This window comes from Pinus tabuliformis, chromosome 5_2 (genome assembly GCF_031772625.1).
Source record: "Pinus tabuliformis cultivar Carrire ecotype Pingquan chromosome 5_2, CPIR1, whole genome shotgun sequence".
NCBI lineage: Eukaryota > Viridiplantae > Streptophyta > Pinopsida > Pinales > Pinaceae > Pinus > Pinus tabuliformis.
Window position 1 is genome coordinate 615295446 of NC_142306.1, and position 144179 is coordinate 615439624.

Here is a 144179-nt window from a genome sequence, read left to right on the forward strand (position 1 = left end):
TGTGAGTCTTGCATGTCAAAATAAATAGCAATCAAGTCATACCCAGGTTTTCTTAAGATTAGTTTGTTGGAACTGCAGAGGTTACCCATGAAGACGAGGACCTGGGTTAGGGCCTATTGCGTAAAATAGAGACATAATTTGCCTCATAGAAACACATGAGCATGAAGGGTTCAAAACACTTTTTTTTGAAGGATACTGGAAGATGACAGTGTGGAACAAGGCAACAGGGAATGGCAAAGGGCACGGGGGTATCATGGTTTTAGTAAGGGAGAAAGAAGGTCATCTCATTCAGTTAGAAAAAGAAGACTCAAATAAGCAATTCATTTGGTTTAAAATATCAGAAAATGGAAACCACATCAGAATTGCAGCCTGCTATTTTGCACCACGGGTTTCAAAAATCTACAAAGGTAGAGGGCTTGACCACAAAGATCCATTTGCAACTTTAAAAGCGGATATTACAACATATTCGCAGCTAGGTAAAGCCCTTATAGTGTGTGATTTCAATGCTAGGACTGCAAGTGAGCAAGCTAGCATTCTTTGTTGTAAAGATGATTGTGACCCTATTTGGCTTACAGAAGAAAGTAATCATTAGTGGGTAAGAATTTCAGAGGACAAGGGCTTGAATCTCTTTGGTGAACAATTTCTTACTCTATGTGGGGCCTTTGATTTAGTCATTTGTAATGGCTTGATTAGATGGGCAAAATCCGGTAATTTCACTTGCAATACTTACAATGGAGAAAGTGTGGTAGATTATGTAATTTGCTCGCATGGTTTGAGTGAGAAAATGGAAGAAGTTTTGGTTGGAGATTAGCTGTGGGATTTGAAATCAGATCACAAGCCAATTTATTTATGTTTCTCTTGGATTGGAAAGAAATAATTAGAGTAAAAAATTCAGCATGCCCAATAAAATCTCCCACAGGGCAAAATTCTTTTGACCCCAGAAAATTGTAATACCTTCAAAATGACGCTAGAGAGACTCTTTGAGAAAGAGAAAATTACAATTCACAACCTTCATAGTCATGAATTAACACATTTAATTCAATGTGCACTTGCAAAGTGCAAAAGAACAAAAATTAAGAAGTCTGAAACAAATTGCTTTCCAGTTAATGCTTGGTTTGACGAGGAATGCAAAAAGGGAAGGAGAATGTGGAAAGAGTTAAACAAGGATAACATAAAGCTCAAATCTTATAAGTAGTTATTAAGCAAGAAAAAGGCTGATTTCATGGTTTCAAGGAGGGAAGAACTAATCTTCCTTGGGAAAAATAATCCCAAATTATTTTGGAAGGAGCTCCAATTGAAAAAGATACAAATTGGAAATAATATTACAACTTCTAAATGGTTTAACTATGCAAGACAACTCTATGAGCAGGTTCCCAAGGTTGACCCTACCCCCTTGGTCAACACTGACACTGAACTCTTCATGGTACAAGAGGTAGAAATGGGTATCAATAAGTTGGGTGTTGGAAAAGCAAAAGACATAGCTAAACTCCAAGCAAAATATTTAAAGTGGGGCTCAAAAATTCTTGCACCTCACATTACAAAAATCTTCAACAACATCATACAACAAGGGCTCCCCATAGATTGGACAACTAGTCTGGCAATACATCTTTTCAAGAGCAGTGATGTCAATAATCCCTCCAATTATAGGACCATCATGATAAACCCTTTGTTTGCAAAGCTATTTGGAAGCATGCTAGAAAACAAAATTAGCAAGTGGGCAGAAGAAAGAGATAAGCGTGCTAAAGGGCAAGAAGGTTTTAGACCTAAACATTCCACAATTGATCATTGCATAACCTTAAGGCACATCATTGAAAAAGTTTGGGAGAAAAAGGAAGAAGTCTTTTGTTGCTTTGTTGATTTCAGAAAAGCGTTTGACTCGATTCCTAGGGATAAACTTTGGCAGAGAATGGAGGAACTTGGGGTTCCTAAACATTTGAGAGCAACTGTGCATAGGCTGTATGAAGAGGTGAAAGTCAAAATTAGAACTTCAGTAGACATTTCTGAAAGTTTTAGAAGCGATATCGGGGTTAAGCAAGGTTGTCCACTGTCTCCTACTCTTTTTGGTTTATACATCGACAAGCTTGAGGAGTGGTTAAATTCGCAAGGGGGTGATGGTATTATTTGTGCAAGTTTGTTTTAAGGCTTCTTTTGTATGCAGATGACCTTATTCTGATTGCTAAATCGGCTCTTGGTTTGCAAGAACACTTACTATCCTTTGAGCATTTTTGTAGAAGTGTGGGGATGCAAGTCAATATCAACAAAACGAAAGCAGTGGTCTTCTCTAAGAAAAGAAAACATAACCAGCAAAGGTTCTACTTTGAAGGCAACATTCTGGAAGAAGTTGCAGATTACAAATACCTTGGAATTGACTTCAACAAAAATCTAAGCTGGAATGGTTGTAGAAAGAAAAGAACTTTGGGGGGTTGGAAAGCATTTTATGCTTTTCAAAATAGGTGTAGAGAGGCAGAGTTATGGGACTGGAAGACCACTCAAACTCTTTTTGGGCTTCTAGTGATTCTGGTGATTCTCTATGATTGTGAACTGTGGGCTAGTAATACCTTCGACATGCAGTGGAGACAAATTGAGAAAATTCAGAAGCATTTGATTACAAACAAATTTAAGATTAAAAGTGCAGTTCCTTATGATATTTTGTTAAGCAAAACAGGGAATGCTCCTATTGAAGCAATTGCTATGGTGCGAGTCATAAGGTCTTTAAAAAAAATTGAGCAAATGGAAGAGGGTAGATGGCCTAAGGTTGTCTTTAATGATAGATTGTGCAAGAGCAAAAAAACTTGGATGCAACAAACTAACAAATGGTTTAGTAAATAGGGTATTTGCTTGAACGCGTGTCCCATAAACAACAAAGAGATAAACGCTGTTGTTATGAAAAAGTTCCACAAACGTACTTGGGATAAGAAGCTAGGAAGAAAGAAAAATCACTATATTGAAGTGTTTAATCCCACTCATAATCATCAACCAAAAGCAGACATAGAGGCCAATATCTCTTGGAGAGCCAAAATTCTTATTGCTCAGTTAAGAACTAATTCTCATCAACTCCGTTGTGAAACAAGACACTGGAAGAGGCCAAAGGAAGTGTGGGAGGAAAGGGTATGCATTTTTTGTTCTTCCGGAAGAGTGGAAACAGAAAAACATTTCATTTTAGAATGTGAAGCCTTCAAAGACAACATGGAAAGTTACACAGATACGCTGGCAGCTAGCTCTTGGGATAATCTATTTAGCGAGGGGTTTATCGAGAAGCTGGGAGCATTTATTATGACGCTTCATAGAGAAAGGACCGAATACATCAAGCAGATGAAGAAGCAATATGTCCTATAAACTATCTTTAGCCTCACGCATGTTAAAATGATTTTTTTTTTTTTCTTCCTTCCTTTCATTTTCCACCCTAAAAAATCTATTCAAAATAATCATGTGGTCAAACGGTTTGAAATAAAAAAAACCAGATTATGATTAAAAATGACTTCCCAGTGAAATTGTCACTTCGCTGAAGAATGCGAAAAAAATCAGTGCTTTGCCAGAATCTCCGCAAGACGAAGACAACTACGCCCTGTTACTATTTTAACTTCGTATAAATTCCACCCAAGCAAGGTGTCGAGCAAAAAGGAGGCTTCCCACTGTTGGGCGCATATATGTGACTCCGCGGCCACTGAAAGTCTCAGTTCTTTGCTTGGTTTTGGCCTTTAAATGAATATTACCGTGCTTATGCGATGTGGGTATTCAGTTTTTTGTTAAAGAGTACCTCCATAGTCTTAAATCGAGCACCCCGTCTCGGAACCGTTAGGTAATGTATTAACCTCTAGGCAATGTATTAAATCTATGGGATTTTTGCCTTTGTTCTGTAATAACAAACGCTGACCATGGAGTTTACAGGTGGGTTTCATCCCTGCAGCAACAATATCAATACCATCGATTCCTTTTAGGTTCAACTTCGAGGCCGCAATTACCGCTGTGGTCATCAAGTTCTGTTAAATTCTTCAGCAGCGACACTGCCAATGGGCTGTTACAATGGGAAGGCGCTCCCAAATTTGAGGTAGACAAATCCAGTGAGGACAAGAATAAGAGGAGAAATAAACCAAGAGCGAAATTGTTGATCGGAAAGATTAAGAAGAAGAACAACAAGAAGAAGATAAAGTTTCCAAATGCAGAAGCTAGAATCAAATTCAAGATTGAAAAGGTTGGTGCATTTATATTATTGTTTTTGTTTCTCCAATTCTTCAATATATTGAAATCTCGTTTTGATCATAACTGGTAGCCTGAAACTCCCCACTGTGTGCTTCATAAAATAAAAATAAAAATTGCAACAGCCCTTTTTAATATCAATTTATGAAAAAATGCTTGTTTACTGGAAAAATTTGCTTGTTTCTTGTATTGTATTTGAGTGACAGTGACACTGGGTTCATTTCAACCATTACCATTACATCCCTCTGTTTCACTCCGAACTAGGCTGAGCCTAGGCCAGCCGGCCCCAAATGGAACCGTATAAGTACCTCATGAACTTACATAACACTTCAATTGATCGCTAATTGAGCTTGCCTGGCCTGTTCGTATATCCTTCTTAAAGCCGTATCTATGATTTATTTGTACATATAAATGTTCGATACCAGTTTCTTTTCGGAAAAGAAATGTCCCATCATTCACACATATCATATTACATTGAAGGCTGTAAAGAGTTTCCAAAAGGATTTTTTTTTGGTTTCCAATAATCCTAAGTTGTCCTGGTGGCATTTCTTAAAGGATCTAACGAAGTAACCCAAAAGTTGGGGGATGGCGAATTGGTCCACCCTTGCAATTCATACCCCGCTCGGTGCCTAAATTGAGACGAGTTGACACAGCTTGGCAAAAACTTGCCTTTGGCCAGTGAAACTCCCATATCGTGAGTTTGTTTTACTGAGATTTGTATTATACTCAAATATTGGTACATATACCATCAGAATCGATGCATATTGCATCCACCAGATATGTAATAGTCCAATTAGTAACCACATACAGTCCCAAATTAAAAAACCAGAAACAACACCAGGGATATGAAGTAAAACTAAAATATAAAAACCATCCATCATGTGCACATCCTGAACAAAAAGAAACTGTCCTCAGAATGTGCAAAAAGAGATAACAGACAGTAAAAACAGGGGATTAATACTGAAGATTCAGCATCCTATAAAATCTATCCTGGAAGGAGAAAACCAGTGTCAAGGGTGGTGCTGCCCACCAATATCTCAATATGCATCCCATCCTGCTGAGCCTGTATGCCCTTCTTGGACATCTTGTCAGCGTTTTAATTGAATTCTCTGCCAATACGCTGAATAGATATGTGCCTGAAAGACCTCCAGAGAATCATGATTTGTTTGAGCCAGCCTTGGAGATGCGGTTTCGTGATACTCGTGATGCCCCGAACATGGTTGATAATAGACTGTGAATCCCCATAAATATGGATGGAGGGAATGCACAAGAAAGATACAAACCAAAGGAGTCCCCACAAAGCCATGGCCTCTGCTTTCATGTTAGCACCACTGCCAGCCCCCCAGTGTACCCAGCATTCCTGTTCCAATGAGATGACGATCCAGAAACCACATCCACATCTGCCCCCTTGAGCGGCACCATCAAAAAAACCGGCCGGACATAGAATCCCGGGGCCAGCCTTCGGGATAGAAGGCCGATTAGGTCTAATAGGAGTGGACAAGATAGGAGTAGACCACCCCAGAATGCGATTAACCACCAGTGTTATGTCCCCCATCAATCCTTCAAAAATAATAAGATTCCGCCATCTCTAGATTTCCCAAAAGTATGAGAGAGGAATGAGATGCCACTGGGGAGATTTTTGACTCCACCAAGACAGGTAGTCCGAGATAGTGTCAAATGGAGTCAATGGGAAATTAAATCGGCCAGATAACTCTGTCCAGATCTGCTTTGAGATAGGGCATCTTAGAAACAAATGAACATTATCTTCCGCCTCCTCCTTGCATAAAACGCATATACTAGGCCCCTGCCAATTCCTCTTCTGTAGATTATCCCATGTTAAATTTTAGTTTTTCCAGACTAGCTAGACAAATAAATTGATTTTGATAGGCAACTTAGTTTTCCAGAACTTAAAAACCCAGCATACCTCATTTATATTATGATTGTAATGGTATATGGTTTTGTAGCAGTCCTCCACACATATATCCCCGTGCTTCATCTCCCCTTGCCATCCTATCTGGTCGCTCTCCTTCCCCCTACAACTGCTAGTCAAGCGCATATCTCTTCTGATAAGTTCCCATTCTAATGCTTCCGGACCCCTAAGGCCCATCTCCCCCGCCTCCTTCCAGATTAGGATATTCCCATCCCAGCTTCTGATGGCCTGGTTCCAGAAAAATATCCCGAGCCATTAATGCAGTGAATGAGCCTCTCTGAAATGTGAATTTCCGGTCTCACTCCCAATATGCGATCTGGGCCAATGAGTATCTTATTCCCAAGGCCAAAAGACCAACAAATCCTCTGCAGGAACCAGTGCTGGATTTTGTTCAGGCTGAGCCATATGGCCGATCCCATATGTACACCAATAAGCTCTCGACGCATCCAGTATGTAATTTTTTTACCTTTGAGGTATTTAATTCTGATGATGTCCGCCCAGATGCCATTCTCGAAAATGCCATGCCACAAGGTTTTGATTAGCAAGGCCCATCCGAAACGCCTCAGGTCCATAATACCCCATCCCCCCATGACTTTGGGTAGCAATGGAGGCCAGTGTAGTCAAATGGTATTTATTCCTGGTACCCGAACCAGACCAAATGAACTTAGCCATGATTCTGTTGAGTTTCGAGATGATAGTACTTGGAAGACAGTAGAGATGCGCCCAGTAAACCGCCAACTGGGTAATGATAGACTGAGTAAGAGTGAGCTGACCACCCAGAGAAAGACATCTATGCTCCCACCTCGAGATCTTGCTGAAGAAACGATCCACCAACCACATCCAATCATTAATCCTGTCGTTATTGGGTTTGATATGAAAACCCAGATATTTCATACCCCCCTCTATACTTTTAGCTTCCACGCCAAATAACGATTTGATATAGGTGATGTCCTCCTCGTGACCCCAACCATATATAATTAAGGATTTCTGTTGATTCATAAAAAGGCTCGTGGCATTTCCAAACTTGAAGAAAATGTGGTAAAGCGCCAGCCATGCAAATCTAGTAATCATGCCCATAATAAGAACATCATCCACAAAAAAATTGTGCGAGATCTTAATGTTCTGTCCCAAACTGAGAGCCTGAAATTCTCCCTTATCAACAGTCTGTTTAATATGCAAACTAAGTCCCTCCATGGCCAAGATAAATAATAAAGGAGATAGAGAACATCCTTGTGTCAATCCTCGGCCCACACCAAAATACCTTGTGGGATAGCCATTGATGATCACAACATATCTAACATTTGAAACACATGCCATGATCCATTCAATGTTCTTGGGGTGTAGTCCAATTTTATGCAAGACCAACCGTAGATAGCCCCAGTCAAGGCAGTCGTATGATTTCTGCAAGTCAACCTTCATGACTGCGGCATTCATCTTTTTTGTATGTATGGAATGTAGGCACTCCTGTGCGGTAGCCACTGCATCATGTATCTGTCTATCATGCAGAGAGCCAAATTGCTCGGGTGATATATATTTTGACAAAATATGCTTGATCCTGGGAGCAATAATCTTGGAAATTAATTTATATATGAGATTGCACAGAGAAATGGGTCAATAGTCCAGGAAAGACCAAGTGAGCTGCCTCTTGGGGATGAGCGAGATATATGTAGAATTGATGTGCGGGTGTATAAATCCCTGTAGTTGAGATTCCTCGACCATCGCCAGTAAATCAACATACATAATATCGAACAAATGAATAAATAGCTCGATGGTCCACCCGTTCGGTCCTGGGTATTTGTCCCTTTTAAAAGATCTAAGTACCTCCTGTACTTCTTCCTTTGTGACACACTTGTATAGTGCATCGTTTGAGTCACCGTCAAACAAAGTGGGGTATAAACCCACACCCCAGATCTGGTCCTCAATGCAATCAACCTCCTTGCTCTTGTATGCCCTTTCGAAAAAGTTAACTACCTCCCTTTGAATGTCCTGTAGAGTCTGAATCAGGTTCCCATCAGAGTCCTTCATATCCCAGATGGTGTTAATCTTCCTTCTGTGGCTCGCATATCTATGGAAGAATTTTGCATTCCTATCCCCCTTTTGTATCCATAGTGCCCTACTTTTTAAGTGCCACGTGACCTCCTGGATGTGCAACAGTGACAATCTTTTTTCTTCTAGCAACCTGATGGATGTCAACAGATCCCGGGAAGGGTGCCCCCTTTGCAGTTGCAGGCCTAGTCTATCCAATTCGTTCGAGATGTCCTTGAGGTCTTTGTTCATTTGATTTTTCTTTTTCTGCTCCCATCTTTTTCCACCACCTTAAGGGCATGTAATTTCTCCATAATCACCTCCATAGGAGATGCCTCCTTTGCCCGATATTGTGACCAAAATTCCCTTACAAGTATGTCAAAATCCGGGTCCTCTAGTCGCACCCGGTTAAATTTAAATGGCACTCCCATTCTAAGGTCATCCCTATTGCACTTCAAGATAATGGGCTTGTGGTCAGATATAAAAGAGTTGATGATCCCTGAGTGGATCAAACCCAATCTATCAATCAGATGCTCATGTAATAGAAATCTATCCAGCCTCTTAGCAACATGCATGTCACCCGTCCTGCCATTATCCCATGTAGGAGCCAGTTGAGGAGGGCGAATGTCCACCAGATTGTAGTCTCCGATGATATCTTTGAGTCGGTTCGCAATAAGATCTAATCTGCATGTCCTCCCCCATATCTCATCTAGTCCAATTGTGAGATTAAGATCCCTCGCCAATAAGAGAGAGTCCAGTTTGAAAGTTTGACTCCCAATTACTTGCGAACCAAATTCTTACTTTCGAGTAACTTGCAAGCTTTTAACTCTTGACAAGTTTGACGTGGTGAGCCAAAGTCAAAGACTTGCATTGCCACAAAAATATAGGAAAATACATAAGAGGGTCACTCAAGTTGGCTGAATTTTTTGCTGCGTAGGAGTTGTACTCATTCTCCAGGGCTTGCCAAGTTGTTCTTGAGCCAAGTTTGGCTACTATGGCCTTTGCGTGCCCTGAAGAGAGGGCAAGCGCTACCCAGGTTCATTGACCTAGCTAAGATCTAGCTATTTAAGGCATGTAGAGGTTAGACTGATGCTTTTTACCCTTCACTTTGCAGTACTCAGATTTTAACGCCTAGCAAATCTTGAGCCATGTGGGTTGAGTTTGAAACACATCACAATGTAAATGATCTAAATAGCTTGTGCATAGTCCTAGTGTAGAGCCAAAGACCAATGCCTACCTAGAGAATGATTAGGTCTAGACTTATTAGCATTTTTTTAAAGATGTTTACCTAGTTTGACATGTCAAGTCTTGTTACCACTTTTATGACAGAGTGGAAAATATGGTAAAATGTAAATTGCAAATGTTGAAGACATGCTAGGAGCACAAGATGGCAATGATCTAGCAAGAGGAGAAAATAATGGGACAAATGAAACATCGATACATGGATGACCTTCTGTGCAAATGATTGTCTTAATTAGTGGAGCTTTTATGCCATCATCCACTTGTGTGTGGTAGTGGGCAAATGAGACAAAGGTACATGAATGATTATTGCACCCATGATTACTTTAGTTACTGGAGCTTTCAACATGTGTGTGGTATAGTGGGCGAGCGAGACAAAATTATGAACAACTTTTGTGTACATAATTGCTTAATCAGGTGGATCTCTCATGTCATCACTCTTCACTCACACAACACCCATATTTATCATAGGCTTTGATTGAGGGAAGTGGGTGAATCTCTCATGTTATTATTTACAATGGATTCTTTTCCTTCTTTTCCTTTAAGTAGGGGATCTCTCCCATCGCTCTTCACTCATGCTACACCCATATTTATCATATGCTTTGGCCAAGGTAAGTCATGGGGATATGCTATGTTGATTCATTGCTCTGTAGAGAGAAGATAAGTTAAGATAATTTTATTAATGTCCAATACTTGACTAGAAAGTAACCCATGTTGTTAATGATTTGTAAGAGAGCCAAGCATTGGCAAAATTTGCTAATGGTTACCTTGACTGAGAAAATTAGGATGGTTGTGGCACTATCGTAGGTGTCACAAAGAGATATCTATTGTTAGTTTTTGGTAGCAGCAAACATGTGCTCTAGTCTCTATGGTGTCTATGAGGCTAAGGAACATATTTTCTCCAATACCTAGAAAAGGTTTCGCGAGAAACACCTCAATTAGATTAATTAGGTAATTATTAAATATTTTCCTAAGTCAAACTTAGGAATACTGGTAAATTAAATCAGATTAATTGAGAAAAATTGATTTTGCTCTAGAGACTTCCAGAAAAGTCACTTGATGGGATCAAGATGATCTTAGCCATTGCTTGTGATTAGATTGTGGTCGTTGGTTGCTCAATGAGAGATTATAGAGCAATTCGACGAGGTTTGGAGAGACAACAATTCAAGTAGTTTGACTTACCTAGTCGCAGTGATTAGCAAGGCCAAAGTTGAAGTAGAGGGAGATACTAACAGCGGGGTTTCGGTAGAGAGATTGGGGAGAGAATTTTCAGAGGAATTCTCCATAGTGATTCCAACATTCCACTGACAAGAAGGGAGGCCAAATTTATCTATAGAGATGCCGTACTAGGCAGTGTGAATTAGCCGGTGTGCCGATCCGGGTAGCAGATCGATTTCCAGTTACTGGAGACAGGTGCCGGGAAAGTGCAAGTTGTTTAGTCGAGTTGCAGGCAGACGAAGGGGTTGCAGGAATGATTTCCTTGTAGTTGTACGAGGTCCATTTAAGCTGTACGCATTTCCAGTTGCCAGTGCAAGTTGTAGGCAGGAATGCAAATTGCACTCAGTAGGCTTTATTTTGCAGAGGAAACGTTGGGTTTCTAGATTGATTTGCCAGTGGAGAAAATTGTATGTTGGAGTTTTGCCAGTGAAAGGCAAGCAATTGTTACATTTCTCAATTTCGCTGAAGATTTAATAATAATGTAAGCCCTCATTTGCTGAATTGGTTTTCCCCACATTGGGGTTTTTCTAGGGACTATTGTCCAAAAATACCAGTTTCGAATTTTATGTGTGTGCATTATTTTCTCAATTTCTGTATTTTATTTGTGAAGATTGCAGTGGTGAATTGATCATTATTTTCCATAATAAGTTCTGAAGACAAATAAAATGCTTAAGTTAGAAGATTAATTTCCGGTTGTTGCAATTAAGGAAACTTCACATCTATGTCTTGGAACTGTTACTCCTCTTTCAATAGGGGTACTTATATATTCATTGCAACATTCTTAAACACCATTCTAAGCCCAAGGTCACAAGTCAAATCCATGTAACAACAATGTGAGGCTCTATAGGCATCTTAGACCTTGTGTCATGTTGAGTCAGTTTGTTTTTTGTCGGGCCATGGGCAGTCCCTTTGAGTTCATCTCGGGTTCCTTTCATTGTGGATATGATTGGAGGTCATTGGGTGTGCTTATATGTGGACTCATGGTTTTAGAGGAGCCTTCCTTTTGTAGGGGTGATCACTAATGTAGGGGCCAGTCCAAACCATGTCAGGTGCACCTATGTCTTTCCACATGGTTATGAGTCTACTGAGTCTGTAAGTGTCTTTGGCTTTGACGTCGTATCCCTTAGATGTTCCTTAGATATGGTAGTTTTATAGTTAGTGATGTTTTAAGTTTTAACACTTCCCAAGGTAGTTCACGCTTTCCAATGCAAAGTGGTGAAAAAGTCAACAAGGTCCTAGATTGCACAACACAGTGAGAGGATAACATGCCACATGGATTTGTTCCATTTGGATGAGAAATTTTCGTGTTATGGTTGGTCAAAGGCAATCAATATGGATGCACAACTTTCCAAGGGCATAACAGGTGGAATGTTGCATCATTTTCGACATGCATTATGTCCAAAGTTATCTATTCGTTGAGAGGAACAAAACCCATGTCTCAGAGAATTTTTTTCCTTAAGGGCATTGGAGATCCAAGGTTTAACAAGTTTTCAAAGGGTTTGGCCAAGCTTATGTGGCAACACTTTGGATTTTTTCAGGTGATAGAGCATATGATGTGACACTAGGTGGCAAGGAGAGAAAAATAACATGGAAAGCTTGGCCAAGTAGACTAGGGCATTGGAGATATGGATGAGGTGGCCAAATTGACTCATTAATGCATGAAAAGTCAAGTAAAATAAGAAAACAGATATTAAAAGGGTCAACCTAGTTGTTGAAGGTTTATTATTTCCTAAAAGATGCCTTTGTGGACAAAATGTAGCCATTGAAGGTCAAATTAATAGTCATATCTTATGGAGCAAATTACCAAGGATGATGACCTTCATTCCCAAGACAAGTCGAGTTGTTCAAATGGAACATTAGAGGCTTTGAGGTGGACATTAGAAGAGAGATAAGCACTATTCTTCACGGTTTTGACCTCTGACATTTTCCTTATGGAACATTAGAACCTTTGGAAGTGTTGAAGACAATTCGACCCACTTAGTGGGAGAACTCAATGTATACAGTGTAATACAATATTTCTTTTGATGAGTTGACTTAGTCTTCAAACTCATTGTGGATGACATGTTGAAGGTTGGTCCCTGGGAGGAAATCCTCTTTGAGGAATTCGTCTTCAAGAGTGTTGACATGCTTCTTCTCGGCTTTGAGCTCTTTGATAACCCCGATCACTTCATTTTGAAATTCAACCTCAGTAATTTCTTCTTCTTCGTCTCCTTCTTCGTCAGGTGCCTCTTGCTTATTGTGCTTGGCCATAAACAATACTCTTCCATTGAATTCTTCTTTGTTATCACTGTCTTCTTTGGATGAGGAACTATCTTCTTTGGAGAAGAAACTTTTCTTAAACCATTTCTTCTTGCCTTGCTTGTTGAACTTCTTAGGACTTTTCTTCCCTTTCGTAACACCCTCATTTTTGTGAGGACATTTGGCTGCAAAATGCCCAACCTCACCACAATCAAAACATATTAATGGAAGTTTACCTTTGAATTTTCCCGTACCTATTCTCATTTTCCGCGTGAAGTAGGCAAATTCTTTATCTGAGAATTCTTCTTCATCTTCTTCCTTTTCCTCATCCTTACAATTGCAAGTTTTTGCTTTCGGAGTCTGCTTGTCCTTACTAAGTGAGATGTGCCATCCTCTTCTTCAATCCTCATTTCATATGCCGTAAGAATTCCATGCAATTCATCTATGTTGAGATTGGTCAGATTCGATCTATCTTCCAAGACAGATACCTTAGGGTTAAATCTTGCTGGCAAGGTTCTGAGGATCTTTCGGACAACAATTTTCGTTTCAACAGGTTCTCCCAAACCTTCCAATGTATTTGTTGTTTCATCAACATGTTGAAAGTATGCAACAATATCTTCATCTTCCCTCATTTTGAGTTGCTCAAATTTTGCCCTGAAAATTTGAAGCTTTGCTTCTTTCACCTTTGAGTCACCTGCATATATATTTTCAAGCTTGCCCCATACCTCTTTAGCAGTTTTGCAACTCAATACCTTAAGATAAACAGATTTGATAAGCCCACTGATAATAAGATCTTTAGCCTTTGCATCATATACCATATTTTTCTTACCTTGTTCATCCTAGGTCGGTGTGAAGCCTTTGTCAACGATTTCCCATACTTCGTATCCTTGCGCCAACAAATGAACCTGCATTTTTCCACTCCAAAGTGCATAGTTATTTTCATTGAATAAAGGAACTCTATTCTTAGTATACTCCATGATCTCCTTCCACTTGTTAGACTGCTATTGAAGGAACCAAGCTCTGATACCAGTTGTTGAAAATATTGAGAGGAGGGGGTGAATCAACATTCCTTAGCAATTGGCACTTTTAAATCTTTTCAGAGCATTAGTTAACCTTCAATTATTATTAATGTTTATGCAGTGATAACAGTAAATAAACGAACACATTAGGCACAAGAATTTTAGGTGGAAAACCCCCTCCGGGTGAAAAACCACCGAACATTTTTCTAATAAATTCTTTAATCTTCAACCCCAACTAAAATGAAAACAACAACTTCCTAGAATTCTAGAAAAGCATTCTTCTCTAGCTCCCACTGTAAGGACACCCGAACGCCCTGGTTTCTTCAGTAATCAACTTAATGGATGCCTCAACACCCCAGCGAGCCACAACTCGCCCTAGCACCACCCTACCACCCTGAAGTTTTCACAGGCCCCAATCTGTAGGTGACTTCATGCACCTGCCTAGCACCTCCCTACCACCCTATAATAACTGAAATAAGACACAATTGTGGATTCCCAAACCAGGGACAACGATCCACGATATAATAAGGTGTACAATGATTTTCGTGTACTTGGCCAAATACCCAATCACTCAATGACCTGCAACCCAACCATGACATCATCCCAACAGTGACTCCTATACCTACCAACACTGCATCTTCGACTCTAGGCAGAACGACTCTTTTACAATCTTTACAATGATGACTCTTTTACAACTTTACAATGACGACTCTTTTACAATGATGACTCTTTTATAAATGACTCTTTTACAACTTTACAATGATGAATCTTGGCCTTAACAATACTTCACGATATCTGGATGGTTATCATGTCTTCAAGGATGTCCCGCTGCAATCCTTCCTTTGATTTGATACGTCTGCTCTTGAATTCTTGCTTGATGGTGTACTTGAATCTTATTCTACCTGCATGCAAAATTTTCCCGGTGAAACCAATCCCAAAACAAAACAAAATACCCTTCAACTTACCTCTGCCTGCAAAATACATGTAAGTGCATAATAATGAATAAATACAAATTAAAATTACAATGCGTACCTGAAGTGTGCTTGTCACTTTTGTTGTTGACTTGTTGCAGCAGTAGACAAAGACTCCCACTCTTGATATAGGCATGGACTCTATGCAAGACTATATCCAAAACTGACCTAAAGATATATACAATAAAAATTGATGACATACCCTAGACTTGTGATGGACCAAGTTCTAAGTACAACAACAGAGACCATTCTATCAACTATGACAAGACAAGTAACATGAAATTACAACATCATATAGATTTAGCAGACTTGGTGTAGCATCAAGAATATGTAGCATCAAATGTGTAGTATCAAGAATAGGACATCTGAAATGTGGTATCAAAACTAATTGTGACATATAGAGACATAGAGATATAACTGAGACCTTGTATATACTTATGTTGTCCTGCAAAAACATATGTTAGAGATGATACTCAAAATTCAAATGTAAACACTAATCATACATACCTTGCTATAGGAGACTTACCCTTGACTGTTGATGTGTGGTCCTTACTATAGTGATCCTTGAATGCATGCTTTTTCTTGCCTTCTAGGAGCTCAATATTGAATTTGTTGTATCTATGTAATTTCGGATCTTCGGGGTTTGAAATTTCGTCCTGTGGTAACCCTCTGAGTCCTCTTTCCAACCCCACAGGTCTGGTCAAGATTGGATTCTTCAAGAAAGAGTTGTGCCCAATCTCCCACAATGACCTTATTATAGACTGGTTCAGTAGAGCGAACTTGTACGAAGTTCCATGTTTCACTGTTGCGACCTTCGACCCTGAAAGCGATACTGAACAAACTATAGTCCACCCTTTTCTGTCACTATTTACGAAATTTGAATCCAATGCTCAGAGAGAAAGTTATGACGATTTTCCCAACGTCACCTGTTTGACATGGAATTCGGGAGCCTGCAAAAACCCTAACTTCCTCAGATCATATCTATGAAAATATAGCGAACCAAGATCTGAAATTCGGTCACGAGGTTCATCAAGATTTCAGCTCAAATGGGTTTTAATTTAAGCTTCTGAAGCTTCACAGAAAAAAGTTATAGCGAAAATGCCACGATGACCTGTTTGAAGCCACAAAATCCCTACTAGAGGAGGATATGAGGGTCACTATTTATATGAATGTCTTGAGTTGAGAGGGTCCTCAATAAGTGAACGTTGGAGGGATTTTAGGAGCAAATTTTTTATTATTATTAATTATTGACTATTTAATGACCACAACCAATTGTGGGGTTTAGGTGTAAATCCATCGATAAGCAAAAGATCAACGGCGTAGGGAGGAAGGAACGAGGACCGTCCGATGGGATAGATCGACAGCCATCGATTGGTGGAAGAGCGCGCAAGTTAATTCGCGAGGAAATGGTTTCTCGAACCACAAGTGGTATTTCGGGTGGGGTCTAAGTGGTAACAAATATTTCGAGGAAGACCTCCGATTCCACTCTTCAAGCGACATGTAGCAGTAAGGAGGAGAGAGGAAACCGCTTTTCGGGCGGTTAATCCTCGTGCTACTTGTCCACCCAAAATTAGCATGGACCGTTGGATCCACGAAGGGTAGATCAACGGTGGAGGTTCAGTCGTGCAAGTGGTGTTGGCATTATGATTCAGGTGTTGTCCTTGATGGCAAACTCTTTCAGGTGGTAAATCAAGAAGGACGCAGGCAATTTGTTCAGCAAATGCGTCCCCGCAGGTATACCATACAGAACCCGCGTCCAGGGACGCTGGCCAGCCGTTCAGAAGGTGCGTCCGCCCAGTGCACACATTTCAAGGTAGAGAAAAGCTCGTGGGGGTTTCTTGTGTGGTATCTAGCCGACGGTTGTGTGTTTCTATGGTGTCGGCTCGTGGTATTGTTCCACGCTTTGGGGAGAAGCTTGCCTATATAAAGCAAAGGAGTTCATTTGGATTATGAATAATCTTGGTTGATCATCTCTTGGTGAGATCTAGTCCATATCTTTAAGGGTAAATCTTCTAATGGACTACGATCTATATGGCGCATGATCAGATCTGTGGATCTGAGTGTTTGGGTTGGTTCTGAAGTCCTCTTATCTTCTATATCTAAAGGGACGCAGATTCAGTGAAGGGAAAGTGCGCCGGGACGCAGTACAGTAAAGGATCAGGTGCGTCTCTGAAGCGAAAGACGCGGCGCGACTGTGGTATTGGGTGCGTCTCTGAAGCGAAAGACGCGGCGCGATAGTGTTGATGTGTGCGTCGGTCGCAGACAAGCAAAAAGGAACAGTGCGTCTGCACGCAGAACAGCATAAGGTATACTGCGTCCAGTCGCAGGCCACAGCAAGAAAATATGCGTCCCTGTCTTAAGATGATCTGTTAACTGTATATTTCTGTTCATAAGGTGTTCTGGGTTGTTTCTGTAATAACTGATCTGATATCTATAGTAGACTGTATCTGTTGTATACTTGTTGATCATTTGCTTCTTCATGAAAAGAAGTAGGGGATTGTAGCTCCCTTCCAGGAGAAGTCTGGAAAACGAGAAAGAGTTGTAGCTCTTTGCAGGTTGCAGCCTGCGTGCTGGTAAAGGACTGCACCAGTACAAAATCATTGTAAAAAGAATTTCTTGAAAGAAGATAGAGACATTATTGCAGCAGGTGGTTTTTCTCCCGCATTGGGTTTCCACCTTACATCTTGTGTTCTTCGGTGTGACTGTCTATTTTCTTTATTCATGCTCATTGTTTTATGGTACTGATATGCAAGAATATTTCAAAAGATCAAATAAGGAAGATTTGGTAAATTGCTAGATAATACTGATTCACCCCCCCTCTCAGTATTATTTCCAACAATTGGTATCAGAGCAGGTCCTTCAGAACAGCTTGATCGCTTGAAGGTAGATCGATCATCATGAGCAACTACGAGAGAGAAGCATCAATCAGGCCACCCGTCTTCGATGGAACAAACTTCAATTATTGGAAGGTAAGAGTTACTGCATATCTTCAATCTCTTGGTACAGAAGTTTGGAACATTGTAGAATCAGGCTATGCCTTTCCTTCAGTTACTCCTACAGATCCAGCTGAGAAAAAGCAATATGAAACAAATGCAAAAGCAGTCAGTACTCTATTAGGAAGTATATCTCAAACAGAGTTCATGAAGGTCATGCACTTCAAATCAGCAAAAGAGATATGGGACAAAATGATCACCAGCTATGAAGGAGATGAACAGGTAAAAGAAGCTAAACTTCAAACTCTCAGGATTCAATATGAGACTCTCAAGATGTATAATGATGAAAGTGTGGCTAATTATTTTCTTCGGGTAGATGAGATTGTTAATTGTATGAAAAATTTGGGTGAAGAAATAAAAGAGACTATAGTAGTTCAAAAGATTCTAAGATCTTTATCTCCCAAGTTTGAATCTAAAGTATCTGCAGTAGAAGAAAAGGAAAATCTCCGTGTTCTCACTATGTCTCAGCTGCATGGAATTCTAACTGCTTATGAAATGAGAAAGGGAGGGCCATCAGACAGAAGGGAAGCTGCTTTTAAAGCATCAGGCAAAGAAGATCACTATGAAGCAAGTCATGTTCCAGAAGAAGAAGAAGAAGAATCAAACTTTGTCAGAAATCTTCAAAGGGGTTCTGGAAGGTTCAGAGGTAAGCTACCTTTCAAATGTTTTGCTTGTGGAAGAGTAGGTCATTATGCTGCAAAATGCTCTTATAAGGATAAAGGAAAGGAACCAGTTAGATGGAACAAGAAACAGGGTACAAATAAGAAAAGCTACTACACCCATGAAGATAGCGATGGCTTATCAAACAGTGATGAAGATGAACAAGGTAACAAATATAGATTGTTAATGGCATTTGAAGATGATAATTATGAGGATGCTATAGATGTGGATAACCTTTATGATGAAATTACTAGACTCAAGAGATGTATAGAAGAAAAGAACATGATTATTGATACTCTACAATTTCAGATTGATGAAAAGGAAAAACATCTTGAAAAATTAGAAGGTGAAATTGTTGGTCTTAGAAAAGAAATTGAGAAAACAAAAACTATTAATCTCAAGTTTGTCAAAGGATCTGAAACGTTGAATGAGATTATCAGTGTGCAGCGGTCTCCACTAAATAAGACAGGTCTGGGCTACAATGGAGAAACTTCTCAAGCTTCCACTTCAAAAAGTTATCTTGATGCTGCAAGAAGAAATGAGCAAGAACACAAGGAAGATCATCAGGTAAAGCAGGGACAAACTTCAAACTATCAGGGGCAATCCAGCTTAAGGGTGAACAAAAGCCAGCCACAGGTAAAATCTTCTCAATTTGGTTCAAGAATAGATGAAAATAGAAATTACAATCAGTCGGCTGGTAGATTCAATAATCGCAGAAACTTCTTCAATGGACAATGCTTTTCTTGCCATAACTTTGGTCACAAAGCAGCCCAATGTGTTGCGTATAAAACAATCATGACTAGGGAAGCTCAAAAACAAAGAAGCATGACAGGGATTACAAAAAGGACCTATAACAATTTTTCAGCTCTTGAAAATGAAGTTGAATGCTCTATTTGCAATAATTTTGGACATGAAGATGTTGAATGCAGAAGCAGGTTTCCGAAAAAAAGGGTACAAGAACAAAAAAGGGAACAAACCTCAGGCACCAAAACATGGAAAATAAAGGAACCTCAAACAGAAAGATGTGGGATAGCATTCTATGCAGAAGGACAAGAAAATCTATGGTACATTGACAGTGGATGTTCAAAGCACATGACAGGTGATAAAGAAAAACTTGAATCTTATTCTAATTTAGAAAAGGGAAAGAAAGTCTCTTTTGGAAATGATACTCCTGCAACTATAAAAGGAAAAGGTATTGCTCCTTTAAAAGAAGATGTTAAGGCTGGAAATGTTTTGTTTGTTGATGGACTAAAGCATAATCTTCTAAGTGTAAGCCAGATGTGTGATCAAAGAACCGAGGTTATATTCAGATCAAATGGATGTCTTGTTCGTGATCTTGATACAGGTAAAACAGTTCTCAAAGGAAAAAGAACTTCAAATAATCTATACATTTTTGATGAAGAACAACAACAATGCTATCTAAGCAAGGATGAAGAGCACTGGTTATGGCATCGAAGGTTGGGACATCTAAGCTTCTCACAAATAAGGAAAGCTTGCAAATATCAGGCAGTTCGCGATCTTCCAGATATCAAAATTCCTGACAACACCATGTGCAGATCATGTCAGTTTGGAAAACAGACTAGAACTAACTTTCCAGAAAAAGAAGGATCAGCCAGCATGCCTCTTGAGCTAGTTCATACAGATGTATGTGGACCATTCAAAAAAAGAACACCTAGAGGAGAGGAATACTTGATATTATTTATTGACGATTTCTCCAGGTTTGTTTGGTTAGGACTTATGAAGCACAAAGATGAAGCTTTCGAAAAATTCAAATCCTTCAAAGCCTTGGCTGAAAATGAATCAGGTCACAAGATTAAGTGCCTCAGATCCGACAGAGGTGGAGAATTTACTTCAAATGAATTTTTCGATTTCTGTGATGAACATGGAATAAGAAGAGAATTTTCTACAGCTAGAACTCCTCAGCAAAATGGAGTAGTGGAAAGAATGAACAGAACAATCCAGCAAATGGCTCGTGCTATGCTTGATGAATCAGGAACTCCTGCAACCTTCTGGGGTGAAGCTGCACATGCGGCAGTTATTATTCTCAACAAGACAAATGTCCGAGTGAACAGCACTCAAACTCCTCATGAGCTCTGGAGTGGTAAAACTCCTTCGGTAAAGCACTTCAAAATCTTTGGGAGCAAATGCTATATCAAAAATACTGAGGAGCAGCTTGGCAAACTTGATCCTAGAGCAGATGAAGGAATTCTTCTTGGCTACTCTCCACATAGCAAAGCATACAAATGCTACAATAAAAGACTTGGCAGAATTGTTGAAAGCATTGATGTAGTGGTTGATGAGAAAGGATACATTCCTAGGCAAATACATCGTGAAGACATTGAAGAAGATGAAAGCTACCCTCAAAGACAGAATGATGAAGAAGAAGAACCGCAAGAACAATTTCAAGACGGACCTCACGAAGAAGCAGAAGAAAGAACAAGAATAGAAGAAAAGACTCCATCCAGATATGTTCAAAAGAACCATCCAGAATCTCAGATCATGGGACAAAAAGAAGCAGGTATACAAACTAGAAGAACAGTTGCAGAAGCTTCAAGTTATTTGGCATTACTCTCCTCTACTGAACCACAAAATGTGAAAGAAGCATGCAAAGATGAATGTTGGGTGAAAGCAATGGATGAAGAACTTGAGCAAATCGAAAAGAACAACACTTGGGAGCTGGTTCCTAGACCAAAGGATAAGAATGTTATCGGAACAAAATGGGTTTTCAAAAATAAATTGAATGAAAATGGAGAAGTAATTAGAAACAAAGCCAGACTTGTTTGTAAAGGGTATGCACAGCAAGAAGGAATAGACTTTGAAGAAACTTTTGCTCCTGTTGCAAGACTTGAGGCCATCCGAATGTTTCTTGCTCTCTCAAGTTGTCAGAACTTCAAAGTATTTCAAATGGATGTGAAATCAGCTTTTCTGAATGGAGATTTGGATGAAGAAGTGTACATTGAACAGCCAGATGGTTTCATTCTTGGAAACGATCCAAATCTTGTATGCCGATTAAAAAAGGCTCTCTATGGTCTCAAACAAGCTCCAAGGGCTTGGTACTACCGGTTGGACAAATATCTTCATCAACAAGGTTTTTCAAAAGGTTCAGCAGATAGCAATCTTTATATAAAAGTTGAAAATGACAAATTACTAATACTTGTTGTGTATGTAGATGACATTATTTTTGGCAGTAATGAAGAAGCTATGAGTCAAAGCTTTGCCTCAGTCATGCAGAAAGAATTTGAGATGTCCTTGCTAGGAGAACTGACATACTTCCTTGGTTTGCAAATCCAACAAAAGAAAGGAGGAATCCTTTTATCTCAAACCAAGTATCTCAAGCAGATTTTGAAGAAATATGGCATGGAAAATGCAAAACCAGTATGTACACCCATGGTTACAGGATGTAGACTCAGTGCAAATGACGAATCCGCAGCAGTTCATCAACCAACCTACAGATCTATGATTGGAAGTCTTCTATATTTGACAGGTACCCGACCAGACATCATGCATGCAGTTGGAATAGTTGGAAGGTTTCAGGCAAATCCAAAGGAGACTCATCTTCAAGCAGTAAAGAGAATCTTCAAATATCTTCAAGGGACTCAAAATTATGGCCTATGGTATCCTAGAGATACAGATCTCACTCTTCATGCTTATACAGATGCAGATTGGGCCGGAAGCGTGGATGACAGGAAAAGCACAAGTGGTGGTGCATTCTTTATGGGTCCCAGACTGGTATCTTGGTTCAGCAAGAAACAGAGTTCAATTGCCTTGTCTACAGCTGAAGCGGAATATGTTGCGGCTGCATCTTGTTGCACCCAACTTCTTTGGATGATGCAGACTTTGCAGGATTATCAAATCACTTGTACACCTCCTATTCCTATCTTATGTGACAACACAAGTGCAATCAGCATCTCAAAGAATCCGGTTATGCATTCAAAAACCAAGCACATACCAATCAAGTACCATTTTCTCCGGGAACAAGTACTTGAACAGAAGGTCAAGTTGGAGTATGTTCCTTCTAAGGAACAAGTTGCTGATATTTTCACCAAACCATTGCCCAGGGACACTTTTGAATACCTCAGGCAAAAGCTGGGGGTTGTTGATGCATCATCTCACTATTGATCATCTTCCTATTGATGGTATTGGCTCAGGGGGAGCACATAATGCATTGTTGGCATTATGGAGTAGGAGATCTTTGAAATAAGCTGCAATATGTCTCTGTCTCCTTCATGATGGATTTCTGGTTACAGATCTGGAGAAGCATGAGCATAGGGGGAGCATACCCTTTGCCCTTGATGTCAAAGGGGGAGAATGATGAAGCTGAATATTATGTGGAATGATGAAGCTGAAGATTATGTGGTTGCCATCAAGTCCAAAGGGGGAGTTTGTTGGCATTATGATTCAGGTGTTGTCCTTGATGGCAAACTCTTTCAGGTGGTAAATCAAGAAGGACGCAGGCAATTTGTTCAGCAAATGCGTCCCCGCAGGTATACCATACAGAACCCGCGTCCAGGGACGCTGGCCAGCCGTTCAGAAGGTGCGTCCGCCCAGTGCACACATTTCAAGGTAGAGAAAAGCTCGTGGGGGTTTCTTGTGTGGTATCTAGCCGACGGTTGTGTGTTTCTATGGTGTCGGCTCGTGGTATTGTTCCACGCTTTGGGGAGAAGCTTGCCTATATAAAGCAAAGGAGTTCATTTGGATTATGAATAATCTTGGTTGATCATCTCTTGGTGAGATCTAGTCCATATCTTTAAGGGTAAATCTTCTAATGGACTACGATCTATATGGCGCATGATCAGATCTGTGGATCTGAGTGTTTGGGTTGGTTCTGAAGTCCTCTTATCTTCTATATCTAAAGGGACGCAGATTCAGTGAAGGGAAAGTGCGCCGGGACGCAGTACAGTAAAGGATCAGGTGCGTCTCTGAAGCGAAAGACGCGGCGCGACTGTGGTATTGGGTGCGTCTCTGAAGCGAAAGACGCGGCGCGATAGTGTTGATGTGTGCGTCGGTCGCAGACAAGCAAAAAGGAACAGTGCGTCTGCACGCAGAACAGCATAAGGTATACTGCGTCCAGTCGCAGGCCACAGCAAGAAAATATGCGTCCCTGTCTTAAGATGATCTGTTAACTGTATATTTCTGTTCATAAGGTGTTCTGGGTTGTTTCTGTAATAACTGATCTGATATCTATAGTAGACTGTATCTGTTGTATACTTGTTGATCATTTGCTTCTTCATGAAAAGAAGTAGGGGGTTGTAGCTCCCTTCCAGGAGAAGTCTGGAAAACGAGAAAGAGTTGTAGCTCTTTGCAGGTTGCAGCCTGCGTGCTGGTAAAGGACTGCACCAGTACAAAATCATTGTAAAAAGAATTTCTTGAAAGAAGATAGAGACATTATTGCAGCAGGTGGTTTTTCTCCCGCATTGGGTTTCCACCTTACATCTTGTGTTCTTCGGTGTGACTGTCTATTTTCTTTATTCATGCTCATTGTTTTATGGTACTGATATGCAAGAATATTTCAAAAGATCAAATAAGGAAGATTTGGTAAATTGCTAGATAATACTGATTCACCCCCCCTCTCAGTATTATTTCCAACAAGTGGTTGATCGGCGATCGAAGGAAGGAGGAGGAGTTGGAATTGCGATTCGCCGATATGCCATTAAGCGATTCGACGATAGCCGTTCGATCGTTGAAAGAGGTGGATGGCAGATTTCAGGCTGATCGGAGATCGATGTTCGGTGAGCGCAGTGGGAGGGCGTTGAACCGGAAATGTGGACCTGCTGTTTTTTATGGTTGCGGATGTAATATATTTGAAGTCCGACCTTATGGTTTGTGGGTCGGGTTTTGTGGATTTCCTGTGCAATCCATATTTTTCGATAGAGTGAATGGTTCCAAGTTTTAAAGGTTTAAAGCCAATAACGCTTCCGATAGGTTATGTGGACCATTTTTTGGTAAACGAAAGGAATTTTGGTTTACCCTGTAACATATGTAATGTACTTGTTCTGTTAATAGAAGGCTCCATATTTACTTGACCAAAAAAAAAATGACCACAACCAATTGTGAGTGCCATGCCACAACCCCATAGGGTTTTAGCCCACTAATTGGGGTTATTAACTTCAAACACGAATATCTCTCAAACCGTGAAGAATTATGTGGCGTGCCATATATCAACGGAAACACCTTGACAAGTAGAATCTATCTAGAAGATCCTTGACTCAGAATAGAGTAAGTTGTCAAGTTAAAATGCCCATGCAAGATCGGGGTAGCCACTGGTGTTTCTTTGGTTGACATCAATGATAACCACTGATCAACACCGGCAACTGCTGATGCTTCTCTAGGATATTTCGATCTCCCTCTAATAGCCTTCCTCTTGACTTCGCTTGCCTTATCTTGAGTCTTAGGGCTACTAGGATGCCCTAAGAGACCTTTGCTTGCCTTCCCTTCTCTTATGCTTCCAAAATCGAACCACAAGAGATCCCAACGCAGAAACCCTAACTTCGATCTTCCCAAGAGAGATAGATAAGGCCTAGAAACACTTCGACTTCTTTGACTTCTTCTTCTTCTGCTTCTTCGCATAAGAGATGAGTGAGTGATTGAGTGATCTAAGTGGAGGACGAATTCCTTTATATATAGGCTTCTTCAAGGGTGGATGTGGCTCTTCATGTAGGCTGACTTGACAACTCATTAGTCCGACTTGATCTTGGAGGTATTTTGACACTTTAAAGACAAAATAATTTTTTCTTTACAATTTACAATGTGCCCATAAGGTCTTCAATATATGACAATGCCTCTTATACCTAGGACAAACCCTAGAAGTTCTCAATGGGTGCTTGACCTATAAAATAAAAGAACTTGAGCATGAAACCCATGCTCCAATAATAATAATAACTTCTTTTAATTTTATATTTACAAGAATACATTTCACACTTATGAAGACCGAACCTAGTTACACATTTTTCAACAGAGTATGGACAACATGCGAAATGAATTGTGACAGGGTCACCATTTAGGGGAGGATCCACCCCCAACGAACCATATCTAGAGGTTTATAGTTGCATCTATTGCACATATTTCACTAATGATGCAACAAATGAAAGAAACAACTTAAATCATCTGGCAAAGGAAGAGAGTTACAATAGATGAAGAAGTGTTTCTGAAAGGACAAAGCTTGGTGCAACCAGATCTGTCATTGCTTGGGGACAAGCAATGATGGGAAGGGGGGACTGTGTGAAAATTCCTAAACGGAATTCCTACTGCAGCAACTGATGATATTTCTCCTACTTGTTAGATTTACATGAACAAGTTATTTGTTAGAAACTGAACAAGAGAAAGATACAACACAAATGACACAATTGTTTTTGGACAAATGTCCTTGGAAAAATCCAATGCGGGAAAACCGGTGCAACAGATCTGAGGGTTTTTATTATTAAGCAGAAGTTATTTCTGAATACAACCTTTGGATGCCTTGCTGGCAATCTAGTACAGAGAATATCACTCGACAGAAGAAATTAGTGAGATTACCTCACTCTACACTGCAAGTCCCGGCTGATCCGACAACTGAGCCAACGAGTCCTCGATTACTTCTGCGCTACCCCTGTGTGGACCTTTGTCAGCCTCTAAGGCACTACGTCACCTCTGTTGGGAATCGATTTTCTCTCTGGAGCTGATTCCAACCCTCCCGGCTCAGAACGTCCAACTCTCCAGCAAATTCGGACCTCTACGTGGAAGGCTTTTGCGCTGTTCTACGTGGGCCCTTCCTGGCTCTGCGTCACCCTCTCTGCCTACCGCTGCCTCCTTTGTGTGTCTCTCTCCCTCTCTGCTGAGTATTCTTGGCTTTGGAGAAGACCCTCCAGCCAAAACTCTCTCTACCCCTCTCTGCGTGATCACCACGAAATCACTGCGCTGCCTCTAGCTTCAGCGATTCGATCTGACTGATCAACTCTTTGTCTGTTTTCCAAATGACCCTCAAGCCTCCTGAAATAATCTCCTCATTGACATTCAATGGCCCAGATTAGAAGCTAATCAATGGCTAAGATCATTTTTGCTTGATCCTCGTCTTCTTCTAGAAGTTACACCCATAGTTAGATTAATACTCATTAATTATTTTAATTTCCTAAGTTTAGACTTAGCATCCCATTAAAAATAATTAATTATTTTAGTAAAACTGTTTCCGAGTGGAATTTCCCAAAACACTTTTTGGGTTCTCTAGAATACATGTGCCCAAGCCTCCCTGCAAAATTTGAGACTTAGAGCAGATCTGATGCTACCAGAAATCAACACTCACTCTTAGCGAGGAATGTGGTCTAGCAATGCCTCCCACTGAAGCTAACCTTGACTTCATAACATCGTCCTCTGTGTTGTTGATGTCTGACATACTGTCCACCAACTACTGCGCTGCTGCTGCAACTGTACTACTGCTGACACTACCACTATCAACACTGCATCCGTACTACAACTCCCTCTGGATTTCTGCATCCGTGCTGCTCTTGGCACTGGCACTGCCAATTGCCCCTGCACTGCAAGCTGTTGCTGCTACTGCGTCGGCAACAGAAAAAACATCCCAAATTACTAAACAAGTTTTCAACATAGATGCATCTCGATGCTGAAGATCTGACTGCTGCTAGTCCCTCGTTGTCACTCTGAAGCCACTACGCTGCTGTTGCTACTGCACTGTGCCTCCCTACACTGTTGCAACTCTGCACTACGTTGCTCATACTTGGCATTCTAGCCACTACATTTGTTGCTCCAACACTCCTCTGCACCATCTGACACTTAGTCCATCCTGCTACTACTGATCTGGGCTCCTATAGCAAGGTATTAATCAGAGAGGTTGGCTCCTCAAGGATCCTGCCCATCTGTAGCTCTTTCGAACTACAACTACAAATCAGCTCACCTCCCTCCTGGACGTATCTTGGGTGTGATGGTTAACTACTCCTCGATCATCATGGGTGCAGTCTTCGGATAATGCTTCTCATCTTTTTCCTTCTGCCTGAGAGGACACTGTGTTGCGTAGTGACCCATTTCACCACACCTGAAGCATTTGATCTTCGAGACGTCCTTCTTCTGCCTCCGCTGCTCCTGCTGCCCCTTGGATGCAAGGGATGCATTCTCTTCCTCCTCCTTGGGCTTCGACCCACTGCTGCTGCTTTCGTCAAGTTTACACTTGACCAAGTCTCTCCTCAACTCCTCTTGCTTAAGAGCTGCCCACATCTCATCCCAATTTGGCAAAGTCGCCCTGCCCAGGATACTCTGGACAAAGACTTGCCAATCTTCAGAAACATAATTTAGGGCCAGTCTTACCAACTCGGACCCTTGAGGTGTAGACCCCACAGTTCCCAACTCGTCCCGGGTCTCCTGAAGCTTCGTGAGGAACAAATCTATGCATTCCCCCTTCTGCATCTGTGCAAATCTCAGTTTCTGCTCTAAGTACATCTTCCGCTACTCGGAAGATCCTTGATACAACGTTGCCAAGGCATCCCACATCTCCTTAGCAGTCCCTCTGCTAGCGACATGACAAACCATGTGATCCTTTACTCCATCAAGGATCATCCTCTTGGCCTTCACCATTTCTGCTCGGTACTTCTTCAGCGGATCTGGATCTGCAGGCACAACCACCACGCTGTCGACATAGGTCTTGAGAGAATGCTCATCTAGAAGGAATGACATCCTTGCCTTCCAGATGACGTAGTTGGATGCCCCATCCAACCTGTCCTGATCTCTCAGCCCATTGGTTGCCATCTCTGCCACGAAAATGTCGAACTGCTCCTCTCTGCTTCTTACTGCTGCTGCTCAGCCAATAAGAAAACGAACTTCTTGGCGAGAAGTCTACTGAGGAAAAATTCCCTCACTGTGCTTCTCCTCTCTCTTCTGACGTCTTTCAGCCCAACAATCTGCCTGCTGAAAAACTGCATCCCACTAGCTCTTCCTCACGTTGAGGATCAGCGTTGCTCCCTCTGCCACGACAAGATTTCAATCTGGAAGCCCTTCCTCTCTATCGACTCACTCAGAGAGAGACTTTCCTCGAAACTTCAACCCTCTTGGCTTGGCAGCGCAATCCCTCTAGGGATTCGCACTACGGCCTCCTGCAACTATTTCGATCTCCTTTTTTGCTAAGCACTGGGTTCTCTGGCACTGTTCTTCTTGTCTCACCTGCACTGCTCTGATACTATGTGAAAATTCCTCAACGAAATAACTACTGCAACAATTGATGATATTTCTCTTACTTGTTAGATTTACATGAACAAGTTCTTTGTAGTTTCCTACGGCAAACATTGAAATACATACACTGTAGCCTACACGATTTAAAATACTCTGTTGAAACAAGAAATTGAACAAGAGAAAGATACAACACAAATGACATAGTTGTTTTCGGACAAATGTTCCCGAAAAAACCCAATGCGGGAAAACCGGTCAACAGATCTGGGGTTTTTTATTATTGAGCAGAAGTTATTTTTGAATACAACCTCAGGATGCCTTGTTGGCAATCCAGTACAGAGAATATCACTTGGCAGAAGAAATTAGTGAGATTACCTCACTCTACACTGCAAGTCCCAGCTGATCCGGTCGCTGAACCAATGAGTCCCCGACTACTTCTACGTTGCCCCTGCATGGGCCTGCGTCACCTCTGTTGGGAATCGATTTGTTCTCTGGAGCTAATTCCAGCCCTCTCGGCTCAGAACGTCCAACTCTCCAGCAAATTCAGACCTCTGCTTGGAAGGCTTCTGCGCTGCTTTGCGTGGGCCTTGCGTGAGCCCTTCTTGGGTCTGCGTCACCCTATCTGCCTACAACGCTGCCTCCTCTGTGTCTCTCTGCCTCTCTGCTAAGTATTCTTGGCTCTGGAGAAGATCCTGCCAAAACTCTCTCTGCCCCTCTCTGCGTGATCACTACGACATCACTGCGCTGCCTCTAGCTTCAACAATTTGATCTGATTGATCAACTATCCGTCTGTCTTCCAAATGACCCTGAAACCTCCTTAAATAATCTCCTCGTTGACATTCAACGACCCAGATTAGAAGCTAATCAATGGCTAAGATCATTTTTGCTTGATCCTCGTCTTCTTTTAGAACTTACACCCACAGTTAGATCAATACCTGTTAATTACTTTAATTTCCTAAGTTTAGATTTAGGGTCCCATTAAAAATAATTAATTATTTTAATAAAATTGTCTCCAAGTGGAGTTTCCTAAAATGCTTTCTGGGTTCTTTGGAATACATGAGCCCAAGCCTCCTTGCAAAATTTGAGACTTAGAGCACATCTGATGCTACCAGAAATCAACAAACTGTAATGTCCCCGAGGGATTAATTAATTTGAGGGACAAAATAACTTATCGATCCCCGTAGGCTATGGTCCTCGATAAAGTGGAAAAAACCCCCAAAATACCAAATGTTGGGCAAGTTTTGGGGCAGTTGGGGCAAAAAGCCCAAACGTTGGGGCTTGGGGGCGAACATCACTCAATTAATTTAAGAGAAAATCCCTCGTGGAAATCTATAAATTGATGAGGCTTATAAGCGCTTGAGGTATATCTTGGATTGGATTATTTCATTTCTGTTTTGGTTGAGCCTGAGGCTCCGAGGTTTTAAGACCTCATTCTTTCTTTGCACTAGTTTCGGTGGAGGTGATCCCACCCTACCTAGTCATTTCTCTTCTTCTACTTTGTTCTGGCACAGGGTTTTTTTTCTTCATATATGGGGCAGCGAATTATTTTTGTGATCAAGTCTGTGTCAAGGAACTAAACACCCTAAGGCTGGACGAACTCTTCTCTGAAACTAAAGTCTGGACAGTTCGTGGTATTGGCAACCAGTTCTTTGTGAAGCAAGCCGGAAATCCCTAAGGCTGTTTTTTATTAGATTGACGAGTTACTGAGGGCGGACTATAACCCTAGGCAGTGAAATATCTTGCTCTGTCTGAAGTCCGAGTTTTTGCCACTCTATGTTAGACCGAAGTCTATCCTGAAGCAGCCAAGAGCATCAGAATTTCATCTCAGGCAGGAACAGAGACCACCAGGGTTGGAATCTGTATTTTCTGAAGCTGAGTGAGGCCCATCTGATAGCGAACTCGTGGTCCCTGTGGCAGATCGATCTTCATTGGACACCTTTGTAGTTTTTCTGAAGCCAAAAGTCCACGATCCAGAACCCTAAATGAAGGTGCGGACCTGTAACAGAACAATAGAGATTCTGTGGAAGTACGAAGGATGGATATGAGAATATTGGAGCTATATCTGAGGTGTCTTGGGATTTCTGAAGTAAAAATCCATTGATCTAGATGTCCCAAGGAAGGTGCGGATCTGTAACAGTGCAATAGGGAATTTGTGGAGGCACGAAGGGTGTTCTTGCAACAGACCCAAGCGTATTGAAGTGCAGACCTGAGTCCTTTGGAAGTTGTGTAGTGTCGTGCCAGTAAATCGACTTTCGGTTGTTTGTTTGGAACGATATCTGGATTCTGGTTAATGGTATTGTTGGCATGGGCCTATTCTAGGTAGTAGTAGTAGAATAATTTCAAAGTGTGGATCATTATAGTTGGATTTTATTTGCACAGTGTTGTACTGAAATTGTGAACATGGGTGGTATTTGCATTTTTGGATTGTTGCAACATTGTTGAATGTTTATGTGGAACAGTGGCATTGTGTTTGGATGCTAGTACATTGTGCCACTGAATGGATTATTTGTTTAAAAGAAATTTTGAAATCCTAGTTAACTGAAAATCCTAATAGAAAATTGCCCTAGTTACAGTCATTTCCATCTAGTATGATAATTTTATTAATGTCCAGCAAATTACGACAAAAGTAGGTCCACGGCACTAACAGGTACATTCAGTGTGAATACAAGAACCCTACATTGGCTTCTTGGCTTCTTGGAAGAATTCTATGAAGGTAAAATTTGGGGGGATGGTATTTCAGGGATCAAAAATTGAAGCAAAAGCTCCTTGAGCCTGTAACATCTTTGGAGTTTTCACAAAGCCTAGTTAAAATGACATTACTTTCTGCGTTGTGCTAATTACACTTGTAATCTTTAGTTAGTTATATGGGTAAATATTTCAACTCTGTATTTAGCAGCTTTAGTCTTCCTCTTTTTTAGTAGACTAGCTTATCTTTTCTCCAAGGAGAACTTTGCAGGGAAATCCAAGGGATGTTTCATCACATTCGTGTATGGCATCCCTAATAAGATTGTAGTGTAGACTAATACACCTAACCCAAGGGGACCTGAACTGGGCACCTACTGGCATGTAACTAGCCAAATGCTCATTTACATTGGCAACAGCCAGTTGAGCTAATCTCTTGGGCTCTAGTACTTTAACTTATTGCTTATTCATGATGTAAATTTGTATGGACAACCATGGATTCCTTCAATATCAAAAGTTTTCTTTATTTCATGACCTTTGCAAAATATCAGATGGAACTTCATGAAGATGTTGCCCAAATGATTTAATGATTATGTCTTTTGGCATCTTTTCATGTAGGTGTGAAGTCTTTCATAGGATGCTTGTTTCCTTTTCAACTTGATTTGACCTACTTTTACCTTCTGGGGAGCATTATCATTTAGTGATCTATATTCTGTCACCATAATCTGTAAAATTGTATTTCAAACTTTGTCGACTTGTCTTTCTATCACATAATTCAATATGTAGTCCCTAGTGTAAATGCAGCTGATAAAGAACCTCATCAGATCATCATTCAGTGATCAAATAAGCATTGCTGCTTGCACTCGTGCATTGCACTATAGTTGTATGAAAACTTTACCCTAGATATTTTTGCAATTGGATTTTCTGATTTTTCCTTAATCTTTTGATTTCTTGCAAATCAATGTACGTTGCATGGTTGTATCACTGTTATTTCGTCTGAACAGAGTCATATTGAGCTACCAAATTAAGTTTGAATTTCAGTGAAGAAGGTGGGTTGGGAAATCTCCGAGTGTGTCAAATTTCGAAATGGAGAAAAGCATATATTGAATTATAGTTCTTTTTAAAACTGTTTGGTTATATTTCTCGCAGCTAGTTCTACACGTTCAGAAAGTTCTGTGAAGGCATGGAATCTTAGCTGAACAGTTCATGTCTATCTATGCAATTGTTTTATAGATGTAAGTGATGTTACATAGCTATGCATTATGTCAAAGTGGTAAATTCGTAATTCAGATAATTTATGATTTACTTATTTGAACTTTGAAGTGCTTGGTACTTAAAATATTAACATCTGTAATTTTACCTGGCTAATGTTTTTGCTTACCTGTAACTGTTTTTCAGGCGAAAAGGAAAGAGGCCTTATTGATTGAGGCAATCAAAAGATACGAAATTCCAAAGGCTCCTGGTCCTGAACCTGAACGTTTAACTGCCGGTGAGCGCTTTTACCTGAAAAGAATGGGTCAAAAGCACAAAAACTATGTTCCTGTTGGAAGGCGTGGAATCTTTGGGGGTGTAATTCTGAACATGCATCTGCACTGGAAAAAACATGAAACTGTACAAGTCATCTGCAAACATTGTAAGCCTGGCCAAATACATGAATATGCAGAGGAGATAGCCAGATTAAGTGGGGGCATAGCAATTCATATTCAACATGACACAATCCTTTTTTACCGAGGCAAAAATTATACTCAACCAAAGGTTATGCAACCTAAGGACACACTATCCAAGAGGAAGGTAATTAAGATGTTTTGAAATCCAATTTCTTTTCTTGACTTTTTTATGGCATTTGTATACGCTTGTGTTCTGTGAACGTGCATGCCCTGTGAAGACATGGAACTTGATAAACATCGGAATTTATTTTATTATCTACTGGACAAAAATCAACACATTGGATGTACAGAACGGATATTTGTAACTTATATTCTTGTACAATAAGATGTCAAAGCTAATGCTTACAAATGATAAAAGGCTTATGCTATGCATTTAAGTTATAGGAAGAGGAGTGGTTTGAAAATTTGTTAAATATGGGATTCTTTTGGAGTGAAGATTATCTTGTTATGTGAGAATTCTATCCTCTCCTTGTCCTGGTTGAATTTCTTTTTGTATGACCTTCATATGCTTCAATATTTACCTGGCATATTTTTTTGCATCAGTGGTGTCCTTTCTCAAAGCAGTTCTCTGCCATTATCTTTAAAAAATCATATTCTATTCTTTTTGTTGTGTGGTCACATCCTTACATGCTCTCTCATACTTTCTTTCTTTGTCGCTTCCGCCAACACATGATTAGAACAGACCCGAGATTAAATGATTACAACATGTGGTGTTCCTTTGCATCTCCGTTGAAAGAATATTATAGTTTAGTTTATTTTTCTACTATTTATGAGCAGCCCTGATATTAGACGCATTTCCAGTCTTATTGAAAGAAAGAATGAAATAAAGAGATTATGTTAATGTCCGCAGATGACCAATGTAGGTCAGTTGGACTTGAAATTACATCCTGCAGATTAAAAGAGAATTGGGTTAGGAAGAACCTAGGGCCTGAAAAATATAGCTAAACACTAAAACAACATGTACAATGTGAACATCGTAAAGAGCAAGACATGGAGTAACCTGAAGGATGGGCAAACTTACACTATAGGACCAAGTGCATGTACAAATTGTCTTGAAGGGAAGATGAAGAACAAAAGGAGGTCGTTTTTTCTTTGTATTATTTATCTCTAGGCCATCACTTGTATGGAATATTTCTACACCTTTTCCGACCAAGTATAAGTTATGTAGCAGTATCAGGACTTGAAACTGTTAGATTTTTGTGTACATTCAATTGATGCAATGATGCTTCAGCCATATTGGCTGGTTCCAAAAAGAGTTAAGTATGCACTTATGATTGAGATTGTTGTGCTCAAAGATACTTGGTTTCAGTGAAACGATATCTAACAATCATATTCCAATTGATTTACAATTGTACAATCTCAGATGCATGTTTTGTAAATTTGTACAACTATTGCCTACCAAGCAATATTGGAGAAGTTTTCCTGTCTGATTGCATTTGATATTACTGTAAAGTATTTAATATGGCAACATAGCAATTGTATTTATGTCGTACAAACTAGTCTGGCATTTCTTTTGATGAATTTGATTGTGGATTTCTTTTTCAATGAATGAATTATATGCTTTTGTCTGCCAGTCTGTGATCTAGTGGCTAAGATGGAGCGTCAATGTGTTGATGACCCAGGTTCAAACCCTGGTGGGCATTGTGCCCTGGAAATTAAGTTGTCGTATGAGTTTGACAGCATTCTATATGCAGCATTCATTCAAAAAAAATTATGTGCTTTCTTTTGCTATGCAAACTTTTGATTGTAATTTCAAGATCCTTTTGATATATGCGCCAATCTCAAGCCATTACATGCGACTAATATACAATTCTTCTTAATTTTTTTTTATAATTGTTGAATGATCAACATGATTTCAAGTTTCTATAGGTAATTAGTTGTGCAGTTCTCATAAATAGGTTTAATTATTGCATCATTGCCTATCCTAGCTCTGGCCCCGTTACAACAAAATCTGGCACACAAAAAAGTGTAAAGTCCCAAGCACAAGATGTTACTTCTCTGCAACTTAGTAAGGCTATCCATTGCCAGCTTAGTAGCTCTTCCTTTGTCTTTTGGTTGGCTCTTCTCCAACACAAGGGGGCTATCCATAAGTAGGATTGCTGAGGCTAGGAGTGGAGGCCATTGGTGATGTTTGAAGAGTAAGCCTTAACAAAACAAGTGGTTGTAGTATAGGTGGAAAAATGAACAGTTTGAGAACAAAAAGGTGAGGGAAACACCAAGACTAGTTCCTACCAAATCTTGGACAAAACATTGTCAAAGAGGGCATGCATCTAAGAGGGTGAATGCATATATGTATGCCAAACAAGGGCTGCTATACATGCCATAAATCAGCCTTAGATTTCTGAAAACTATTGCAGAAAATTATCCTTGGAAAGCTAGGGGTGCCATTCTTAAGCATTGTTATGAAGGTGATGCCATATTACTCTAGCAAAAACTAGGTTTATTATGTGAGATTAACAGATTAACAATAAAAATAATAGGGAGTATATCCTCACATTACACCATCCAAATGAATGATATTTCATTACAAGGCCTTCATAACATACTACAAGGGTTTTCTACAACAATAAACAACATGTGAAAGAATTGCAAACATAAAGCCTTACATAACGTACTATCAATACCTCCATTCTTCTATTGAGCTTGCCTATATGACGGACAATGTAGTTTGTTACCCATCAAAAGTGGGTGACCCCATAGGAGAAAATTTTTCTCCCACACTTCATATCTAGCTGGCTAGCCAACAACCCTTGACAGTTGCCACTAGCTGATGATGATGTAATATCCCCATTTTTTGTTTCCCTTACGATGTAGTTAGGGTGGACTTCCAAGGTTGGCGACATCCAAGTCACAGGAGCAAGATTACATCATCAATGGGCCCAGAGGGTTTTTGGAGAAGTTTTATGGGGTTCGACGGGGTTCGCTTGCCATATTCATCAGCAGGGTCAATTTTGCACAATTTGTTCTTGGTTCCATTACATTTCGACGATTCTTGTAAAATGGGGTTATTATTAGGCACATTTTAATTAAATATGCCAAAGGTGCTATTTGGGACGGATTATTTGGAGAAACACCTTAGTGCAATAACTCGTTGGTGTGAAAATTTCGAACACGAAATTTTACTGCAATAACTGGTTTATTTCTCCTACTTATTATCCACAATAAGTTATTTACAAAACCCTTAAGTAAACATTAAAATAAATTCTACTGCAGTTATCACATAATAGCATAGAGAAAAATAACAGTGATATACAAGCACAAGAATCAATCACATCAACACAGTTATTTTTGGACAATTGTCCCCGGAAAACCCCAATGCGGGAAAGCCGGTGCAACAGATGAAGGTTTATTTATTAATCTTCAACAAAAGTCTCTTTACACAGAAGGATTCTACAAAATACTGAGACACTTCTGAGAGAAAACACCTGAGACAAATTTTCTCCTCTTGGAGAAGTTCTGGCACCCTAGAGACCCTCTACCCTCCTCTGCGTCAGCCTGAGTGAGGACTGCGTCTCCAGCTGCACTGCCCCTCACTGATCTTCCCTCTCTGCTGTCTCTCAGACCCTCTGCATCACCTCTTCCTCAATCTTTGACTGATGCTGATACCCTCCTCTTCCTTCACCCTACTACTCTCCCTCTGAAATCGAACTTCTTCTCCTTGAGAATCGATTTCCCTCGATTTTCTGAGTATTTGCCCGATGTGTCTTCAAGTGACTCTCAAGTCTTCTCTTCTACTTTTCCTGTTGATGAATCAACGATCGAGATTAAGTCTTTAATCAACGGCTAAGAGTAAAACAGACTTGATCCTCGTCTCCCAGAAGCTTCTCACCCATATCTTATTAATACCCATTAATATTTTTATTTTCCAAAGTTTAGACTTAGGAACCCATTAAAAATATTAGTTATGTTAATAACTCATCATCCGGGTGGAATTTCTCCAAACAATTTCTGGGTCTTGGAGATCTCATGAATGTTAGCCCCTCCACAAAATTTCGGAGCTAGATCACATCCGATGCTACCCAAAAGCAACACTCCCTCTTAGCGAGGAATGTGTTCTAGACTTCTAGTAATGCCTCCCAATATAAGCATCACACTGATCCATGTCGTCGGTCCTCTGCGCTGCTGATGCTCGGCCTGCTGCCCCTCATCTACTGCGCGGTTGCACCCTATACTGCTGCCCATGACACTGCAACTGTCACTGCTACATTTGTACTGCAACTCCCTTTGAATATGTTGCATCATGCTGCCCATAGCACTGCCATTGCTAATTGCTGCACTGCAACTCCCTATACTATCTGCTTCTGCTGCTGAAACAGATTCTTAACCATCCCCATCTTCTCCTTGAAATAAATAAACTTTGTTCTTCCTAGAGCCTTGGTGAGAATGTCTGCCACCTGTTCTCCTGTCGGAGTGTACCTCAACTATACGGCCCCCCGTTGGACACAGTCTCTGATAAAGTGACACCTGATGTCAATGTGCTTCGACCGATCATGAAAAACTGGATTCTCAAAGAGCTTGATGCAACTCTGCTTATCACACAAGATATTGGTCGCTTCCATCCTTCTCTTGAATAGTTTCACAAGAAAATTCCTAAGCCATATGGCTTCACACGAAGCTGTGCTAGCTGCCATATTTTCAGCTTCAACTGAGCTCAGAGCTATGGATTTCTGTTTCCTACTACAACAGGAGGTCATTCCTGATCCAATGTTGAAACAGTACCCAGTGGTACTTTTCAGATCTACTGAACTTCCAACCCAATCTGTGTCAATGAACCCACTTAGCCTGATGTCATTGCCTTGGGTGTATATTAGTCATGCTCGACTGTTCCTCATATATATCTGAGAACATGCTTGGCTGCTGCCCAATGCACCCTCTTTGGTTCCACCATGAACTGACTGAGGGTGTTGACAGCGTAACAAATGTCCGGCCTGGTATTGACCAGATACATCAGGGACCCTATGAGCTGCCTGTACAAGGTGGGATCGACTTCTTTATCTTCGGATGCATCAATCTTCTTCCAGTTGGTAATCATTGGAGTAGCCATAGGTCTACAGTCCTGCATTTTGAACCTTTTCAAAATCTCTGTAGCGTATCTCCCTTGTCCAAGGAAAATCCCACCCTTTTGCTGCCAAACTTCCAACCCTAGGAAATAATGCATTTGTCCCAAATCCTTCATGTTGAATTCTGTAGCTAGGTTTTCCTTGCAATCTTTGATGAGCTTGGATGAGCCTGTCAAAAATAGATCATCCACATATAACATCAGGATAAGAGGCTCATTCTCTACAACCAGATAATAGAGATTAGGATCTGCGTCACTCTTGACGAATCCCATCTTCTGCAAGTAACCATCAATTCGACCGTACCATGCTCTAGGTGCCTGTTTAAGCCCATACAAGGCTTTCTTCAACCTGCATACATGAGATTTCTTCTCATGTGTCTCAAAACCCTCTGGTTGTTCAATGTATACTTCTTCTTCTATCACCCCGTTCAAGAACGTCGTCTTGACATCCATCTGGTGAATCTCCCACCCCATTCGTGTTGCAAGGCATATCACGGATCTAATAGAAGTATACTTGGCTACGAGGGCGAAGGTTTCTTCGTAGTCTATCCCTTCCTTCTAAGCATACCCCTTAGCCACAAACCTGGCTTTGTATCTTTCCACACTGCCGTCTGCAACGTATTTGACTTTGTAGAGCCATCTTGAACCTACAACTGACCTGTCCTGAGGCCTAGGTACTACTTCCCAAACATCATTGACCATCATGGAACTGTATTCTTCCACCATATCATCTACCCATACTTGATGCTGAACAACCTCCTGAAAACTAGAGGGTTCTCCAACTTGAGCCACCAAGGCTTGGTATCTGTCTGGCTGTCTACACTCCCTTTTCTCATTCCTGGGCGCATCGACGGAATCCTCTGCATCTTGTAGTATTTGTCGAAGTTCCCAACTCATTCTTCCACTGGTAGTGGGTATGTCTATCTGCTCCTCTTCCTAAGACTCCACCTGTTGTGATACCTCTGGAGTTTTTCCCTTAGGAGAAATACTGGTGCTAGTTTCTGCTGGTCGAAGCGGCTGGACCAATGGATCATCCTTTGACTTCTCTTCGGAAGGCATTTCTCAGGATTTCCTGAAAGCTCTGTCCTCCATGAGCTTTACATCCCATCGAATTACGATCTTTCTATTCCTCGGAAGATAGACTCTATATGCCTTAGCATTCTTGCTATATCCCACAAGATATCCTCTCTCTGCAGTCTGATCCAATTTCTTTCTCTTTTCTTTGGGTATATGACAGTATGCCAAACTCCCAAATATCCTGAAATGACTTACTTCAGGCTTCTTACCGGTGAAGACACTCTTTGGAGTAATCTTACCTAATGCCTTATGAGGAGTCCTGTTTTGGACATAAACAACCGTGTTGCATGCTTCTGCCCATAGAAACTTGGGCATATCTTGATCATACAACATTGCCTTGGTTGCTTCAACAATAATCCCGTTCTTCCTTTCTGCTACTCCATTCTGCTCCGAATTATAGGGAGTTGTCCACTCCCTTCTGATGCCTTCCCTTGAGCAAAAATTAGTGAAGTCCTTGTCGATCTATTCTTCACCATTGTCTGAGCGCAATATCTTTATCTTCTTTTCTGTCAGATTCTCAACTAGAGCCTTGAACTCTTTGAATCGACCAAAAACCTCATCTTTGGTTTTTAGAAAGTAGATCCAAGTCTTTCTGGAATGGTCATCAATGAAGGTGACGAAGTATTCGACACCACTAAGAGCTTTTGTGGACATGGGTCCGCAGATCTCGAAGTGTATAAAGCCTAGAACACTCTTAGCCCTATTGTTACTTCTGGAAAATGCCGCTTTGGCGTACTTGCCTAGTGCGCACCCTTTGCACACATCATCTTGTTTGGTACTCAACTCTAGAACTCCTATTACTGTTCTTCCAAGAATTCTTAGAGCCCCATGGTGTAAGTGTCCCATCCTCATGTGCCACAGTTCATTCAAATCTTTTTCCCCACTGCTGCCTATCAGTGCCATTGGAGATTCTCGTTGTAGTCTATACAACCTATTACTTCTGACTCCAATTTGGGCCTTCTTTTTCCAACTTGGGTGTTTGACATATACTTTCTTCTTAATGAAAAAAACATCACAGCTCTTGTTTTGAAGTTGAGATATAGAGAGTATGTTCATCCCCAATCCTGGCACATGCAGCACATTGGTCGCTCGAAACCGATCCCTTGCTTCTGTTTGAAAGACTACAATACCTCTTCCTACGGGGTTACATTTTGACTTGTTTCCCATGTTGAACTGGAAGTTCATCCTTTCTTCCTGATAATTCGAAAAACATTCTCGTATTCCTGTCATATGCCAGGAAGCTCCACTATTTATATACCAAACCTCAGAGGAGGCAGAACTCGCTAGGCAAGTGACTTCTTCTTCCAGTCTGGAAGCTAACATAGAATAATCATGATCCATGTTCTTCGTGCTCTCTTCTTTCTCTGGAGATCTGCGTGAGTCCCTCTAAGTTGATGCCCCGACATCATGCTCCTGACTCATAGCAGATTCTTTAATCCTGTTGCCTGATCTCTGCTCTGATACCATGTGAAAATTTCGAACACGAAATTCTACTGCAGTAACTGATTTATTTCTCCTACTTATTTTCCACAATAAGTTATTTACAAAACCCTTCAGTAAACATTAAAATAAATTCTACTGCAGTTATCACATAATAGCATAGAGAAAAATAACAGTGATATACAAGCACAAGAATCAATCACATCAACATAGTTATTTTTGGACAATCCTCGGAAAATCCAATGCGGGAAAACCGGTGCAGCACATGAGGTTTCATTTATTAATCTTCAACGACAATCTCTTTACACAAAAGGATTCTACAAAACACTGAGACACTTCTGAGAGAAAACACCTGAGACAATTTTCCTCCTCCTCCTGGAGAAGTTCTGACACCCTGGAGACCCTCTACCTTCCTTTGTGTCACTTCTGCACCACTTCTGCGTCAGCCTGCGTGAGGACTGCGTCTCCAGCTGCGCTGCCTCTCACTGATCTTCCCTCTCTGCTGTCTCTCAGACCCTTTGCGTCACCTCTTCCTCAGTCTCTGACTGATGCTGATACCCTCCTCTTCCTTCACCTGCTACTCTCCCTTTGAAATCGAATTGCTTCTCCTTGAGAATCGATTTCCCTTGGGTTACTGAGTATTTTTCCGGTGTGTCTCCAAATGACTCTCAAGTCTTCTATTATACTTTTCCTATTGATGAATCAATGACCGAGATTAAGTCTTTAATCAACGGCTAATATTAAAACCAATGTTGCAAAAATCGCGATTTAATCATGATTTTTTCGCTGAAATGATTAAATCGGCCGATTAAATCAATGATTTTGAAAAAATCGCGATTTAATCCCATTTTTTTCGAAAAATTCACGATTTTTTGGGAAAAAATCTTCTTCTTCTTCTTCTTCCTTTCTTTCTTTCTTTCTTTTTTTTGTTTTGTTTTGTTTTTTTTTTTTTATATTTTAATTTTGCCGTTTTTGGCTGATTTTTACGATATTTTTTTATTAATTAATTTATTATTATTTATTATTTATTTTATTTTATTTTTATTTATTTATTTTAATTTATTTATTTAATTTTATTTATTTTATTTTATTTTTTATTTTTATTTTATTTTATTTTTTCTGATTTCAAACCCTCGTCGTTTTAATCCCAATCGTGATTTTCGCAACATTGATTAAAACAGACTTGATCCTCGTCTCTTAGAAGCTTCTCACCCATATCTTTATTAATATCCATTAATAATTTTATTTTCCTAAGTTTAGACTTAGGAACCCATTAAAAATATTAGTTATGTTAATAACTCATCATCCGGGTGGAATTTCTCCAAGCGATTTCTGGGTCTTGGAGATCTAATGAATATTAGCCCCTCCACAAAATTTCGGAGCTAGATCACATCAGATGCTACCCAAAATCAACTGTTGGAACCAGGGTGAAGAGATCTATAGGATGGGATGATGAAAAGTGACTTTTAGTGGCTGGAGAAATCATAGAGGTAGATTAATCATTTTCCGAGGTTAAAAGTGACTTAAAATAAAATAAAAATCACTTAAATAAAATAAAAGGGAGACGACTCTAGAATGAAATAAAATTAAAGTGTAAAGGAAGAAGCTTCTAGAATGAAAATAAAATGATAAAATAAAAGTGCTTCTAGAAGGTTGAAGGGAGATCCATCAAATTTAAAAGGTGGGGTGGGGGGGGGCTAGCCTTTTGGATCATTAGGAGTTAATCATTTGTTGTTTGTGAAGATTGGGGAAATTGTTCTCATAGGTTCATTGTGTTCGGGACAAAAACCATTGGGTACCTTTGTGAGATTGGATGGAAACCCATCTCATCCCTTGGTGAATTCATTCCGAATTCTTAGGTTCGTTTATCAGTTCCGGTTTCAATTTGGGGGGCTAGATTCAGTGTTGCGGCAGTCATATTGAGGCCACATCTCAACTATTGTATTGGCATGCAATCTTGCTCCAATTAATAAATAAAGTTGAGTTTGATGTTATTTTTCATGTGCATTTTTTGAGTTGCAGCGTTTCTGGGGTTTTTATGTTGTAAAATTGATTTGTTTGTTGATAATTTCATGGTGTAAATTCTGCGATTTGATTAAATTTATGGTGTAATTTTTGAAGAAAATTTCCGGAAATTTTGGTTAAATTATTATTTGGGATATTACAGTGGTATCAAAGTTGGTATTCCTGCCATCCTGAAGGATTTATTCGAGTTTTGTTGGAGTAGTTAATTATCAAAGTTAATTTTGGACGCCAAAAACCCTATCCAATTATTGTGTTCCAATTAAAAATCAACTCAGGAGAACGAGATTCCTTATATATTGTGCTTGCCGGGTAGCCGAGTTAACTACCTCTGCAGAAACCATATTAATCTTACTGCGGGGCATAACGCAAAGATGAACACTCCTTCCAGAAGCTGGTTTTTTCTATTGTAGGGGTTGATACTACTAGTGTTGGTCCCATTAATTTATTTAAGTTAGTTGTGGAGGTTACTGGGCTGAATTGATAGTTGGATTGAATCAACGTTAAGGGTTGTGTCTTGTTGTCTGACACACTGTTGAATTTCCACGATCTTGGGTCTAGGATAGAATCTTAAAATCTTTGATGCTACCAAACCAAGAATCTCAACAGAACTACTTTGCACAACGGAATATAAACAACAGTAAATCACACGCACAAAATATGGACAACTTTTTACAATTTTCAACCCAACTTCGTTATATTAATCAACATGTAATACAACAGTCTAGGGCTCCCATACTAGGGATAATGGCCCTCATACATCCACTAGTACAAGATACAAACCGGGGCTTGGTGTCGGTACATCGACGACCAATCTGCCCTCAACAAGATACTTTGACCATCTGACTGTCGCATACTCTCTTAGCTCCTCTCGTTCGTACCCTGTACCTGCTTAGTCCTTTGGCTCCCGATTTGCTGTTCCTGCCTTTATCAATGCTCCAAGTCCATTTGACCACTGAACCTCGACTGTCTAGTTTGCTCACTAGTTGATCGTTTGTCCATCAACATATCAACACATCGAGACTCCTGTTGAGTTGTTCATAACTCCACTTGTGAACAACTTTCAATTTGCCCACTGCTGCTCCTCAGCTACTCAGGGACTTCAACCCACTATGGTCTTCCTGCGTTGCTCCAATGAAGACCAACATAGGGCACGGAGGGCTGCCACCTGTCATTGCAAGATGTCCATCTCCCACAATGAACACGGGCTAGGAGGACTACCCATCATTTGCTATAGGAGTCCTTTTCCATACACAAGTCTAGGGCTCCATAAACTGCTCCTGGCTGATCCTTGAGCTCCAACAACTGCCTCTCTAGCAACTACTTTTGTCCATCAAAGTGTTGCACATCGGGCTCCAACTTGGGCACTATCACCCTATCCTCCAACAGACTATAAATGCCCAATCACTATCCACACTTGGTCCACTCTCACGTTGCCCTCCAACGGTCCAGGAGTGACCAGTCCTTGCTGTATCATCTACCTTTGGCTAGGGCATCCTCACACCTAGGAAACCGTCTTGGCTGCCAATAGACTCCATCAACTATCCAACCCTTGGACACCCATCCAACTAGCAATCAACTCTATCAAAACACATACCTCTGCAAGTCCTTAAGGGCTGATGGCTTCCTTTGCACGGCTGCTGCTACCCAGCCGTTGCTCAGCTGCTGTTACTTGATTGCTGTTGCTACTTGGCTGTTGTTGCCACTCGGCCATCGCTCAACTGCTGTTACTCGGCGGCTGCTACTACTCGGCCACTGCTGCTACTCAGCTGTTGTTACTCAGCCGCTGCTGCTACTCAACCGTCGCTCAGCTAATGTTACTCGGCCGCTGCTGCTATTCCGCCATTGTTGCTACTCGGCCACTGCCGCTACTCGATCGCTGCCGCTACTCGGATGTATTTTCTCAAGAGATAAACACACTTTTGGATGTGTTCAAATGATCCTCACTCACCTCATATTTATACACAAACATGAGGGCTACATGTGGTGTCAACAAGTCTAATTTGGACACAAGCCAACCTGCTCTTTTCTCCCAAATTAATCCACAACCACATATATTAACTTCAAAAATTCATAACTCCATTTCTACAAACTCGGAACCAGATGATCTTCGTTGCATCGGATTCGTCGCTCAGCTATTGTTACTCGGCCGCTGTCGCTACTCCGCCGTTGTCGCTACTCGGCCTTTGTCGCTACTCGGATGTATTTTCTCAAGAGATAAACACACTTTTGGATGTAATCAAATGATCCTCACTCACCTCATATTTATACACAAACATGAGGGCTACATGTGGTGTCAACAAGGCTAATTTGGACACAAGCCAACCTGCTATTTTCTCCCAAATTAATCCACAACCACATATATTAACTTCAAAAATTCATAACTCCATTTCTACAACTCGGAATTAGATGATCTTCGTTGCGTCGAATTCGTCTCGACGAGAGCTATCATCCTCATCCATCACATGTCGAAATGTGCTCATGGTTTTGACCTAAATCACGATGGGTGCAAAACCCCAAGCTTGGGTTTCAAGCCCACAAGGCCACTTGTGGAGCTCCTTCCTCCAAACCCTCAATCCACAAGGCTTGGAGTACCTCCCAAGCTACAAAAATCAACACTCCCTCTTAGCAAGGGAGGTACTTCCAAGACTAGGAAGTAACCATCATCATCTCTGACGACACTAGCCCATCTGGCATCCATCACTGCAGCATACCCTGTAGAATGAATCCGACAATCTTGGTAGTGCCTCTGCCTCATCACATATGAACCTAAAGATCCCAAACCTCCATAGGGATACTCCCTCTGAGGCTAGACTCCCTTTGAGCCTACACGATCTCCACTGGCTCAGTCCTGCAAGCACTCATCCTCCTGGATCAAATACCACTTGTGCAAATCCCACCAATCTCGGATATGCAACATCACGATCCGATGAAGACTCTAGCCTGCCAACCTGTAGTCCATCACATGAAGCCATCTCGATCAACCTGATCTTGTCCATGCCAAAGAAACCCTCGAGCTGTCCCAACCATCCATGGCAAATCAACGGAAGTCCATGATCAACAATTTGCCCTACAACAAACTATTGTTCATCGGGCTCACCACCAATCCACCAGAACTCCCAGCCAATCTCGCTGCCAAGCCAATCAAGACCACATCTCCATGTCTCCAGCTGAACCCTCTGCTCCATGATCTAGACACTGACAACTCCCTCTGAGTTGCTTCCCTGTGCACACTCTGATTCATTGTCCCTCAAAGTAGCTCAAATTCACTTTGATACCATGTTGAATTTCCATGATCTTGAGTCTAGGATAGAATCTTAAAATCTCTCACGCTACCAAACCAAGAATCTCAATAGAACTACTTTGCACAGCGGAATATAAACAACAGTAAATCACACATGCACAAAATATGGACAGCTTTTTACAATTTTCAACCCAACTTCATTATATTAATCATCATATAATATAACAGTCTAGGGCTCCCATACAAGGGATAATGGCCCTCATACATCCATTAGTACAAGATACAAACTGGGGCTTGGTGTCAGTACATCCACGACCAATATGCCCTCAACAAGATACTTTGACCATCTGGCTATCGCTTGCTCTCTCAGCTCCTCTCAGTCATACCCTGTACCTGCTCTGTCCTTCAACTCCCGATCTGCAGCTCCTGCCTCTATCAATGCTCCAAGTCCATCTAACCACTAAACCTCAGCTATCCAATCTGCTCACTAGTTGATTGTTCGTCCATCAACGCATCAACACATCGAGACTCCTGTCGAGTTGTTCACAACTCCACTTGTGAACAACTGGGACTTTAGCCCACTATGGTCTTCTTGTGCTACTCCAATGAAGACCAACATAGGGCACGGAGGGTTGCCACCTATTGCTGCAAGATGTCCATCTCCCACAATGAACACTGGCTAGGAGGACTGCCCATCATCTGCTGTAGAAGTCCTTCTCCACACATAAGTCTAGGGCTCCATAAACTGCTCCTAGCTTATCAGACCCTTGAGCTCCAAGAACTGCCTCTCTAGCAACTACTTTTGTCCATCAAAGTGTTGCACACCGGGCTCCAACTTGGGCACTATCACGCTGTCCTCTAGCAGACCATAAATGCCCAATCACTATCCACACTTGGTCCACTCTCATGCTGCCCTCCAACAGTCCACGAGTGACCAATCCTCACTGTAGCATTTGCCTTTGGCTAGGGCATCCTCACACCTAGGAAACCCTCCTCTTGGCTGCCAACAGACTCCATCAACTGTCCAACCCTTGGACACCCATCCAACTAGCAATCAACTCTATCAAAACACATACCTCTGCAAGTCCTTAAGGGCTGATGGCTTCCTTTGCATGGCTGCTGCTACTCGGCCGTCGCTCAGCTGTTGTTACTCGACCGTTGCTTCTACTCGGTCGTCGCTCAGCTGTTGTTACTCGGCCGCTGCTACTATTAAGCCGTTGTTGCTACTCGGCCGTCGCTCAGTTGCTATTACTCGACCGTCGCTCAGTTGTTGTTACTCGGTCGCTACTGCTACTTCGCCGCTGCCGCTACTCGGCTGCTGCCGCTACTCGGCCCCTGCTGCTACTCGGCCACTGTTGCTACTCTGATGTATTTTCTCAAGAGATAAACACATTTTTGGATGTATTCCTCACTGACCTCATATTTATACACAAACATGAGGGCTACATGTGGTGTCAACAAGGCTAATTTGGACACAAGCCGACTTGCTCTTTTCTCCCAAATTAATCTGCAACCACATATATTAACTTCAAAAATTCATAACTCCATTTCTACAAACTCGAAATCAGATGATCTTCGTTGCGTTAGATTCGTCTCGACGAGAGCTATCATCCTCATCCATCACATGTCCAAATGTGCTCATGGTTTTGGCCCAAATCACGATGGGTGCAAAATCCCAAGCTTGGGTTGAAAGCCCACAAGGCCACTTGTGGAGCTCCTTCCTCCAAACCATCAATCCACAATGCTCGAGTACCTCCCAAGCTACAAAAATCAACACAAAGGTCGAGGTCAATCACATCCTTGGAGCCGAAATAGAGTAACTGAGCGCATTGTTTAGTGAGGTGAATTTATCATTCAACAAAAGGGGCGAGACAATGGCAATATATGTTGAGATCGTGGATCGAATCATTAATTTGTTAGTTTTCTAAAAGCTAGTTAGCTAATCTGTGAATTTTTGCTAAGTAAAGAGTTGAAACTGAACTTTAACTTTAATTAAAAAATATGCTGATTTTTCTAACTGTCATGCAGTGGAAATAAGGAACAATTGAATATAAACACACAAGTGAACAATACACACAAATTTATCTAGGAAACCTTAACTGGGGAAAACTTGCAATCTTGGTGTTTTTATATTATTCATCTTAGCAAATCTTCAGAAAGAGATTACAATCACGAGGGAAAAACTTTTCTTTGCCTCTCCAAACCCTCTGTGCACTGGTCTACGCCCTTCTCACAAACACGACCTCACTTTTGGGCCCTTGTACGAACTTGTATGACCTGTATGGCCTCCTCTGTGCACTGATTTCGGCCTCTAAAGAAGTTTGCAAATTGTTGGAAATGATCTAAGGCTGAATCAACCTCTCTTGTCTCTCTAATTCGCTGATCTGAAACCCTAACTCTGAGCTGAATGACCAAGTTCGGTGCCCTTTCTCCTCTTAGAAGTCAACTTGGGTCCACCATTGCCACAAATGGTTGAGATTAAATCTCCTTGGATTGCTGAGATAGATCTAGTTTTTGGCTATAGGAAAATTTAAATTTTCCTATGTCAAAAACAATATAAAAGGTAATTTCTGCACCTTAGCCCCACTTGTGGGTCTGTCTGCCGAATTTAGTGCACCTGGTAAATCTGGCAAAATTCTTTTGTTGAGTTTGTAGCTATGGTTGGTCTTCATATTGATATCTTTATTGATGTACTTGCTCTTAAAAATCATGTTCTTCATGCTCATGAGAAAATCAAATTTTTGTATTGATCAAAAAGACATTTTAAATTTTTAAATATTAGTTTTGGCACCACAAGTTTTCAAGTCGGCTCCCTTTCCTACAAGTCCACTTAGCTAATGTTGACACCCATTCAACCCATTGAATCACTATATATTGAAGTCACTCGTCCTCCTCTCAAAGCACATTCACTCTGAACATAAAAGCATAGTCTCTTTTGATCATACGAAAGTAGTAAAGGAGCAGAACGAAGATCAATAAAGAACCAAATTCTTCTGTGGCATATCTCTTGAAGGACCGAGGTTATCTGTGATCCATCTTTGTACTAAAAGGGCTGAAATCTTTGTGATTCGTATCTATGGCATAGGACCAAAAGTCTGAAGTAAATTTTTGTGCAAAGTGGACAAAACAATTCTGTGCAAGAAGGTTGAAGTATCTCTGTGGGAAGGGACCGAGACCCTGTGGATTATCTTTGTGCAAGGAGACCGAAACTCAATGAGAAAGAGCCAAACTTTTGAGGTTGAAGCTCTGTGTGAAAAGTGTTGTATCTATTAGATAAGGTTGTCATTGATGTCAATGTATTGATACCCTAGCATTGTGGAAGCATGCCCTAATATGCCCTAAATGAAAAAGTGTATGCTGATAGTGATGAAACCCTAGGTGCATGGAAAAGTCCTATGCATCAAGCCCTAGAAATTAGTGGCATGATCATAAGGTTGTCATGGTGAAAATGGCAAAGGGATCTATGCTATGATCAAGGATGAAGCTTTAGGGCTAATCACCCTGTATGTTGAACCAAATTTGCTATACCTTCAAGACACACTTTGGGCTTGTGTTTTTGATATTCATCCCATGCATCTATAGTTCATTAGATCCTCTATGCTTATTGTATGTGATGTTTTAGAACGAATTGAATGGGATTTGTCTATGCAATTTGGCTTGGTCTACACAAGTAGGAGGATTCCTATGGTGTCATTATTTCTACATGTGTAGGTCTGTGGCAGAAACAAGTTTGATTCTTGTAGAGGAAGGGAAAACCAAGGGAGATAAGAGGACACAAGTTGGAAACGACAGTATAGATGCTAATATGAAGGTGGAACTTGTTAGAAAATCGGTAAGGCAGAAAGATTTTCTTATAATGATAATTATTTGTGATATTATTATGTTCTTATTAAGTTTTGTGTTCTTCCTTTATCTTCTTTTCATCAAGCAGTTATCAAAACAAAGACATGAAGATCATGGACACCAGATGTAGGCACTCGGTTAGGACTAAAACCCCTATATAGGGGAAAACTATTTAAATTGGCAACTAGGGCCAACTTCCACCTTAGGAAAACTCATATGATGGAGATGATTATTGCATTGGATTCCTCTTTCAGAGAGGTACAATTTTGATATAAAGATCATCTCATTCTGACAAGCAGAATGGAATTATAAATTTATTCTTCTTATGGACAGATTGTGAAGGCTGGCCTCAGTCAAATGTAGGCTCATGAAGCCCAATGGATGGGTCTCCTCACCCTCAACGAATTGTATAAATAGGAGTGACCCTTCACTCATTTGGACATTCACTTATCGCACATCACATCATCTCTCTCTTCATTTATTTGGTTCGTACTTTTTGTAGGCAGCTTCTCTTCTTCACATGTGTGGCAGGAGGCCGAGTTCTTCTGCGTCAAAATAGGCCGAAGTTTCAGAGCGTTGACCAACATTGACCAAGGGGGATTTGACCAGCTTTGACCTCGGTTTTTGGGCTAGAATTCTGATTTTTCTAGGCCGCATTTATTGGCACAAAAATCGAGGAGTTTGGGATAGTTTGACCAATGTTGACTTTAGATTTGATAGTAGAAAATTACAACAATGTTTCTCTCTCCTTTGAATGGGTTTGACTGAATTGCTTGGGGCCGACTTTGACCACTATTGACTTTCTGGTTAGGGTTGCATTGACTGCTGGTTTGAGTGCTGATTTGGAAAATCTATTTTGGGCTTGCATTTATGATATTTGTATTCTCTCTCTGCTGAACTATTTAAGAATAATAAGAAGATTTGATCAAGTGGTTTCCCCATATTGGGGTTTGTTCTTGGCATCCGCCACATCTTGCATCCTCTTGTCTTGGCGTGTTTTTGATTTTATGTTATATCTGCATTTATTGTCAATGTTTATAAGTTAATGTGATTGCTACTGGATATAATTGGAAATTGCCATTGGGCTGCTAAAGAAACATTGAAGTAAGTGGTGCTTAGGCATAGAGCATACCATTGTTAAATTTTTTTATCATGGTATCACTATCAGAACCCAGGTGAAGACAAAGCCCAAACAAGAGTGAAACAAAGCAATCACTAAGAGAAGCTGTTGAACAAGGACTTGGAACTAGTCCCAATGACGACCACATCTTTCTTCAAATCCGAGGACAAGCTTAAGGGTAAGTCTGACTATCATGCTTGGAAGATGACTTTGGAAGAGAATGATGCCATGGACTATGTCAAAGGAAGAATAGCCGGGCCTCCTTCAAATACATTCGCTGCTGCACAAACCAAGCACAAGAAAGGTGAGGTAAAAGCTAAGAAGATTATTGTTGATTCCATTCATAAGCCTTTGGTTGCCTATATTTTTGATTTGGAAACATCTAAGGAGATGTATGAAAAGCTGGTTGGGATGTTCAAAGTGAACAATGCAAATCAAATTCTCTTTCTCAAGAACAAGCTGAAAGATATCAAGATGGATAGAGGAGAATCCATCCAATCCTACTTCATGAGGATTATCGAGATCAAGAATGATCTCTTATCTATTGGTGAAATTATTGGTGACCGAGAACTCTTTCTTATTGCACTTGGGGGCCTTACAAGAGATTGGGATGTGTTCAACACTTCCATTCTCAACAATGACAGGATTCCGGGATTTGATGAACTATTGGCCAGATTCACTCAAGAAGAAATAAGGATGATGGAAAGAGATAAGCCCTCCAATGGAAACAATCCTACTGCCTACCCCACTCATTCTAAGAGAAGGAACACTGCAGGTCCAAGGAATCAAGACAAGGGTTCAAGCCAGGATTCAAAGAAGGAAGAAAAGGAAGGTGCTTCAATTATAACAGGTTTGACCACTTCGCTAGAGAGTGTCCTCACAAGAAGGATACTCCAAGAGATGATGACAATAACAATAACAACTTCAAGGGCAATGACAATCAAAGGAACAACATGTTAAATAACAAAGGAAAGAGGAATGTTCTTGCTACTCGAAATGGAGGTGGTCATCCTCCCAAGAAGTCGAGAAACTCTAGGTATGATGAAGTTAATGTTGTAAAGCAAAAGGAATTTTATCTTATTTCTGCCCTCTCCATTGCCTCTCGTCCGGATACATTGGACCATTGGTTGATTGATAGTGGTGCCTCAAGGCACTTCACTGGGTACAAGGAGACCCTCTCTAACTTGGTTGAAAAGAAGACAAATATGGAGATTATACTCGGGGATAATGCCACTTATCCCGTGAAAGGAATTGGGACCGTTACTCTTCACTTAAATCAAGGTCAAACCCTCCACTTACAAGAAGTGCTATATGTTCTTGATTTGAAAAAGAACGTAGTTTCTATTTTTGTGATGGAAGATAAGGGTTTCAAGGTGTCATTCATTAATGGGAAGGTTCATATTTGGCAAAGGAATCCAAGAGATGTATTCACTCTAGGATTTAGGGTTAAAGGTCTTTATCAGGTTGGAGGAAGTCTGTTGGGATCAATGACTTGTGATACTTCTCTTCAATCCAAATTATGGCACCGAAGATTTGCTCACCTTCATTTTAAAGCCTTAACCGATGTAGGAATATGGTCACAGGGATGCTCGAATTCAACTTAAATCATGAAGGTATTTGTCAGGGATGTGGTGCTGGAAAACATACAAGGGAACCATTCCTCTCAAGTAAGACTCAAACCACTGATATTCTTCAATTGGTCCATTCTGATCTATCAGGTATGTTGCCCATGACATCTTTGGGTGGATATTTGTATTATGCTATTTTTGTGGATGACTTCTCTCGCAAGACATGGATCTATTTCTTAAAGAAGAAGAATGAAGTATTCAAATGGTTCCTCTCCTTCAAAGCCTTGGTCGAGAATCAAACAAGGAAGAAGATCAAAATTCTGAGGACCGATAATGGGACCGAATATGAGTCTAATGAATTCAAAGACTATTGTAGAGAAGTTGGCATTAAGAGGGAGACTACAACCGCATATACTCTTGAACAAAATGGTGTTGCCGAAAGGAAGAATTGTACTATCATTGAAGCCACCCGGGCTATGCTTCATGATCAAGGTCTTCCGAAGTTCTTATGGGGAGAAGCTGCCAACACCACTGTGTATGTCCAAAACCGATGCCCACATCAAGCTTTGGACTTCAAGACACCCGAAGAAGTATTCACTGGTAAGAAACCTGATGTTTCTCATTTTAGAATTTTTGGTTGTCCCGTATACTTTCATGTACCGAAAGAGAAAAGAAACAAATTAGATGCATCTGGGAAGAAAGGAACATTTGTGGGCTACAGTGAAACTTCGAAGGCATATAGAATCTATGTGCCTGGTCAAAGGGAAGTGGAATTAAGTCATGATGTCACTTTCAATGAAGATTCTGCTCTTAGAAGGATTCGAGATCTTCTTATTCCAAGGAAAATAATGATGTTGATGTAGAAAAGTAGGATGAACCTTCATCCGATGAATCGATGCCCGAGGTTGAAGGTCCGATGGATCCCATTGATCCACCTAGTGAGCCCTCTACTACAAGGAAGAGGCCTTTGTGGCTCAAAGATACTCTTGAAGATGCTGAGAAACACATTGCACCGAGGGGGACATTTCATGAAAGCAAGAAGCCGAATAGGTACCAAGGGTACTTAGCTGCCATGAGTACCATTGTACAATCTGAGCCTTGTACATTTGAAGAAGCCATGAAGCAACAGGTTTGGAAGGATGCGATGAACGAAGAGTATGAGTCGATCATGAAGAATGATGTCTGGGATGTGGTTCCTAGACCCAAGGATAAGTCTGTGGTCACTTCGAAATGGCTCTACAAGATCAAACATGGAGCTGATGGGAGTGCTGAGAAATTCAAGGCCAGATTTGTAGCTCAAGGCTTCTCTCAAAAGGAAGGAGTAGACTACGATGAGATATTTGCACCAGTTGCCCGATATACCACCATCCGTTCGATCATAGCCCTTGCTGCCTCACAAGGATGGAACCTTCATCAGATGGATGTCAAAACTGCCTTCTTACATGATTCGCTTAAGGAGGAAGTATATGTGGAACAATCCAAGGGGTTCGAGGTTCAAGATCGTAAGACCCATGTATGCAGTTTGAAGAAATCCCTTTATGGGTTGAAGCAAGCCCCTAGGGCTTGGTATGAGAGGATCGATAGCTATCTTATGAAGTTGGGATTTACAAGAAGCAATGTTGACCCGAACCTATACTTCAAGGTTGAAAAGGACAGACCTCTCATTCTAGTCCTTTATGTGGATGATCTCTTTCTGACAGGTGATGACCCTCTCATTCATCAATGCAAGAGGGAGTTGGCTTCTGAGTTCGGGATGAAGGACCTGGGATCAATGCATTATTTCCTTGTGTTGGAGGTTTGGCAAAAGCCAGGTGAGATTTTCCTTTTTCAAGGAAAATATATTGCGAAGCTACTTGAGAGATGTGGGATGGTGGATTGCAAATCTGTGACTACTTCGATGGAAGTCAACTTCAAGAAGCTATGTGGAAGTGTTGCTGGGTCCGGATTGGCGAACCCTTCCGAGTATCGTCAACTTGTGGGGGCACTAATGTTCTTGGTCAACTCTCGTCCTGACATATGCTTCGTTGTGAACACGTTGAGTCAATATATGGTTGAGCCTCATCACATTCATTGGATTGCTGCCAAGAATCTCTTGAGATATCTCCGGGGCACAATCCACTATGGACTGAGATACACTATCGGGGATTTGAGACTACATGGATATATAGATGCTGACTGGGCTGGCAGTGTGGTGGATCGTAAGAGCACATCTAGGTGCTGCTTCTCTTTGGGGTCTGCTTCTATATCTTGGATGAGTAGGAAGCAGAAATCGGTTGCACTAAGCATTGTTGAGGCCGAATACATTGCTGCGAGTATGGCCTGTTGTGAAGCAGTTTGGTTGAGGAAGCTCTTTAGTGAGCTATTTGAGCACATGCTAGATACCACCGTGATCTTCTGCAACAACCAGAATGGGATTCGTATATAAGAGGATCCCGTGTTCCACGACCGCTCCAAGCACATTGATATCAGGTACCACTTTATCCGGGATATGGTACAATGGGGAGCAGTTAGGCTCCAACACATCAGGACAAATGAGCAGGTTGTTGACATTCTCATGAAGCCTCTCGGGAAGGTCAAATTCTTAACCTTCCGAGAGAGACTTGGAGTCGTTGAACAACCCTCTTATGAGGGTCCCATATGAGTTGGACACAGAGCTCTGGGAGCTCCTGAGGGCATGGGGTACTTCTTAGAGCTAGCTATGAGTGACCATAAGGTGAGTGGTTCACCTTCCCCTAGTGGTGCACTGGATACAGGGTGAGTGGTTCACCTTCTCCTGTGATACCCCATTATGGTTGACATGTGTGTAGGGTGAGTGGTTCACCTTCCCCTACCTGGGCACATGTATGTAGGGTGAGTGGTTCACCTTCCCCTATGATTTACATATGCATAGGATGAGTGGTTCACCTTCTCTTGCTGATGCCCCGACACACATCCTACAAATAGAGTCCGGGACTCATGGGAAGTACCTTTCATCTGGCCAATGAGTTGGGAAAAGCTGGTTAGGGACCATAGCACTACTGATGGATGCATCATGTACTATCGTACTCCCTATGACTAGGATGCATGGTGTTCAACAACTTGATCTGGGATCAAGGATTGACTTTAGTCAGTGGAGAGTGGTATGATACACTCTCGATCACTTCTTCTTCATTATTACTTCATGGTTCAACAGAGTAGTGATGGCATGATGGTTCAGGATGACAGGTTGGCATGATGATGGATTGACAAGTGGAATTCTCCCTAGTTGAGAGGGAGTGTTAAAATTGGCAACTAGGGCCAACTTCCACCTTAGGAAAACTCATTTGGTGGAGATGATTATTGCATTGGATTCCTCTTTCAGAGAGGTACAATTTTGATATAAAGATCATCTCATTCTGATAAGCAGAAATGGAATTATGAATTTATTCTTCTTATGGACAAATTGTCAAGGTTGGCCTCAGTCAAATGTAGGCTCATGAAGCCCAATGGATGGGTCTCCTCACCCTCAACGAATTGTATAAATAGGAGTGATCCTTCACTCGTTTGGACATTCACTTATCACACATCACACCATCTCTCTCTTCACTTATTTGGTTCTCTTTTGATGATTGTCTTCCTTTGTGTTGGTATGTACACCATGTATGCCTTGAATGTCTTATTGTAGTCAACAAAAATCCCTTTTTGTGCTCCAGGCTCCAACTTCTTTCGGCTCTCTGAAGACACATGGTAATAAACCAAACTGCCAAAAATCCGGAAGTGTGAGACATTTGGCTTCTTGCTGGTAAATTCCTCCTTTGGAGTAACTCGTTGAAGCACCTTATGTGGATTCATGTTTTGTAGATAAACTGTAGTGTTGCATGCCTCTGCGCAAAGGAATAATGGCAGTCCTTGGTCATGCAACATGGCCTTGGTCGTTCCAACAATGCCCCTGTTTTTGTGCTCTGCCACTCCATTCTACTGAGGGTTGTAGGATGTGGTGAGCTTGCTCCTGATGCCCTCCTTGGCACACAGATCCTTGAAGGGATTGGAGATATAGTCCCCTCCATTATCTGATCTCAACGCTTTGACCTTCTTTCATGTTTGGTTCTCCACCAATGCTTTGAACTCATGGAACTTCATGAGCACCTTGTCATTCTTCTTCATGAAGAAGATCCATGTCTTCCTCGAATGGTCATCAATGAAGGTGACATAGTACCTGTATCCCATGAGGGATGGAGAAGAGAATGGACCAAATACGTCCGAATGAACCAAGTCCAAGACGCTCTTGGCTCGATTTTCACTACTAGGAAAGGACATCTTGGCATTCTTCCAAGTGTGCAGCGCTTGCACACGTCACGCTGGTCCATGTTGCACTATGGCAATCTTGTGGCTATCTCCTTGCGGATTTTTAGTGCTCCATGGTTTAAATGGCCCATGCGCCTGTGCCATAGCTCCCCAAAGTCTAGGCCTTGCTCACGACCCTCCTTGCTACTACTCAAGGTCGCGACTGTCTCGAACTATAGCCTATAAAGGTTTTTCACCCTCACACCAATCTGCTTCATATTAGAATTTAAGGGCTTGAGGTAGGCCTTTCCTCTACTGAAAATGACCTCATAACCCTTGTCCTCTAGGGTTGAAACAGAAACAAGGTTCTTTTTAAAGCCTAGAACATAGAGGACATCCTTGATATGAAGAGGGTTACCAAACTCCCTCTCAAATATGACACTACCCATGCCCTTGGTCAAGTACCTACCATCATCTTCTAGCTCAATGTGAAATTGCATGTCCTTCTCCGTCAATTGGCTGAAATATTCCTTGTTCCCAGTCATATGGCTGGATGCTCCACTGTCAATGTACCATATGTTGTTGGCTACTGAGCTTGCCATGCAAGATATGAACGAGAACTCCTTAAACTTGGAACTAAACTTGTCCACTTTTGCCGAAGTTGCCACTTGGTCCTTCTTGGACCCCTTCTTCCTCTGTGGACACTTGGTGGCATAGTGTCCAAATTGAGGGCACTCGAAGCATTTTCTTTGTTGAGATCCTTCTTCTCTTTCTGGCCTTTGGAGCTGGACTAAGTCCCTCCTATGCCCTTCTTGCCTTTGGCCTTACCCCCTTTGCTAGCTAGGGAAAAGTTCTCCTCTTCCTCATGCTTAACATGAGCTTTAGATCTAGCTTGCCTCCTAATCTCCTCCTGAACACAATCACCCCACAATCGCTCCCGGTTTGGAAGCTTCTCTCTGCCACTCACTGCGTCTTGGAATTTGTCGCACGATTTGTGAAGCCCTAATAACACAAGGCTCACTAAATCTGCTTAAGGTATTGTCTCCCCCACATCGTCCAACTCATCCTTCACCTAGTGAGATAAGAAATTATGGGCTCAGACTTTCCCATTTGGATGTTTCTTAGTTTGTCCTTGAGCATGAGTTTTCTGGCCTCACTTGAGCCCTGGTAGAGGTTCAAAATAGTTGTCCACATTTCTTTGGCAGTCTTTTTGCCGAAAAGATGTGGCACAATATGGTCTTTGACTCCCTCAAGAATGATCCTTCTCGCTCTGGCATCATTCTTGTTGTGTTGAGCCAACTGTTGGGGGTTAGTTGGTGTGGCTAGTGGGTTCTCCACAAACTCCTTCACACCCTGCTCCTCAAGCACCATTGTAATCCTCTCCTTCCATGAGAAGAAATTTGTTGCTCCCTCCAAACTATGCTCTAGTCTCAAACCCTGGTAAGACATTCTACTAGTCGAACTCTTCAGAAAATCTTGCACGCTGGTTTAAATAGAGAAAATTGTGCTATGTGGGTTAAAACCCTAGGTCACACTTCTAGAAACCCTAGTGCAACCCTTCTGCTCTTCTGCGCCTTAACCTGTTCTTGAGGTGGAAAACACAGTGTTGGTCTTCACTCAGAGATGTGGCTATCAAACCATCTTAGTTTTCTAAAACCCAAATAGCTAATTGTGAATTTTTGTTAAGTAAAGAGATGAAACTAAACTTTAACTTTAATTCACAAATATGTTGAGTTTCATAACTATCATGCAACGGAAATAAGGAACAATTGAAGACAAACACACAAGTGAACAATACACACAAATTTACCTAGGAAACCCCAACTGGGGAAAACCTGCAATCTTGGTGTTTTTATATTATTCAGCTCAACAAATCTTTAGAAAGAGATTACAATCACGAGGGGAAAACTTCCCTTTGCCTCTGCAAACCCACTGTGCACTGTTCTGCGCCCTTCTCACAAACTCAGCCTCACTTTTGCACCCCTGTACGAACTTGTACAACCTGTATGACCTCCTCTGCGCACTGATTTCGGCCTCTAAAGAATTTTGTTGTTGCTGGAAGTGATCTGAGGCTGAATCGACCTCTCGTTTCTCTCTATTTCGTTGATTTGAAACCCTAGTGCTGAGCTGAATACTATTCTTTGCTGCGCTGAACAATAAGATCTTCTCATGTGTAGTGTTGATTTGTGGTAGCATTGGATGTGCTCTAGCCATGAAAATTGGTGGAGAGGCTAAAGCACATGAGATCTCCAAAACCCATAAATCGTTTGGAGAAATTCTACTCGAATGAGGAGATATTAAAATAATTAATATTTTTAATGGGGTCCTAAGTATAAACTTATGAAAATTAAAATATTAATGTGTATTAATATAATTTTGGGTTAGAAGGTTCCAAGAGACGAGGATCAAGCCAAATCTAATCTTAGTCGTTGATTAGGGACTTAATCTCGGCCATTGAAGACTCAACAGGAAAAGTATAAGAGGAGGCTTGAGGGTCAGTTGGAGATACACCAAATTGATCAGTCAGTTCGATTTTTTGGAGTGGGGTTTGCTGAGAGAATCGAACCAGTGATCTGTTGCAGCAAGGGGTAGTTCGGCAGAAGGTTGAGAATACATAGCAGAGAGGCAGAGATAGTGCCAGAGAGACAACACAGAGCCTGGGAAGGCTGACGCAGAGGCAGCTGGGATTGACACAGTGGCTGAGGAGGCCAACGTGGGTGACGCAGAGGGCCAGAAGGATGACGCAGAGAGCCAAGACGCTGACACAGAGTCTATCAGAGCTGACGCAGGGCCAAGAGGCAACATTGGAAGATTTTCGTGGGGCAGACAGGAGCTGAGAGGCAGACGCAGAGCCGTAGAGGGTGACGCAGTCTCTAGAGAGTGACGTAGAGCAGTGGAGAAGCTTGGAGTAGCTTTCACTGTCTAGTTGAGGAACTGTCGTAGTTGCCGTGGGATCAATCATCCAGTTGCTGATCAGCCATAATATTTGTCTTCGAGGAGAGGTACTACTGCCAAGGAAATTCTCTGTTGGGTAAGCCATTTCTGGCACCCTAGTTGTATTCAAAAACTGCATAATAATAAAACCCTCATATCTGCTGCACCGGTTTTCTTGCATTGGGTTTTTTCGGGGACGATTATACAAAAATAACAGTGTCCCTTGTGTGATTGTCTTAGTTATTTCAGTTGTTGATCTGTATATGTGTTAAGGCTGCATTTGTGTTTATTTCGGTATTTATATTTATAAATAACTTGTTAATGGAAAGAACGAGTAGGAGAAAATAAACCAGATAATGCAGTAGGGATTTTTGATGTGTCAGACTTAGAAATTTCAACATGTAATTACCATGTTCTGCGCCCTTTTTCCTCTTAGAAGTCGACTTGGGCTCACCACTGCCACAAATTGTTGAAAAGTGTAGCTTGGGAGGTACTCCCACAACCCTTGGGGTACTAGTTTGTGTAGAGTTGACTCACGAAAATGTGGTTTTGTGGGCAATGTACCCAAGTGGTGGGGTGGGCTAAAGACCCAAAAGAAATATTTTTTTATTCTATTTGTTGTGTGAGGGCATCTTTGAAGGATTAAAGGGGTACGTAAAGACAATAATGAAGAGTATAAATAAAGGTGACCTAATAAGAGGTCAACACATCCATTGCAATTCATCTTATGATCATCATTAGCCCAAGAAAGAAGACAGAAAGCCTCAGAGAGAAGCCGTAACAGGAGAAGGAGCATTTCATGGTTTATCTTGTGCTAGAAAGAGGGTCGAGTCTGCTCTTTAACTAGGTCGAGCTTCTGTATTAGTATTGTGCCCTAAAAGGGCTATGTCAAGGTCGAGACAAGGAGGGAGACAACCATCAGAAATCTTTGTCTTATATATGTTCTTTTCTATGTTCAGGAAAATTGTGAACAGGGTCAGGGAATAAGTTAGAGCAGAGGAGAAGGACTTGTGACAGTGATGAAGATTGATTTGATGAAGTAGCTGGTTGCAGAGATGATGAATTGAAGTTTGTTCATGCATGTTAGTGTGAACAACTAGTTGTTGAGCTATCATACATGTTGGCAAGTGTAACTAGGTTCAGTCTTCATAATGTCTAATGTAATCATGATTTTTTGAAAAGAGAAAAATATTTTATTATTTTCAAGCATGGGTTTCATGCTCAAGGTCATTTTATTTATAGGTCAAGCACCCATTTAGTGCTTCTAGGGCTTTGTCATAAATTCTAAGAGTCAATTGAGTCATTATAATATGTAAGATTTCGTGCATCTTGTATTATGTAAAAGAAATTTATTTGAGTCATAAAAGACCCTCCAAGACAAGTCAAACTTGATGCAACAAGTCAGGCTACATGAAAGATCAAGTTGGCCTCATGGAGGCGATTCGTACCCCTGGAAAGCCTATATATAAGAGGCATTCAACCTCATTTGGAACACACATCCAAGACATACGAAGAAGCAAGATAAGAAATTCGATCTTAAAAAGAAGTCCTAAGGAAAGCAAAGTTCAAGAAGGAAGCTATAGTCGAAATTTTTGGGTCTATCTCTCTCTCTCATGTGCAACAAAATTTAGAAACTGCTAGGTTGAAGTTGTTGGAAAAATTGTTGGGATCGAAGTTGCTAGAATCAAAATTGCTAGGAAAGTTGTTGGGATTGAAGTTGTTGGAACCAAAATTGTTGGAAAAGTTGTTGGGATCGAAGTTGTTGGAATCAAAATTGCTGGAAAATTTGTTGGGATTGAAGTTGCTGAAATCAAAATTGTTGGAAAAGTTGTTGGGATCGAAATTGTTAGAAAAGTTGATGGGTTCGAAGTTGTTGGGGTCGAACTCGCTGGAAAAGTTGTTGGGGTCAAAGTCGCTAGAAAAGTTGTTGGGGTCAAAGGCGCTGGAAAAGTTGTTGGAAGGTCAAAGTTTGTTGTTGTAAGTTGTTTAAGGAAAGCTCATCAAGAAGCAAGGTTGACTTGGTCTTGGAGGGGTCTTTGTCTAGAGTCATAGGTCTTGGAATTCGTCATCTGAACATTCTATAAGAAGAGAATATTTTTTGTGGGTTCTCCTCTCAAGAGGAGAGGTTTTGGCCATGGCTAGCAGCCTGCATTTAATGTCCTTTTGTCTCATTGTTTTTCATTGTTTGGTAGTTGTTTGATGATAGAGAACACAACAATAATCAAGTGAAAGAAGAAGTTAATAACAAGTACCATAAGCTAAGAAAAAGAACATCACAAGCAATTATCAAAGTAAGAGAAATCACCTAATCTAGCTACCCCAAGATTTCTCAACATGGTATCAGAGCTAAGGTGTTTACAACAAGGAAAGACAACATGAAGATCATTCCATTGAAGAAGGATACATAAGGGCTGAGCACAAGGAGATCAACAAGGAGAACTAAGAAACATCAAGGAGGACCATTCATCTCATCACAAGGATCACATCATCTATAAAGAACACCACTTTGAAGAAGAAGAAGATCACAAAGACCCTACCTTCATTCAAAGAAGGACTCTACCCTTGAAGCATCCTTGGGAAGCTTACACATTCTACAATCATCTAGCAAGGAAGCAAGAATGAGCACTTCATCATCAAAGTGATCTCCCTCACATTGAAGAAGGGATCACATCTCAATCATCCTTGAAGAAGATCATTAAGTCAACATCATCAAGAAAGCATCAAGTTAAAGATATCATCATCAAAGGAGCATCTTCACTTGACGAGTAAGTATTTTTATATTTATATCGGAATCTACTACCAATATGACTTCCTTATGCAAGGAGAGCAACAAACTTGTTGCATCATCAAATTACCTTGCATGGAAAAAGAGGATAGATTTGATCCTCTTAGAGAATGAAGTTATTGAATATGTCAAGGGTTCTATCTCCAAGCCTTCTCAAGAGAAATCTCAAGCACTATCGAAGTATATGAAAGGGGAAGTAAGGGCTCAAAGAATCCTCATAGAATCAATCAAGGATTCCCTCATTCCTTATGTAGCAAAGTTGGAGACATCGAAAGATATCTATGAAAAATTGGTAGAATTGTTTTCTGTAAGCACTGCAGGAGAAGTCATATAATTGAGAACTGAACTGTACAAAATGAAGGTATCAAAGGAAGAAGGGGTAGCCTCATACCTTATGAGGATATCTTAAATAAAAGATCAACTACAAGAATTAAGAGAAATAATGTCTGATAAAGAAATGACCATTGTTGTGCTCAATGCATTACTTGATCAATGGGGCAACTTTGTATCAAGTATCTATGGAAAGAAGGAAGCCACTCCATTCAGTGAACTTTGGTCATTATGTAAGATTGAAGAAATTAGGTTGAAGGCAAAAAACAATGTTGGATCAAGTGAACAAACTCAAGCATATGCAGCTATGGCTAGAAAGAAAGGGAAGTTTGGAAAGTTCGATCCTCGGAAAAAGAAGAAGCTTGACATGTCAAAGATCCAATGCTATGGATGTAATGAATATGGGCACTTTAAGAGGAATTGTCCTAAACTCAAGAAGGACAACAAGAAGATAAAGGAAAGAAATGAAGCCCATGTTACTGAAGAAGTGGAAGAATCAGAAAAGTAGAAATCAAAGGAGGAAGTGAAAGATATTTACTATGATTGAGATCATCTCCTTCACTTAGTTCTTTTATGTTATAGAAGATGATAGGAAGCATCATAAGTATGATAGGATGCATTATAGCAAGATAGAGATGACATCATCATAAAAGCATGGAAGGATCGCTGAAGTAGAAAGTATATCTGGCTATAACAGTCAACATGATAGAAATGGCATCTCCAATGGAAGCATATAAGGACAACCGAAATAGAAGTATATATGGTTAGAGGAAAGTCATATAGCAAGATAGAAGATAAAGAAAGGTCATCATACATCATTATTAGAAAGGAGAATTTGCAGAATGAGGATCATCGATATCCTCCACTAGAATCTTTATGAGAAGGTTAACCTCAACTTGGAAGAATCAAGTGTCTCGCTGATTGTTTACATTCCACCTTGTATGGGATCCATTATTTAGAAAAATGATTGCGTGGTGACAAAGGAGTGTAGCATGTTAAGTTGGTTGAAGTACTTTCATCTTCAATCAAGAAAAGGAAGTTGCTGGAAGGAAGTCTAGATGACCAAAAGAAGGAAAAGGTATGTATATATTTAATAGATAAAGTCATGTCATCATTTAGTTGCAGATAACATGGTTGAATGTTTTATCTCATGAGCATGATCAAAGAAGAAGGATCTTTTCCATTAGAATGATGCATGAAGGCATGTAGACAATGTGCCTTGAAGTTTTGAACTCCTCTACATATTGATAAGATGGAATCAACATAATATGACCTCATATGGAAGATGAGGCGGTTGACATTTATGGTTCCTATAATGAAGGAACTATGTATAGAAGTTCTTGCGGAAGCAATATGTGAAGAAAGGAAGAAGAGTTCGTGAAAGGTGAAACTATAGTCATGTAAGATAAGATAATGATCAACATACAATAACTAGAAGAATTAGATATGGCATCTCCATGTAAGAGGAAGGTATGAAGACCTTGATATGTATACTACAAAATAAGAATCTTGGTAATGAATATCTTGGAGATGAGTTCAAACTTCATACATGTGCAGGATGTTGATATTGCAAGAAGTTGATGTCATGATGAAAGGCCATCATAAAAAGGTAACTTTGATTTGATGTTCATTTTGATTTTTGAAAACATCTGGTTGGGTTGAAACAGGGCTACCGAAAGAGAGTTGTAGATGTCACCTACAACTAGTACTCATGAGATTGGATGGAAGATCCTGAAAGAAACATGACTTGGAAGAGGTAGCTGTATGAAGGAAAGCCAAATGTGGACTAGAAGATCACTTTCCAATGAAGAAAAGGATGACATGACTATTGATTCAACCCTATGGTTTGTTGAAGGGAAGTGATGGAGAAAGATGGCCGAAGCCCTACAAAGAAGTTATGATGAAGAAGGCTCCATAATGAAGAAGATGAAGTTCATGACATGATGTAGAAAGAGGAGCCCTACAAGCAACTGATAGTACCATGATCTCCACCAAAGAGTAGATAGCTATTGTTGGAAACAAGTCCCTAGTTGAGAGGGAGCTTGGGCAAGTCCCTTGTTAAAAGGGAGTTTGGGAATATTCCTTTTATAGGAATGTGTAGATCCTCCCTAGTTGAGAGGGAGAGATAGACACATCATTCTTGTCTTCATGTTATGAAGAAAGAATGGAGGATTGGGTAAGCATCTGAGATTGATTTTGATACTCTTTGAGGATGTGGTAGGGCATCCAACAAGCAAGAGTAGTCGAAGAGAAAATTCCTTGAGGACGTGTTATTACAAGACAGGAATGGTCCTGAAAGGACATACCTCATGAACATCTGGATGGGGTATGTGCCTTGAGAGACAATGATGAAAGTTGTTTATTAGTCATTGTCTTGCCAACATTGTGCTTTGATCTTGTGGAGAGAGAGAGTTGTTAGTCAAGGCTTTGCTATGTGACAATATTGGTTGATATGATGAGATGCACTGATATAAGCTGATATGATAACATATGAGATGGTTTACCAATATGACTCTTTTTATGAGAATTATTTAATATGAGAATGTCCAAGTACCTTGTATGGAATATGAATTCCTCCCTAGTTAAGAGGGAGTGTTGAAAAGTGTAACTAGGTTCAGTCTTCATAATGTCTAATGTAATCATGATTTTTATGAAAAGAGAAAAAAAATTATTATTATTATTATTATTTTGAAGCATGGAATTCATGCTCAAGGTCATTTTATTTATAGGTCAAGCTCCCATTGTGTGCTTCGAGGGCTTTGTCATAAAGTCTAGGAGTTAATGGATAACCTAGGACATGTCACTCCCGATGGGGGTTGGAAACATCTAATATGGTTGTTGACCTTATCAATCCTAATATAAGTGAGATAACTTGTTTACATGTCTTGATCTAGTTAGACATTTGAAGGTGAGTTTCGTGTGAAGTATTCTTGTGCTCCTAGCATTAGGTATGGTCCACTATGATGCATTAATGGTTATTCTCTCTAATGATTGTTGATTTCACTTGATCTTAAGAGGTTTTTGTCAATTGTTGTTATCACAGTAACAAAGACCCCTTGAGAGTTGGTCTTGATCCCCTTTTGCAACATTCCAGAGGTCGTTGTACCCCAACTAGAGAGCATTCTTGACCTTGATGATGCAATGTTGCCCTCTATAGATGAGCATTGGGCTATGAGATGATTCCACATGGTACTTGACCTCTCATAAGTACCCCGAGATGTTGAAATGTTAAACCTATGAGGTTGGATGTTGGATTTATTGATGATGTGCCCAAATGGACCTAGGACTCCCCCAGGCTGGCCTTGACACTATTTGATGGGCATTGCTTATTCTAGAGCCCGAATGATGGTTGGTTATCCTAAAGATGACATGGGAGGTCTTGCGCATCACTTTTGGAACCCAATGCTTGAGCATGATGGTGCGATGTCACTCCTTTTTCCACTAGAAGGGTGATGTAGGGCACACTTGTGATGATTTCATGGTTTTGGAGGCACTTATGGAGGCATACTCATGCATTTAGAGCTTTCCTTGGAGTATGGAGCACTCATGATCCATTTTGTCACTCGCATGTGGCATTTTGATGGAGCACTCATGATCCATTTTGTCACCTGCATGTGGCATATTGAGCATTTATGGAGGATGACATCATAGTGGAGGAGATTATTTCCTGCACGTGTAGGCTATGTTGTCATTTATTGTTTTTTTTTTGAGCTATATTGAAGTTGGCTTGTGACCTCACACTTTTAAAACACTTGAGCAAACTTATTTTAGGGATTTACTCATAAAATTATGAAAATAAGGCTTGTTAGACCTCATATAAATACAAGGAGCCTTATTTCATTTTTCATCATTAATCACCCATCACTCTTCTCTCTCTAAATAGGGCAAATTAGTCTCTTTGTCTCTACCTAGGCCAAAATGTGATCTTTTATGGTGCGAGTTTCTCTTGGAGATGATTTCCTGGGATTGATTGAAGTGTTTGTCTTGGAAAAATTTGTAAGTTTACTACATATCGTCTATGTTTTACATATCGTATTTTGTAGTAGGGTTTTTAAGTGCGCCATGATATAATTGCTAAATTTATCTTAATGTTTTGCTCTTTTATGACATGTAAAATTGTTTTTCCTAGAAACCTTTAAGGAAATTCCAAGTGTGCATTCCTTAAATTTAAAATCTCCCCTCATAAGGAAATCACTATGGTTTAAAGTGGATGTCGTAGTTATCCCATGTTACTTCAACGAGGCTGTTCTAATTGATTTAGCCCAAAAAAGACCCCATTAAGCCCATTGTAATAAGGCACTAGTCATAGTAGTGTTGATCAATCCTCTTTATTATTAAATTTATCCTCCTTTTTTTTGTAGGTACCTAGGGTTAGTGCTTGGGTTTTATGTGAAAAATTGCTAAAAAGTAATTTATGTTTGATGTTTTATTGCTCCTGAAGTGGGGAATGCATTAATAAGTTATACAAAAGCAAAATCTAGCATTGTTGCTTGTCAAATCCTACCTTCTAGGGCTAACATCATTATTCTTTTGTTGTTTATGCATAATTTCAGCCATAAGACTTCATTGCAAACACTAAATCCTTGTTTTCTCTTTGAAGGTCTCGTCTATTTGTTGATTAATCATTGAAAGATTTTTTCTCTTGGCTGTTCAGTGTTGTATGACATCGCTCGCCCTATAATTGAAAATATGCAAAACCCTAACCTATAGCAACCTTCTAATTGGTCTAGGAATAGAGTAAATGATCTTTGGCATAGAATCCTTAGGCCATCTAGGCTCCGCCGATACTATATCCTAATTAGTAGACCTCATATCGATCACCTTGAACCATTATCATTGAATATATTTTAGGTGAGTATTTAGGGAAGCCTTCCTTGTGGTCAAACATGACTAAATAGCAAGAGAAATGTTGCCAAGGTGACAAGGACAATTGATTTTCTTGTTGCCCTAAGGTCTAGTTTTTCCTAGTGGGGCTTTGCACTAGGCCTGCTAGATTTTGTGGCAACAGTCACCTAGTGAGGCTTTGTACTAAGGTGAAAGATTTAGATATAACAATCCACCTACAATGTGCTCTCCATGGTGCTAGACTCAACAATACACATAAAGTAATTCTTGACATGGGAGGATGTGCACCAAGGTCCACCTAGAAGAGCTCACTAATTGCACCCTCCAAGATGAATAGGTGAGAAAACAATAAAATAATTCTCCTAAGAGAATGTTCCATAACCAACACCATGGGATAAACCAATCAACAATAAAATAATGGAGTGGTCATAACCTTCAACAAGATAAGCTCAATATGGGAGGGATGAAGTAGGGTTTTGACCATTCCAAGGCTTTAAGAAATAATATAATATCCTCTTTCATATGTGCACCCTCCAAGAAAGGAATAAAACAATCGAAGGGTGTGATCATCTGAGATAAACCCTCCAAAAATGGCAAGCAAAAAGTCTTTAGATGTGCGCCTTTCAAGGATGTGTTGCAAATATAGAATTAAGACCAAGTAGGTGCATGCAAAGTAACACGTGGCCCTCCAAGTACAACACATTTCAAGAAACTTCTCCATGACAACCTCCAAATAAAATAATAAAAATGCCAAGTGAAAGAGGTGAGGGCACTCTCCAATGTAGCGGAACAATGCCTAGTGTAGTTGAAATAACCATGCGATAATGATGAAAAAACACCTAGGAGAGGTGTGCCCTAGAAGTGTGTCCAATGGAGGCACCTCAACCCATCAACAAGTACTAAAATTTCCTTCATATGAAGTGCATCCTAGGAAGTTGTGCCAATGTAGTTATACTCCATCAATACATGTGCCAAAACCATGTGCTATTTTCCAAAACCATCAACTAATTCCCCTAACCGTATACAAAAGAGAATATCGCCCTACAGGAGTGTTCAAAATAGGTACACTCCCCATCAATAAACAAATAAATGATTCCTCCAAATGTCAAAATGTAATGATGCTTAACCAACCTAAGGATGTAAGCTTTAGAAAAGTGTGTTAAATTTAGATAACAACGGTATGTTCTATGCTTAGCACAATTATTTCAATGTACTTTTAAGCAGCCCAATGACAATTTCCAAATTAGTTTCCAATAGCAATCACATTAACCATAAATTACATTGACAGTAACTGTAGATAGAACATAAAATAAAAATGCAGAAGACAAGCCAAGACAAGAGGACACTAGATTTGGCGGATGCTAGGGAAAAAACCCCAATGTGGGGAAAACCCTTTGATTAATTCTTCTTATTATTATATCAAATGTTTAACAAAGAGAGAGTACAAAAGTCAAAATTGACTTGCCAAATCAAAGTCAAACAACCCTGACAAATGTATAGTCAACTGCAGTCAAACTCAGCCATAACCAGAAAGTCCAAGATGGTCAACGCAACAGTGAAACAGTCCACTTGGAGCTCGGTCAAACCCAGTCAAATTTGGCCTTCCTTGCTGGTCAAAATCGGCCCAAAAAAGTTCTTCAAAGTCTAGTCAAATTCAGTCAAAGGAGAGAAAGTTTGCGGTCAAAGTTGCAGTCAACCTTGAAGTCAACACTGGTTAATGTGCCCATATTCTCTTGATCTATGTGCCCAAAAATGTGACCTATAGAAACAAAAATAATCCTCCAAAAATCGCAATCAAAACTGGTCAAAGAGTCCCTGGCCAACGCTGGTCAAACTTGGTCGACTCCTGAAATTTTCAGCCCTGTAATTTTGTCTAGAGATTCAACCTCCTTTTGCCACACGTGTGAGAGAGACAGAATACCCAATAGTTGTACGAACCAATGAGAGAAGGAGAGAGAAGAATGACTGAGTGATGATGATGCCAAATGAGGTGAGAGGTCACTTGTATTTATACAAGTCGTTGAGGGTGAAGTGACACGTCCATTGGGTTTCATGAGCCTACATGATGATGTGGCCGACTTGAACAATTTGCACGTGTGGGCATAAATTCAAAAACACATTTTTTCTTATCCAAATTAGATGATCTCTATATCAATTGTGGTCCCCTCGAAAAGAGGAATTTAATGCAATCATCATCTCCATCAAATGAACTGTCCCAAGGTGGAATTTGGCCCTAGTTGCCAATTTTAACAATCCCTCTCAACTAGGGAGAATTCCACCTGCCAATCCATCCATCATCATCGATCATCATGCCATTATGTCCTCATGAACCATTTCTGTATCTCATCTTATCTCTGCTTTGTTGAACACTGATATGAATAATGAAGAAGAATTGATCGAAAGTGAGTCACAAGACCTTACCACTCTCCACTGACAAAAGTCAGTCCTGAGGTAGAACCTCAATCAAACTTGATCCTAGATCAAGTTGTTGAACACCATGCATCCTAGTCATAAAGAGTACGACAGTACACGATGCGTCCATTGGTAGTGCTATGGTCCCTAACCACTTTTCCCAAGTCATTGGCGAGATGAGAGGTACTTCCCATGAATCTCAGACTACATGGGTAGGATGTATGTTGGGGCATCAACAGGCGAAGGTGAACCACTCATCCTACTCATTTGCCATAGGAGAAGGTGAACCACTCATCCTATGCATATGTCAATCGTAGGAGAAGGTGGACCATTTACCCTACACACGTGTCATCAATCGCAGGGCAAGGTGAACCACTCACCTTGTACACAACATACCAATAGGGGAAGGTGAACCACTCACCTTGTACATAATGTACCAATAGGGGAAGGTGAACCACTCACCCTATGGTTGCTCATAGCTCCAAGAAGTACCCCAAGCCCCTAGGAGCTCCCAAAGCTCAATGGCCAAATCAAGTGGGAATGGGAGGGTATTTCCATAACTCCAAGTGTCTCTCGGAAGGCTAAGAATTTGACTTTCCCTAAGGGCTTCATGAGGATGTTTGCGACTTTTTCATCATTTTTGATTTGTTGGAGCCTTATTGCTCTCGTTGTACCATATCTCGGATAACGTGGTACCTGATATCAATGTGCTTGGAGCAGTCGTGGAACGCGAGATTCTCTAAAAGGCTAATCCTACTCTAGTTGTTGCAGAAGATCACAGTGGTATCCAACACGTGCTCAAATAGCTCACTGAAGAGCTTCCTCAACCAAACAGCTTCACAACAGGCCATACTAGCTGCAATGTATCCGGCCTCGACGGTGCTTAAAGCAACCGATTTCTGCTTCCTGTTCATCCATTTAATCGAAGCAGACCCCGATGAGAAGCAACATCCTGATGTGTTCTTTCGATCGACCACACTGCCAGCCGAGAGAGTATCTTTGAACCACAAAGGTCTTTTCCTTGAGGTAGAGGGATCACTAGGAGGTGGATCAATGGGATCCATCGAGCCTTCAACATCGGGCATAGGCTCATCTGTCGAAGGTTCATCTTGTTTTTCTGCAGCATCATCATTATCCTTGCTTGGAATGGGGAGATCTTTGGCTTTCCCAAGGGTAGTGTCTTCATCGAAGGTGACATCATGGCTTATTTCCTCGTCTCTTTGACCAGGCACATTGATTATATATGCCTTTGAATTTTCAATGTAGCCCACAAATATATCTTTTTTCTTAGATGCTTCCAACTTGTTTCTTTTCTCTTTAGGCACATAAAATACACGGGACAACCAAAATTTCTAAAATGAGAAACATTAGGTTTCTTACCTGTGAAAACTTCTTCGGGTGTTTTGAAATCCAATGCTTGATGTGGGTTCCTATTTTGAACAAACACGATAGTGTTGGCAACTTCTCCCCATAAGAACTTCGGTAAACCTTGATCATGGAGCATAGCATGGGTGTCTTCCATAATTGTTCGATTCTGCCTTTTAACAACTCCATTTTGCTCAAAAGTGTATGGAATAGTTGTTTCCCTCTTAATGCTAGCCTCTCTGCAAAAGTCATTGAATTTATTTGATTCATATTCGGTTCCATTGTTGGTCCTCAATATTTTGATCTTCTTCCTTGTTTGATTCTCCACCAAGGCTTTGAAAAAACGAAATCATTTGAACACTTCATCCTTCTTTTTCAAGAAATAGATCCATGTTTTGCGAGAGAAGTCATCCACAAAAATTGCTCAGTATAAATATCCTCCCAATTATGTTAAAGGCAACATACTAGATAGGTCAGAATGGACCAATTGAAGAATATCGGTAGTTTTGCTTTCACTTGAAGGAAATGGTCCCCTTGTAAGTTTCCCAGCTGCACAACCCTGACAAACTCCTTCATGATTCATGTTGAAATCGGGCATACCTGTGACCATCTTCCTTACCCCAAGTAAGGCTTTGTAATGAAGGTGGGCAAATCTCCGGTGCCATAATTCAGATTGAAGAGAAGTATCGCAAGTCAAGGTTCCCAAAGGACTTCCTCCAACTTGATAGAGACTATCAACCCTAAATCCAAGTGTGAATGCATCTTTAGGGTTTCTTTGCCAAATACGTAACTTTCCATCAATGAATGCTACATTGAAGCCTTTATCTTCCATCACAGAAATAGACACCAGGTTCTTCTTCAAATCAGGTACATACAATACTTCTTGTAGATGAATGGTTTGACCTTGATTCAAGTGAAGAGTGACAGTACCTATCCCTTTCACAGGGTAGGTGGCATTGTCTCCAAGTATGATCTCCAAATTAGTCTTCTTTTTAATCAAATTTGAGAGGGCCTCTTTGTACCCAGTGAAGTGCCTTGAGGCTCCACTATCAATCAACCCATGATTTAAAGTATCCAGAGGAGAGGCAATAGATAGAGTGGAAATAAGATAAAAGTCCTTTTGTTTTTCTTCAAAATTACTTTTCTCATACTTGGAATTTCTCCATCTTTTGGGAGGTCGACCATTTCCATATTGAGCAGCGGGAGCATTCATTTTTCCTTTATTGATGAACTTGTTGTTCCTTTGATTGCTATCTCCTTTGAAGTTGTTGTTATTGTCGTCATCCCTTGGAGAATTCTTCTTGTGAGGACACTCTCTAGCATAATGGTCGAACTTGTTACAATTGAAACACCTTCCTTTTCTTCCTTCTTTGAATCCCTACTTGAACCTTTGACCCGTCTCCCGGGACCAACATTATTTTTCTTCTTTGCATGAGCGGAGAAAGCAGTGGGTTCATTTCCATTTGAAGGCTTGTCTCTCTCCATCATCCTTGTTTCCTCTTGAGTGCATCTAGCCAATAATTCATAGAAACTAGGAATCCTGTCATTGTTGAGAATGGTGGTGCTAAACACATTCCATGCTCTTGAAAAACCCCGCAGTGCAATGAGAGTGAGCTCCCTGTTAGCAATAACTTCTCCAATAGATAAAAGGTCATTCTTGATTTGTGTGATCCTCCTAAAGTAGGATTGGATAGACTCCCCTTTATCCATCTCGATGTCCTTCAACTTGATTTTGACAAAGAGGATTTGATTTGCATTGTTCACTTTGAACATCCCAACCAACTTATCATATATATCCTTAGAAGTTCCCAAATCAGAAATATAGGAAACCAAATGCTTTTGAATAGTGTTAACCAAGATTTTCTTTGCTTTGACCTCACCTTTTCTATACTTTGTCTTGGCAGTAGCTAGTGCATCTGAAGTAGGCTCCACCACTTTTCCTTGCACATATTCCAATACTTCATGCTCCTCCAAAGTCAGGTCCAAAGTCATCCTCCATGCATGATAGTCATATTTGTCATTGATCTTGTCCTCAGTTTTGAAGTAAGTTGAAGAAGCCATTGAAACTTGTCCAATAAATCTTTCTGGGTGATTTATTTTCTCTCTCTTGCTTAGGCTTTGTCTTCACCTAGGCTATGAAACCAAGTTAAATTTAAATAACAATGGTATGTTCTATGCTTAGCACAATTACTTCAATGTACTTTTAAGCAGCCCAATGACAATTTCTAAATTAATTTCCAATAACAATCACATTAACCATAAATTACATTGACAGTAATTGTAGATAGAACGTAAAATAAAAATGCAGAAGACAAGCCAAGACAAGAAGACACCAGATTTGGTGGATGCCAGGGAAAAACCCTTATGTGGGGAAAACCCTTTGATCAATTTTTTATATTATTATATCAAATGCTCAGCAAAGAGAGTACAAAAGTCAAAATTGACTTGCAAAATAAAGTCAAAACAACCTTGACAAATCTGTAGTCAATTGCAGTCAAACTCAACGCTAACCAAAAAGTCAAAGATGGTCAATGAAACAGTTAAACAGTGCACTTGGAGCTTGGTCATTCGACCTCCCTTGCTAGTCAAAGTCAGCCCAAAACAGTGCTTCAAAGTCCAGTGAAATTCAGTCAAAGAAGAGAAAGTTTGCTGTAATTTTTTGCGGTCAAAGTTGCAATCAACCCTGAAGTGGTCAAAGTGCCCAGATTTTCTCGATTTCTGTGCCCAACAATGTGGCCTAGAGAAACATAAATAATCATCCAAAAATTGCAATCAAAACTGGTCAAAGATTCCCTAGTCAAACTTGGTCAACTCCTGAAATTTTCGGCCCTGTAATTTTGTCCAGAAATTCGACCTCCTTTTGCCACACATGTGAGAGAGAGAGAATGCCCAATAGTTGTACGAACCAATGAGAGAAGGAGAGAGAAGAATGAGTGAGTGATGATGATGAGGTGAGAGGTCACTTGTATTTATACATTGAGGGTGAAGTGACACGTCCATTGGGCTTCATGAGCCTACATGATGATGTGGTCAACCTGAACAATTTGCACATGCGTGGGAATAAATTTAAAAACACACTTCTGCTTGTCCAAATTAGATGATCTTTATATCAATTTTGGTCCTCTCGAAAAGAGGGATTTAATGCAATCATCATCTCCATCAAATGAGTTGTCCCAGGGTGGAATTTGGCCCTAGTTGCCAATTTTAACAATGTGCCATCCTCTCCATAACATAATGCATGCATGTGTTGGAATATGTGCTGAAGAAGGAAGCAATCCCCAAAAAAATCCTAAATTATTTCCAAATCAATAACATAATGCATGCATGTGTTGGAATATGTGCTGAAGAAGGAAGCAATCCCAAAAAATCCTAAATTATTTCTAAATCAATCCCCTCCAAGAGTGAAAAGAGGCTAAATAAAGTAGGGCACTTCATCAACCAACCTTTGAGTGTGAAAAATAGGGTCAACAAGCGACTTGAATGGTCAAAGTATCCTGAACATTTGTGGACCAAAGTTAATAATCATAGTCCACCTCCAATAATCCTTGAATGATTAAATCACCATGAACATGTGTGCCAATGAGGCAATGCACTCCATCAAAGTGTTGTACTGGCACATAAAAACTCAGAAATAATAGAAAACATATATAATTTATTGATTACTTGAATGATGATTGTTTACAACGAGGGTCCTTGACTTATATACTGCCATGGACACTGTTACTGCTCAAACTAGAAGGGGACCTAATGGGGATCCCTAAAGGGAAAATGCTAGGCCAAGGGCAACAAATGGAGACACAACCTATTGCCACCTCAGCTAAGGCTCCCTTCTATTTACAGACTTTCACCAATGGGAGGAGACCTGGTATGTATGGAGTCACCAATGAAGGATAAGTCAATGAGTGGATATGAGTGACCCAAATAAACCCTTTCCCAGAAGAGTTTCAAGGATGGAGCTTGCTTGCTTTCTAAGCAAGGTACTATGTATTCTAGGGAAAGGAAGAGAGGATTTGAGGGTTAGGTTTATGAGATAAGAATTGTGAAGGAGTTTCCCAATCCCTAAAATCCTTTTTTGGAATTGGTATCTTGGATGGTTCTTGAAGAATGATCTTTTAAAGGAATGGGACCACACGGGGCCAAGTGGACCTAGTCCAGGGTAAGACGAAAGAGTGTAGCAACCAATGATATTCATACCATACACAAGGTGGGGAAGGATAAAAGAAAGAATTTTCACTTGAAGATGTTGTTTTGACCCTATGAGGTACTAGCCTTGGGGATGGCAGGGCAAGGTTTGATCCTGGAGCTAGCGCTTGGATTTTCTCCCAACTGTTGATTTGTGGTAGCATCAGATGTGCTCTAGCCATGAAAATTGGTGGAGAGGCTAAAGCACATGAGATCTCCAAGACTCAGAAATGGTTTGGGGAAATTCCACTCGGTTAGAGAGATATTAAAATAATTAATATTTTTAATGGAGTTCCTAAGTGTAAACTTAAGAAAATAAAAATATTATTGGGTATTAATATAAAACTGGGTGAGAATGCTCTAAATGACATGGATCAAGCCAAATCTAATCTTAGCCGTTGATTAGGGACTTAATCTCGGTCATCGAAGACTCAACAGGAAATGTATAAGACGAAGCTTGAGGGTTAGTTGGAGATGCACCAAGATTGATCAGTTAGTTCGATTTTCTAGAGCCGGGTTCGCTGAGAAAATTCGAATAAGTGATCTAAGCTGCAGCGAGGGGCAGTGAGTACATAGCAGAGAGGCAGAGATAATGCCAGAGGGTCAGCGCAATGACTGAAGAGGCTACGCAAAGGCAGAAGGAGCCACGCAGAGGTAGCTAGAGACCGTGCAGAGGCTGAGGGGCCTGCGTGGGTGACATAGAAGGCCAGAGAGCTGACGTAGAGAGGTAGAGGGTTGACGCAGGGGGTTCCAGAGCTACGCAGAGGCTAGCAGGGTTGACGCAGAGCCTTGGAGAAGCGCCAAAAGGATTTTCGTGGGGCAGACTAGTGCTGAGAAGATGAATATCTGCTTCCGAGAAGAGGTATTATTGCCGTGTAGAAATCTCTGTTGGGTGAGCCAGTTTGGCACCCTAGTTGTACTCAAGAAAGCTGCTTAATAATAAAACCCTCAAAATTGCTACAACGCATTTCCCAAGTTGGGTTTTTCTGGGGACGAATGTCCAAAAATAACGGTGTCCCTTGTGTGTTTGTCTATTATTTCAGTTGATGATCTGTATATGAGTTGAGGCTGCATTTGTGTTTATTTTCGTTATTTATATGGTTAAATAACTTGTTAATGAATAAACAAGTAGGTGAAATAAACCAAATAATGCAGTAGGAATTTCTGAAGTGTCAGACTTAGAAATTTCAACATGGTATCAAAGCATTGCAGATCACAGGTAGACTGAAGGCACCAACGCGATCATAAAATTTGCAGTAGAAACAACTGTGTCGAGAGACAGAGCTGTTCCTAAGCAGAAGGCAACAGAGAAGGAGTGATGCAGAGAGCCCGCATCATCATTTCGAGCCAGAGAGAGGGCCACCGCAGAAGTAGAGAGAGGCAGAAGAGGCTCACAAAGAGCCACGTCATCCTACTCAGCCAGGTAGGCTTGACGCAGTTGGCCAGAGGAACGATTCAACCTTGCTGGGATTGCGCAGAGTTGAGAGGCTCAATTTCTTCAGTTGTTGGGGCATAGGGAGATGTGGGCAGATTGTGGATTGGAAAGCTGGAGGGGTGCTGTTGTCGTCGAAGCAGAACAGTACCTAACGGGACAGAACCAAGGTAGAGGGAGTCGTTGCCTTAGCGGATTTCTAGCTAAGAAATCTAGATCCGAGTTGCAGTTGCAAAGAGGATCGGATCGACAGTTGGCGGGAAGATTTCTCGCAGGGAAATCGAGACTCAGAGGGAGTCTAGGAGATAACTTCCAGGAGGGAAGTCGAAACTGAGAGGGAGTCTAGAAGAGGAGCAGAGATGGCAATGAATGAACTGAGGGATCAGGACAAGTTGGACGGGGCCTCCAACTTTGTCATTTGGAAGGCCAGAATCCTGTTTGTTCTAGATGGACATTGCATCAAGGGCTTCGCCTTGAGAACCGTGGCTATCCCAGTCGACCTAGCTGATAATGAAAGGTATGAGGATGCAATGGCGAAGGCAAAGTGCATAATCCTTGATGGGGTCAAGGATCATGTAGTATTGCATATTGCTGAGAAGAACACGACAAAGGAGATGTGGGATACCTTGACGACATTGTATCAGGGCACTTCCGTGCAGAGAAAGATGCTATTAGAGAATCAAATGTGGTCGTATCAGATGCAGAAGGGGGAGCAGATAGATCTATACCTCCTCAAATTGCAGGAGATTCGGGACCAACTTACTTCCATAGGGGCCACATCGGATCAAGAGTTCATGGTGAGGACCACTCTGAATGCAGTCTTTGAGGATTGGGAGACATTTGTCCAAAGCATTTTGGGTAGAGCTGATCTTCGAGGATGGGAAGGGATGTGGGCAGCTCTTTGCCAAGAAGAGATCAGATGGTTGACCAAGGCGGGAAGTAGTAGCAAAGGAGGTCGAATCAAGAAAGAGGAGGAGGAGGATGAGGCTCTAGCATCTGCGGGACAACAGGGGAAGAGGAAGAGGAAGAACATCTCCAAGGTGAAGTGCTTCCATTGTGGGGAGTTGGGTCATTATGCATCCCAATGTCCCAGGAAGAAAAACAAGGGAGAGGCTTCTGTCTCTAAGGCAGAGAAAGAAGTTGAGACTAATGACGACTGTGCCATGAGTGCTCATGCACCTCTAGAGAAGAGGTGGGGTGACATCGAGCTATAGTCAGAAGGACTACAGAAGATGAAGGGCAAGATCCTTGAGGTACCCAAACTCTTGGATCATATCCTGCTACGGGAGCCCCTAATGACAGTAGCAGGATGACGGATGTCGGTAGAAGCAAGATGCGGATGGAGCGACAAGGCAATGCTAGAGTGCAGAGGTCTATAGCAACGCAGTGTGGTTTGCAGTAGTGCGAGAGGGACAAAGGTGGTTGCAACAATGCAGAGAGCCACAGAGGAGGCTACAACAGTGCGAGAGGCACAAAGGTGGTTGCAGCAATGCAGAGGTGACAAAGGGAGCACAGGATAGCAGCATAGGTAGCCTTAGCATCATGAGGCTTTTGGACTGACAAGGATGTCAGTATTTGGGTAGATCAGTTGATTACTTCTCGGCTAAGTCACCTAACACGGGGATTCAGGATTCGTAGGATTCGGGGATTCGAGTGTCGGATTCGGACACGTTGACCCCCTGGAACAGGACACGTAGGATTCGTTATATATTATTTTATTAAAATATATATATATATATATATATATATATATTTTAAAATGTATATATATATTAAAAATTAGATATTTCTTACACAAATTCTAATCAATGATACAAATTGATTGATTTCAAACATAGATCTTCATCTATAGCATGCATAGTACATACAAAATTCAAATACATGTTAGTGGTCACATAAATCATGATTCATAATTCATAAATGAAAGACAACTTACAACTACAAGATAGTAAGATAAAGACACTAACAACTGTAGTTTTCTCATTAAGTCATCAAATCAAAATGTGTTACATAGGTAGTGTTGGTGCAATGCCAATGGCAAATAGAAATAGAAAATATAAAACAACTACAAGTATACAAGCCTCAAGGCAGTAGGTAGTCATCAATCCTCAGAGTCATCATCAGAATTAGCATCAATGTTCTCATCATCATGGTCACCACTGCTGTCCTCTGCATCCTCCTCCTCCCCTGTATCCATAGTCGCCTCTGCATCTGCTGGTGTGGAGGATGACCCCTCTAATTCATCAAATCTAACAGGGTCTAGCACTGGATCATTGAGATCCATGTTGGCCAATGCCAACTCAACACTGTTGTCCAGACCCATATCATCAGGAAAGAGATCCCACATCTTTGTCTTTCCCCTCAACCACTCTTCCCTCTGCTTGTAAATAAGACGAAGGTTGGTGTGCACATACACCATTGTCTCTGCCCTGGACTGCTCAAGCCTGCTCTTCTTCACACTATACAAATTCCCATATGTGTTCCAATTCCTCTCGCAACAAGAGGATGAAGTCACCTGAGAGAGGAGCCTCATGGCTAACTATTGAAGAGGAGGACTTGTTACCCCATGATTTGCCCACCAAGAATAGGGCTTCTTAGCCCCCCTGTCTCTAATCACATCATATCCTGCAAATCAACCAATGCCAGTGGAAAACTCTGCAAAGGCATCCTTCACCTCATTAAGCAATGCACTATCCTGAAAAACCTGCTTGAATGCCTCTTTCCTCCCATGTGAGATTTCACCATCCATGTGAGGAGGGAATCTGCGAGAAGGTCCACCATTTAGCCACTCATGGCTGTAGCATTTTGGGTTCAATGAGTGAGCCAAACAATGTAAAGGTGTACAATTTTTGTCCCATCTGCTAACAAGAATATCTTGTATAGTATCACAGAAGGCCTCTGGTGATGTCTCATACTCGGGGCACTCACTCTGTAGAATAATGCTCCTCACAGACTCAATCATGGAATCCCATCCCTCATAAACCTCTCCTAGGATGGGTTTGTCTGTATCTGCAAATCGAAGCAAAGAAATGATAGGGTCCATGATCTGAATAATTAGATCTACCCTCTCCCACCAAGCATCATCTAGCACTGTGTTCTTCACTCTGTCTTTCTCCAAAAAGACCAAAACTCAGAAATAACCATGGACCCAAGAGCGGTCTTGACCTCCCTCAACCTCTTCAACATCATGAATGAAGAGGCAAACCGTGTATCAACAATCTTCAACAATGATAGATTGGTGTACTCCTTGTAGATAGTGAGGGCATTTGTATGATTTTGCACAAAGTTATGGATATGTCATGCATCCTCAATAATGTTACCAATCCAAAGCACATCAGAAGCAATGGATTTCAGTGCTAAGTTCAATGAATGGACAATGCAAGGTGTCCAAAACACTTGTGGATATTTAGCTTCCACAATCATGCCAGCAGCCTTGCAAACAGGTGCATTATCTGTAATGATTTGCACACAAGAATCAACACCTACATCTTCAATAACTTTAATAAATAACTCACCAATAAATTGTGCATCCTTGTATTCTCCAAGTGTATCCACTGCTTTCAAGAAAACTGGACCATTCAAGGAAGACACCATGAAGTTGATGATTGGGTGCCATGCTGGATCTGTCCATCCATCAAAAACAATGCTAACCCCAGATGTTGGCCATGATGCTACAATAGGCTCAAGCATTTTTTGCACCTCTTTTTTTGTCTTCGTCAACAATGTGGTTCTAAGCTTCTCTGAACCAGGAGGCACATACCATGATGGAGACCTGTGAGTTAGAGCTCAACACATCTCAATAAATAAAGGTGAGGTGCAACATTAAATGATATGAAGTTTTGATAGAAAAAAAAGGCAATGGTGAGATCAAGCTCTTCCCATTTCTTTTTTTGAAAAATCTTGTCCATTGGACCAAGTGTAATTGCTCTTCTTTTTGCTGCTTGTCCCCCAATAGAACTCTCAAATGGAAATTTGGTGGTGCCTTTCCTCAAAATGGAAGGGGGTCTTCATTCTTGGTTTTTCTTGATTTTGCAGCCACATTTTCCATACCAACAGTGGACTCCTTTTCCATTCCTTTCATCTTTTGTAAAGGAACAACTTTACAAGCTCCAATTCCACAACCCGGTAAAGCAAACAAATGGCCTCTCACATGGAAATATGTGCTTTTGAAAGCAATGTGACAAAAGTTGCATCTCCATTGCACATTGCCTCCTCCCTTCCCCTTGGTGCTTGTCCCATCCTCTCTTGTGACATATTTCCACAAGGGATATTTCTCAATGTTGTCTTTAGGTCCTCCTCTTCCCTCAACATTACTTGCAGTAGACTCTGATGATATTGGGAGAGGAGAGGCATCTCGAATGGAGACATTCTTCCCCTTCCTTTGCCCCCTAATTGCTGCCTTTGATTGAACCATGAATACTGTAAAAAAAAATGAACAAAACATGCACAAATTTGTAAACAAAAAATCATATACAAACTGCTGTAATAGAATAAGAAATGCAAAAAAATGGAGCTGAAATGCACTTACCTGGTGCTTGAATCTCCTTGTCGAACGCTGTACTCCCTTAGCTCCTTGCTCCAAACCCTTAGCTCCTTGCCCACAGCTCAGACTATGCAAAAGTGAATGAGAAATAAGGTGAATGAGAAAAAGAACAACGGAAGTCACATTTAGGGGATTCGAATCCTAGAATCGGGATTCGATGTGCCAGTACGGGATTCACAAATCTTGTATGGACACGTCGAAACCTGTTTTGGGATTCGAATTCCTGGCGAATCGTATTCGATTCACAGGATTCGGATTCGACAAGGGGTTTGGACGAATCCGGTTACATAGCTTCTCGGTAATTGAGTTGCAGTTAGCAGTGGCAGTGTTATGGGTAGCATGATGTAGCATGTTGAGAGAGAGCTGCAGTGCAGATGCAGTGTTGGGAGGAAGGACTAGCAACAACACAGATGCAGAGGGAGTTGTAGTACAGATGTAGCAGTGGAAGTGGCAGAGCCATGGGCAACAATACAGGAGGCAGCAGTGCAGTGGATGTAGGGCAGCAGGCCCAGCATCAACACAGGTACCGGTGCTGGAGGATCAGTGTGATGTTCAGTGGTGGAGCATTACTAGAGCACATTCCTCGCTAAGAGGGAGTGTTGATTTGTGGTAGCATCAAATGTGCTCTAGAAATGAAAATTGGTGGAGAGGCTAAAGCACATGAAATCACCAAGACCCAGAAATGGTTTGAGGAAATTCCACCCGGTTAGAGAGATATTAAAATAATTAATATTTTTAATGGAGTTCCAAGTCTAAACTTAGGAATATTAAAATATTAATGGGTATTAATATAAAACTGGGTGAGAATGTTCTAAATGACATGGATCAAGCCAAATCTAATCTTAGCCGTTGATTAGGGACTTAATCTTGACCGTTGAGGACTCAACAGGAAAAATATAAGAGGAGGCTTGAGGGTCAGTTGGAGATACACCAAGATTGATCAGTCAATTCTATTTTCTGGAGCGGGGTTTGCTGAGAAAATTCGAACAAGTGATTTGAGTTGCAGCGAGGAGCAATGAGTACATAGCAGAGAGGCAAAGATAGTGTCAGAGTGTTAGCGCAGTGATTGAGGAGGCTACGCAGAGGCAGCAGGAGCCACGCAGAGGCAACTAGAGACTGCGCAGAGGCTGAGGGGCTTGCATGGGTGACACAAAAGGTCGGAGAGTTGACGCAGAGAGGTAGAGGGTTGACACGGGGGGTTCCAGAGCTACGTAGAGGCTAGCAGGGCTGATGCAGAGCCTTGGGGAAGCGCCGGAAGGATTTTTGTGGGGCATACTAGTGCTGAGAAGCTGAATATATGCTTCCGAGAAGAGGTATTATTGCCATGTAGAAATCTCTGTTGGGTGACCTAGTTTGGCACCCTAGTTGTACTCAAGAAAGATGCTTAATAATAAAACCCTCAGAACTGCTGCAACGGTTTTCCCAAGTTGGGTTTTTCTGGGGACGATTGTCTAAAAATAACGGTGTCCCTTGTGTGTTTGTCTATTATTTCAGTTGATGATCTGTATATGAGTTGAGGCTGCATTTGTGTTTATTTTCAGTATTTATATGGTTAAATAACTTGTCAATGAATAAACAAGTAGGTGAAATAAACCAGATAATGCAGTAGGAATTTCTGACGTGTCAGACTTAGAAATTTCAACACCAACTCCACCGTCGGAATAACTTTGGAGGAGATCTTAAGGAAAGGCAAGTGCAGGAGACCCTAAGAGATCGAACTTTTTGGAGCGCTAGCTTGTTGGGAAATTGAATCCCTAGGTACCCCAAATTGGCTAGACTTGGAAGGAGGTGAAAGAATATGATTTTTAGTGACCGCCCTTGGTAGATCAGTGCCTTAACCTTTGGGAGAATGGAGTCTATGATGAATATGAGTAGGATTTCTTGGTTGCCAATCAAGGAGGCCTCAAGATCACTTCGCTAACCTTCTAGGTCAAGAAGAAGCAAATTTGCAACTTTTATACTTTGATGTGCAAAGGAAATGGCTTATCAAGGTCAAATTATTTGATAGAATTACCTAGGAGATTTCGCTTGTATTACATGGCCCATACATTGAGAGATGCTATAATAGAGACAAATTCCACAATTTTAAGCAGTAAATGCATGCAGCAATTAACCCTAGAACAACGAAAATCCTAGTCCAACGTATATGACAAAAGTAAGCAAGAATAACATTAAAAAGCATGTACTTACATGTAATAAAGTATATCCGACCATTCACAATTGACAAGAGAGAAGCTCCAAGAGAAGATAGACCAATATCCACACATCAAAACTCATCCATAAAGCACCAATTCATCCTCTAGAAGAAGTGAGAAAATCTCAAGAGAGATAAGAGATCCAAATCAAAGTAATGATGAGCAAATGAGCTCATCTCACTTGTATTTATACACAACTTAGGAGTTCGAATTAGCCTCGTTGGTCTACATAATCCCCAAAAATAAAATAATGTTCTAATAATTCAACTTTTGGTGACAAGCCCACCAACTAGTTTATAAATGAAAAAGTAAGCCTCTCAAGAGGTCAGATGATAATCTATGCATGTTGTAGGGCCCTTTAAGAGGCCTAGTGAGGTCCATGGGTGCCAGAATGAAGAATAGTGTTGATTTGTGGTAGCATCGGATGTGCTCTAGCCATGAAAATTGGTGGAGAGGCTAAAGCACATGAGATACCCAAGACCCAGAAATGGTTTGGGGAAATTCCACCCGGTTAGAGATGTATTAAAATAATTAATATTTTTAATGGGGTTCTTAAGTCTAAACTTAGGAAAATTAAAATATTAATGGGTATTAATATAAAATTGGGCGAAAATGTTCTAAATGACATGGATCAAGCCAAATCTAATCTTAGCCGTTGATTAGAGACTTAATCTCGGTCGTTGAAGACTCAACAAGAAAAGTATAAGAGGAGGCTTGAGGGTCAGTTGGAGATACAACAAGTCTAAGTCACCGGATTCGTCCTAAACCCCCTACGAATCCCGAATTCGGCGAATCCGACACGATTCGGTCCGGATTCGTGTCAAAATCACAGGACACGTCGTGTCCGAGGACGTGTCGCGATTTTCAAAAACGTGTCGCGATTTTAGGACACGTGTCCGGTTTCCAGGACTCGCTAAGCTCAGCGTAGGAATGAAAAGGGTGTGTTTGCTCATTAAAATTGTCATTTGACAAGTGATTTGTGCTGTTGGCAAGTGATTTGTGCTGTTGGAGCAAGGAGTAAAGCATTTTGGCAGCTTCATGATCAAGTCTAGGCCCTAGTATTGATATGCTATTCATGGTAATGTTAAATTCTTAAAGTAAAAGTGACATTCTCCTTAATCTTCATTTTCATCCTTTTACTTAAATTTTTAACATTACCATGAAATGACTCAGGATGTTTGAGAGTGTTTCCGACCTCATTGGATTTCATATGGAGAAAGTAGAATTTTAGATTTCATTCAAAATCCAGCAGACTTATCAGTTTTTCAGGATTTTAGGATTGGGGGATTGCAATGTTTCCATTGAATTTTGTCATGTATTAGGGTATGGAACTCGTATTTAATCAAGAGCACCAAACCAAGAGCTTCTGAATATGTCGCTCCCGCTCCCGTTTTCGCTCCCGCTCCCCGCTTTCGCTCCCGCTCCCAAGTAACACTGTTCCTGATGATATGGGTCTGGACACCACTGTTGAGTTGGCATTGGCCAACATGGATCTCAATGATCTAGTGCTAGAGCCTGTTAGATTTGATGACTTAGAGGGGTCAACCTCAATACTAGCAGATGCAAAGGCGACTATGGATACAACGGAGTAGGAGGATGTAGAGGAGAGCAGTGGGGACCATGATGATGGGGACAGTGATGCTGATTGATGCCTTGAGGCTTGTATACCTGTAGTTGTTTTATATTTTCTATTTCTATTTGCCATTGGCAATTCACCAACACTACCTATGTAACACATTTTGATTTGATGACTTAATGAGAAAACTACAGTTGTTAGTGTGTTTATCTTACTATCTTGTAGTTGTAAGTTGTCTTTTAGTTATGAATTATGAATCATGATTTAAATTTTTAATAGATTTATCATTTATGTGACCAGTACCACTGACATTTATTCGAATTTTGTATCTACTATGCATGCTAATAGCTATAGATGAAGATCTATGTTTGAAATCAATAAATTTGTATCATTAATTAAAATGTGTAAGAAATATGATAATATCTAATTTTTAATATATATGTATATTTTTTAAATATATATATATATATATATATATATTTTTTTTAATAAAATAATATATAACGTGTCCTAACGTGTCCTGTTCCGGGGGGTCAGCGTGTCCGAATCCGACACCACGAATCTCGAATCCTACGTGTCCCGAATCCCCGTGTCAGGTGACTTAGCAACAAGTTGATCAGTCAATTCGACTTGTTTGAGCGGGGTTTGCTGAAAGAATCGAACCAGTGATCTATTGCAGCGAGGAGCAGTTCGGCACGAGGCCGAGAATAAATAGCAGAGAGACAGAGATATGCCAGAGAGACAACACAGAGCTTGGAGAGGTTGACGCAGAGGCAGCTAGGAGCTACATAGAGGCTAAAGAGGCCAGCGTGGGTGACGCAGAGGGTCTGAGAGCTGACGCAGGACCAAGAGGCAACGCCAAAAGAATTTTCGTTGGGCAGATTGAGAGCTGGTGAGTCGGGAAGGGTGACGAAGTCCCTGCAGAGTGACACAGAGCAGTAGAGAAGCTTGGAGCAACTTTCACTGTCCAGCTAAGGAGCTGCCATTGTTGTTGTGGGATCGTTCATCCAGTGATTGATCAGCCAAAATATCTGTCTCCGAGGAGAGGTACTACTGCCGAGGGCATTCTCTGTTGGGTGAGCCATTTCTGGCACCCTAGATGTATTCAGAAACTGCATAATAATAAAACTCTCATATCTGCTGCACTGGTTTTCCCGCATTGGGTTTTTCCAGGGACGATTGTCCAAAAATAACAGTGTCCCTTGTGTGTTTGTCTCAATTATTTCAGTTGTTGATCTATATATGAGTTAAGGTTGCATTTGTATTTATTTTAGTATTTATATTTATAAATAACTTGTTAATGGAATAAACAAGTAGGAGAAATTAAACCAGATAATGTAGTAGGGATTTCTGATGTGTTAGATTCAGAAATTTCAACATGGTATTAGAGCGTTGCAGATCACAGGAGGACTGAAGGCACCAACATAATCAGAAGTATTTGCAGCAGTAGCAGCTGTCCTGAGAGACAGAGCTGCTCCTAAGCAGAAAGCAACAAAGAAGGAGTGACGCAGAGGGCCTGCGTCATCATTTCGAGCTAGAGAGAGGGCCAACGCAGAGGCAGAGAGGCAGAAGAGGCTCACGAAGAGCCACATCATCCTACTTAGTCAAGTAGGCTTGACACAGTTGGCCAGAGGAGTGATTCAGCCTTTACCGGGATTGCGCAGAGTTGGAAGGCTTAGTTTCTTCAGTTGCTGGGGCATAGGGAGCTGTGGGCAGATTGTGGATTAGGAAGCTGGTGGGGTGTTGTTGCTGTCGAAGCAGAACAGTACCTAACGGGACAGAACCAAGGTAGAGGGAGTCACTGCCTTAACGGATTTCTAGCCAAGAAATCTAGATTCGAGTTGCAGTTACAAAGAGGATCAGAGAGGAGCAGATCGACAGTTGGTGGGAAGATTTCCAGCAGGGAAATTGAGACTCAGAGGGAGTCTAGGAGAGAACTTCGAGGAGGGAAGTCGAGACTTAGAGGGAGTCCAGAAGAGGAGCGAAGATGGCAACGAACGGACCGAGGGATCAGTGCAGGGTAGACGGGGCCTCCAACTTTGTTATCTGGAAGGCCAGGATCCCGTATGTTCTGGATAGACATTGCATCAAGGGCTTCACCTTGAGAACCGTGGCTATCTTAGTAGACCCAGCTAATAATGAGAAGTATGAGGATGCAATGACGAAGGCAAAGTGCATAATCTTTGATGGGGTCAAGGATCATGTCGTACCACATATTGCCGAAAAGAACATGATAAAGGAGATGTGGGATACTTTGACGACATTGTATTAGGGCACTTCCGTGCAGCGGAAGATGCAATTAGAGAATCAGTTGTGGTTGTATCAGATGCAGAAGGGGGAGAAGATAGATCTATACCTCCTCAAATTGCAGGAGATTCAGGACCAACTTACTTCCATAGGGGTCACGTTGGATCAGGAGTTCATGTTGAGGACCGCTCTGAATGCAGTCTCCAAGGATTGGGAGACATTTGTCCAAAGCATTTTGGGCAGAGCTAATTTTCCAGGATGGGAAGAGATGTGGGCAGCTCTTCGCCAAGAAGAGATCAAACAGTTGACCAAGGCGAGAAGTAGCAACAAAGGGGGTCGAATCAAGAAAGAGGAGGAAGAGGATGCGGATCTGACATCTGCGGGACAACAGGGGAAGAGGAAGAAGGACATCTCCAAGGTGAAGTGTTTCTATTATGGGGAGCTAGGTCATTATGCAACCCAGTGTCCGAGGAAGAAGAACAAGGGAGGGGATTCTGACTCCAAGGCAACTCCAGCTAAGGCGGAGAAAGAAGTCGAGACTGATGACGACTATGCCATGGGTGCACATGCACCTCTAGAGAAGAGGTGGGGTGACATCGAGCTGTAGTCAGGAGGACTAAAGAAGATGAGGGGCAGGATCCTTGAGGTACTCAAACTCTTGGATCATATCCGACTACGGGAGCCCCGAATGAAAGTAGCAGGCTGACGGATGTCGGTAGAAGCAAGATGTGATGAAGCGACAAGGCAGTGCTAGAGTGCAAAGGTTTGTAGTAGCCTAGTGGGGGTTGCAACAGTGCGAGAGGCACAAAGGTGGTTACAACAGTGCAAGAGGCACAGTGGAAGTTGCAGTAGTGTGAGAGGCACAGAGGTGGTTGCAGCAGCGCAGAGGCAACAAAGGGAGCACAGGATAGAAGCAGAGGTAGCTTCAGCATTAGGAGGTTTCTAGACTGACAAGGATGTCAGGATTTGGGTAGATCAGTTACTTACTTCTTGGTAACTGAGTTGCACTACAGTAGTTAGCAGTGGTAGTGCTATGGGCAACATGGTGTAGCATGTTGAGAGGGAGCTACAGTATAGATGTAGCAGTGGCAGCGGCAGGGCCATGGGCAGCAATACAGGAAGCAGCAGTGCAGTGGATGTAGGGTAGCAGGCCCACATCAACACAGGTACCAGTGCTGGAGGACCAATGTGATGTTCAATGGTGGAGCATTACTAGAGCACATTTCTCGCTAAGAGGGAGTGTTGATTTGTGGTAGCATTGGATGTGCTCCAGCCATGAAAATTGATGGAGAAGCTAAAGCAGATGAGATCTCCAAGACCCATAAATGGTTTGGGGAAATTCCACCTGGTTAGAGAGATATTAAAATAATTAATATTTTTAATGGGGTTCCTAAGTCTAAACTTAGGAAAATTAAAATATTAATGGGTATTAATATAAAACTGGGTGAGAATGTTCTAAATGACATGGATCAAGCCAAATATAATCTTAGCCATTGATTAGAGACTTAATCTCAGCCGTTGAAGACTCAACAGGAAAAATATAAGAGGAGGCTTGAGGGTCAGTTGGAGATACACCAAGTTGATCAGTCAGTTTGATTTTCTGGAGTGGGGTTTGCTAAGAGAATCGAACCAGTGATCTGTTGCAGCGAGGGGCAGTTCAGCACGAGGCCGAGAATACATAGCAGAGAGGCAGAGATAGTGCCAGAGAGACAACGCAGAACCTGGAGAGGCTGACGCAGAAGTTGCTGGGAGCTACGCAAAGGCTGAAGAGGCTAGCGTGGGTGACACAAAGGGTCTGAGAGCTGATGCAGATGCTTCAGTAGCTGTGCAAAGGCTAAAAGAGCTGATGCAAGGCCAAGAGGTAGCGCCAAAATAATTTTCGTAGGGCAGACTAAGTGCTAGTGAGCCGGGAAGGGTGATGGATTCCCTGCAGAGTGACACAGAGCAACAAAGAAGCTTGGAGTAGCTTTCGCTGTCCAGCTAGGCAACTGCCATTGTTGTTGTGGGATTGTTCATCCGGTGATTGATCAGTTGGAATATCTGTCTCCGAGGAGAGGTACTACTGTCGAGGGCATTCTTTGTTGGGTGAGCCATTTCTGGCACCCTAGATGTATTCAGAAACTGCATAATAATAAAACCCTCATATTTGTTGCACCGGTTTTCCCGCATTGGGTTTTTCCGAGGACGATTGTCCAAAAATAACGGTGTCCCTTGTGTGTTTGTCTCAGTTATTTCAGTTGCTGATTTGTATATGAGTTAAGGCTGCATTTGTGTTTATTTCAGTATTTATATTTATAAATAACTTGTTAATGGAATAAAAGTAGGAGAAATTAAACCAGATAATGCAGTAGGGATTTTCGATGTGTTAGATTTAGAAATTTCAACAAATAGGACCTTCAAAAGCAATGGTCAAGGGGTTGACCCTTGTAATAACCTGTGGTGCTCCAAATGACATGCGGGGACACACGAGTGTCCTCATGGGTCTCCAAACAATTCGAAGATGCTTGTAAATCGCCTGTAAGGACTAGGATGATGGTGTAGGTGATGTCACATCATCGTGCAAGTCCTGGATCATCTGGCAAGTGTATGGTGTAGATCTGGGGCCAGCTAGGCATGATGGATCAGGTGCATCCTCCTCGTCCAATAAGTGAACCACGAGCAATCTCTGAATGACTATGGGGATCCATGGAGTGCAATCTCAATGCTCACCCTACATGTGCTAATGCAACCCCCTGGAGGATTAGGACCCCATATAGGGAGACCAAACCCAAGATGGAAACCATCTGCAATCCTGCATAAGATCCAATGCGTCCCCTAGTTTTCCAGTACAACAAGTCATTAGAGAAATCAAGTAAATGAGCTTACCAAATCAAGGACCACAGGTGGGGACTTCATAATGTCTTGCCCTTCCATAATGGGCTTTGGGATGTGCCAATGTCTCCTAAACTCCAAATGGGGTTAACCAAATACCCTATTAGGTGGTTTATACTTCTAAAGGGGATAATATGTTCAGGGTACATCCTTCAAAAGGTGGTGGCATGCGATAGATAGGTGAATGAAGTAAGGGATGAGAAGGGGAACCCTGGGTCACATGTTGGGGTACAAGGGTAGCTAATAAGAGGGAAGCCCACACTTGGGTTTATAATGTATAGGAGGGAGCAATCGTGGTACATGAGTTACCACAACCTTGATTTTTCCATGCTTCTTAATATGCCTTTTGCATTTTTATGATTTTCTTTGATTCACTGCTCGGGGCTCAAGGGGTTAGAGCATGATGTGTAAGATATAATAGTGAATTCCCCCTTTTAAGGTGTGGCGGGTCATCGCCCACCAGGGGTTGGGACAATCATGGGTTCTTATATGATGAAGAAGGCTCATAGAACCTGTAGGAACTGGGGTGATGACTATGATGATGGGGTAGAGCTCACGCATTGGCTTTTTCCCATGTGCTAAATGTATTTGTCCCAACCATCTTTTGCATTTTGTTGTACATTTTCCTGTTGAATGTGGCCATATATGATTTTATCTTTCTTTTCAGCTTCATCAACCTCTAGGCTTCATTCCAGGCCATGATCTAAGGTGTGGGCAAGGGGAAGAGGCAAGCTAACCTTATGTGGACCTAATGTTGGAATGTGGACCCAGGAGGGAGAAATAATGAATGGGGTAATAGTGAATGGAAAGGGGGTAATATAAGCGGATAAGGGAGTGGGACCACACAACCAAAATCAGGGTTTTCCATGAAATACCATCCCTGGAAGCAAATGGTCAGTAAAAGAGATCCCACGGGACTAGAATCCAAAGTTAATTCCTAAAACGGGTCTTGGGATAGAAACACAAACCTAGCCCATTCTTTTCGCTAAAGCCCCCCATTAATCCATGCCCAGAAGTGTCCATGATAAGCACTAAAATACTCAATTTCCAAATGACAAGGCATACCTTTAGATTTTGGGAGGCCCACCTTCAAACATACGATCACGGCAGATGGGCGAGTGACCATATGGCTAGCTTAGTTGGCGGGGAAACGACACAATGAGCTAGTTGGTGGCTGAGGACCATCTTGGAGAAAGAAATTCCGAGGGAAATTACCCACAAAATGGTGGGTAACATCTATCTTCAATTGGGACGTGATCTCTCAAAGAAGTGGGAGAACCTACTTCAACGAGAGGTCACGAGAACTCCAACAATCTCTTGGTTACCATAGACCTGTCACCTGCACATATAATAGATGGAAAAACATGGGGCAACATGCTTTCGCGACGTCTCATGATCGCACATGCTAATATGTTAGGCCATAAAATCAACAGAAAATAAAATATGCAAATATGCATCTATCTACCATGAGAAAAATCATATGATGTTATTTCTAATGCAGAAATCAGCATGCAATGCATCCTACTCTACCATGCATATGATACAATGTCAAGTCTCAAGGAAGGAGGTGATATGACTTAATTTGACCGACTCAGGCCAAAGTTCGTCATTAAGTTTAGCAATGTAGTAATAGTCATCCCCAACCCTTCCATGAATCTTTATAGGTATGGGATCCTTATCTACAAAGACTAAACCCCCAACCGTATATTCTTTCTTAGGCTTCCACTTTTTGCTTGTTTGAGAGATTGGCCACTTGAGGATTTAAATTTCCTAGGTAGGGAGGATATGGGAAGGTTTCTCCACCTCAAATGTCTCATAGTATGGTCCAGGCTTTGATCACATGTGGTAAATAAGCAGGCTCCCTATAAAGGATAAAAGGGGTGCCATTGGATTGTGAGATGGTTGCATATGATAGGTCCATTTGAACATGCCCCCCAACGGTATCTCCCCATTTCCGGGATAACAACATCCCCCACACATCAGGAATATCAATAACAATAACATCCATGAGGAGGGATATGTTGGGATTCCTAGCTAAAGAAGCCTTAAGGTCCTTGATGATACCTTCCACTTCCACAGGTTTGGAATTAAAACCACACACCCCTTTATATGGTCGAGTGATGTTGAGACCTAATTGCTTCATAATAGTCAAAAGCATGATATTAGTGGAAGCACCTAAGTCTAACATACAATTGTGTAAGAAGAGGTCATTGATAGCCAAAGTAAGCAAGAAAGGTTTGTGCCCATGGTTTCGGTCAGGAATATGAATGTTTTCCAATTCTTCATCTTGAATCCCTAAGAACTTCTTAAGGTGTTGTTGTTGCTCAGGAACTTAGCAATCTTCTTTAGGGGAACATGTATAGTCATCTTTCCTATGGTAGCCCCTATGTCGATGTCAAGTTTAATTTCCTTCCCCTTTTCCTTCTTCCTGTGTTCTTTCCTAGGAGGATCCTTTTTCAGATTAGCTTTCGTTGGGGGATCCTTCTTAGGAGGAATTTTGGGGATAGATTCTTTAGAAGGGGCTTGCTTAGGTGATTCCTTAGGAGGCGAGGGGTCTTTGTCCTTTTCCTTTCGGGAATATTGGACCCCCTTAAATCTTCCCTGGCTATCAGAGTTAAGAATGGATTCTTCCTTCTCCTCCTTATGGGTGACCTCACTAATGGGAGGATGTGTGTATGACCCTCCTAGCAAAATGTTGAAGATGTTGGATTTCACAACATTGGCTTGCTCATCAATTTGTTCATCTTCACTTTCATCCCCTTCACCTTCCTCATCCTCAAATGAAGAGTCTGGCTCAATGACATTAGTTGGAGCCAATGTGTTTGGGATTTGAGAGGAGCTCGACATCTCTTCCTCATTTTGCTTTTTGAGAAGAGGCTTTCCTTTAGGCATATAACTTGATTTTTGGGTTCTTTCTAAGGTGGTGATTTTGTTCATGATAACACTATCACGTGCATTTTGTTCTTCAGTGATCCTTTCCATCCTTTCGAGAATGTCAAGTAGAGTTTCTTCATGTTGATATTTGGACTTCTCCTTCTTGGTCTCAACTTTGGCCCTAGGGTGATCATTGATATCAACCTTTGAGATTCGTATGTTTTCTTCTTCGATAGCCATTTCTTTAGCCTCGGCCAAAGTGGATGGTTTCTTATCCCTCAACACATAGGTGAGGTGACCACCCACTGCCTTTATGAATTTGTCAAGGATGTTGGCTTGAGATGGCTTCAAATGATCAGGTATATCTTTGACTACCCTATCAAACTTTTGAATGAACTCTTGCACATCTTCCCTTCCCTTGGTTATTTGGTAGAAGTTTTCAATGTTGAAGGTTCCTTGGGCATTACATGACCACCCTTTCATGAATAGGTCTTCAAATTGATCGAAGTCCTTTATACATCCCGAGGGAAGGCTAAGGTACCAATTTCTTGCTTGCCCTTCAAGTGATAAGGAAAAAAGCATCATGATCCTATCTTTCATCAAATATCATTCTAGGGGACATCTGCTAGTAGAATTCTTTAATAAAACCATGGGTAGTCCAAGTAGCATCCCCGTTGAATTTGGGCAACCATCGATTATATTTTTTAGGTAATGGCTTGGGATCGTTATTCAACTTCAAAGGGGCAAAGACACTAACCAAGTGTCTTTCACTCTTGGTGATCTTGGGTTGATCCTTTTCAGAGTCAGTTCTTGAACTAGATGGCATCTTTGGAGATGTATCACTGACCTTTTCAAATTCAAGAAAAAGGGCGGTTCCAACAGGGGATGGAGTTCGCTCTCCCCTTTTTGCAACAACCCTAGTTAAAGGAGGAATGTTATTGTCTTCATGTAAACTAGGGGATTGGACAATGAGTGGAGTTGCTAGAGGAATATTTTATAAATGCCATTAATGAATCAATTCCTCAATGATTCAATAGGGAGGTAGGCTTGCTTCCTCCCCGGAAACAACGCCAAAATGTTACCACTCAAACTAGCAGGGAACTTAAGGAAGATCCCTAAAGGGAAAATGCTAGGCGAAGGGCAACAAATGGAGACTTAGCTCACTGTCACCTTAGCTAAGGCTCCCTTCTATTTACGGACTTTCACCGATGGGAAGAGACCTAGTATGTATGGAGTCACCAATGAAGGATAAGTCAAAGAGTGGATATGAGTGACCCAAATAAACCTTTTCCCAGAAGAGTTTGAAGGATGGAGCTTGCTTGCTTTCTAAGCAAGGTACTATGTATTCTAGGGAAAGGAAGAGAGGATTTGAGGGTTAGGTTTATGAGATAAGACTTGTGAAGGAGTTCCCCAATCCCTAAAATCCTTTTTGGAATTGGTATCCCAGATGGTTCTTGAAGAATAATCTTTTAAAGGAACGAGACCACACAGGGCCAAGTGGACCCAGTCCAGGGTATGAGGAATGAGTGTAGCAATCAATGATATTCTTACCCTAGACAAGGTGGGGAAAGGATCAGAGAAATAATTTTCACTTAAAGATGTTGTTTTGACCCTATGAGGTACTAGTCTTGGGGATGGCAGGGCAAGGTTTGATCCTGGAGTTAGGGCTTGGATTTTCCCCCTACTCCACCGTTGGAATGACTTCAAAATTGGAGGAGAGCTTAAGGAAAGGCCAACCTAGGAGACCCTAGGAGATCTAACTTTTTGGAGGGCTAGCTTGTCGGGAAAATGATGCCCTAGGTACCCCAACTTGGCTAGACCGAGAAGGAGGCGAAAGAATATGAATTTTAGTGACCACCTTTGGTAAATCAATGCCTTAATCTTTGGGAGAATGGAGTCTATGATGAATATGAGTAGGATTTCTTGGTTCCCAGTCAAGGAGGCCTCAAGATCACTTTGCTAGCCTTCTAGGTCAAGAAGAAGCAACCTTGCAGCTTTTATACTTCGATGTGCAAAGGAAATGGCTTATCAAGGTCAAATTCTTTGATAGAATTACCCCTAGGAGATTTCACTCATATTACATGGCCCATACATTGAGAGATGCTATAATAGAGACAAATTCCACAATTTTAAGCAGTAAATTCATGCAACAATTAGCCCTAGAACAACGAAAATCCTAGTCCAACGTATATGATAATAGTAAACAAGAATGGCATTAAAAATCATGTACTTACATGTAACAGAGTATATCCAACCATTCGCAATTGACAAGAGACAAGCTCTAAGATAAGATAGACCAATATCCACACATCAAAACTCATCCATAATGCTCCAATTCATCTTCTAGAAAAAGTGCGAAAATCTCAAGAGAGATAAGAGATCCAAACCAAAGTGATGATGAGAAAATGAGCTCACCTCACTTGTATTTATACACAACTTAGGAGTTCGAATTAGCCTCCTTGGCCTACATAAGCCCCAAAAATAAAATATTGTTCTAATAATTCAACTTTTGGTGACAAGCCCACCAAACTAGCTCATAAATGAAAAAGCAAGCCTCTCAAGAGGGTAAATAATAATCTATACATGTTGTAGGGCCCTCTAAGAGGCCAAGTGAGGCCCATGGGTGCCACAATGAAGAATAGGACCCTCAAAAGCAGTGGTGAAGGGGTTGGCCCCTTGTAATAACTTGTGGTCCTCCAAATGACATGTGGGGGCACACAAGTGTCCTCATGGGTCTCCAAAAAAATCGAAGATGCCTGTAGATCGCCTGCAAGGGCTAGGATGATGGTGTAGGTGATGTCACATCATCGTGCAAGTCCTAGATCATTTGGCAAGTGTATGGTGTAGATCTGGGGCGAGTTGGGCGTGATGGATCAGGTGCATCCTCCTCATCCAATAAGTGAACCACGAGCAATCTCTGAATGGCTTTGGGGATCCATGGAGTGCAATCTGCGGCGGTGGAGGCCCATGGCTCTCAACGCTCACCCTACATGTGCCAATGCAACCCTCTGGAGGATTAGGACCCCGTATAGGCAGACCAAATCCAAGATAGAAACCATCTGCAATCTTGCATAAGATCTAATGCGTTCCCTAGTTTTCCAGTACAACAAGTCATTAGAGAAATCGAGTAAATGAGCTTACCAAATCATGGACCACAGGTGGGGACTTCATAATGGCTTGGCCTTCCATAATGGGCTTTGAGATGTGCCAATGTCTCCTAAACTCCAAATGGGGTTAACCAAGTACCCTATTAGGTGGTTTCTACTTCTAAAGGGGATAATATGTTCAGGGTACATCCTTCAAAAGGTGGTGGCATGTGACAAATAGGTGAATGAAGTAAGGGATGAGAAGGGGCAACCTTGGGTCACATGCTAGGGTACAAGGGTAGCTAATAAGAGGGAAGCCCACACTTGGGTTTATAATGTATAGGAGGGAGAAATCGTGGTACATGAGGTGCCCCGACCTTGATTTTTCCACCCTTCGTTATATGCCTTTTGCCTTTTATGATTTTCTTTGATTAACTGGTCAGAGCTCAAGGGGTTAGAGCATGATGTGTAAGAGATAGTAGTGAATTCCCCCTTTTAAGGTGGGGTGGGTCATCGCCCACCAAGGGTTGGGACAATCATGGGTTCCTATATGATGAAGAAGGCTCATCGAACCTGTAGGAACCAGGGTGATGACTATGATGATGGGGTAGAGCTCATGTATTGTCTTTTGCCTACGTGCTAAATGTATTTGGCCTGACCATCTTTTGCATTATGTGGTACATTTTCTTGTTGAATGTGGCCATATATGCTTTTATCTTTCTTTTCAGCGGCATCAACGTCTGAGTTTCATTCTAGGTCATGAGACCCAAGGTGTGGGCAAAGGGAGGGGGCAAGCTAACCCTATGTGGACCCAATGGCGGAATGTGGACCCAGGTGGGAGAAATGATGAATGGGGTAATAGTGAATGGAAAGGGGGTAATATAAGCGGATAAGGAAGCGGGACCACACAACCAAAATCGGGGTTTCTCGTGAAATACTATCCCTGGAACCAAATGGTCAGTAAAAGAGATACCACGGGACTAGAATCCAAGGTTAATTCCTAAAAGGGGTCTGGGGACAGAAACACAAACCTAGCCCATTCTGAATCCCCCCATTAATCCATGCCCAAAAGTGTCCATGATAAGCAAACTACAATACTCAATTTCCAAATGACAAGGCATACCTTTAGATTTTAGGAGGCCCACCTTCAAACATACGATCATGGCAGATGGGAGAGGGACCACATGGTTGGCTCAGGTGGCGGAGAAATGGCACAATGAGCTAGCTGGTGGCTGCTGGTTGCCGATTGACGATCATCTTGGAGAAAAAATTCTCCTAGGGATATTACCCACAAAATGGTGGGTAATAGGCACCCTTTTGGGAAAGGGCATGATCTTATGATCGTGCCTTTCCATTTAATTAACCTAAAATTAAATAATTTTTACATAACATTGCCTCCCTCTTGAAAGATGCTTTTTCCTCAAAGTATACATAATGATGAGTGTCTCTGGCGAAATGCTTTTGTCTCCCAAGAGGCTTCTTCTTCTGGTAGATTCTTCCAATTTTAAAGGTATTCTTTAATTACTCGTGAACTTAACTTCTCTCTGGTAGTAATGATTCCCTTTGATTCAAGAATGAACTTGCCTTCATCATCTAACATTGGCATGGTAGTTTGTGCTAATTGGTGTTTACCGGATGCTTTTTAAAGACAAGATACATGAAAAACGTTGTGAACTCGACTATTATCGAGAAGGTTTAAGCTATATGCCACTTGGTTGATCTTTTTGTTGATCTGGTACGGTGCATAGAATTTCGGTGCCAACTTGATTTTACCCTTCTACTTTAGGGATACTTGTTTGTAAGGTTGAAGCTTCATGTGATTCCTTGCAATACTTATATTTTCTTTCAATGCTTGAAGGATTTTCTAGGTCTCTTCCAACTGGTTGTTAACTACTGGAACTCTAGTTTCGGTGAAAGCCAAGTCTTTCCATTTAGGAGGTTCATAGCCGTACAAAGCTTGAAATGGGGTCATTTTTGCGGAAGTGTGATATGTTGAATTGTACCACCACTCAGCGAGGTGTAACCACTGAGCCCACTTATTTTGTTTATCTATTGCATAACAACGAAGGTAAGCTTCTAAGCATTTATTGACAATCTCGGTTTGTCTGTCTGTTTGGGGATGATATGTTGAACTCATGTTGAGGTATGTCCCAACATGTTTGAAGAGTTCCTTCTAGAAATTCCCTTTAAATTTGGCATCTCTATCACTAACAATGACTTTGGGAAAACCATGTAATTTGTAGACATTTTTACAAAATATCTCAGCGATCTCTTTTGTTGAATCTGATTTCTTCATCCCTATAAAGTGTGCATATTTTGTGAGTCTATCGACTACTATGAGAATTTTGTCCTTCCCGTCTAACATGGGTAATCCCTCAATAAAATCCATTGATACTTCTTCCCACTTTTGATTAGGAATATTCAAGGGATGGAGTAGGCCAATCTTAACACTTTCACTTTTATTCCTTTGGCATTGATCACATTCTGCGACATACTTTTGAATGTCATTACTCATTCCTTTCCAAAAAAAAGATTGACGTGCATTATAGTAGGTTTTATCAGAGCTGGTTCGGTTCACCGACAAAGTGTTGCACAAAGACGTGCTACTTCGCTGCATACAATCTCGTGAACTCTGTTTCCGGTTATCCTTGCCGTCATCCACACCCCACTCCTTAGCCGCCATTCTGCTATCCCCCGAGCCACACTGATTCCCAACCTTTTGTTGACTCTTGCTGAATGTGGCGTCCAATACCGACAACCTCCGACACCTTTCCCTAAGCTCCGCCGTCAGTTGTCCAATCTCTGTGAATAGTTGCACCGATTTCCTTTTCCCCGACCGTCGCTCACCTTGTTTGTTCACTTTATTACACTATTCATATTAATAAAAATTACTATATAGTTAACAACTATATAATTATATTGTATAGTTTTATATATATATATATATATATTATCTCGTAAAAAAAAGAAAAATTAGGGTCAAGTTGAGAAAAAGGTTAAGCTGGGTAAATATACGCCACCATATACCCGATCAATGTCTTCGTCAATGTCGATGGATGATTTTAATAAAAAATTGATAGATATTGAGACTCAGGTGACCAGACATGCTGAAAAAATCGAGGAGCTCCAGAATACAATGAAGAGAATAGAAAACCAGCTCGAGCAGAATCATAATGAATTTAAAAAGGATCATGCTATCTTTTCAAATAAGGTGGATCGAAATCATAATCAAGCAATGGTGATGTTGAACTGTATTTGTGAAAAGTTGAAAATTACTCTTGATCCAATACCCCAGAATAACGAAGCCACTCAACATCTAGATGCTTTAGATACATCAAACTCATTAGATTCACATCTGAACCCAAAGTCTCCAAAGGCATCTTCCATGCCCAATCAACAAAATAGTAACATGAATTTTCAAAATATGCAGCTATGATACCACTTGGAGCATAAAAACTCAGAAATAATAGAAAACATATATAATTTATTGATTACTTGAATGATGATTGTTTACAGTGAGGGTCCCTGGCTTATACACTGCCATGGGCACCCTTTTGGGAAAGGGCATGATCTTATGGTCGTGCCCTTTCGTCTAAATAACCTAAAATTAAATAATTTTTACATAACATGTACCATGTAAGTAAAAGATGTCCTCCCTAGCGAAACCCCACATGATAACAACAAAATAAAAGCTCCACCTAGGCTTGAACCTAGGGTGCGCCACCATCAATGGACTAATATAACGTATACATTGCCCAACCTTAGGAAAATGCTAGATCATCAAGGAAACATTTAGTACCTTCCCCTCCGCCCTCCCTCCCTGCTACTACCCTGGCCCCCTCACTCAAACTTAGGAAAATGTACATCAACAAGGATACTAATCATAATCAAACACGTTCCTCCTAGGTGATGTCTAGTATCTTGATGTTGTATTACCTAAGAGAATCCCACCAAGGCAACATGCATCACCCCACTGCATCAATACCATATGAGGAGGAGACATAAGAAAGTCCCAACTCCTTCCAATCATCAAGTATGCCCCCATCACACATCCAAAACATGAGGACCATGTAGACCATCGCCTCCTCCTAGTGACGAGCATACATCATCATGCAAAGTCACTAAGATGCTCCAGGAAGAAAATAATACATGAAATAGCAAGCATCCATATGTTAAGAGAGTGATCCAAAAGCATGAAGGTAGCATCCACAACCATGAGAAGACCTTCAACCATGACCATCCACCGAAGAAGAGTGATTCCTTTCCCAAGATATGCCCATTAAATTATCAAATGCCAAGAAGAAAAGAGGCTCCATGAAGGTGTATCTCTCCAAGTCCATCAAAAACTTCAAGGATCTGGCAGCAAACTTCATGATGTGATGAAAATCACGGTAGGGAACCTCATACAATCTGAGGTGTAACGGACCCAATTGCACATATTTTACTTTCTTAATTTTTGCATACATAACTATCCTAGCTCTGACCCTACTAATATTTTACATCAATACCTATCCTAACTCTGACCCTACTGCATACATTTCACATTATTCTAAGTATTTCCTGTAAATGTCTCCAATCTAGTTCATTAAAAACTGCCTTTTATAGGTGATACTGATTGATAACGTTTCTTTATCTATTATAGCCTATAGGTTTGTAGCCTTCTTTTCACAGTTCATGTTCCTTGTATTGGATGAAAACAAGTCGAAGTCGTCACTGGCTCTTTTTAATCATGCCACTTTATGACAGAAATGGTTTACTTAATTTGAGATTTTATTCTGTATATTCAAATACTGGCCTGAAACTGCTCTTAAACTTGGAATTCTCCTTACTTCTTTTGGTCATTATTGAGGTTATGACTGTATTTCCATTTTTATGTTGTTACACTCGTGTCATCCATGAATGTGATGTTACTTCAATATTTTGCAGGCTTTGAAGAAATCGAAGTTCTTACAGTCTCTTGATTCAGTGAGACGCTTCATTGCAATATCAGAAAAAGAGCTTGAAATATATTATAGACACATTGCCTTATATGGAAAATCATCTAAAGAACAAGGAGACGAGACATTATCCAATGAACAGCAGGTTGTCACTTCTGGTCATCTACTAGAGAATGAGAATTCCACAGAACAGTCTAGTTGTTCAGCAATTCCACTGTCAGACTCATCAGAAGAAACTCACGATTTTGTACAGGGTTCTGACAGATGCTCATAATGATAGAATAATCTGTCACAATACTGGGAATTAAAGTGGCATGTTCAGACGGATTTATTTCTTGTGTTCCACATCCAGTCCATTTGAAATAGAAGAAGTTGATCCCAAAATTTCTAGAGGCGGCATTCATGTAGACTTGTGTGAATTTTGTTCAATTTTGAGATGTAAAAGTCGTGACAGATTATGAATGATCACTACTGTCAGAGTGGTGGTTTGTGGCTGCACAATATGAAGATTTTCATTCATCGAGATATTTCCTAGAGAGTTTAAGGATGGTGATTCACAACCAACATGTCCAAGGAGGACAATGATCATCAACTGTTGTAGCAATAGTCCTGCAGTTTGGAATCTGGATAGGGATTGCGTTTGCTAAATTCTGAAATGGCTAATCTTGTGATGTTAAAATGTCATGTTCCTTGCATATTTTCACAATGACAAAATCACGGAAACCTTTTAGAGATTAGGGTGTAATTGGTAGGTTTGATCCGATCGTTAGATGCTTGAATTTGTAATATTTAGTACCATCTGTGAAGTGTGAACTGATGCACTTATATTTCATTGTTTAAGTAGACTCCATTTTCCTTTCATTTGAGTTCTCCTGCGAGCGCCATAGCTCTAGGATTGAATATGATGCAGAGATATATTTGTAATTTATAACTAGTGACTTCTAGGATTTATGGAGGTCATACGATTATCAGACTTGTTGTATGACTGATGAATACAAGTCTGCATTTTTCAAATTTTCCTTGCATCAAGGACATCTATTGAACTTTTTCTTTTCATTGTCCAGTGGCATAAAAGCGAACGCATGCAAATTTACTTTTGAGCATGGATGGGACACTGAGCTTGGAAGGATATTCTACTGAAAATTGATGATATGAATATATATAACGGCATTAACATCCAATATCAACAAATAACAAGCTGTTACACTACCAAGGAATAACCACTAATAGCATAAAGGAAGAAGATATCATATCACTGGCCACTTCAAGGGGGGCAATTTCCAGTACTTTTTGAGTTCACATATATCAGCATAATCCCTCCATATATATGATTTTTTTTATTTAAAAAATAAAGTAAAGAAAGAAAAAGAACTCAGTAGATGTGGGACAATTAGTGTCGCTCATATTATGGTAAAAGAGAGAAACTTAGATAAAAAGAGAGTAATAGTGCAGGTATGTACATAACATGTTTCCCTGGGAAAAAGCTTTGACCTGAAAGTTTTGGTAATCTTGGATATTGCTAATTGAAATCGCGTGATTTCCGTGATTCCCATGTGACATCATCAGAAACTTAGTGATGGTCTTGTGACATATATGTTGGCTCTGGGTGTCAATAATTGATTCTACCTCCAAAATGTGTTTTCTTCGTCCATCTAACTCTGAGAATGTTGTTTGAATTGGAAGGTGCTGCCCAGTAAGCTTTTGTACACAAGAGACATGGAGATTTTGTGAATGCGTGAAGCTATAGATAATTCTATGGCATATGTGGTCTCCCCAATTTTGTAGGGTCTGTAGAACTTTGTGAGAACTTTTGGCTATGTTTTTTCTTCATGGACAATTGTTTGTAAGGCTAAATGTGAAGGTAAACCCAGTGACCAATTGTCATTTTGAATGATTCTTATAAGCTTACTACACCCTTTGGTTTTGTGCAGTGCGGCATGTTGAGAAATCTAGGGCATTTACATTTAACAATTTCTCTGCTTGATAATTGCTTGTGATCCACTTTTACTTCTTAATCTTATAGTTTTTTCTTCGTTAGCTTATTAATGTATTCTTTCATCAAGACAATTACCAATATATATAAACGACAAGTGACACAGTATGTAGGTTTCTCCAACTAGGGCCAAAACCTCTCACCTCTTGAGAGGAAAAACCAATCAAAATTTTTCTTCTAGATCTTCAATTGATAAGTACCAAGACCATGACACAGATCCTTGACTCTAGTGTCCTCCCAAGAACCTTGTCACTAACCTTGATGCTCTTGCCTCTTCTTTTCCTCGCCCACCTTCTTGACCTTGAATTGCTTCACCCCTACTCCTAGAGAAACTCAGTCTCTATCTTTTTTACTGCACCTTCACAACTTCCCTAGAGAATCCTGGTCTCTAGGTCTTCTATAGATGAACTCGGTCTCTACTTCGATCACCCAAAAGATACCTTCCTTCACTATCCTAGAAGAACCTCCACTTTGCAGGTCCCAGAAGAATCCTTATTCGTATGCCCAGAAGAATCCCATCTATTGTCTCTTTCGCTGATCCAGAAGATCCTTCTTCGCTGCCCCAGAAGAGTGGCTTTTGTAACCTTAGAGGAAACCCTTTTACTGCCTTTACTTCGCACTTTCTTCTGCACCCTTCTTCACACTTCTCTTAGACCGAAATCAGATCGAATTGCTTATCTTGAATGGAGGTCGAGTTCTCTTATATATGCACCTCCTCTTTGGGTCTTTAGGCCGACTTGACAGCTGGAGTTAGGCCGACTTGTCCTAGCAATTTCTCCATCGTTTGTAGGGCGACTTGAAGAGGTTAGGTGACAAGTTATTGGAGGACACTTCACATAGATAATATTGACCTTTTACAAAGTGTAACATGACTTCATTTACATGACAATGACTTTTACAGTTTACGACTAGATGATAAATAAATCCTAAAGACTCTCAATGGGAGTCTTGACTCAAAAACAAATTCCCTTGCTCATGAAACCCATGAAGCAAGTCAATATAATAATTTTATTTTTCTTATTTACATCTCATTACATAATTACATGTCATTATGGAGACCGAACCTAGTTACACTTTTCAACACGGCAAACATCTTGATTTTTCGATTTTTTGGCCTAGACGATGTTTGCCAATTTTCACTGATATTTTGGTGGTATCTTAAGTTTGCCAATGTTTACTGATTTGTACCGATATTTTCTCTATTTTTACTATTTGTTGATTTTCTTAACCCTTGCCAATTTTATCCCAATGCTAATGTTTGCAACTTTGGTTTTGTGCAAGCAAAATATCGTCATGGAGAAGTTGTAGGGTATCCTAATCGTTCTGGCTAAGAGTTGCAGTTACTTGAACCTTAGAGCTAAAAGGAACATAAGTGTCGAGGCTCGGTGGAGAATAGACATAAAGTGCTTCAAATAGGCTCTTCTTGGAGGATGTATGGTATGAAGTTTTATACCACTGTTTAGCCAAGGGTAGCCGTTTAATGCATTGGGATTAGTTATCCTTAGTGAAGCAACAAAAGTAGCTTTCAAGGCACTTGTTCACAACCTCTGTTTGACCAGTTATTTATTGATGATAGCCCGAGCTTATAGCTAATTTGGTGCTTTGGAGTTAAAAAAATTCTTTCTAAATGTTACTAGCAAATTAAAGATCCTTGTCAATCACAATCACCTTTGGGTAGCCATCAGGTTTGTGAATGTCTTCAAGGAAAACATTTGTAATTTTTTTTGGATAACTCCAGCAGTTCACTGAACATCTCAAAAATGGGCATATTTGGTAAGCCAGTCAACAAAGATGACATCTTTCCCTTCTGATTTAGAAAGCCCTATAATGAAATTCATCGAAATTTCCTTTCAATTCTGATTTGGTAAAGATAAGAGCTAAAGTAGACTAGGATGTTTTAATAGTTTCCTCTTTATTGCATTGGTAGGTTCCAAACTCAGGCAAAATCAGAGACATCACTCGTAAGAGCCTTTCAAAAGGAGCATTTGACTCTGATATGTTTTCGAAAAGCCAATCTGGCCTGGTGTGAGGCATGCAGCTCAAATAAAATTTGCTGTTGAAATTAAATCTGGGGACCAAAAGATAAATTCTTTTAACCTTAAAATGTCATTTTCTCAAATGTAATATTTAGGAGGGTGGGAACGATCCTAAAGTTGTTGTATCAGCCGCTGCGTGGATGGGCTAGCATACCACTTCTTCCTCGCATCTTCTGTACATGTTGGCAAGAGTGCAAAGATAACATATACAAGGAGTGCATTTGTTGTTCAGAGAGTGCATTGGCCACAATGTTATCCTTTTCCTTTTTGTCAATGTTGCATGGGTATAGTTCCCGAGAGTTGGGGAGCCCATACCTGGCATTTCCTTGCTTTGAGGGGCTCTCCCTTTTGTCAGAATTACATGGGTATTGTTCCGGAGAGTTGGGAACCAATACCAGCATTTCCTTGCTATTGGGAGCTTTGATGTGGTTACAAAACACTCTTAAACAGATAGGTACGATATTGGGTAGTTGGGAGCATTTAGGAAAATTTTCACCAAAGTTTGAATTGTTTTCCATCGAGGTTTTGCGAACTGGAACAGGAATCAGCAGCGTCGTCTCTGTAATTATTTTTCAAATTCCTAATTTCCCATCAAATGTCTCCTTGCAATCCTGAGGTGTCGTGGTTCAAAGCTAACTCATAATACCAAAAGTCAGTGAAATCGTTGGTTTGTAAAGGTTGAAATAGTTGCCGAAATTGTTGTTGGAATGCGACTATGCATTGGTCGTGGACAGAATCACTTTCTTGACCGCACAATTCTCTCACACGAATGTTCACAATGCGCATGCGAATGCTTCAATGGTAATACGAGCCGAGTATATGAACGAAAGAAGGAAATTTTGAAGTCTGATTAGCTTATAGTTTATAGTTTATGGGATTACTTTTATGTTTTTTGTAATTCAATTTTTTTATTATTCAAATTTGAATAATGATGTGATCTAATTTTTTAACAGTCTTTTTATTAAAACACAATGCCATGAAAACACAATGTCACAGAACTGATATTAGCATACTGTTGTACCTGTTTTTCATATCTTTATCTCTGATGTCTTTGAAAGCATCACATTTCAAAATAAAATATTTTTCCAAATCTACTATATTTGCAAAAAATAATTGAACAAAAATTTCTATATATACTTAGAAGTTCTATCATTCCATCATTAATACAAGTTAGTTTCTTATATGCCAGGAAGTTCTATCATTGTTTGAAATCCGTGCTCCATATAGGCTTAAATGATGGCAATAATTGTTGTTGAAATGCATTGGTTTTGTGAAGGGAATGTTCATACTGTAGTTCACAATGTTCATATATATATATATATGCTGTCTTCAGCATACGATTTCATGAATTAAATGTATTAATAAATCTATTTTATTAACCTGTATTCTAATATATTATTTTTAATTTTTGAACTTATATAATTTGGTAAATATAATATATAGTAATTATTATTTTTATTTTGAAAAGATAATATATTAATATTGTAATATGATGTTAAAAATTAAATATTTAGACTTTAAAATTTAGTTAAGAAATACGATTCATTTTATTTTTGAATTTTATTTGATATTGCTTTTTCATATAAATAATAAAAAAATTACTCGGTTATATGTATACATATTTTATTCTTTTTCTGAATTCGAACATATTATAAAGAAATACTTGTATGCATGTTATTAAGAATTTGAACATATTATAAAGAAATACTTGTATGCATGTTATCAATATCCTAACTTGGCATTTTAGCTGCTCTTTTCTCAAAAGAAAAAAGGCTGAGCTTGGAATGATTAGTCTTTGAAATGCTTGGCCAATAAATATTTATTTATTGTATGCAAAATGACAAATAATTCTGGCTCATAATTGAATTTTTGGAAGATCTTTTTCTATGAAATGTTTATTTGAATTTTTGGAAGATCTCTTTCTATGAAATGTTTATTTTCAAAAGAAATGAGTCTAACCTTTTGTAATAAGACCACAAGAATTCCTATTCATGAAGCATCACATTCAATGATGAATACTTTAGTAAAATATGGAGTGACAAAAATGGAGGTAAATGTCATAGCTTCCTTTTGACTAACAAAAGTATTAGTGGCCTTAATTAGGCCACTAAAATGAATTCTTTTTGAGAAAGGCATAAAAGGGATTGCAATTTTGCCAAAGTTGTAGACAAAGCATGAGTTGCATTAATTAGGCCCCACCTAAATGAACTCTTTTTGAGAAAATCATAAAGGGTATTGCAATTTTGTTAAAGTTGTGGATAAACTTTTTGTAATATTTAGTGAGGCCTAAGAATCCTCTTAATCTCGTAATGTTCCAATGGGCGGGCCATGATATAATGGCTTCAAGCTTTTGTGGATTAGTTTGAAATGAACAATAATTCAGTTATTGTGGAATATACAAAATAAAAAGGACAATAGCTTAAAATCTACATAGGACAAATATCTAATAATTGAATAAATATGAATAAATGATAGAATGGTACTATGTCATGTAACTTTTTACTTGTACGCATTTACTATTCACAATGGTTGATAGGGGTTCCTTGGTTAGGTCATGTCCTTTACTTAGGATGTGCCATTTCATTTATTCTTATTCTTTTAAATAAAACTTATGTCTTTTCCCTAGCTTGCAATGCCTTCTCATGACTCTATTCTTGAAGCTATGATTTTTGACAACATGAGTTACAAAGTTCAAGTAGAACTGCCTTATTGTGAATTGATCCATATTCAACTTTTAACCAAACTTCTCCTCTTCGATATAGAAGCATCTTCATGTAGCTTCTCATTTTTATTTCATTTAAATTATTTGGTTCTTTGAATAATATGATGAATTTTATAAGGCAGATGATGAGAATGCATCCTTCTTTCTTGTTTATTGTTTTTGAGAGTCTCCTTTTTGATACCATTGATGATATATTAGTTGATAAGATTTTGTTTGGATTTGTATTGGTCCCTTTCACCATGGTCTAGGTTTTTGTATTTGATGGCCTTTGTATTTCAATGCGATTAGTCATTGTTCCTTTATCGATCAATGATTCCTTGCTGGTAAGTTGCTTCAACATTTCTTGTTGTGACAAATTTTCACTTTTTCACTTCTTAATATATGTGATCAAAATTTGATTATGATCCTTATGGCGAGAATTTTTTTTGTTTTTATTGGCAACAATATTTTCATTTTTTTGTGCATCCTTTGTATTGACTTCTTATCGTCTTGAAATATCACTTTCAAGCATCTTTTAGGTCTTCTATTGAGGGAGATTTTGAGCATCACTTCATCATAGCATCTTGCAATGTTATATTCTTCATCTTATAGGATAATGTCAAAAACCTTTTCTCCATGTTTATGATGAAAATACCAAATGTTTCCAGGTAGGTTGAACTTATCATTATGTCAATATCTAGTACAAATGAGATGTAATATTGAATTGAGATACAGAAATATATTTGTGAATTCTTATTTGTAGATTATTTATTTTTGGATATGCAAAGAACTTTTTAATTATACTATACTAAAAAATTAGTAGTTTATATGCTCATTGATATTAAGTTATTTTTTCTCTTCAACTAAAGAAATACCAATATTTTTGTTCCCCTGGGAAGAATTGTAGTTTCATTAGTAAAAAGAAATTACATTTTGTAGATGCATGTGAGCATATTCCAGAACATAACAAAGACTTGTCTGTCATCATCAAAAACTGAGATAAGCGTTCAAAAAATTGTTACCTTTGTTCCACGCAAGGAGGTAACAATGACTGTAATATACTGTAAGGAAATCGACTATATATAAAAACTGAAAAGTCTATTAGACGATAAATATATACATATGATTTTAACCATAATCAATAGAAAATTAAACAGTGATATCCATGAAAGGTTGGTGGTAGTATTGATAGTTTTCTCCATCTCGCTGTTCCCGGATCCCTGTTCGCTGCTTCTTTGGAAAGGCTGTCAGCAGCTGTGTTCCGCTCCCTGAAAATGTGTTTGCATGCAAAAGAGTCAAAGGATGAAATCAATCTCAGTGCCTCATCCAGTATATGTCTCAAAGTAAAAGCAGAGCATCTAGAGGTTCTATTCAGCCAATCACAAACAACTTTAGAATCCCCAAATAATTGTAGATCTCTATAGTTTTTCTCCAATGCAAATTGTATGAGGAATTTAGCAGCTAATAATTCTGCAAAGTTATTAGTGCCTCTTCTGAATCCCATGAGCATGCTGTATGAATGGTGTGGGTTGATATGTAGAATGGCCCCCCCACCACATCCAGTCTCCTGTGCAGCCCCATCGAAATAGGCCCATGGCTTGCTGTGATCAATTGATTCAGGAATTATACGTCTGTGCCTCGGGGGAGATGGATCCTCTGGAATGAGGGAGTAGTCAGCCAAGACCTTGGCTGCGATAACAGTCCAGTGAGGGGGAAGGTTCTAGAAAATCTGTTTATTTCAAGTGATCCAAATGGCCCAGCTGATCAGAAGAGGTATGTTACGCTGCTTGGTGGCTGTGATGGAGGTAAACCAATTCTTCCAGGCCTCTGAGATAGATGCACCAGTCCAATTACTTTGTGGAGTAACAACAGGTAAAATAATATTCCATAGCTTATGTGCTTCAGAGCATTTGAGGAACAAGTGTTGGACTGATTCGTTGTTGCATTTGCAGAGGTAGCACCAGTGAGGTCCAAACTGTGAGCGCTTGAGTAAGTTATCACCAGTTAGAATTTTGTTCCTTAGAATAGACCACATAAGCAGCCTGGTCCTGGGGGGCCTTAAGCTTCCAAAGACGTTTCCACCATGCTTCATTGGTCTGTGGTTTTCAGGATTCTGTCAGCATTAAATATCCATCTTTGGGAGTGTATCTCCCTGTTTTTGAGAGGGCCCATATGATCTCATCTTCTCCCTCAGTAATACAGATGTGTGCTTCAGTGAGTGCCCAAGTATAATCATCCCAGAGCTGCGTCCATTGAGGTGGGATATTTAATTGGTGAGCAGATTTCCAGGCCTGATGTAGAAAGGTGGAATTTTCTCCATCCGCAATATGAGCCAGATGAGTGATATTATTATCCTGTAGATGATTTGTGAGTTCAATAGGTAGCCTGTGCATGTTCCCACATCTGATCCACGGGTCTATTCCAACTCGTACTTTATCTCCTAAGTGTATTCTCCAAGTAAGTCCAGCTCTGATGGGATCCAAAGCCTTAATCATAACCTTCCAGATAATTGAAATCTCTGTAGTTCTTCTTTGGCGCCTCCTAATCCAATCCAATATCTGCATCGGGGCAATGTATTTTGATGTGTTCACCTTCGACCAGAGGCTGTCAGCAGATACTAAATGCCATCCAAGCTTAGCAGCCAGAGCAAAAGAGAAATCGTCAAGTTTCTTTATACCCCATCCCCCCAATATTTTTGGCAAGTTAAGGGAATCCCATTTGACCCAAGCAAAAATCTTGCCCGGCTGGCTTCCCTTCCAGAGAAATCTGCAGCAAAGGGCTTGTATTCTGGTGAGAATACCCCTAGGAATCCAAGCCAGTAACATCCAATAGATAGGAGTGGCTTCCAAGACACTCTTAATGAGAGTGAGTCGACAAGCTCGAGATAGGTATTTGAAATACCAGATATTGAGTATTTTCTCCATTTTAGAGATGAGCTAAGTCCAGTCTACTATCTTGTAGCCCAAGGGCTTCAACTTATACCCCAGGTATTTCAGGCCATCTTCAAGACTCATATGAGTGAACCGGAAGCGATGAAGTGAAAAATGGATCTTGTGTTGTGTACATTCAGCTGCAGTTAGAGTTGATTTAGTATCATCAATCAACATACCTATTGCCACTTGAAATAAGGAGAAAGTGGCTTTAGTATTAGTAAGATCTCCAATACTGCCATTGAGAAATATCAGAACATCATCCACAAAAATAAGATGTGTGAGCATAAAGTCATCTGAAATTTTAATCCCTTGTAGTCTGCCTCTTCTATGCTCATCCTTAATAAGCCTGCTGAGTCCCTCCATGACAAGGAGAAAGAGTAATGGTGAAAGCAGACAGCCCTATAGCAAACCTCTTTTAGAAAAGAAGAAAGGGGATGCACTTCCATTTATCAGGACACTGAAGGGAATGCTAATTATAAAATTCATGATCCATTTGATATATATGAAGGGAAAACCCAGGTGGGTTAATAGCATTCTAATGTATAACCAATTAACTCTGTCAAATGCCTTAGATAAATCAACTTTAAGGTTCATACCTTTGCATTTCCTGAGAGTAGGGTATGTAATACTTACTGTGCAGTGACCACAGCCTCATGAATCTGTCGATCTTGGAGAAAGGCAAATTGTTCCGGAGAGATGTGTTTGGAAAGTATGGGCCGCATCCAGTTGGCAATGATCTTTGCTATAATCTTGTAGATGCAGTTTCAAAGAGAAATAGGGCGATATTCATCATAGAAGGATGGGATATCGAATTTAGGGATGAGCGCAATGAAGGTAGAGGTGATGGATGCCGCTATATTTCCACTGTTCCTTGTGTCCTCGATGACTCTTAGCAGATCTTCACCTATGGTTTCAAAAAAGGCCAAATGGAACTCAATTGACCATTCATTAGGTCCAGGGCTCTTGTCTCTTTTAAACCACTTCAAGGTGGCCTCCAGCTCACCCAGAGTAACCTCATTAATCAGATCTCTTTCCTCCTCTTGCTCCAAAAACCGTGGAAAATGTTGTGCAACTCGTATGATGTTTGCCAGATTTGCTTCCCGAGGGGCACTATAAGCTCTTTTGAAATGAGAGGTTTCCAGCGAAGCCAGTTGCAGAAAGGTGTTGACAACTTGTCCCTGTTCATTCTGAAGTTGCCATATTGTATTTATCGCTTTCCTTCCATTTGCAAACTTGTGATAGAATTTGGTGTTTGCATGCCCATCCTGCATCCAAATTGCCTTACTTCTCAATCTCCAGACTTCTTCACGATCTCTTTAATCAGATCTCTTTCCTCCTCTTGCTCCACAAACCGTGGAAAATGTTGTGCAACTCGTATGATGTCTGCCAGATTTGCTTCCCGAGGGGCACTATAAGCTCTTTTGAAATGAGAGGTTTCCAGCGAAGCCAGTTGCAGAAAGGTGTTGACAACTTGTCCCTGTTCATTCTGAAGTTGCCATATTGTATTTATCGCTTTCCTTCCATTTGCAAACTTGTGATAGAATTTGGTGTTTGCATCCCCATATTGCATCCAAATTGCCTTACTTCTCAATCTCCAGAATTCTTCACGATCCCTAAGGATTTTCCCTCTAGCTGTGTATAGGGATGTAATCCTCTTCTTGTGTTCATCTGAACTGTATAATCCTCCCTGTTCATTCTCAAAGATGGTTAGCTCAGATTCTATCTATCTCAGGGAGTGTTCATCCTGTGTCCTTTTATTGTGTGCCCAAGATTTGGACATCTTCTTCAGCTCTGCAAGATTGTGAATAAAACCATTTGTGATGTGTCCCCCTGCCCCTGGTGGGTTTTCTTTCCAGAAATTAGTAACCATGCTAACATATGATGCTTCCCTGAGCCAGGCAGAACAAAATTTAAAAGGTCCCTTGGGCTTAGCCCTGCCCCCTTCAATTTCCATATAAATAGGTAGGTGATCAGAGATTCCACCCAATCCTACCCATTGTCTAATGTAGAATCCCAAATCAAGTACATTCTCTTTGACTAAGAAACAATCAAGTTTGCGGGCCAGGCCATTCACCCCGGTTCGATTATTTCTCCAGGTAGCTTATATCTTAGTTGTAGGGATTTCTATTAGGTGATGGGAATCCAAGGTGGATGAGAAGTAATCTGAGAGAGGATCTCTCTGCGCTTGGTGTCCCCAGGACTCAGAGTGTCTGATTGAGAAATTGAGATCCCCTCCAAGTATCAAATGATCTGATAGAAATAAATTTGAACCCAAGAGTTTATCCCAAAAATCGGGTCTGTGCTGACAAGGCCCATAAATATTGAAGATTCTGAAATCCATTCCCAGATCCACTGAATGAATGTCAGCTCCGATATGTCCAGCCCCTCCCCAACAATTGAGCAATTTGATAGAACAGGAATTGTATCCCAAAGCAATACCCCCAGATCTTCCATGTGCATCCAAACAAATAAAACACCACCCAGGAAACATTCTCTCAAGGGTAAGGGTAATATCAGCAGCAGGACCAAGAGTCTCTTGTAGAAAGATTATGTCAAGTGAGTCGGTTGCAACTAACTGACGGAGTGCTAGTTTTTTGTCAGGCCTAGCAAGTCCTTGACAATTGTAAGAGATAATCTTCATGGAGGGGGTTCAGAAGGGGTTTCTCTTGTTCTAAGCACCCTAGGAATAGTACACTGCTTGCCTGAAGCTATCTCATCGCCAGCTAGACATCGAGCTTTAGAGAGGGAGGATGGTCGGCCTCTATGGAGTTTATGCGGAGGGGGAAGGGTATGATGTCGAGCCCGATATGATCCAAAGCCTGATGCTTGGATTTTGAACGGGTCAGATATCTAGATGTTGGGGGGGCTTGTGTTGCAAATGACGGTGGAGGCGGAGGGGAATTCGACAGTGAGGGAGGGGTGGAAGAGAAGTCGGGGTGAATGGAAGCAAAATTGCAAGAAACCAGGATAGAGGCAGCAGGAATGGAAGCAGAGCCCATACCAATAGATAAACCAGATGATAAGATATCATGTAAAGATGAGCTGTAAAGAGATGATGAAGTGAAAGAGATGCTCTTACCCGAAGTGACCGAATCTCTGGAGGCCGCCAGGGTTTGGGCTAGAGGCAGGGGAGGAGGTCTGAGGGGAGGCCTGCCACGCTTCTTCAGGGTAGCCTATGTAGAGGTCGTCACATTTGCTGTCGAGACTGTCTATGTTTTTACCATCCCTTCTGGAGATTCTGTATTCTAGGGTTGTTCCCCCTACAAATGAGCCTCCTGTGCTAATGGATCCTGAACCAGTGTCTTTTTGCTCGCCCTTCCATTTAGGGGGCAATATTTGAATAGATGCCCCACCTTATGGCATCTCCTGCATCTAAATGGGACTCCCTCATAGTCTAGAATCTGCCTCCTTGATGCATTTCTCCATTGGATGTTAATGTGTTCCAATAAGCCATCAGTGAGATCTAGGTGAACCAGTATCCTAGCAAAAGCCATACGCTTCGTGATTTGAAAGGAATCATCAAAAGTGAGGTAGGTGCCAATAGCATTCCCTATCCGCTTGAAAACATCCTCCATCTAGAAATGTAGCGGGAGCCCCGGGAGACGTACCCAAATAGGCCCAGCATCTACCCTTTCTTGTTTTGGGTCGAACATCGGCGACCATCTCCTAAGAAGCACTGGCGCTTGATCGATATGCCAAACTGTGGAGAGTACCCAGTTGGTGTGTGCTAGGCAGCTGAACCGAAGTGCGAACCATCCTTTAACAAATGTTTGAACCTTTGGGGGGTCTTTCAGATGATGACCCCAAACCTCCGAGGTCCATTGTTGTAGCCGTTCCACACTAAAATGTCTGCCTCGAACACGGCCTACAAGCACTTTCTCTGTTGTGTCCATGGAGTCCAATAACTGTGTGTCCTCAGTGAGCTTTAGGAAAACCTCACAATTCCATAGCTTTAGACACCTTTTCCTCCTTGAACCCCCATGTATTCTAGCAACAGATTTTTCAGATTCCGAGAAAGGTCGAGCAACCGATGAGATTGGGGGTGCCCTAGTTCCCGATGGGGCCGTCGACGGTATGGAGGCGAAGATGCCAGGGATGGGGCCAATTCTAGTGAAATTGCCCAGGGGAGGAGCCACCGAGGTCAGATGGGCAGACGAGACGGGCACCTGAGAAGCAGATACCAAGGGGCGGACTGTAGAGGGTATGCAAGAGACGGACGAAGGCGGGTTCGATCCCTGGACCTCCCCAAGGGTTTGCTCATTAGGGTTAGTTGGTGGATCTGTAAAGGCCAGAGAGTTTGGCAAGAGCGGCTGCGAAATGTAGTCAGGTAAAGACGGGGCGTCTTCAGGCAGAGTCACAGATGGAATGTGAGAGCCGGAGATGGTAGGAAGGGCTTCAACTTCGTCGGAGAGCTCGCTATCAAATGAGAAATATCCTGCCGTTGTGGTCCTGGGATGCGTCTAGATGGGCACATCCTCCGAAGGATCCGCAAAATAGTCTATTGGCTCATCCATAACTGTCGTAACCCAAGAAATAGCAATATTAATATCCCTTCCTTGAATATAAACCTTAAGTTTTAATAAAGACATAACATATTTTGTATAAATAGAAAAACCTTTTTTTTAGCACAACATTTATATTATCTTATTTGTGTTGAATACCATGATTAAAAGTCTTGCATATATTTTTTCATAATAAATAGGCAAAAAAGAGGAAGGAATACTACTTATATACATTTTAAATATTTGGTTAAGACATTTCTTTCACTACACATAAGAGTAGGAATTGAGTAAACTTTGAATAAACCCCTTTATGGCTTCTTGATTTGGAACTAAGAATTATTTTTATAACATTCTTTTAACCTAATTTAATTTGGGAACTTAATCCTTTACTATCTTCTTTGTTTTCTTGTTCCACTAATTAATAATAAGGTTTGGATATTACTTTTCAATACAATAGAGAGTAATTTGTTGTCTCTTTATAAAAAACCTCAATGTGGTAAGCGATTCCTTGCATAAGTGTATCAACAAACTAAAAACAAGTTTTGAATTCCCCCCCTTAAACCTTTAATTTTAGTATTGTGAGATATCCAATCCTCACACCTTTTATGTTTATGTAATGAGAACACTTCTAAATAGATCAACGTCAAGTTTATTAATGGTCGATTAATTTTTTATAGGCATGATTTAAGAGTCGTTTCTAGCTTAATATTTTAATTTCTTTCTTTGAAACCTCAATATTTAATGCGTATTCACCATAATTGGTGCATAATCGTGCTAATTGGATGTGGCGTCTAATTTAATGTTTCCTAGGTTAATGTTTGCAAACTTTTAGATTTAATTTTTGTGTTAATATCCTCTAACCCTCTAGTTTGGTTGGAAAATTTTATGGATATGCCCTCAACAACAACAAATGGATACCTCTACTTTGAACTAATGTTATTTTTCCAAGGAAAAAATGTAACTTTATTTCTTTTTTTTGGTAGGTAAGCACCCACAGGGGATTTGAACCAGTGACCTATCGCAAGGAGTGCCTTAACAATGCACCCATTCACCATTAGTCCAAAGCCTTGTGGGCCTGTAACTTTATTTCAAAAGGAAACAAAATTACATTTTTCATATGCTTATAAGCATTTAGAAAGGGTGGCCTTTACGGCTTTGAAGTGAAACAAAAACAAAAATGAAAATAAGAATACAATGGTGAAGATCAAGTAGTGTCGAAATCACTTATCTTACCTTTCTTTCCTTTCTTTTTTTGGACTTGTTTCCATTCCCCAAATTTGAGTCAACTGGTACCAAAGCCATTTCACTCATGAATGTCTCTGGAGGTTGCTATTTATCCGAATATAAGCTTTTTGGGACATGGAATCACTTTGTGCCCACCATTCCATCCTCCTTGTGTGCCACTTTTGTCTAATGTTCTAATTCTGGGATTGCTAGTGAATCCGCCTGTTTTGTTTGTGGGTAGCATTGTCATTCTTTTCCTGAATTCCCCCTTCTTCTTTGGCTGGAGGATTATTTATGATTTTCCCTTATTCTTCCTCCACTTGATAGGGATTAGGAGGTTGCCACCCTTTTCTTTTGCATGTCGACCCTTTTTTCAGTTTTGGGTGCTTTTTTTCCTAAGGGCATGTGTCACGCAAATGTCCAATATGATAGTAAAGTTAACATTTGAATGTCATATTTTCATAGTCTAGTGGTTGGATCCACTCGAAGATTTGGAGTGTCATCTTAATGTAATCAGGTAACCCTTTACTAAGATCTATTTCCACATAGATTCTGGCAAATGCAAAAATCCCTTTCTTTGTTCTCTCAGTGTTCATCTTTTTGAAAGATCCTAGAGTGTTTTTAATTTCCTTGAGGACCTAATGTGCCAGAATGAGAGTGGAAGGTTTGGAAGCCTCATCTATACTGGAATTTTCGAGATCACCATTTTTGTGGCATCAAAGTCTATAAACCATGGAGTAATGAAGAGCCCTTCATTTTTCCAAAACCAGGGCCCTTCTCTCAATACTCTCTCATGTTCCTCCTGAGTATCAAACTATCAAACTGGACAATGAAGAAGCCTTTGGAATAGAGGTAAATTTCGCAATTGGTGGTCCAAGTTGTAAACACTCATTAATGCATAGCATCTTATATGGGCCAAAAACTGTTAAATCAACATATTACTGACTTAGATTGAAGAACAAAAAAGAGTTGATTTACCTCTTTTAGGTTTACCTCCATGGCAAGTTCTTGTTTTTGTTCAGAAATATAAGGTTGAAGGTTGAATGTGGAAATCTTGGTGGGATATGGCCTTTACCTCATGTTGCATCATTGTATGAGGTTGATCCTCCTAGGTTCCTAGGTCCCAAGGCATTCCCATGCAGCTGCAACAACAAGATGATAGTGGAGTTGCAAGCAATACCATAATCCTTTAGTTGAGAATAATCCTATAGCTGTCTCCCTTCATAGATAAGGAATTGCATGACTACAGTAACCCCTGATCAATTTGCAATAAGCTACTTTAGATAAGCCCCCAAGACCAATCTGAAGACCCAGATTTGGACTGTCTCCTTTAAGGGTCTTTATAAAAATATGGAAATCTGTCTTCTTTAAAGGTTATTCAAAAACCCCCTTAGATCCAGGCAAAGATGGATCAAGTGGCTCAAATCCAATTTGGGTGGATTGAGGTAGTAAAGTAAGTCTACATTCTCTGACATACCCATGCATATTCGCCCTACCGGAGTTCAACCAAACAATCGCAACACCACATTCCACTGATACCTCCTCAATACAAACTATGTGTTCCTTTTTTAAACTTTGTTCCTTTGCATTGATCATGGGAAGACAATTTGCATGTGAGTTCTACATAATGGCGTGATCACTTATGATCCTAAAATGTCGTGGATATTCCACTAGACATTTCGTCACAACAGATCTGATAACAATATTTAAAATTTCTGAATTTTTTACACTATTACAGTTTTATTAAGCTTCTAGATTTGTAAATTGAATTGTAATTAGTGCGTGCATGTGAATGGAAAATTATACATAAAAGTAGAGTACGAAAAAATAAGCTCTCACACACACATAAGACACAAGATATGCTCTGGGAAATCCTTTCCGGAGAAAACCCAGCTGGAAGGTGAGGTCGCTTTGCTCTCTTTCTCTATCTGGAAATATGACTACAGGTACAAATAAGTAATGTTTGTGGCCCGTGGGCTGCTACAGTGCAAAAATCCTCTATGTGTTCTCTACATCCTATCTCCCCTTACTATCTTTCCTTAGCTATGGAACAAAATGCTCTCAAAAGAATGGAATGCCTCTTCCTCCTAGTGTCTCGGGTATAACACAACCCGATAGCCTACTAGTGGTTAAGTTTAACAACATCAACTCTTAACTAGAGTTACCATGTAGAATCTTAAATAAGTTACAATATAGAGTTAAAACACATGGCTAGCCCCTTTTCCATGAATAATGGGGGCTGATGTAACATCCTTCCGAACTATAGGTGTAAAAACAAGAAGGTCAACTTCTGAGTGGCATAACTTTTGCATACAGACTCAGATTGACGATATTTTTGCGCTGTTGGAAAAATATTTGTGTGTAGAATAACAAGAAAATGTGTTATGCCAAATAGAAAAAGTTTTACCCCCCAAAAAACAACATTTGATGCCTCAAAAGGCTCCCATAATTTTTTTGACCCCGTTTCGCCAAACTGAGTCTCGCTGGTAAAAACGGTCCCATGAGCTGATTCCTCCACTTTTACCACTCTGAATGCATCGAGATGGATGAAAAAAAGTATAATGATCCAATATGGATCACACCTCCCCATTTTGGGAGGCTTTTGGTCCCAAAAATCTTTTACTAAATGAGGTGAGGAAATTTTTTCTCCACCTTCTCTCTGGTTTACCATTTAGATTTGCCTAGAAGTTGTCCCTTCAACCCAATCTGCCAAAGGTCATGCTTCCCCTGTCTTGTAGTTATGGAACTCTTATGAAAAAATATCTTCTGTCAACTCTGCCTGGGCATCTGGTGCCAAATCCTCCACAGAAGGTAGGACATGTTCCTCTTCCTAATTTAGCATGGAAGGCTATTAGAGTTTCAAATTCTCTACATTCACAACTGAGTAAATGCGCATGTATGGTGGTAAACTGAGTTGACATGCATTATCACCCACCTTTTCTAGTATCTCAAAGGGACCATACCTCAGATCCTTGATTTTCTTACCAGGCTGCTACAACCTCTCCTTGTTGAACTATAGCCCTACTATGTTTCCCACCTTGAATGATTTCTCTGCTCTGTGTTGATTATGTTTGGCCTTACACTTCTCTTGTGACTTTTGTAGTTTTTGTTATACTTGTAGATGGATCTTCCTGATCTTCTCTATAAATTTTCCAACCCTAAAAGCATCCCTTGTAAGATCTTCCCTCACTCCTCCTTGCTGCCTATATGCAATGTCTAAAGGTGAAGGTGGCAAATACCCAAAACAAGTCTCAAATGGGGACTTTCTTGTAGAAGTGTGGATTTCTATGTTGTAAGAATGTTGTATATATACCATATTTTCATCCCAGGTCTTCCGATGTTTCTGGTTGTATGCCCTCAAAAGATACACCAAATTCATGTTGACTACTTCTGTCTGCCCATCTATCTGTGGATGAAATGTTGTAGATATCTTCAAATTTGTGTCCATTTTCTCCCAAAATGTAGTCCAGAATGCACTGAGAAACCTTGTATCCCTGTCTATAATGATGATCCCAAAGTGCGCCCAGACCTGCCCAAAGAATTTTTTTTTCTTCTTGTCCACTAATGGTCTTTTTACAAGGCATCAGAACACACATGTTGCTGAACCTGTCAACTACCACGAACATGTAGTCAAGTCCCTTCCTAGTTGTTGGTAAAACACCCACAAAGTCCATGGGAATGCTTTCCCAAGTATGAGTAGGTACAGGTAAGGGATGATATAGACCTTGTTTCCTATTGCTAGGCTTGTTGGTACAACAAAGCATGCATCCTCTTATGAACCTAACTACCTTCTCTTGCATCTTGGACCAATACACATACCTCTGCAAGTTAGCCATGATCTTCCCTACACCAAAGTGCCCTGCAACCTTAGAGGTGTGAGCTCTCTAGTCAGCTGCAATCGCTCACCTTTAGGAACACATAGCTTATCCAACCTATAGAGTAACCCATCCCGGAGATGGTAGTCAACGGTGCTATCACCATCTTGCACGTGACTTTGAATCTGCAACTACTAATACACCTCATTGAAGTCGTCATCCTTTGAATATGCCTCTCTTTATGTATCAAGGGTGAATGGCTCCATGTACATATGAGTATCCAAAGTTGTGATCTTTGATGTGGGTGGCCTTGACAGCATGTCAGTCAACTTGCTTGTTCTGCCCTTCTTATACTTGATCACCAAATGAAACTGCTGTAAAAACCCATCCGCTTATAATGCCTGTTCTATTCTAGCTTACTATGGGCTTGCAAGTATTGTAGTGGTTGATTATCTATGTGGATTAATGTCTCACTTCCCATCAAATAATGCTTCCACTTCTTCACAGCTTGCACCATGGAATAGATCTCCTTACCATAGGTAGGTTAGTTAAGGATTGCCCCATGAAATACTTTAGAATGGTAGCATATAGGCCTTCTCCACTGCATCAAGACAACTCCCATAGCATACCCACTTGCATCTATCTCCACTTCAAAGGGTTGCTGCAAGTTTGGTAATGCCAAAACTTGTGCTTGACTAATATTCTTCTTTAGCTCCTCGAATGCCTTTAGCTGGCCTTTTCCCAATTGGAAACTCTTGTAACTTGCTGTTATGGCGTGAAGCGGCGCTGCTACCACTGAAAATGAGGCTATAAATTTTCTCAGGTACTGTGTTTCCCAAATGAAACTCCTGACCTCAGAAACATTAATAGGCATCAACCAGTTCATGATGGCCTCCATCTTGGAAGGATCTATCTTCAACGCTCTTCCACCGATCACATACCCCAAATACACCAAGGAATGTTGTGCAAACTTGCACTTCTTGATATTTGCTAGCAGCTGATGCTTCTTCAATGTTTCCAATACCTGCGTCAAATGTGAAATATGGTCCTCACAGGTAGAACTATATAGCAGTATATCATCCAAATAGATAATAACAAATGAATCTATAAAAGGGGGCAGTACACCATTCATTAATCTCATAAATGTAGTCGGTGCTTTACATAGGCCAAATGGCATAACTAAACACTCACACAAACCTTGCCTAGTTTTGAAGGTGGTCTTCCATGTATCTTCTTCTTTGACTCGAACCTGGTGATATCTATACTTCAAGTCCAACTTGGTGAAGTACTTCACTTGCTGCAATTGATTTAGTAGATCATCTATCCTAGGAAGGGGGTATTTGTTCTTGAGCATGATTTTATTCAACACCCTGTAATCTATACACATCCGCCAAGTCCCATCCTTCTTTGACACAATGATGATGGGTGACCCACATGGTGATGTACTTGGTTGAATGACACCCTGTTCCAGCAGCTGCTGCAATTGTATCTTCACCTTACTTGCTTATATAATAGACTTCGTGTACAACCCAATATTTGACAATGGGGATTCTGGAAATATTTGGATCTCATGTTCCACTTCTCTTTTAGGTGGTAACCCTTTGGCCTCTCGGAACACATCCCTGTATGCCTATACTAACCCATCCAATTGTTGTTTCTATTTCTTATTACACCCCTCCAGGGATGCCTTGCCTCTTATTGACTCCTCTTCAGACTTAATTTCTCGTAAAAACAATAAAACACACTTCTTGTTGGAACTGATCAAATTCTTGGCTTGGTTTGCACTTACCAATGAATTTTTTTACTTGCTTTTGTGTGTGTTGATGATGAACGATTTTCCATCCTTGAAGAATTGGTACTGATTGGCTCTCCTCATGAATATTTCATCTCACATGTACATGTATGGACTCCCAAACATGACTCCAGATACATCAAGGGGAACCACATCTAGATATACTTCATCAATAAAATCAACACTGATAGCAAATCTAATTTTACACTATTGTGTTAACTTCAGCTCTGCATCCTTATTTACCCATCCCAGTGGGCATGGGTTTGGATGATCACGAACTTCCAACCCCGTCTTCTCGACCAACTCTGCTGCAATGAGATTCGCCGGTGATCCTGAGTCAAACAGAGCATCAATCTTTGTCTTCTTGACCTGTATCTTTATATGGAAGAGTTTGGTCATTTCTTTCTCTTACTATTGCTGAAGGCCACTCAAATTCACCTCCTTCTGCATTGATCTACAAATGATCTTCTCATCCACGTCTGAGTTGCTTTCAACTTGGTTGCTCAAATTTGTGGCCATGCAATTATTCTTCTTGTTATCTTTCTTCTTGTTCTTCGAGTTTAGCTTTGGACGCAACTTCTAGAAATTCTCCTCTGTATGGCCATCACTGTTACAGTGGTTACAATGGTTGCTAATATCTTTACACTAGTGTTTTGTGGTTGTCGTATTCATATCTTTCCCCACTTTTTTTTCTTCCTCCCCTCTTTAGAAGCTTCTTGTTGCTCCTTCTGCTTCGATCCACTTGATTGTGCTCTTTTCAGGCCCATGTCTCCAGGTACTGTGCCTGTACACAAGACTCATCCACCGATTTGGGATTGAACCACATCACTTGCTCACGCAGATGGTGGTGAAGAGCCCCCAAATACTTGAGGAGTACATCTAGGTTCTTTGGAGAGATACCCAACATTATATCCATCTTCTTGAATTTTGTGGTGTACTCATGCACGCTTTGGCCCGAATTTTGCCTGAAGTAATGCCACCGGATCCATTGGTCCTCCACGTACCCAATGGGGTAAAACTGTGACTTAATGGGGGTTTTGAAATCTTCCCACTTAGTCACTGTAGGTTCTCCCTCCAACCCCAGGGTTTCAATGTGGATCTCTCTTCCCACTTAGTCACTGGAGGTTCTCCCTCCAACCTCAGGGTTTCCATGTGGCTCTCCCACCAAGTCAGTGCATGGTCCTCCAATTTCAGTCGCACAAATGATATTTTCTGTCCTTCCTCAATCTGATGGATGTTGAAATAAACTTCTAGTTGATGCAACCAATGGTTCAAATTTAGAGTGCCGATCTCATCATGGTATGGCTTGATATTGACTTTTTTCAATTTTAAATAGGGATTGATTCATGAGACTCGAACTAGGTTGATCTTTTATGGATTCTTTCTTCAACTACTTCTCTATTTCTCCCTGATCTTCTAATCCCTGTTCATATTTTTCCTCTGCATTCAAACCACCATCTTCTCCAAATATCCGCAGCTTGCTATTCAAGGTCTCCATGAGGAGTTTTACATTGTAGTTTATCTCTATGACTTGTTGTTCTAGCAGCATAAACCTCACCTATGCACATATTCATCGACTATAATTAGGGTTTTATGATTTTTGTCCCCACAGATCTAGATCTCTGCAATATCCACAAAATACCCAAGGAACCTTCTCTAATACCAAATGATCCATAAAATACTGTGGATATTCCACTAAATAATTCATCACAATAGATCAGATAACAATATATTAAACTTCTGAATTTTTTACACTATTACAGTTGTATTAAGATTATAGATTTGTAAATTTCACTGTAATTAGTGCATGCATGTGAATGGAAATTCTACATAAAAGTAGAGAACAAAAAAATAATCTCTCTCACACACACATAAGACACAAGATATGCTCTGGAAAACCCTTTCGAGAGTAAACCCAACTGGAAGGTGAGGTCGCTTCTCTCTTTTTCTCTGTCTGGAAATATGGCTACAGGTACAAAGAAATAATGCTATGTCCTGTGGGCTGCTACAATGCACATAACCTCTTTCTGTGCTCTACCTCCTATCTCTCTTGACTATCTTTGCTCAACTATGGAACAAAATGCTCTTAAAAGAATGGAATGCCTCTTCCTCCTGCTGACCTAGTTATAACACAACCCAATAGCCTACTAGTGGTTAAGTTTGACTACATCAACTCTTAAATATAGTTACAATATAGAATCTTATAGAGTCTTTTATATAAAAAACATGTGTCTAGCCCCTTTTCTGTGAATAATGGGGGCTAACGCAACATCCTTTTGAACTATAGGGGTGAAAACAGGAAGGACAACTTCTGAGTGGCATAATTTTTGCATACAGACTCTGATTGATGCACTTCCTGCGTCATTGGAAATATATTTGTGTGTAGAATAACATAAAAATGTGTTGCACTAAAGTGGCAAATTTTTACCCCTAAAAAATTCCATTTGATGCCTCAAAACGCTCCTGAAAGGTTTCTGACCCTGTTTCACCAAATTGGGTCCCACCGGTGAAAATGGTCCCATGAGCTGATTGCTCCACTTTTTCCACTCTGAATGCATCGAGATAGATGAAAAATAATATAATGATCCATTCCAAATTAGCTTACCCTCAGAGATCGTTTGTGGGCAACAATGAGGATACAACTATTCCACAGCAAGATAGCTCCCTTAGAGATCGTTTGTGGGCAACAATGAGGATACAACTATTCCACAGCAAGATAGCTCATACTCTCCCATCGTTTGTCACTGATAAGGATGCGAGGGACTGTGACTTCGCTCCATGGCATGAGCTTGATAAAATGTTCAGGTTTGTGATCAATGATGACGTCAGGAAAAATACCAATGGAAAGCCAAACCCTAACGCAATGCATGAGCTCCATCTTACCCTCTTCATTTTTCCATCCAAACATCATGTTATCCATTATATTAATTCGAACTAATGGTTTTTTTCAAAGAAAAATATCAATTTTTTATTAAAAATAAAAAGTTACATTAGTATACGCACAAAGTTCATTTGTTTATTATCCCTAAAGACCATTTGTGTGTACTTAAAGCACTCACTATAGCCTAGCTACCAAAAAACTAACATTTACCCAGATAAAATAGATTTCTCTTTTTCAACTTTTTTCCTTTGAACTTTGTGCCAAACCCTAAAATTTGGAGTAGCCATTACAATTTCCAATTCTTCTCCTTCTGATTTTTCTGACACTTCCTTGTCTGAGTCGAAACTCTCAAAAACATGAGTTCACTTTATTCCACTTGCTCCTTGGGTGAATTCAACTAATGTTATCCATAAAAATATTATTATTCTTCAGATCTATGTGGCTTGAGTACTTTAAATCTTTATCTAATTATTAATCGATATTAGTTTTATTTCCTAATAGGTGGCTAACTATTTTCAATTCAACATCCCAATACAATTGAATCCTTGATGCTATTAGTTAATGGCGACTTGGGTTGTTTTTTAGACTAGTGACTATTCCTTTTTTTTTGTGGGGTAAACACCCACAGGGGATTTGAACTGGTGACATTTTCGCATGGAGTTCCTTAATAGTTCACCCATTCAATGTCAATCCAAAGGCCGGTGGGCATAGACTGTCAACTATTAACAAATATTATTGTACCTGTTTTTCTTGCACTATCGACTAAATGAATGGTACAAAATCCTTCTATAATGGGATATGTTACCTCCTAACTTGTATTTAATAGAAAAATCCTTAATCCACATGGCACAAATTAATTTGGAAATACTAGGATGGTCACCATTATCACCTATATAACATATCTGTTTTCTTTAGGATTGTTTTCCTCCATTTCAAGGAGGTATTATTAGTAGGGTTACTAAAGCTAAAACGAGGCACAAGGTGATATGAGAGCAACTTTAGTAAAACAATATTTTTTGGGTTTTAAAAGGGTTTAAAAGGGGTGATGGAAGGAAGTGGAGATTAGTGCCAAGCCAAAAAGGGAAATGAAGACAAGGGGTTATCTAAGAAGGCTCATTTTCTTATATGTTAGCAATGGAAGTAAGGATAAAATACTCAATAAACTCCACTTTAAGCTAACTAGAATTAATTTTGAAATTTTAAATGGAAGAGGTCTAAATATTCCACCTTCAATTAGGAAAATCAACTTTATCCCTATAAATTGAAGTTAATGAACTTACTAAAATTCCTAGAGGATATATAAAATAAAATATTACACATCAAAGATCAAGATAACATAGGAGAGTGGAGGTGTTAACTGAATCTTTGTAGCTATGGTTGGTCTTTACAATTAATGTTTTTAGTCCTTGATGTATATGTAATGATAAATATAAGGCATGTTCTTCATGTCCTTGTCAAAAGAGAAAATATATGACATGTTCTTCATGTTTGTTTTAAAAGAGAAAAGTTGTGAATTTTAAATTCAATTTTTTGGCTCTAAGATGGCCTAGTCAACCCTCCTACAAGACAAGTCATCCTAGCTTCTAAAGGCACCCACTCAATCTCCCAAGTGTTATAGCACCATTTACCACCCGTGGTAGATTTGATGCTCTATGATATGGCCTAAGGAAACCCTTCCCTACTAGACGTGGTCCTTTTTCTTAAAAACAATGTTTTAAATCCCATACACGATTTTTCCCTATCGAAAGCGCGTGTACACACGGGTCAGCTATACCCAACTCGCGTATATGTGTTAAAACATTAAAACATATATAATCTCCCTTAATTTGGGTGGGGTTTATGGGTTTGGCCTGTTACCCACCTATTATAGCCCGTGGCCCAACTGTTTCCCAATTGAAAAAACTATATTGGAAGTATAAATACATCTCCATGGGAAGGCCTATGGGAGGAGAAAAGATTAGGTATCAATATTATAGTTGATTACATCCCTGATCAAGTCTAAAGATATCCAGTTCCTTTTGCACTCCCAAGTCATAGGAAACCCCTGTTTCCTTCTTGAGATGTTCATCATCCCTTCATGGCATCCTTGTGTATACTTATGGAGGAGGATTGTTGAGGCTTGGGTAGGACGGATCCGGAGGATGGTTTCTCATGGAGCTGATGGACGACTCAGGTTGTAGTTTTTCCGCATTTTATTTAGCTTACATTAATAAAGAGGCGTTGTCTTGTTCCTGACGATTATGGTGTCTATGCATTAATTTATGTCATGATTTGCTTATAAAATCTCATATTAATGCTTATTTGCTTACATGCTTATATGATATAACCTTGATATCACGAACATGCTTTCAATTATTTTTGGTGTATATGATTTACCTTGAATGAATTGCAGGTCTTAAAGCACAAGGAAGAAGCAGAGGGTTTGAACCCTACGGGAACGACTTCAAACATAGGACCTATGGGTAAGACCTTCGATACCAAGTTTAACTATTTAAGTATTAGGACTGCTTGTTTGTGTGTCTCTTTTTGGTGTATTCCTTCTGCTCTGTTGGGGTTCTCAACCCAAGACCCTAGGGTGATTCCACCCATAACACCAAGACACTATATATACACCATTTTGTCCTCCCAAGCGGGTAGTTCAGACCATTTGAGGAAAAAGAAAGGTCAAATATGAGGAAAGAGAAAGGTCAAATATGAGGCAATGAGAAAGGATGAATCTAAGGCAGAGAAAAAGAAAGAATATATGGCAAAGTTTCTAGGCTTATTTGTGTAGTAGAACCAAGTTTTCCTGAGAGAAGAAGAAGGCTGAATTTGTTGGGTAGCAGGTTGTTTTGTCTAGTGGGCAGTTTGACCACGTGTGATGAGGGTTGTCAGTTTGAATTTATGTTTGACTTAGATGTGTCTCTATTGACTTGAATAATTTCCCTAATGAAAAGGCTTCTGTGTTTTTTCCCCCAAGTGGGTTTTCCTAGGGTAAAAACTTGTGTTCTTGTTTGGTTGTCTCTTTATGATTCTACTATTCTAATGTTGAAGATATTTTGTGTGATTTCTTAATTATAAATGTGAATAAAAGTGAACGAATATCATGAGAAGTAATTATCAATTAAGAATACTATGAAAAATCAACATTAATCGTGCATGAAAAACATTTTCAAATGGTAGGTTTTACCTTCAATGGCTCAAGTCACTCGTCTTGCATGTGCAGAAGAAACCATACCACTTAAAGATTTAACACTATTCCAACTCAAGCTCTCAGTACTTAGAAAAGTATAAACCATAAGCATGAGAGCCTAAAGAGAACTACTAAGTAAACCACTTTCATGTTGAAAATAGCAACAAGAAATGATAAAAATAGAATCCAGAATATTCCAATTTTAATTTGTCCTTGAATTAAAATTGTGAATTAAATTCGACTTTAGTCTCACCGGCTGCTTGAAAATTAATTAATTAATTCATTATGGATTAATTAGTTGGAGAAATTCAAGTTAGAAGTATTTGTGAAGTCATGCAACAATTATCCCTTAAATTAAGGAGATTATCCCTTAATTAAGGAGATAAGGATGAGTTATACTTGAGTTGTAATTAGTTAGCTTAGTTAACTAAGTTATGTCCAGTTGAATTAGTTCCAAACTGTTTGAGGAACTAATTGTGAGTTCAGTCAGTTAATGCATGCATGCATCCAACTACTGTACTCCAAATAATTGAAGATTCTCTCGTCATTAACTCATGCATTTCTATTCAGAGAAAGACCCAGTTGAGATTAAATACAGGGACATTGTATTCTCAGTTGCATGAGTTTTCCTAAAGGGAACTCATCCATGCAAAAGGAACAAGGTTCCTTGAGGATTGCACAGTTTTACAAGGTGTGAGATCAGTGTGAGTGATCAATGTTACACTTGGTAACAGTAGGATCACCCAGGAGAAATAGCACAAGGAAATAGGAGGTTTGGAGGGCAGAGGAGAAGGTTTGTGATAAGCCTTGTTTGCCTGTGAGCATCTAGGAAAGGATTGTACTGAGAGCTAGCTAGCTGTGAGAGCTAAGGCTTTGTGTAATTCTGAGATATTTCCACCTTGTATGATAATACAGATAGTGGGGTTTTTAGCTCAGGCTTTCCTCTGAGTATTCTTATGTGTTTCATGTGGATTGATTCTTCTTCTGGTTATATGTGTTTAGCTCTGATTCAGCTCGATCTTTAAGCTCCTGCAAATTTGATAGTAGAAGTAGATTATAGTATTTTGCTTTAGTTATATTGCATTATCAAATTAATCTACAGTTAGAATTTCTACATTTCACTGTAGTGGCCTTACCCTACCTCGGTCATGAAGTCACACACGTCTTGCTTAAGGCTATGTCCATATGTCAATTTGGTTGTTCACAAACAATCATTGGATGTGAATTACATTCCCCCAATAAAGACATTTTGATATTTCAAGATTATGGAAAGAAGGGTCCTATGATGAATCCACTTATAAGAAAATGCAAGGCAACCTCTACCTCTAGAGTAAAGATAAGAGCATGAAATCCTAGATGTTCAATGGTTAATGTAATAGATCTAGAATGAAAATGACTAAATACTATAGACTAAATTGAACCTCTATATGCTCCTCCAACGTAGCATGGTGCTCCTCAATTGCCTTGTATTACCTTTGTCCTCCATAAATCTACAATAAACAAATTTCTTCAATGGTTCCCTAGACAAAATTTCCTCAAGGCAAGATGCTAAGATAAGAAACAACTTATGCAAAGATGAGATGAGTTCTTTCCAATAATTTACAATAACTTCACAATGAGGAGGAGTATTTTTATATAGAAGAATATCTCTACAACCTCCCAATTAAAAAGTAATGTATCTCTAACCTCCCGTGCTAAAAAATAGAAACTCTCTAACCACTAGACATGATAGAGTTAAATGATAACAAAATAGAGTGGACTAGGTGCTACATGCACAATAACCACATCAAATAAGTGGGAAACCTCCTAAATTACTTCATAGGATGATGTCCTAGTCATGATGCAACAAACTCCTCACCCATGTGTCCAAGAAGAGGGACATTGAATTGTCAAAATGTGACAATAATTTTTCTATATTAGATTTGAAAACACCATAATTATGTCATATTTTTCAAAATTTCTATTATGACAAAATTTTGGAAATCTTGTGGCCATTTTGCATATAATGTCATTAATTTAAAAAAAAAAAGTGGGCACTCGTTCAAAATATAATTTCTTTTGGAGCTAATCCACCCTTAAAATCACTCTAACTAAGTTAACTACCATACTAAATGGTCCAAAGGTGTGTAACCACCTTTAACAAACTCCAACCGACTCACACGTGTGGTCCAAAAAGGTGTAATTAACTCAATAAACCCACACATGTGAAGGAATATCTCCAATAAAAAGGTGCATCGTCCCAAAGATGCTTTAGTAGGCACATGTAATGATACGGAATCCCTGTCACATTGCCCAATGTACTATCACAGATCCCAACAAAATAAAAATCTCAAGGCATTGATTCAACTCTCGATCCAAGTACATGGATTCCAATGTAAGGTACTCATTGAGAATGATGAGTCAAGCTTCAATATACAAGTCATTAAGTAGTGTACACCAAGTGATCTCTTCTAGAAACATCATAACAATAGTTTAATTTTATGCTTTTCCTTAGTTTTACCATGGTGGGATAACTTTGACCTTCGTTACATGTGACAATTCCTAATACCAAGAATCATTTCGTAGATCACTAAGTTAGGAGTATGTGTATATGATAGATGCTATGAAATAGGTGGGTGATTTCATTGAATTTGAATGGATAGATATGAAGCCTTTAAAAAGGTTCATACCCATGAGTGTCTTTAAAGATGAGGAAGTATTTTTGGCATTGAGTTACCATAGCCTTGGGACTATTTCTTACTAGCCCCTTTCTTTCCTTTTTCTTTGTTTTCTTGCCTTTCATCTTCTTTATTTTTTCTCACTCTCTTTTCTTTAGATATGCATTTTTATGCATGGGATTTGGGGAATTGACTTCATAGCAAGGTAGCAGAACTCAATTATTTGATTTTTAACTTTTTTTCTTTTCTCCCTTAAGCTTATAGCGGTTAAGAAGAGGTTTCCCTCATGGGACTAATAATGAAAGATCTTGATGTATAACACATGACAAGACAACCATGCAACAAATAATGGAATAAATGGAAAGATGGAAAGTATTAAGTATAGATTGGGATATGGAAATGCTATTCTTGCCCAGATCCTTAGTAATACAATCAGACTTGAGATGATCAACACTTATCTAAAGGAAAATGATGTCTCCCAAGTTATGCTAATGTGAATAATAAAATTGTATGCGCAATTAGATTACTCCCAATGTTTACCATGTTGCATATAGTATTTTCATTGATGACAATGAGTGTCATTGATGTTAAAGGTAATATCTAAGACAACAACAATATCATTGGATCAAAGGAAGTAATATGGTCGTTGGATATCTTGCATAACCACATCAGTTGAAGTTAAAGGAAGCTTGAAGTTTATTAAGTTTTTGACAAGGTTATTATTTCTTAATGATCCTATAACCAACATGGTTTCATATTCCTTGTCGAGACCTTTACAACGGTATATTCCACCCTTAAAAAATCCGTTTGTATGAGAAGTTATGGCCATTTAAAATCTGCATTATTGGAGGGGCAAAACCCCAAATATTAATATGTTAAAATGTGAGCAACCCTTGGATGCATCCATAATTCATTGTTCAGGTCAACGATGTATCTTGATAAGACTTGCACGACCTTTAGCATTGTTAAAGAGTGTGCAGCTTTCATAAATCAGATTGCAAAAATAGGGAAACATGCACACTAGTTAGCCAGAGCACGATGGCTAATCCAGGAATGACACATGACACATTATGACTGTCCAGATGGTATGACATAGATGACACATGGCTACCTTCATAGTTAGTCCCTACCTCAGTGGCCCAATTATGCATTGACACATGCCGCATTGTGATAGGCCAGATATGATGACGTAGACAACAAAAACAACATGAATGAGACATGGCAACATATAGTTGGGTCACGTGGCCTCCTTACACAGTTAGAATATGGCATCAACATGGTGACGTGTTGCCACCTGGAACCACCATGTGGCAGACACATTTGATAAGTTTTGATTGGCGAAAATCTCAAATGTGGGTGAAATGTATCACCCCTCATGGGTTGTGACGTGGCATGATGATGTCATGTTGTATCATCATGCAAATGACTAGGGACCCAGTCACAAATGGCTCTCATTGCAGTGGTATGATTGGTGCAAAAGTTTTGACATAACTCTCCATATGTGATCTGTATTTTCATGTGATATAATTGGCACAAAAGTTTTGATGTGATTGGTATGGCTCTCATTGCATTCATATGATTGGCACAAAAGTATTTGACATGGCTTTCTATATGCAACATGGCTCTTTGTGGGATGATTTGTGCCAAAGTTTGTGCAGTGGTTCTCCGTATGACTATGGTATGATTGGCACAAAAGTTTTAACATGGCTATCTGCATGGCTCTCCATATATGTGTGACATGGCTCTTCATGTTATGATTGTGGTATACAAGTTTTGACATGACTCTTTGTGGTGTGAATGTGGCATAGAATTTTTGACATGGCTCTTCGTGTATGACCTCGCTTGTCGTATGACTTGGCTCTTTATGCTTGATATGGCTCTCCATTCATGACTTGGATCTTCATGTTTAGCGTAATGTATATGACTTGCGAGATATGATTGGTGCATGATGTATGACCTAGATTTTCAAGTATGGTGTAGCTATTTGTTGCGTGATCTGATTGGCAATAAAGACATAAAAATAAATATCCTTTGTGAAGGTTAAACAAGTAACATGATAACACAATTGGTAAAGTGCTCTATCGCACCATCGGTCACTGATTCAAGATTGGTCGGGTATGCTAAAATTTTATTTAGCTCTCAAAAGTGTGTTTTGTTGAACCAATCACAAATTGACAATGTGTATTTTATAAGAAGCAGACTGAAAAGGTGCATTACATAGAACAATTAATTTTTATAATGTTTTTATAAGTTATTTTAAGGACCAAATTGAATTTTGAAAAAGGGGTTGTGGTTAGAATTATTTTTTGATTTGAAACATTAGAGAAATTTTGAAGTCTAAAATGGGTCTCCTAAGGAATATTATAAAAATATAGTGGAAATAATAATATAAAATTAGATTACCTCATCAAATTTTGGAGGGAATAAAGAAAAAAATTACTTTTTCAACTTGTATTTTCAGCTTATCTCCCTATTATTTTACTCAAATTTTGAGCGGGAGTACTCTTTGGATGCAAAATTTAATTTTGTATCCAAGGAGTACCCATGTTGCATACTTTTGATGGACCCTACTACAGAAACAATGTGAAATACATGAAAACGTGTGATTGCAATAATGTTTTTTCATGTATTTCACTTTTTTCGAGTAGTAGTAGGGTCCATCGAAAGTATGCATCATGTGTACTCCTTGGATGAAAAGTTTAATTCCACATATAATGAGTGTTCCCACTCAAAATTTGAGTAAAATAGTAGGGAGATAAGTTGAAAATATGGATTGAAAAAGTAATTTTTTTTATATTTTTACATTTTTACTCCAAAAATGGTGAATCATCCCCCACGGTTGACATCACCATATTGAATCATATTGGTTCTTATAATATTGATTTTTGTTGTACATTTTTGTTTTGAGGCCCATTTTTTAGCTCAAAATTTCTCTAATGGGGGGACCTGCAAAGTAATGAAGACAACTTTTTTTAGAGCAGGAGGTCATTTTTAACGTTAATATGCTATGGAACTCATGAACAACTTTTGAGATGAAAAAGATGTTGAAGAATGATGATTGAAGAACAAGTTGACTTGGTTGTTTTTGTGGATCCAATTTGAAATATTGTAAAAATTGGTCCACTACAGTTTAAAGGAGGTGGGTGTCTCTATCGATCTTGGTGCCTCAATCAGGTTGGAGCCTACTGCAAGTCGATGCTTGCATATTTTTGAGGTTGGTGCCTATTGTAAGTTGGTGCTTGCATGTTTCATAGGTCAGGGCCTCAATCAGATTGTAGCCTACAACAAGTCATTGCTTGCACATCTTTAGGAGTTGGTGCCTCTAGCAAGTTGGTGCTTGCAAATCTATGTAATAAAAAACTGAAGAATATAAAAAATATTTGGGGTTTTCTCTCACAAGAGTTTCCACATACATCTGATGTTTTCTCATATTGATGTGATGATGTTCTTTAATGATGTATGATTATGTTTACATTTTTTATTGATTACAAAATTGTTTAATTTGATGAAAATTAGTCATTATATTAACTCACCTCCGCTCTCAGTGTACTCATTAGTCTAATAAATATAATCTCATGATGTCATCATCTTATTCTTTTAGCTCTTTGTATGTTTTGCTGCATCTTTTTGCTTCTCACCAACTACAAGTATTTTTGTCTAAGAGTTATTTATGTTGTTGCTTTGATAGTTATGTTGGAAAATTTTGCATGTCGCACATTCAATTTTATTCCTGGCTATAATAGATGCTCTAATGTCTTCATCTTCTTTTGCCTTTCTTTTTATTGCTGCTTATAACTAATGTCGATGTGTTGTTGCATTATCAAATGTGTTGTATAAAGAATAGTTGGGTTGATTTCTTGTTGCTTATTAATGATTTCTTGGAGTTTGCAATTAAATTTATGAAGGATAACTTAACTAAGACATACTAATTTTTGTTGCCAACAAGGTTTTCACAATAAGTGGCAATTTGATATCAACGATTATCAGCAAGAGGTTGGACTCATTAACTAGACATTGATTTTAGTAACAAAGGCGTAGAAGATCACATGTCTCGAACAAAACTCACATTTCACTCTCCCTTGACTCGTGACTCTAACAATTGACTAAAAGACTCAATCACTTCACATCTTTCCTGCGATATGAATTACAAACTCTATTACATACTGTCTTATTCATTAATTACAAACAACAATTATTGATTAATAATTACATAGTGTTTTATTCCTTAATTACAAACAACCATTATTGATTGCCCTTTTGTGTGCCGTGTAACCATTCCCAATTTTTTTTTGAAATGACATGAGGGTGATGCTAACTACATAACAATACAAATTTCCACATCGTTTAACAAAACCATAGCAAACAACAAAACTATTGATGTCTCTTACTTACGACAAGGCAGCAAGAGAAGTTTTTGTGTCCCAATATTTGACATTACACAAGGTAATCTCCACGGTGTACGGATGTCAAAATACTTTATAACATAGCGGCTTGCCTTTTTAAAATTCCCAAGCCTTCGACTAGCAACTCTGAAATAATATATCAGTCAACCATAGCATGGCACTGGTCTCTGTCCCAAATTGATTGATTTATAGTCAATTTGTTGTAGTAACATCGAACTATAGTCGACAAGGTTGTGAGATAATAGAAAAAATATCGAGTTGAAGCTGACTTGTCTTCCTCAGACCAAATATGAGTGCATTACAGAATTGAACGAAAGTGAGTGGTCCACTCCCCAAGCCAACCAATATTCGAGAATTGCGTAAATCAGACGCACCAGTCTTGGTCGACTCAAAAAGTAGGTACTCTCTGTTTTCTTCCTATCTATTGGCCGCAACATTTGAAATATAAGGATTCCCTCTTGATTGAATCACACTTCAATTACAGTCAATTTTTGGGTTCGTATTTTGTAGATTTTTTTAGTCAAATGTGCAATCAAACGCTGCATCCAATTCATTATTATTCTGAGTGATTTTGTATGTGGATGTGCATTCGCTCGTTGTTGGATTTGCACGAGTCAACTACAATTTATTGGGATACTTTATAATATATGGAAAGGCAAAACATGCTCCATTTTACGTACGCAAGCCCGTGACTAATTTTTGGATCGATGTGCGGCTACATCTACGTCTGGTCTTCTTTACATTGGACTGTAGTCTCGACTTTCAAGATCATTTTGGCCGAGTTGTTGCAATCAACTCCTATATCGAGGGGTATGAATTGAATTAAGGAATTTTAATGACGATACTGAGTGGACTAAGGGATTTAGAGCTCCAAATTAAACAAGACATCACGTTTTCAAATTTCCTTCTAAAACAGTTTTTCTTCATGAGTCTTGATCAAGAAATTCATAGTTCAGTTCAAACTGTCCACGTTCAAATTACTTTCAAACTGGTTATGAATGCCCTAGTACGCTTGATATTCCATGATGTGAAGTGTCATTAGGTTTCAACTCCTCTTTTCCTACAAAAGATACAAGTTTTTTCTTCTCAATCTTCTTTGGGGTTATCCATTTAACTGTATCACACCTAAGATGGTGAGACTAGGCATTAAAATTCTAGACTTTCCCTTGATTACTGCACTCAAATAAGTCTTGTCATCATGCCATTGTGTTGGATTGAAATTTTTAACATATAACTTGTTTTTCCTACATAACTTCCTAAATTTTTTAACCACCCAATTTTTATTTCCTATTAATTCACCAATCTTACCAATTAATTCACCATTTATTCATCCAAATTTTCTTTTCTAAATTTTTTTTCCTATTTGCAAATGACACCACAAGCTTATGAAATGAGGAACCGTTATTTGATGGACTCTTTTCACGCACGTTCCTTCTGCAAGTCTCCCATGTGACACAATTATTATACAGTAAGTTATTGCCACTGAGTCGACCATCGACAGTCAAATAAAACAATTAGCCAGTCAAGTCAAAACGATAAGTTGATGTATCCGTGGGCCATCATCATTTTCTCGCTCACAAATACATGTTTCTCCTGTGAGTCGAGTCGGGTATCTCAGCCCTATTCACTTATGGACAAAGTCGATTGTTCAAACAAGTCAACTAACAATCAATTCGATGTGCCATAACAAAGTGTTTGTACGGCTGCCATAGCAAAGTCGACTCTTCCAGCAATGGACAAAGTGAACCAATAATCGTATTTTCGACATGATTCATAATGATATCTTTTAGAAACAATACGGCTCAATTTTCCCTTATCTTACAGTTAGTCAACTATTTTACAAGAACCAGAGTGATCATTAATAAGAAAATTCATTGAGAAATATCGACTATCCAATTAATATTAGCAATAAGTATCACATACTTATCTCGTAATTCTAATGATTTCATAGTCCACGTGAAAGCATCCATGAGCAATCTTTTAAATTCAATTGAGCTTTTTCGTGCAGCCTAAAAAATTCCTCAATAAAAATTCTTGCGCCAGCATCTTCATCGGATTCGAAACATGAGCAGTCAAACTTTTGCACGCATCAAAATATTTTGGAGCATCTGTTGTTTCATTCTTGAATTTCCACATTAATACTATTGAACAATGGTTTTTTAATCCTATTTCGCATGCTTATATTTAACATCTCGTCCTCTCATATGCATCTTCAATAGATTTTCTTTACTTGCACATCTTCATATTGCTTCTTGCAAGTTCACACGGTTCTCATAATGTTACTATTAGTCTCGGGCTCAGTACCAATAGCAACAGAACTAGCGTTGAAGGTTAAGCCTTCACATGCCTCGAGAACAAATTACATCGTGAGAACATAGCAAAAATATACACATTATATACAAAGAAGAACATAGTTTTAGGATGGAATTCTAACCATCTTTCTATTACTCTTCAGTGATATTTATATATAGAAGATGTGGTTGGAGTTGTTGTACCCACTTTAACCAATCATTTATACATTCACCTTTTATTGTTTACTATATACATTTACTCATATGAATATGATGACTTACCTAGGCTAAAAGACCCCTCAACATGTGGCATGTTGTATAAGCTCATTCTTGGGAAGAGGCCAAAAACAATAAGTTTTTAAAGATTTACCATAAATTTTATTTGAAGATTCACATTTTGGCCAGACATGATGAAGGTATAAGTAGTGAGCATACCTACTAAAGGCAAAAGTAGTGAGAAAACCTGTTGAGAATAGAAGTAGAAAGAAGACTTAGTGTAGGTAATGTGAATGTTATCATATTTTAAAGAAGTTATATTCACTAAAGAAGAGTTATAATTGAGGGTTTTAGCTCAAACAAAGAGATTCATGTCTCTTATTACGTTTGTGCTTAGCAGTAGCGATAATGTCTCTAATAAGTTCATGCAAACAAATATGTGTAACAATAGGTTGGTGTCTATAAAGAATTATAAAAGAAGTTTTGTGGTTTTCTCCTGAAAATCTTTCCACTTAAATATCATGTTCCATGTTCTACAACCGATAGATCTCATATGTAATTATTTTCTTATGATTTGTGAATGTTTAAATAAGTAAAAATTGTCTTATACAGATTCACCACCCACTCTCAATATAAGAGCGTGCTCAACAAAGACCATCATACTCACTAGTGTCCTTGAATAGATGATATTCATCCTTATTTAGCTCAGCAAGGAACTTGTTGAAGCCCCAAAATTCGGGTCTACAACAAGGGGGATACCCACCCGGTCTGGACCTTGAAAACAACTCCTTTTCCGTTTGGGATGGTGGGTCCGACTGAGGATAATGGGACCAGTTTCCCAATTTGTGTGTTTGTGATGAGAATTGATATTTCCTTTCTAATGATTGCTAAGTAAAATGCTTTTAATCTAAGTTTAATTTAATAACATGCAATTGTATTCTAATGAACAGAAATATCTAATTCTAAAACTAACGCGGGATTTAACTTTTCAATTATGCGATCTAAAATAATTTCTAATAGCAATTGGTAATAAAGATCATTCAATTGCTAGGAGAAAAGAATTTGATAAAAATGAATCGTTTTGTATAAAAAGTTAGCCGAAACAATTGTGAGAAGCATATCGCATAATAAGCTATTCATACATTAAGCATAAACAGAATAGTCATCACCGTACAAAAGTGTCAAATGATAACTCAAACATTCAAGCCTTCATATATAAATAACTGAACATAAATATCACTTTAACACATAAGAAAAAATCATTAAGAGATAAAAGTACCATTGATAACAAGTTCTACTCATGAGCTTCAGCAATATAGATTTATCTCTTCTTAATTCAACATCTACTAAGAGTACAAAAGTGCATTTTAGTAGCAGACATTAAATACAAATATCAATAAATCTTGTTCTATTCATTCATCAAAACCTCCTCCGAGGGTGTAGAAGTGCATATTCTGAGGAAACGTTTTTGACAAATTTCAGGACCTCTCTCTAAATGCATGAGAGGGGTTAAAATAATACTAACTAAATATTAAAAATAGTATATTACAAAAATATAGGAGGAGGTTTAAATGACCCTCCTCATCTAAGGCAAAAATAAATCAAAACTAAAACTAAAACTGAATCTGGAAATTAACTATCTATGTATCTGTTCTCTGAGGTTGCAAGCATTTAGCATCGGCTTGAAGAGCGTTTGTTGGCCGACCTCCGATTTTAGTTGCCTTGCGAAAACAGAATCAGCAAGTGTTGGCGCTATCTTCTCGGCAGAGTTCGTAAGGCATTTGAGAGTCATGCATTGACTGTGCGGTTTAACCAAGTACTGCTAGTAAGAATCCCAATTCAACTTGGTTAACTTCTTGATGGACTCTGCTCTTTCTTCAGCCTTTTGTTTTCAGCTTGTCTGCAAATGCTGAGCCAAATAATCAGAAATTTGCATACCACCTAAGGATATCCCTGATAAATACCACTGGTTTTTAGAGCGCGGGTTTCGCCTTTAGCCTTTAGCGCTTTTTCCTATAGTTTTCTGGGCTTACAGGCACTGAGCGATCAAAGGCTTTCCTTCTTGAGGGGTTTTGCTAAGCACTAATCGCGCATCGAAAACTACCTCCGTTTCTCGATCCGGGCTTCCCTGGTGCCAGTTTCGCCTCTTGCGCGTTTTTGGTAGATGATACATAAACCGTTAATCTTGTGGAGTGAATGACCCAATGAGTTCTTGGCTTTGAGTCTTAAATTGTTTGTTTTGTTACATCAACACTGTCTAGTACTCACTTGACCATGTCTGTGTATTGAAGAATCTTGGGTCTTGCCGCTATTCGGTGCAAGAATGAACATGCAAGTTCTGTGATTGACGCCTCAGATGACTCGCGTGAGTCTGCTGTTGCTTTAACCTCCATTACTCTGGGATTTTCTTCTTCGAGCAGACTATACATGCCTTCCCAAGTAGTTATGCCGGCATCTCTGTTACAGGTGGTGTCTGTGTATAAGGGCGTCATTTCTTTGTCCTCAGCAACCAGAGCTTTTCCCTTCTTTCCCATTACGCTCTGAACACTGCTGCGTATATTTTTCTGCTTTCCGCTCCTGCAATTTACAAGTAAGGAAAGAGTAATGATAAGAGATAAGGTGACGGGAAAGCTCTTAATGCCGAAATCATATAAAATATACCACCCTATGTGAAATGACCTTTCGATCAAATCTAAATCTTATCTCATTAATGACCATCAACTAACCCATTAAATTGACATTAATGCACATAACTTGGTATCGGATTACGAAAAAACTTTATTGAATGATGAGCCCTGCAGATCTGCGATAAAGCGATTTTGTGATTTGTTTCGTAATATCGCAGATTGCAATATCGCTAATCCGTTATGTTAACATTCATCTATCACCACATGTTTTTGCGAGATGCCCTATCGCATATCGCTAGGTCGAGATATTTTACCTTAAGTGATACTTGCGACATATGAAAGCTGCGATGCGTGATGAGTCTTTACAACGTGCGATCTCGCATCGCGATTTCGCAATTTCAGTAGTTTGCTTATATGGTATCCTCCATTACCCTTTGTGATGCGATGCTTTATTATTGAGAGAACGATTTTATTTGAACTTATCATAAAACTTAAGCCCTTTTGGGTTTTGCGGGTGTTTTCCTTAGTTTATGATAGTATGTTTTATTCAAAGGGGAATATAAGCTCTACATTTTTTGTTTTTTAGAAGGGTCCCCATTTATTTAGTATTAGTAATAAAACTAAATAAAAAAGGGGGTTGTTGCTGGCCACAACAATTGGCGATTCACTTGGAAGAACTAGTTATCTCTGATTATCTTTTGAATTTTCTAAACTTCCAAAACAGAAGAGTTTTTTGGAAAATCAAACCTTATTATAGAAACATAACGTGCATCATGCTTTCAATTGTTAATGATAGTTTGTTTCTCCTGTGTTAACTCTGATTATTTACTTCCCAAAGCTAGTCATTTTATTTACATCAGCCACTACTTGGTTTATAAAGATAAAAACAAAGTCTTCTCTGTAGATCAGTTTTAAATATGCTCATTTGTCGCAGGTAGAGCCTCTGCTGCCAGCAGGCGTTTATAGCCTCGACAGGGTTACCTGTTACCTAGCAATGATCCTGTATCCTACTTGGAGAAATATACAATTTTCAAAGAGAAATCCATATCCACACTTATTGCTTTTATTTTCTTTTAATTCTTAAAGAAAAATGTCTTGGTTTGGTAGCCAAATTATGACAGTGCCATTCACTTGATTTATAACTTTGCTGAACAAGCTGGCTCGTGATGAGACCCCTTGTCTTTTGATTGCAACAATCTTGAGTCATTGCCCTGTTTTGGTATGCAGTTTTGGCAATGTCAGCAAGTTATAATATCTATGATCATGATAAGTCGGCTCGTGATGAGACCTCTTATTCTTTAAGTTTATAGTGTATCACTGGATTATTCCTTGAAGCTCATAATTCTCTAGGTGGGGAGGAAGTCATTGGTTCCTTAACAATAGCTCTAGACAACAATTATAGAGTTTTTGGAAAGAGATTTTCTATAGAGAATCTTCGTTTTTGTTATTGATGCTTTTCATTGACTGATATAAAACAAATTTGCACTAAATTTTGCTTTTTTATCAAAACTAGCAAGGCTGAAACTAGTAACATTTCCAGGCTTATAACATTTGACTGTATCTTTCAATAATAATGACCAATTTTCCAAATCAGTTCTATTTATACAAGCGAAAAACAAAATCTAAAAGAAACACTAGTCTTTTTTGTGAATTCCAAACGTAACCATTTACAACTTGTTTTATTATCAAAATTAAAGCTATAAATAATAATTTACAAAAATAGAAGAGGTCATCTTCTATAGAAAGTATTTTTTGAGGATCTGCCCATTAACAGGTAAATATTCTCTCTTTCCCTATTAAATCTTGCAACATGAAAGTGGATGGGCCTATTATTTCCACAATTTGGAATGGGCCAAGCCACATTCATTGGAATTTCGTATGTTTTCCTTTTTCTTCGTGAGCCTTATCCCATTTTAAAACTAAATCTCCAATTTGAAAGTCCTTTCTAGATACCATGCTTGAATCAAAGGAAGCATTTACTAATGCTTGATGATGAGCGTGTGTTATTTTAGCCTGTTCTCGTTTCTCTTCTAGCTTAAGGATCTGCAGTTGTCTTAGTTGTAAAGATGAAGTTGGTGTTTCGTCAATAAATTGAACTAAGGCCAAAGAGGGAATTTCTAGGTGAGTTGGGAGAACCACTTCTTTCCCATAAACTAAATTAAAGGGAGAAGTGCCAATGGAGGCTTTCTGCGTTATTTGGTCTGCCCACAAAGCATACATCAAAGATTTGTGCCAATTTTTATGATTATGATAAATGGTTCGCTTAATGATTCTGATTAAGTTTTTATTCATTGATTTGGCGAACCCGTTCCCTTGTGGGTAATAATTGGCAGAGTATTTAAGCTTAAAACCTCTTTTAAGTGCAAATTCAGTCATAACATTGCCAAAAAAATATGATGCATTATCAAACATTAAAGCAAAAGGTAAACCAAACTTGGTGATTATGAACTGATCTATGAAGTCAATGATGTGCTCAACATTAGCTGTCTTAAGAGGAACTGCTTCTACCCATTTAGGAAAATAATCTGTAGCTGTAAGGATGTACCTATGCTGTTTAGAAGAGTGATGAACGATCTCACCTATTATATCCAATCCCCATTGATCAAAGGGTTGATCGATATTCACTGGTTGCAAAGGCAACAACGGTTTCTTTTGTCTTCCAACAGCAGTTTGACAAACTTGACATTTCCTTACATAGCTATGTGCATCTTTAAATAGTGTAGGGCAATAGTACCCTGTGCGCAAAATTTTAGGCGCTGTAGCATCTCCAGCATAATGTCCACCTGCTGGTCCATCATGGAGTTCCTGCAACACCTTTTTGGCTTCAGATTTCTCAAGACATCAAAGGAGAACAGAATCATAATTCATCCTAAAAAGTACATCGTTTACGAGTTGATATTGCTTAGCCTTCAATCTTAGGGCTCTTTTCTTTGTATAATCTAGGTTTGAAGGAGCATATCCGTTCTTTAGATAAAATATGATATCAGCATATATTGATTCAATATCATTTATGCTTACCTCATACATTTATACTTCTTGATTTGAAGATGGTATTTCAGAAATAAGCGATGTTCCAACCAACATTTTGCAAAAGCCTTGACCTTTTACAATATTTGCTAGCTTAATCTCAGCGTCGTATTCTTGTAAGGCAATGACCCAATTTGCTCTTTTTTCACCCACATCTTTTTGTACTAAGAGATTTCTTACCGCTGGAAATGGTACTCTGATTTTTGTATGGGTTTTAAGAAGAAAGGGTCTGAAGTGCTTGATCGCTTTGAAAACAACATAAGCTTGTTTCTCAACGTCGGAATAATTTAACTCAACCCCTTGTAGATTTTAACTAAAGAAGGCAATTGGGGCTTCCGCCTTATCTTGATTGGCTTGAGTGAGTATCGCAGCATATGATTTATCAGAGGCAAATGTATACAAAATGAAAGAATCTGAAAAATTTGGAGTTGCTAAGGATGGGGCATTAACAATTGCTTTCTTAATTAGATTGAATGCTTCATATTCTTCTTGGCCCCATTTGAAGAGTGAATTCTTCTTGATCATTGCTTGTAAGGGAGATACAATCCTTGAGAAGTCTGGAACAAATCTTTTAACAAAATTAATCTGGCCAATGAAGGATTGCATGGCTTTCTTGTTATGAGGCAAGGGTATTTCAGAAATCTCCTTGATTCTATTGGGATCAATATGGATTCCAGATTTTGATGCTATAAATC

The 144179-nt window shown here is 39.9% G+C and overlaps 1 protein-coding gene across 1 annotated transcript; it reads left to right on the forward strand.

Moving 5' to 3' along the window:
* Positions 1-3482: 3482 nt before the first annotated feature.
* LOC149160526 (putative CRM domain-containing protein At3g25440, chloroplastic) lies at positions 3483-102364 on the forward strand. Its single transcript, XM_089436716.1, has 4 exons — positions 3483-3799; positions 3889-4192; positions 32717-33109; positions 101204-102364. Exons 1-4 carry the CDS (start codon positions 3726-3728, stop codon positions 101486-101488), a joined length of 1056 nt encoding a protein of 351 aa, XP_089292842.1. The 5' UTR covers positions 3483-3725; the 3' UTR covers positions 101489-102364.
* The last annotated feature ends 41815 nt before the right edge of the window (positions 102365-144179 follow it).

Coding starts and splice junctions, on each gene's coding strand:
- LOC149160526 (XM_089436716.1), top strand. CDS start 3,726: ATGTGGGTATTCAGTTTTTTGTTAAAGAGTACCTCCATAGTCTTAAAT. Junction 3,800..3,888: donor CCCCGTCTCGGAACCGTTAG/GTAATGTATTAA, acceptor TGGAGTTTACAG/GTGGGTTTCATCCCTGCAGC. Junction 33,110..101,203: donor ACACACTATCCAAGAGGAAG/GTAATTAAGATG, acceptor AATATTTTGCAG/GCTTTGAAGAAATCGAAGTT.